At 39.0% G+C, this 144,179-nt stretch overlaps 1 protein-coding gene across 2 annotated transcripts; it reads left to right on the plus strand.

Moving 5' to 3' along the window:
- Positions 1 to 25,098: 25,098 nt before the first annotated feature.
- On the plus strand, positions 25,099 to 112,063 carry LOC149266222 (cell division topological specificity factor homolog, chloroplastic-like). 2 transcript variants are annotated; one of them, XM_089430168.1, is made up of 2 exons: positions 25,099 to 25,442; positions 111,175 to 112,063. In XM_089430168.1, exons 1-2 carry the CDS (start codon positions 25,353 to 25,355, stop codon positions 111,808 to 111,810), a joined length of 726 nt encoding a protein of 241 aa, XP_089286294.1. In that variant the 5' UTR covers positions 25,099 to 25,352; the 3' UTR covers positions 111,811 to 112,063. The 2 variants fall into 2 exon arrangements, with proteins under 2 accessions (XP_089286294.1, XP_089286296.1); XM_089430170.1 differs by having other exon boundaries at positions 25,104 to 25,442; positions 111,196 to 112,063.
- Positions 112,064 to 144,179: the final 32,116 nt, after the last annotated feature.

Genomic DNA, 144,179 nt, shown 5'->3' on the forward strand with positions numbered 1-144,179 from the left:
ATATTCCCCCATGGATGAATGTTAGAAAGGAGCACCTTATGTCGACTCTCATTGTTCCACGAAAACATCGAGTAACAAAAAATGGACGTTTATATTGCACATTTTATTGATGAGATGCTAATGCTATGGAACGGCATAAGAATGTATGAGATATCATGTCATCCATCAAATAGTCCTTCATGTTGTCTGGTGTGCTATGTTAGACTATTAATGATTTCTCAAGACTTGGTGTTTGTTCTGGTAAGATAAAATATTTACGTATTTACACTCATAATTTATTTTCATCCCAACTTTCATACTTACGTTTATACTATTATTTTGATGTTATTAACATTACTTATTGAATTGTAGGGCTTCAAACAAAGGGGATATTTTCATGTCCAAGATGTGCAGAACAATTTCAAGGGTGTTATTCTAAAGATCTACATAAATTTATTTATGCAAACAACAAGGTTTTTCTACCACCAAATCATAAGTTTAGAAATTTCCAGAAGAATCAATTTGATGGAAAAGTTGAAAATAGAGGCCCTCCCATGATTATGGGTCCAGGTGATTAGATTAAGAAGTATGAATATGTTGAATCAAAAGCTTGGGAGGATTTTTTTGATCGAGGTGATTCAATTGAAGAACCAGAACAAGTTGTAGTTAATATTCTAGAAGGAATGAAAAGGAAATCCATATTTTATGAGCTCCCTTACTAGAAGGATTTATTAATAGCTCACCTATTAGATCCTATGCACATCTTCAAAAATGTCCCAGATTCTATATTTTGACATACATTAGGAAAAGAGGACACCTTGTCTTCAAGGAGAGATATTCCTCTTTTGCGTACAAAATTTGATAGAAGAAATTTGTGGCCAAACAAGGAAAATGAAACATATGCAGAAGCTCCATGGATTTTGAAAAAAAAAAAGCTATACCAACAAAAAAAAGTCATATGTTCAATGAGGACACCTATTAGCTATGGGTCATCATTGGAAAAAGATTTTACAGTTGATGGACATGTGACAGGATTTCAAATCATAATTTCATGAAGGTATTATCATCATTTAACTTCTACTAGTAACATTATTTAAGTACAAAATATATTTTGATATTCTGTTGTGTGAGAAAAATTACTAATGACCTTTGAGAAAAAATTTGATAAAATATCATGCCATTGGAAATTAGGGGGAGTTCATGTCTTACCATTGACTTAAGGAATGCCATAAGTCAATTGTCAACATTTTCAAGGTATGTGATATGAAATGTTCATATGTGAGAGACATAGAGATATTATATTGCTTTTTAATTTTTGACTAAAGGTTCATACTAATTTGCTATTCTTATATTAGGTGGGTGACCTCCAAGGAGATCCATGAATGTGAAATGCCAAAATGGAAGAAGGAAATTGTAGAAATTGTATGTGTATTTGAGAAGGAGCTCCGTACAAGTTTCATGGACCTACAAGTCCATTTACTTATACACATAGTCGATGAAATTGAATTGGCAGGTGTCGTATCAACGAAGTGGATGTTTTTGTTTGAGAGGTATATGAAAACTCTAAAAATATATGTTTGATAAAAGGCACATTTAGAGGGTTGCATGACTAAAGGGTATGTATTGAATGAAGCATTTTATTTCTATGTGAATTCCTTGGTAAGGATTTTGAAGATGGCTCATGCTTTTGGGATGAAGAATGAGCTGCTAGAGAAAAAACAGAAATTAATGGTGTGGAAGTAGAAATTAGTAAGTAAATTCATGATCATTGTGGTTGTTTTCCTTGCAATCATTAATTTACTATGTAATTTGTTTGTCAAATATACAACATGACATTTGGAGTTTGAAATAAACATGTTGACATGTAATAGGTGTAGATGAAATTTCTATACTCGACAAGTTCATTTTGTACCACATAGACTTTATGAACAAATGGATTTATTTATATGATAAAAAGAGAGAAGAAGTGTTAGAAGCAAGGAGACAGTTTAAGAGATCGAACCTGAGGAATACTCCACTTCCCACTGATTCGATTGGGGAATGGGGAAAATATTGCGCCTTACAATAGGTTATTAAACAAATTCAAAATCACATAGAAGATGCAGGTATAGATTCAAACATAAAAGAATATGAAATCAACATGTGTAGAGGATGTGAAAGAAAGGTATAGTTGGAATTTTACAAAATGTTATTTCCTTACAATTTTGACACTATTAACTATTTTAATATTCATCATTATATTTGTTTTCACTGAAATAAATGGTCTTTCACAGGCGAGGAAATATCCTGCAATGTGGGCATATGGTCGACATTATCATGTAGAAAGTGTAGATGTAAAGAGACGATCCTTTGATTGTGGCATCATGGTTGATTTCAAGAAATCCAGTTGATCAAGCTCAAAAGATAAGAATATTATTGAAGGGAATCTACAATATGTTGGGAAAATCCAATAAATTATTGAGTTGGATTACCGCTCTTTTAAATGTTGTATTTTTAAGTGTAGATGGTATGAAGCATTTGAGAGGGCATTGAGAAATGATACCCATAGTGGATTGTTTTCTATACATTCCTCAAGGTTCCTACTAGAGGATAAGGAGCCTTGTGTTCTACCAATTCATTGTGAGCAAGTATTTCTTTAACTCAAACAAGAAGCAGTAGTGATCATTAATCTATTAATTCATAGTTTATCTTTTTTTCCGAGCAAGGAAAATCCAAGCAGATCAACCCAAAGGGATCAAATCCCGATGGCCAAACTAGCAGGGCCTAACCCCAAGGGCGTTGAGGAGAATTGACCCCGTGACCTCCCAATCGGCGAGGTACTTAGCAACAAGAACTTGATCAATTGAGCTAACCCTTGGGGCTTTAATTCATAGTTTATTGCAAATATATATGTGTTTATTAAACAATAAATTTGTCATAACACAGGTCTAATATATGGATGTTGTTCGTGCGGAGGTATTTTTCTATGAGGATATTTTCGACCTGAAATGGATATTTGTCATACATTATGATCCAAGATTAAGGCATGTATTTGACGATGCATTAGTGGATAATGAGCGAAACAATGATGACCAACAAAATGAGAGAGAGGAATCAGAGAATATTGAAGAAATTGACATCCATGATGATGTTGAAGATGGTTATGTTTAGGCACAAGAAGTGAACAATCAAGACTTAGATGATGTTATAGAATAAAATAATATGGATGGCATAGAAAATGATAATCCAGATACATCTAGTAACAATATAGATGGTCTAGAGTCAAATTTCAATGATGATGAAGATGATGCAGGTCAAGATGAGGATGATCATAATATTAAATACTTGAAAGAACATATGAACATTGACAATGATACACTAGATGAACCTTAGTTTCCTTCCTTTCGAGATCTTCCTTTGTATATTTTAGTTGATATGTAGATTTGTCCAATTCACTAGTGAGTTGTTGTACTTTATCCACAAGTTGTTTTTTCCTCAATTGTTGCATATTTGCAATAGACATAAATGGTATTTTCTCATGTGTGGACCTCTGTAATTGCTGGTACAAATCAAAAATTGTATCTCCATGTCACATCCCAAATGTTGTGTTATTTTACCACTCATGATTTGGTTGTGTAGCTTTGTAATTATTATTTTTTTCCTTCAAATAGCTTCTTCTTCAATTATTCAAGAAGTGGTGGTGAGGCATACAAATCACCCATCGAAATCATGGTTGAGATATAAAAACAATATTCACTATAACAAAAAAATGAATATAAATATTTGGTTAGTTTTAATTAAACACATTATAAAACATCAATAATCCCACTCTTACTATGCAATTCTTTATTGATATGATATGTGGTCAATAACTCAACCTGAGCATGCCTTAACTAAACTTATTCTATGCCCCGTGGGCGTGATGTTTCTGCTTTTGGTTACGAAGAAGATAGAAAATTCTTTTACCTAAAAAAAAAAATCAATACAAAACTTAAAATAAATTATTTGAATATTTATGTAAACTAATTTATTTCAATATCCACTTTGTTGGCATTGTTGTGTTGGCATTGATGTCAACAAGGTCATGGTCATGATCATGTGTGATGGATGTTGACTTAGTGGTCCTATTGGTTGGCATGATGTATTGACAGTGAGATGGTTGTGTTGGAATTGATGTATTGACATTGATATGGTTGTGTTGGCATTGATGTCAACTCTAGAGGTCACACACTTATGTCAACCTCATGATGATGTAGATTGATGGACCATGGTGTGTGTTGTTATGTGTTGGCATTGATGGAGCTTGATGGTAGCATGATGGTCTTGGAGAAGATGACATGTGTTGGCATGTGCATTTATGGACATGTCATGATGGTTTGTTGATGTTGCTATAGGTAGAGGAGGTTGCTACATGTGATCATACAAATCTACATGTGTTAGAGATGATTGATGGCACACTAGTTAAGTTGTCAACTATGTCTTCATCTAGGTATTCATTATTATGCTTCATGGAGATGACTTGTTGTAGTGTGATGACTTCATGATGATGATGTTGACATTGCAGAGGTGTTACATAGGTTTGCAGGTTTGTTAAGATGACTTGCATCTTGTTCAGAGGTATGATGGAGATTGGAGGACTTGTTGGCACACTTTCCAACATTGTTTGTTGGTCCTTCTAGGTCAACTTGGTAGTGACACTTGGGAGGCTTGTTTGATCCATTTACAGAGGTGTCATAGGCCATGTCATGGGTCTAGAGGCATGTACAAATGTAGGGGAAGGTGATCCAACAGGTGATAGAGGTTTTGAGCTAAAGACATGATGGTTTTCCTCTTCCTTAGCCATAGTTGCATGCACAGAGGCCAATGGGAGTGGTTAGAATGCTCCAGTCGCATGGAGGCCAGACTATGGGAGCGGTTATAACCCCAATTGAGTTCAGACAATGTCAAGGGAGTGACTATGGGATTTCACAAGATTTCTTTTGCATTCCTCACACTGTTCGGAAGCAAATTAGATTGGAAATTCCCAAAGGCTTCCAGAAAAAGTAAAAAAGGTCGAAAATGGTTTGAAAAGGTCCTCTCATGATGTGAATGCATTTAGTGCACTAGTAGTGACCTTAATGGATTGATTTGGTCCAATTTATACACCTTTGATCCTAGCCCCAAGCTCAAATTCGCCCTACAGGTTTTATATACTTGAACTTGGACATGTATGGTTGATTGAATTGAGGATGTTAGAGAGTGTGTTGGAGAAGGTTGCATTGAGTGTTGATGCTTCAGACCTTGTGTAGAGCATATATGCTTTAGTCCATGAGTGTTAATGACTGAATAATGTGCATATCTGAAGCGTGATTCAATATAGATCAGAATTGGAGATGCTTGTGTAGTGATTGAATGGAGAGTTTATGTATGTCATTGGGTAGAGTTTTTTATGGTGATTCTCACAATTGTTTTATGCAGGTGTTGTTGATGCACTTGGCACATAAACATAGTGTTTTTTGTTGCTAGGTGTATTATGCAACATTATTTTTATGTGAGGATCTGATTGTATTCAAATTTGTGTGGCCACGATATTTTCTACTTCGAAGAGCACAGTTCTTATGGTGTTCATATATTGTTTGATGACGAGATCTTGTTGTTGAGAACATGTATGTAGAGTTGATTTATGGTTGAGCATAATGTCTTGGGATCTAGTTTGAAAATACATGAAAGGAGGTCCGCATAGTGGTAGAGGATCAGTGACTTCATGAGAGAGGAGCAAGGATATCGAAGCTTCAACAAAAGAACAAGTTTCTCATCCAATGGTGGTTGGATAGTTGGGCAGAAACTGGGTGAGGCTCATCAGTCATGGTGGTGACCAACAGATCGAAGTCTGTAAGAGTTGATTGATAGTTCAGGAGTAACCAGGAGAGGATCGTTGATCGTGGTGGCCTTCAATGGATAGTAGTCCATAGATTCGTAGAGAACAGAGTCTTCCAGTTGATTAGTAGTATCGAGTCTCCTAGTCGATGGTGGTTGGCATTTTGTATATGAGGTCAAGTCTCTATGTTGATGGGAGTCAACACATTATGTAAAAGTTCAATTGCTTGACATAATAGAAATTGAGAGTAGAGTAGCAGCAACAAGGGTGGTTTTTCTCTCGAAAGGGTTTCCACTATAAATCTTGTGTCTGTTGTGTGGATGTGCTTTTGATATGTTGATTATTGTTTATGTTGCTCACATGGTTTATGATTTAGTTGCTTATATGTTTATATGCATGGATAATCTAATGAGTTGTTGGTGCATGTACGTGTGATTCATTAAGAAGTTAATAAAAGGCAAACCTTTTTAAAGAAGTCACACTACTGATTCACCCCGCTCCCCTCTTAGCAGGTTTCCAAAAATTGGTATCAGAGCAGGGCTCTTGGTGTTGGACATTGGATAAACCAACGCTCCCTGTGTGTTTCACGACATGGACTAACCGCCTCTAATGGATCCTTATCTCTGGTGATGTGATCATTGACTAACACCTGCGGGTTTTGGTCTAACAACAATCGTGATTCCCAACAAGTGGTATCAGAGCGTAGGTCGCAATTTCGATACACACCCGGCTCGTGTTAGGGGGGAGATTGTTGGACATTGGATAAACCAACACTCCCCTATGTTTCGCAACATGGACTAACCGCCTCTCGTGGATACTTATCTCTAGCGATGTGATCGTTGACTAACACCTGCGAGTTTTGGTCTAATGACAATCGTGATTCCCAACACTTGGTTGCAGCTTGATCGCTGGAGAGTAGCTTTGGGGTTTGTTGGCAGAATTTTTATTTTTATTTCCAGAATGGGCAAGAACAAGAGGAAACAATTTCAGAAAAGAAATGGCATTCAAAAGGAGGAAGTTCAACAGTAGAAATCTCATCTTCCTAGTGCAAGTGGTTCAAAAAATAAAGCGCAGAAATCAGAAGATCAAGAACCAAAGGTATTGCAAGAAAATGAATCCAAAGGTATAATTGTTAATGACTTTCTTTTGAGTTACAATTTTGAGGATTTAGATTTTGATCATGTTTCTTTGCCTAGTGAAGATGATGATAATGTTATGAGGCTTAGAGCTGAGGTTTATAGACTAACAACTAAATGCAAGGATCAAGAAACATTATTGCAGATCTAGGATGATAAGGAGGCCAAGCTCAAGGAAGAGATTGTGAGCTTAAAAGTTAAACTGGAAGGATTTGAGAAAGTTGAGGAAGGTATGTGGAAGCAATAACAAGTGAAGGTAGAAGAGGTTGAGAAATTAGAATCTGAGGTGGTTTCCTTGAGAAAACAACGAAATATGGAGAAGAGTATTGTTGCCTTGGATAACTTGCTCAAGATCCAAAGATCACCATTGGATACATCTCGTTTTGGATTTCAAAAGGGCGAGTCTAGTTTGCATGTAGGCAAAAACACCAAAGAAGAATCCAAGAAACCTGTAGCAAACAATACCATAAGAAAAAGTGAGATCCAAGGAAGCAAGCAGATCTAGCAGCTAGTTAGCAATCAAAAGAACCAACAACAAAAAAAGAAAGTTGAACCAATAGTCGATCAAGCAGCAAAATCAGCAGCAGAGAAGAAAATCTCAAGGAGCACCTACATTGAGAAGACATTTTTCTCCTAGAGATAACCGTGACAGTTTTGTGAAGTTTCAAAGGAATCTAATTCCTTTTGTTCCTTTTGTGCATAATATAGAGTGTTACAACTATCACGAGTTTGGTCATGTTACAACAAATTTCTAGAGTGAAACATATAGACCATATCAATAGAGATTCCAGCAATATCAACAGCTAAGGAGAATGGCCAACATGTATACTTGTGATTTTTATGGTTATTGTAACTCATGTCACTTGTTTGGCCATAAGGCAATAGATTACATATCTAATCATTGGGGGAGAGACACATTTTAGTCAAGATTTAGCTCTAGCATGAGCAAAAGGAGAGTGGATCCTCTTGGCCATGTGGAGTGCTATATTTGCCATATATTTGGCCATATGGCAAGAGATTTTTGTTGCCCCGTTATTCAATACAAAACCGTCCAAAGAAGCAAAAAATGAGAGGATATAACACAAAACCAGTGAATCAAGAAAGGAAGAAAATCAAGAAAGAGAAGAAGCAGATCAAAGAGGAGAAGAAGTAGCCCAAAACTGTGTGGAGAAAGGAGCAACAACTCTTCATCTAGTTAAGAGCATTCCCTCCTGCAATCCATGATTATTCATGCATACTTATAAAGGATTTTAGATCACGGGAGGTGCACAACCTCATGGGGAGCATATGGTGAAGTTTTCAGCAACATTGATGAGTTCATTTCAACCTTCATGCACTTTCAAGTCCACAGAATCAACTTGTCTCTTAGAGGTATATTGAGCTGAGGGGGAGTTATGCATGGTATGGAGGCTCATGATTTATTTTGTCTCTTTCACTTCTTTTCACTCATGTTATCATAGCATCTTTACATATGTATTCATGAGTGAAAATGAGCACATTTTTTAGCCATGTATATGGTTTAGGTTTCCACTAATAGCTGGTTGAAAAGATGTGCAACCATGCATATATTGTGGTCATGACTCCATGATGTTTTGAGATGACTTGTGACATGGACCAGCCATGTATGAGTTGTTGTATGATGATTACTACAACCATGTACTTGTTATTTTTTCATCATTTCACATTGGTATTGTGTCCAACCATTAGTATGTTGAGTCATGTTGAAGATAGGCTTGTTTTGGAGGAGTCATATTGAGTCTATTTTGCAGCCACATGTATGGGCTAATGATGACGTAATAGTCATGATGTATCATGCATTTTAGTCATTGGTCCATAGGAGATGATCATATCAGCTACGTATTTCATTGATGTATTCATGTAAATGCTCATGGAGCCATGTACTTATGATGTACTATATTTTGGGTCATATAGCGATGAGTCGTGAGGTCATGTTATGGTCATGTAATAGTCATGTATGAGGTCTTATGACACTGCTACAACCATGTATTTATCTTGTATATATCACTTGATTCATGGTCATGTGGAGTCTTAGTCCATATGGTGCTTCTATTTGTCAAAGGAAGCATTGTTTGTAGCAGAAGTGGTCATTTCAGCCCAACAATTGGTATCTCTATAGTTTGGAGATGACATGTGTTCAGGGGGAGCATTATTCGTTCCTATTTACTTAAGCCACACATTGTTGGCATTATGATCTACTTGGATGTGTTCATGTTATACCTCATACTATGATATGTGGGTTTCTTTGGCCTCATGTGATGAGATGTTATGATGGTTGCTGCTATGTAATCATGGGGAAGATTGTGTGTGGTTACCTCATGTGGATGTTGCTACATTTTATGATGATGCTCATATGATGTTGCTATGAGGAGGAGTGTTGGATGATGTTCATGTGCTTGTTGACGTTATATTTGATGTTGCTTATAGTTGCACATGTTGCATATGTTTATTATGGTTGCTTTTATGTTGGCATGTTGTTGTTTGTTGCTAGAGGTGTTGGTGGTATGTTGCTCTAAATGTTGCTTGGATATATTTTCTACTTGCTGCTTTTGATATGTGGAGTGATAAAGGATGATGATTGGAGGCATGGATGACCTTTGATATTCTTTATATTTCGGTCGTGTAGATATTTATTACTCTAGTTTCTTGTGCTTCAATTCTTGCTGCATATTCATATGGAGTTGACCTTTTGCCATTAATGTCAAAGGGGGAGAGAATTTTGAGATAATTTGGATGGATAGAGATCAACCTCACATGTTGATGAGGTTGACATTAATTCTAAAGGGGGAGTTTGTTGGCATTGTTGTGTTGGCATTGATGTCAACAAGGCCATGACCATGATCATGTGTGATAGATGTTGACTTGGTGGTCCTACTGGTTGGCATGATGAATTGACAGTGAGATGGTTGTGTTGGCATTGATGTCAACTCTAGAGGTCATGCACTTATGTCAACCTCATGATGATGTAGATTGATGGACCATGGTGTGTGTCGGTATGTGTTGGCATTGATGGAGCTTGATGGTAGCATGATGGTCTTAGAGGAGTTGGCATGTGTTGTCATGTGCATTGATGGACATGTCATGATGGTTTTTTAATGCTACTATAGGTAGAGGAGGCTACTACACATGATCATATAGATATACATGTGTTAGAGATGATTGATGGCACACTAGTTGAGTTTTCAAGTAGGTCTTCATCTAGGTCTTCATTCTTATGTTTCATGGAGATGACTTGTTGCAGTGTGATGAATTCATGATGATGATGATGATGTTGCAAAGGTGCTACATAGGTTTGCAGGTCTGTTTAGATGAGTTTCAGCTTGTCCAAAGGTATGATGGAGATTGAAGGACTTGTTGGCACACTTACCAACCTCGTTGGTTGGTCGTTCTAGGTTAACTTGGCAGTGACACTTGGGAGTCTTGTTTGATCCATTTACAGAGGTGTCAGAGGTCATGTCATAGGTCTGGAGGCATGTACAAATGCAGGGGAAGGGGACCCAACAGGTTGCATAGGTTTTGAGCGAAAGACATGATGATTTTCCTCTTCCTTAGTCATAGTCGCATGCATAGATGCCTATGGGAGCGGTTGGAATGCTCCAGTCGCATGGAGGCCATGATCCTATGAGAGCAATTATAACCCCAATCGAGTTCAGACAGTGTCAAGGGAGAGACTATGGGATTTCATGATATTTTCTCTGCATTCCTGGCACTGTTCGGAAGAAAATTAGATGGGAAATTCCCAAAGGCTTCTAAAAAAAAAAACTGAAAAAGGTCAGAATTGGTTTGCAAAGGTCCTCTCATGATGTGAATGAATTTAGTGCACTAGTAGTGACCTTAGTGGATTGATTTGGTCCAATTTGTGCACCTTTGATCCTATCCCCAATCTCAAATTCACCCTACATGTTTTATATACTTGATCTTGGATCTATATATATAGTTGATTAAGTTGAGGATGTTATAGAGTGTGTTGGAGAAGGTTACATTGAGTGTTGATGTTTTAGACCTTGTGTAGAACATAGATGCTTTAGTCCATGAGTGTTAATGACTGAATAATGTTCATATATGAAACATGATTTAATATAGATCAGAATTGAGTTGTTGGTGTAGTGATTGATTGGAGAGTTTATGTATGTCGTTGGGTAGAGTTTTTTATGGTGATTCTCACGCTTGTTTTATGTAGGAGTTGCTGAGGCATTTGGCACATAGCCATAGTGTCTTTTGTTGCTAGGTATATTATGCAACATTATTTTGATGTGAGGATCAGATTGTATTCAAATTTGTGTGTCGACAACATATGCTATTTTGAAGAGCACACTTCTTGTGGTGTTCATATTTTGTTTGAGGATGAGATCTTGTTGTTGAGAGCATGTACACAAAGCTGAATTTTGGTCGAGCATAATGTCATGGGATCTAGTTTGAAAATACATGAAAGGAGGTCCACATAGTGGTAAAGGAGTAGTGACTTCATGAGAGAGGAGCAGGGATAGCAAAGCTTCAACAAAGGAACAAGTTTCTCACCCAATGGTGGTTGGATAATTGGGCAGAAACTGGGCGAGGCTCATTGGTCATGGTAGTGACCAACAGATCAGAGTCTGTAAGAGTCGATTGATAGTTCAAGAGTAATCAAGCAAGGATCATTGATCGTGGTGGCCTTCAACGGATGGTAGTTTGTAGTTCTGTAGAAAACAAAGACTTCCAACTGATCAATAGTATCGAGCCTCCTAGCCGATGGTGGTTGTCATTTTGCATATGAGGTCTAGTCTCCATGTTGATGGGAGTCAACACACTATGTAAAATGTTATCACCAAAAAAATGATCATCTAGCCTAATTTACTAGATGGATCGAAGTACACCATGTAAAGCCAATTTTACCATAGTAAAATTGCTTTCACTGTGAGAAATTACTTAATAAACCACCTTTGTTAAGTAATTTATAATTAAACCCATGAAGAATAATTAATAAATCACTATTTATTTGATTTTCTTCTAGAAATAATTAATTAAACCATTGTTCAATTATTATTCCTTATCATAGTTGACTAAACCCCTTAGGAATAGTTAAATAAATCATTATTTGTTTATTATTCCCTAATCAATTCCTCGAGATGATAAATAAATCATTTATTTATTTATTATTTCTAAATAAAAGTTTAAATATTTTTTCCCTCCTAACCAAATATAATAAAATATTCCAAGTGGTTATTCCAAAAATGGAGTTAATTTCTTTTTATTATTGCTCATTATTCTAGGATAACTCAATATTTTGTTATAAATAGAAGAGTTTTTCATTCATTATTCACTTTTGATTATATTCATTGTTGCACTCACTGCTGTAACTCTGATTATTTTCATTATCCACCACCATTTTTCTTCCATTTGAGTTCTCATTGAGCTCAAACATTTCATTTGTTGGGTTTACACATTATAGAGGAAAGAGACTCTGTCAAAAAGCTGAAGACATTTGAGGATAGCCAAGAACCCATCCCATAAAGGGGGACTAGTAAACATTTATTTGTTCCCTTCACAGGTGTTATAATAAAATATATTCTTTGTATATTTGGTTTCCATTGGATGATTGAAGTTATTACTATTTAACTATGATTGTGACATAGATCAGGACTTTGGCAGGTTTTGTTTCTATCAATTGCTGCAGATCTACAATGTTTAGCAGCCATTTATATTGTTGAGACTGTTTGTCATCCACAGTCTTAAGTGGGTTCTTTTCGTACATCTTTGAGAAGAAAACACTACAACATAAAAGATCATTTGCTTAACTTAATATAAATTCAAAGCAGAGCAACAACAAGAAGGGTGGTTTTTCTCCTATAAGAGTTTCCACCATAAATATTGTGTCTCTTGTGTGGATGCACTTTTGATATGTTGATTATTGTTTATGTTGCTCACATGATTTATTATTTAGCTGCTTATATGTTTCTATGCATGGATAATCTAATGAGTTGCTAGTGCATGTATGTGTGATTCAGTAAGTTTAATAAAAGGCAAAAATTGTTAAAGCAGTCAACTACTTATTCACCCCTCTCCCTGCTCCCCCTCTCAATAGTGCTCAAAGGTTTCCAGCACACTTCTATGTATATAAAGAGAGAAAGTTTATGTGTGTTAGTTTATCACAATAAAATATTTCAATATTCAAAAAGAAAGAGGTTATTAAAAGTAAAAAATTCAATTATTCCCTAATAAAAACAAGGTCTTATAGCTAGCGTTCAAGCCAATTAGTTTAATTATTGAACTTTGAAAGGTATGAACCGACTCTCACATTTTAACAAAACACCGCAAGCTCCTATGTAGTAAGTAAATGTGAAAGGGATGCATCGTATAGAGAAGGAAAAGGGAGTTTATTTTCTAAGAACAATAGTTCTATAACTTTAAGGTATTTAAATCATTGTATTATTTAACTAATTTTGTTGAATTATAGGCATTAAATTATGTAAGTTTTAGTTGAATTGGATTTAATGAATAATAATTGCTCTCGATGAGTACTAAATTGATTTCAAAGAGAATTTATGCATTTATTACAAAATTCAAAATAATAGTTTACTAATTTAATCATATACATGTGAGAGATAATTATATTATAGCGATGATGTTGATCAATATATTATTCAACATATGTAATGCATTTGAGATATTTATTGGTTGTGGTATTTTTAAACCTTTACTATAATTAAATTAATATTTTATAAATATAAATTTATATTAATATTAAAAATATTATTTTATTTTTAATATTAAATTATAATATAAATTAAATATAAATTAAATCAATATTTATAACAAAATTTAATATATATTAATTTAATTATAAATAATAATGAAATAAAACTATGACATATTAATTCTATCTCATATTATATAATGAAATATGAAACCCAAATTCTTAGAGTTATTTCGGAAGGGGATATGTGCATTATTACAAATTTTATATAGAAAAGAGATTCGAGATATGCATCTAGAGAAAACTTTATATAGAAAACTTTGAAAATTTTTATTACTAACTCAAATTAATAGAGTGGGTAGATGATTAAGAGCATCCAGAGAAATACGCGCAGGTTGTACAACACGTTGGGTTGTACCATTGTCCATAGGCGGAGGACGAGTGCTAGAAATCAAATCAATAATGATTGCATAATAAGATAAATATGCTTATAACCAATGAAATCTACGATAAATGTAATAAAATATTTTTAAAAAATAACTTGAATTGTTTTTATAATGTTTATTTTAGAAATAATAGTTTAATTTTTAGTCAATTCTGTGTTATGGTTTTATAGCAGGATAATAATAAATGAGATGTCTTTAGTGAGACTTTTTGGAAGTTTTTCTAGTCTAATTTCTCTAAAATACGACATGAATTTATTGAAATCGCAAGCTTGATGGGTAACCCCTGCACAATCGAAGTGCCCTAGGGGTTTTTCAAGGTGTTGAATCCATATACTATCAAAAAACTAGTTTAAATAGCACAAATCAAGATTTCACCTCAAATTCTTTTGCCAAATTCTGGCACTGGAAAGTCCAAAGAGTCGCACTAAAGACAACCCCAACAATAAAAAGGAGATGTGTACTTTATTCAAAATTTTATTAATATAGAGTATTTAAAATATTTCCTCCATGATTACAAATTTTTGTGATCCACATTGTTTTTAGTGCCTTTTGGATTAATCACATAATCAATTGTTTTCTCAACATTTTGAAGCAACTAATGTGGTTTATCCTCACGAAAAAAGATGAAAAAAACTTGATCTATCCAAAGGTTTAAATAGTCGAGATGCATCGTGTTCCAAATATAAATGTTAGAGAAAAGATTAATAAAACTATACGCTTGGTAGATTTGGAGTTAAGATAGATCTAGGCTGGTTTAATTCCCCCCTTTAATAGGCTATATTCCACGTGAATACCATGGACCAATATCATGGGTTCTCATACTATGGGTCAATACCATGAAGTTATTTTTATTTTAACGTTTTTTTTTTTTATTATTCCATGGGCAAAACCATGAGTTGTCAAAACCTACATCCAATAAACCAAAAATGGTAAATTGACTATTTTACATCTATTTTATTTTAATTATTAATTCTATTTATTTTTTATTTTTTTATATATTATTATATAATAAGAATAACATGGGTTGTCAAAACCTAGAACCAACATCTCCGGATGCAACAAAATATAGAATAAGGAAAAAATATTTGAGTAATTGATAATATATTCTTTTTATTATATAATATAATAAATTGATTATAAAGTAATCAATTAAAACAAAATATCAAAATATAATTATATATTATATATTTATATTTTATTTTTTTGTTAGTCAAAATTCTTCTATTAGATTTCCATAAAAACAAGGAGTACAAAAGGTGTCTCTACAACCCCCATTACCTCATTCTGACCAGACTTGGTTGCATTGGGGCCCAAAGGATGCCACATATAGACCTTTACATGCATTATTTCCGCCAGGCTTAGAGGCCATACATTGCACATACGGGACAAAAATAACAAATATCAAAATATAATTATATAATTATATATTGATATTATTTTTTTTGTCAGTCAAATTTCTTCTATTAGATTTCCATAAAAGCAAGGAGTACAAAAGGTGTCTCTACAACCCCCATTACCTCATTCCGACAATACTTGTTGGCATTGGGGGCCGTAGGATGCCACATATAGACCTTTACATGCATTATTTCCGCCAGGCTTAGAAGCCATACATCGCACAGAGGAGACAAAAAGAACAAAAATACTAATAACAACATAACAAGGAGAAGGATGGGGGGAAGTATAAGGGGAGTAACATAATAGCCAACACATTCATGCATGTGGAAGTTGATGTGTTCCACACGAGCTTCCAGATCACAGAGATGATCATTAGTTCGACGATAGCTCCGTCAAAGGCTGTCAAGCTGTTCCAAGATCTCGTTCCGGTTGAATTGAATGTCATTTATATATGCAACCAGTTCATTGCAGTCCTCATACCTGTGATCACAAATAATATCCATGTTGGCCTGGATGCCTCTTAGTTGCTCTATTATAGAGTCCAAGGAGGCTGGAGCAACTATACGACCTAGAGAACGGTTCGAAGTGTGAGCTACTTCACCTTCACATTCCATACTTGTAGAATTTCTAGAGGAAGAGTTGTGGTTGTGGGTTGAATGACCAACATTGAAGTGATTTCCGCCCCCACGACGTGGCTTCCCTCTCTGATGCGATATTTCCCTCGAACCTAAAGGACTGACAAACGAGGTCTTTGAGCGATCCCCAAATCTCCTGGCTGGATATAAGTAGGAACAACAACGAGTAGAACATTGAAACTTGCCTTTCCTGAAAATGGTAAATACCATGCGGGGAGAAGTTCCATAACAAGCAAAGATAGATTTCCTTGAAACAAAGAAATTGCCTAGAATAAACAAGTCATTAAAGCCCACAGTCACCCAAATGCTAAATTCCTCCACCCAATTGGTCAGAGAGTCTACCCACAAAGCACCGGTCCCGAAACAACAACAACCCGAAAAACACAAGGGGCTTAAAGGGGGACTAAACGCCCACTTGTTCAAGCTACAGATGAGGGTGGCCACTAATGTTATGCCAAAACAAGGGAAAAGATGAAAACCAAGCTTGCACAAATAAAGACTAGAATCAAGAGCAATGACCAGAGCATGATCACTTAACACCCCAAGATGAAAACCCTAGAGCTTGACAGAATCCCCTTCGAAGTTCTCCCAGAGTTTACCCACAAAACTATTGACAAACCAACTGGACAAATATAAATAGTGTAGCAGGGTTACCTTCTCAGCACATAAAGGGCAGTCCACCTTGAAACTACAATCCAAATTGGGGAGAAGGTGCCTAAGTTCCCAACCAGACACTGAGCCAAGAACCAATTCTCCTCTCAGGGTTGTACCCGAGTCCCATATACTAATTTGAAAATCATAATCGATCCATTCTGCTACGAGTCGGCCTACCACTACACTGCGCCCACTGGTCCAACACCCATGCGAGCACTCATGGTCACCATTGTGATCCCTGTTATTCTCTCTCCACCCAAAATTCATCGCCCATAATTCCAACATGCCTATTAACATACATGTCGTAGCCTCTGGATACTCCTCTCGATAGATGTACCGAAATATGGAGTCGTGTGTTAATGATCACATGTGTGTCACGTTAGGGAGGGGGTAACCCTGAGGTCCTCTGGTTAACCATGTGTCCACCCCCATCTGGGGATTGTATATTTATATCATTATTAGAATAATATATAATATCATTTTATGTTATATATATAGATGTCTATGTATATGTATATGTATATGTATATGTATATGTATATATATATATATATATATATGATTAAAGAGCAAGTTAAATAAGATTAATATTAAAATATGAATGTTAGGCTCTAAAATATTTAATAGTATATAGCTAGTTATGGAAATAAATAAAATAGAAAAACTATCCATAATAAAATATAACTAGGAAAGAAAAATGATAAATAAAAATATACGAAAAAGGAACATATATTTGACCAATTTATAGTATCTTCTTTTATTATATAATATAATAAATTGAGAATAAAGTAATTAGTTAAAACAAAATATCAAAATACAATTACACCAAAGAAATTCCCTCTATGGAGTTGGTTGGGCCAATCCCTGCTTTCCATTTTCGTCCTCTTCCATCCCATCAAAATTTGACACGTGGAAAGTCACCGTCGGCCAAGCTGTTGCTCCTGCAAATACCTCACCCCTTGCTCCTGCTAATACCTCACCCCTTTCTTCTTCTGTCATTTCAACAACAACGACTTCACCCCTTTCTACTTCTGTCGTTTCAAAAACTATGACTTCACCCCTTTCTTCTTATGTCTACTAGGCACTTCTTTAACAGGCTCGGCTTCTTTGGCACCTTCCTCCTCAAACTCAGGCTTCTTTGGGAACTTTGATCTAGAAAGTCTCATCAATTTGATCCAACCATAAGCATTCATTCATTAATTGAAAAAACAAAATATTGGGTTGCAGAAATCCGCAACTGAATATCCCCATCCCTACATGCCAATAGACATCTTTATCGACTTCCTCTGCCTCCACATAATGCAGTTGTGCCCAGAGATGTGTCAAATCTCGCAAACAACGTCCTAAGGGTTCCGAAACAATGGAGATTACAAGAAAGAATAAATGTTGGAAAATTGAAGATCAAAGCTGGAAAAGAGAGAAAATTTGATCATGGTAGGCCTTGCGGTTAAAATTACTTAAGGATATGATCCAGGTGGATGTTGGTGGCCACCCACCTATCCCATCTGGACCCCCACAACTGTCCCTTTCAGTTTTTCAGTTTCATTGATCCGGACTTAAACAGGAACGCAATAAATTACAGAGATAATAATAAAGACAGATCAGATGCATGTTCCAACCCTGAGCCAGAACCTGAAAAGGGGAATGGCAAAGGGAAGCAAATCATTGATGTGGATCCCAGTGCCACTGTTGCCAACGATTTTTTGTCAAAAAATCGTCTTTTCCGTCGTAGTCCTCGGAGAGATCTTTCCAACGGGCTATCATGCGCGTCAAACAGAGATAATACGACCAATTCGCGACCTCGGGAAGTTGATGTACCAACTTAACCAAAAACGGGGCCCACAATTTGGCGTTTCATCTTCTAGGGTTAGGTTTTGGAATGTGAAGGGTTTTCCATTGTTTCTCAACAATAAATAGGCCTTCGAGCCTCGTTGTAACACAGTTCAGAACAGTTCAGAGGCATGTAGCCACCACATCTCTTCTCAGAGATAAGCTACCATTACCCTAGCTGGTTTATTTCCATTACTGTTTGTAAGCATATTTCAGTATTTTACATTAATGAAATGAGGTATTATTTCCGCTGCATATCTGTCTTTATGATTATCTCTGTATTTTATTCCGTTCATGTTTAAGTCCGGATCAGGATATGCTCTCACCAACATAAAAACATGCTCATATATTCTAAAAATGCTATAATTTCAGCCAACAATCATGACAAAATATACATGAAGGCCATAATATACAATTGTTAGATCCAAATGGCAAATATATTGTGAAGATAAATGTCGTTTAAAGTAGAAACAAGCTTACTAAATAGGATTGGATAAACTGCTTAGAAGCTTTTAAGAAAATAAAAGAATAACTACATAAAACCTAAAGGGAACAAATGCATTTGGAGATGAACACACATTACAGCGATCACAAAAGCATTAGATACAAAATAATTAATAACAACACTTTGGAAACCAGTGTTAACATATAAAACTGCAAGCTCATAAGGCTTGTTGGATCAAAGCAAAGAACCATTATGGAATGGAATGATGTTTACATGATATGATACATAGATAGAAAACCAAAGATGATAATCCAACGTTTGCAAACAACTGGTGCAGATCTCCCAAACCATGGTAGTATTGTGGGTGCGCAATAAGCAACGAGCTACATTTGAGCCCTCAACTTCACCAACTATAAGCTTGGAGCAATATTTGAACCTCAACTTCACCAACTATAAACATGGATCAACATTTGAACCTCAACTTGGCCAACTAAAAAAAGGATAAAAATAAGCATAACATGAAATAGGCCTTGAATGTAAATCTAACCTCAACACAAAAAAATGCAGGCAAACTCCAATGCAGAAGTCCAAGAGCTTTCCACTGGTTTTAATACTGAAAAATGAGGATAGAAACAAGGACAAGGGATACCTTCATAAAACACTGAATTACAAGCTCCATTATATGCAAAAGGTGGTAACCCATCTACTAGAGATGCAAAAGCTTTGGTAAAGTGACAAAAAAATGAAGAAATTTATTGTGATATCTTCTGGAAATCAAAAGGAGTCCAGAAGTTAGGGAAACACATCAATAAATCCAAAAAAGCACACAAAAGATAAAAAACTTTCATCTGTAATCCCCAAATAAGCCTTTCTTCAGACATGAAAACCTGCATAAAAGCATACACAATAAAACTTATCTAAATTTCCAAATGCAAGAACAAGCATCTGAAATTTAGCAATTGGGGGAATCCCATAATGAAACGCACAAGAGGGTTGTTTAAGTGTAGAGACCTAACATATTCCTACACTGCAAATCAATAGAAATCAAGCTACAACTTCAAACCTAGAAGAAAAGTTGTAGTTGAAACTTCAAATCTCATTGAAACCATAAAGTCAGATTGAAAAAATAATAGTACCTACAAATTTCTCGAACACCACAACAACAATGGCAATGGTAGTGGTGATGCCTTCAACTTTTGGTAAGAATACTTTTATTCTTCGCCTTGATGCTACTTACGACATTCTAATTGATAACAAGGAGAAAGACATCACATTTACAATTACTTGGAGCCTTTCATGACAATTGCAACCATGTGGAGTGCAATGTATTACTTGGAGCCTTTCATGACAACAACCATGTGGAAATGTCGTTTATTCCAATGTTGTGCACCTTTTCTCTATTGTTTAAAGAGATTAATTCAAAATTATCTGTTCTTTGATGATTTTATTAGATTAAATCTCAATACACACATGTAATAAATGTTGAATTAATATTAATTTATATTTTTGATTTATTTGGTAAAATGTTTTGAAACATAAAATAAAATAAAATAAAATTTTATTCCTAAATTTTAAATATTGATATGTAGTTTAAATTTTACCAATTTTATCTTATTCAACACCTTTTTTTTGTGGTAAAAAACAAAGTCAACTTAAAATTCTATACTGGAGGAGAAGATATCGCTATATAATTAGTGTTAATTTATAATTATTTACATTCATTACAGTCAACTTAGATTTAAATTCCCCTGTAGTTATATCCCTTAATGATTTATCTATTAAATATTTTGCCATGAACATTTCTTTAAGCGTATTGTTTGAGAATATATTTAGATTTTTAATAATAATGGTAGTTAATTGTAAACAACAAACCATAAAAGTATAGAGAAAATTCTACTTTTTATTTTTCTTAAATGACCTAAGGTCCCTGTAAGGGTTAATGTATGAATGGAAAGTAACTAAATTTTATTTTTTTATTTTTTTTCTAAATAGCCTAAGATTCATGTAAATATAGGGTTAGTGTATAAATTGAAAGTAAACCTTTTTTTTTAAAGTTTTTTTTAAGGTATTTATCTTGGTGATTAGCAAACACATTTTTATATATAATTGTTAAATATATAGTTACTAGAGGAAAAAGGGTAAAGCAATTTTGAATATATATATATATATATATTAAAATATTAATAATTATTTAAAATATTTTTAAAATTTTAAATAGAATTTAAACTCTGTTTAGTAGTTAAAAGGTTTTTAATATAAGAAAATAGGTTTTGTTTTACTTTTTTTTACCCATTACTATTAAATTTAACATGAATAAAAGTCTACTAATTGGATATAAATATTTATTAAAACAAGTATATCATATCATCTATTGTTTTTTACTCTCTACAAACCACAATAAAAAATTTACTTGTTTGGTAAAAAATATATATATTTTTACTAGAAAATCATATCGTATCACTAATGACTTAATTGATATTGATAAATTGTAAACAATGACCATTACCTATTTAATAACAAAAATATAATAAATTTTACCCAAAAAAAACACAAATATCTCATTCTCACATCCTTAAATTCAACATAGATATGATAAGTTTTACAGATGATCTTTCCTTCGGTATACCCTTGCATTTTTAGGGGGCAATTGCTAGTAATATATTTATATTATTATTAGAATGATATACAATATTCTTACATATAATATTATTATATGTTATATATATATAAGACAAATATGCTAAGACAAAGTATATCTTGATAGAAAGAAGAATTATTAATAAACGAATAAAGTAATGTATTATGGTATGTGTACAAATACATAGAGGAGTATATTAATATATATATGGATTTTTTTTCAAATATCTTTCATAAAATCAATTCCAGGGTAATGAGATCTAAATAATGAATTTGAAAAAAGAGAGAGAAAGAGAAATAACATAGAATTTGAGACAGTCATGAAGACAATGCATGAATCCAACTCTTACTTAATTTTCAACCATTGTCCCTATTGAGATTATTCATCTGCATCTCAATTTCGATGGCCTCTTTCAACTTCCTATGATGGAAGTGATCAATCTTTGTGATGATTTAATAATCCTCAATGCAGACGCAGTGTTTAGTTTTCTCAACATGCTCAACTATAACTAAGGAGTGAGAACGATTGTGTTTAATGTTTGTTGCATGCTCCTGAATTCTTTGATTAATGGAGTGACCAATTTTCCTAATGTAGGGAATCCTATAGGAGCAAGGAATTGAGTAAACCCCTTTAATGTCTCTTGGGTTTATCAAATCCTTAATGAATCTAAGGGATCTTTGAATGGTATTAAGGGGCTTGAACGTGTGAGGGACTTTATTCTTCTTAATAATACGAGTAATCTTATCAGTGGTCCCATCGATAAAGGGAAGTTGGACATTGGTAACTTGTTCATCGGGAGCTTTTTTAATCCTAGGTCCTTTACCGGCTCTTCGAAAAGCTCTGAGACCTTGATGTTCGCTATAGCCACTATTTTCAAAAACTTTCAGGAGATGCGATTTCTCATCTTCCAGGTGATTATTGTCATAAATCTTTAGAGCACGGGTAGCCAGTGTATTAAGAACTCCGAATTTCTGTGCTGAAAAATGATGAGAACTGGCATTAAGATATTGTTTAGCGTGAGTTTTTTTATGAAATACCTGGTGCGACAATGAACCTCTTCCATTCTAGAGAGGAGAACATCAAAGAAAGGAAGACTGCCATCTACCTTCACTTCCATCGTGAATATGATGGACTCAGATTGATAATTAAGATGATGAAGGAACAAGTTTAACTTCTCACGACCATGGGGTCAAATGATGCATGTATCATCAACAAACCTCTTACAAATCTTAGGCAGGAATTGAGTAGAAGCTAAAGATCTGGTCTCAAATTCTTCCATAAACAAGATGGTAATGACATGGGAGAGTGGAGAACCCATTGCCACTCCACAAGTTTGTTCATAGAATTCACCCTGGAAGCTGAAAAGGTAGAGGTTAGGCATAGACCAACTAACTTGGTATTGTTAGGATTAATAATGCAATTGATAACATTTTGGCCTCATTAATAGGGATTTTTGTATAAAGAGAAACAATGTCAAAGATTACTAACAAATCCTGAAGGTCTAACTTTATATCTTTTAACTCGTTGACAAAGGATGCAAAGTCCTTAATGAAGGATTATATGCGACCAATAAGAGGTTTGAGTTTTTGAGCTAAAAATTTAGCTAGAAGATAAGTGGGCCCACCTATTGTGTTGACAATAGGTCTTGGGGGGCCCCATCCTTATGAAACTTAGGAAGCCCATAGATTATAGGGCTGAGAGGGCTACTCTTAATAAGATTTTTACTAAAGGGGTTAAGGACATTACTAGGTTTTATAGCATAAGCGACCTCTTTCAAGACCTTTTTAATGGGATTCTTACTGAGCTTTTTGTAACTGCCACTATTATAAAAGTGATCCATCATTTTGCTCACATAGTCGACTTTATCTAAAATTACAACAACTCCACCTTTATTAGCCTTTAGAATGACAATGTCTGGGTTATCATTTAAGGCTTTAAGGGCAAGAAACTCATCTTTATTTATGTTACTCTTAGGAGGCTCGCTTTCCTAAGAACAATAACACAATCTTGTCTAATAACCTCCCTAATGTTGTGAGGAAGGTCTCTGATCCGATATTCAATGTTACAAATAATGTCTTTTATGGGGATTTTTCTTGGAGCAAGGGCAAAATTTAACCCTTTTTCCAAGATGCGAAAAACATGAGGATTAAAATTTAAACTAGATAAATTAACAACTTTTATTATTATTAGAGGGATTGGAAGATAAATTAAATTGAGATTAAGGTTAGGGGTTTATAATAAATAAAATATTCCAATATTAAGATTAAGTAATATTGATGTGTATTTAAAAATATATTAATAATAAAAAAGACATTTTAAGGTGGACAATATGGTTCATAAATAAAATATTTCAATGCTCATGTTAGATTAGATATTTCAATATTATATATATGTTTAAAATATTTTAAGTAGTTTTTTAATTCTACATTTTGATTTTTTTTGATTAATTTTGTTTGAAATCAATAAAGATTTGTTGAAATTTCAAAATTAAATTGTATAGTCTACATAATCCAAATGCCCAAAATATTTTGGAGATATATGTATAGTTTTGCAAGTAAAGATAAGTTTCCACATCAATACATTTAATTTAATCCTTAGAGACTTGTCAAATTCACAACTAAAATGAATTTGAATTTATATTAATTTTAAGCTTTATATTTTAAAAAAATTGATAAATCCAAATTTAAAATAAATTTATACCCATTATAATTTCAATTCCCAAATTAAGATAAAAGACAGATAAACATTTGTATTAGAATTATTTTGATCTTCTCATTTACTTGTTTAAAATCCATGCTCATAAATATAGAAAGAAATAAATTATTTTAACGAGGCTAAAGATAGCCTATGGGATAGATTGCTTCTTCATCTGCTTATGTATTTGAGCCTTTTTCTATGAAGCTTCACAATAAATGGTCCCAACTTCTCCACAAACCCCAAGCTAAATAGATTATCCCAAGAGCTAGCTGCCATCATATGTGCATAACTTTGCTAAATAGATTATCCCAAGAGCTAACTGCCATCATATGTGCATAACTTTCCCTGTTGCCTTTGAAGGCCTCACATTCTAAAATAAAAGGCTTTTTTGTTTCCGGAAGAAGAAAAAATGAATACTCTTTTCTCCCACACTTCTTTTGGCCTTTTCCAGCACCCTGTTTCAGGGAGTTGATGAGAATTAATCCTTATCTAAGCAATACAAATTTTAGCTCTCCAAAAAATATTAACCTCTATGTAAACTTTTGGTTAATAACTATAAATAAAATTAAACATTTCAATATAGTACTTCAACTCCATATTCCTATTAGCTTGTTTAAAGACCATGCTCATAGATACATAAATAGGTATTCCCATTGGCTTGTTTAAAAACCATGCTAATAAATATATATAAACATATAGAGAGAGCGACAGAGTGACACAAGTAGTGTCGACTACTAACCCACGATTTAGCCCCCTTAGCACTCTCATCAGGATAAGATGAATTCAAGCTCGGATTCTCATTACTCGCAGCCCTCATTCCTCAATCAATTTAACAAGCAAGCAACGGCATGGCCCGCTTAATAGTTACAATATACAGTAGCAGTGACGTGTACAGGGTTTAAATCCCATAACATAACGTATCGCTTGGTGATATATTTCAGTGGGATTACACTCTCCAATTTCAGTGAACATGATGGCCTTTCCACCCACAACGACATCCAGCAGGCTGGATATTCATCCTTCTGCATTGCTTCCCCGAAATCCTGCTTTATTCTCTAAGGTGAGTATTCTTCTCCCTCTCTTGTTTTTGTTGTAATTATATGCTTGCTGATCCTGTTTTTTTAGGGTTTAGGGTTCGTAATTAAGCTGCTAATAGTTACTTCATCCTCTGAGTATGTTGATAGCTAGACACCCATTTTCACTGAAATCTAATGTAGTTTAAGATAACTGCGATGGTAATCCACCCTGACTAAATACATCCATAACCTAATTTGGTAATCAAAACCCTGCCAAAATTCATAGGCATTCATGTAATTGTTTCGTGTTGGGCAAACTACCACGCGCTGAGTCTTTGCTAAAATGTGCGATTGTTCGAAATTGGTAACTGTGTTTTATTGATAAGAATATGGATGGTTTAAAATGGCAAAGGCTGGCCTGAAACAGAGATTGATGACAATACTTGTGGTTGAATACTTGGGAATGTTTCTTAAGTGAGGAATGCCAACAATCTAGTTGAGCAATGCTTGCATAGAGCTCTTAGATATCCTGCAGACAATCACTTGAAAGTTTCTAAAATCAGAAATAGCTAGTCCGCACGAGCCACCCGCAACATACATGATCAAAGGACCATAAAATCTAATTGCAAGTTCCGATAGGGTCGTTGTTCTTTGGTGAAAATGACGGCATTTTGAGCCCACCCGCTGAGGTTCAATTCCTCAGAGGCATTAGTAAGTGGTCGGGGCCAGGTGCAAGGCCTGGGTAATTGTGATAGAAGAGAACCCATGTTGCGGCAGCGTAGCAAAACGACAATGTATATCTTCTGTCCTGTGGTTTGCCTCTTGAGGGTTGTCTCGTCTGTGCAATGTGGCACCTTGTGGTGCCTTGAGCCAATTGTAATGCTTCTCTTTGAGCTTAAAGGGAAGCACTTTCAACAATTTAATCCCAGGAAAATCGATTATAAATTCTATTACGGACTGATAGAGCTATGCTGTCCTAGTGAACATTTTAAGGGGAAGAAAAATGGGAAAAATGGTAGGGCTAGTAAAATCTATCGATGCCAAAGGTAAAGATGTGAACACGTCAAAACAACGCCTTGGAAGACTATTCTCTTGTTGCTATAGCTTAGCCAAACGAAACGGCTTACGTTCATTTGTTTGCTCCTTGAGGGCTGGCTTGTCTGCACAAGCGGGCAACTTGTGTTGCCTGGCCTCTTTGGGGCTGTTGTAATGCTTCTCGCTGAGCTTAAAAGGAAGCAATTTAAATAAAATTTAATTATAAACAACTTAATTATATATTTTAAGTTTTATTACAGGCTGATAGATCATAGACCTACATGGCCCGAGTGAATATTTTAAGTGGAAGAAAAATGGGAAAAATAGGAGTAACAGGGCTAGTGAAATCTAATCATGCTAAAGGTGAAGATATTAAGAGCTCAAAACAATGCCTTAAAATGACCAGACTGCATGGTTGCTTCCAAGATTTTGAGCCAGTTGAATCGTGAAATTTTCTGCTTGGAATCTACACCAACACTGTGTCCAGACACCATCTACTAAAAGAACAAAATGTCCCCTTCCCAGCACAAGGGACACGGCACAGAAGAAACTGGAATATATCTCTTTAATCCCCAGATAAACAGTGTTATTAGAATGCCGCTATGGTAAGTGGAAAACATCTCTCTCTCTCTCTCTCTACTTTTGGTCTCTCTCCTTTGTGTCTTATCTTACCAATTCCAGCTTTGAAGTTCAAATCATTATTTGAATTTGGTTATTTTAATCTTCTAATAAGATTATCCTTGGATGTGAACTTTTTCTCATTATAAAAGATACGGTAATGTTCCCGTCAATATTTTCCACACCAGCTAAGGATCTAGAAGTTAAGCCTTTTCATGCGGATATCCTTAAACTTGAATATTGGCTGCAGTAATGGTTATGGGTTTAATAAATTGTTCCAATGGAAAGCGATATTAGATACCAAAAATCAAAGAGTAGAATGTTTAAAGGTGTGACATTCCATTTGAAAGCCCCTTGCTTGATCTTCGCTTACTGCTGCAATGATCATGTAAGATAGTGACTTCTATTATGATAAGTTTTGTTTATTAAAGGGTGAATGCATCTTTATTTAAGAGGGAATCCTCATGCATTCCACGTTTCTATTTGGTTTCCTAAATGAATCAGAATATCCAAATTGTAGAAATACAACATTTTGTCATAATTTGTTCAACTGTTGTAAGTTGCTTGATTATTACGCCAAAGTCTCTTCCAACATTGATGTTTTTATATTAATGTATTTAGAAGTTGTAGTTTTGATAGGAGCTTTCGTGGTTTTAGCTACCTAGAGTTTAGGTTAATCTTCTAAATGCAAAATTTGCATGCCATGGTCTGAAAATTAACATGGTCGACTGAAGTATTCCATGACCTCGCTTATGGAGAGATTAGTTCATTGTGAGAGGGAGCTCTTAGAGAGTGTGATGCCCAATAGTCTTCAGTGAATGAACATTTGAACTTGTGAGAGGTTGTAGGTTGTGATGAATTTAGAGCTCTAGTGATTGGAGTCTTAAAATCTTATTTTTCTTCATGTTGATTTGTTTGGTTTAGGTGTGTACTAGAAGATGCAGCAATGACTAGTCTGTTAAATCATCCTAAAACCAGCTATCTAAGTAAACGGATCAGATCTAGTTACTTGCTTGAATTATTAACTCTTACATGTGTTAAATCTCCTAATACCGGCCCTGATTTATTTTCTTGCAACAATTCTTTATTCCCAGCAATTTATTTGTTTTACCAAATAAATTCTGAATTGTTGAAAAATAATTATTGGTATTTTTAACTCTAGAAAATTTAAATATGCAGTGGAAATGAAACAGAGAGATCAATCACACGTTACAACAGATATACACCCACAACAACTCTTCTTCATTAATTAATCTGGAAAATCAGTGTTTCGACCCACAAAGAATTTACAAAGAAAAATATAGTGACTGGAACCTACAACTCGGCCCCATTGGAATAATTTGGCCCAAGGAAATTCAGCCAATTGGAAACTAGCCACTGAAGAAATTTGGCCTGGAGAAAATTGGCTCATCTCTCACCAATAAATCGGCCCCTGTGCCTTGCCCTCACTCAGCCTTTGCAAACTCACAATTTGACTCTTGCAAATCGGTCTCCCCAGCAACTACGCCTCCTCCTCACTTCAATAATTCGGCCTCTCCAATCTCCAGCAAATTGGCCTCCTAGAAACACTCTCGAAATTATCCCTTTATTCTCTTTCCTTCTCCTCAGTCGAACTGAGCGTCTTGCTCCAGAGAATTTGCTCTCTCCTTCTTGAGAAAAATCACTTTCCCAAAAGTGCTGTAGCTGCCTCTCTTCTTTGTCGGTGTCTTCACCTCTCCCTTAGGCTTTCATTTATAATCTTCATTAAGCCCAAATCTCTAACTGTAGTCTCCTGTTAAAATTGGCAACTAGGGCCAAATTCCATGTGGGCAATCTTATTAATGGCAGCTGATATTTTTCCTGGATCCCTCTCACCGAGAGGTCTAGGATTGATCTAAAGATCATCCGATTCCGATAAGTATTCATGGAGATATGAATTTATTTGTGTTATGGGACAATCTGTCAAGGTCAGCCAGCAACCAAATAAACCCCATATGTGCTCAACGTTTTAGTATAAATAGAGGTGCCAAGTCATTTGGACACACTCACTTGGGATTTCTTCCTCTCCACTTGTCTATGGGTTTTGGTGGGAGGAGAGATCCAAAGGGACAACGCTGCCCTAATGGAGAAAGACTCTTTGCTATCAAAGGAGATGCCCTAGAAGGCTCTACGCTGTCATGGAGGACAACCCTTATCTGAGCCACAAGGAAGCCCTAATGTTGCCCTATGGTGAAGCCCTACGCTGGCCTTAATGATGCCCTAATGCTGCCATAAAGAGCCCTAGACGTGGAGAAGGAAAAGGTCTTTTAAGAAGCACCTACTCTGCCCTATTACAGTGAATGAAGATAGCCCTATGGATGCTGTCCTAGAGGAGAATTATCTCATCAAAGAGAAGCACCTACGCTGCCCTAAAAGGAGGCTCCTAGCTGCAGAGGAAGAAGGGTTCTATTCACAGCTAGCCGCTGTCCTAAAGGGAGATCCTAGCCGCAGTAAGGATGTGCCTTAGCCGCAGAGATCAGGCCACTATCCTAGAGAAGAACCCTTGCCCTAAACGTTGTCTAAGGGAGCTGCAATGCACAGCCTAAAAGGGTCCCTTAATCCGCTGTCAAGTCAAGCTCTAAAGGAGCCCTAAACGCAGGTCTGTACATCACCTTATATCCGCTGTCAAGGAATCCTAAAGCTGTATGTAGGAGGCTCTACTGAGACCTAGAAAGGAGCCCTAATCCACATCTATTAATGATACTAATCTGCTGTTATATATAGTTCAGATGAAGCCCTAAAATGTTGTTAATGGAGGCCCTTATGTTCAGCCTGAAGTAGTCCTAAAGAAGCACTCATTAAGAGATATGTTCACAGCAAAGGTGGCTGAAATTATCACAACATTAATACATGTGTGCTGTAGGTGACAGCATGGAAATCTATGTGTGCTGTAGGTGTTACAGTGGGACAACAGTATAGCTGTACATGATGCAATACATGGACAACAAGTACATGAAACAGTACATGGAGCAGCTAGGTACAACATGTCTAGATGGGACAGCTAGTACATGGAGCAGTAAAGTACAACATTTCTAGGTGAGACAGCTAGTACATGGAGCAACAAGGTACAACATGTCTAGATGGGACAGCTAGTACATGGTGCAGCAAAGTGCCGCAATGGTACTTGGGACAACAGTATGGAAAACATGGAATGGCAATGTCACTAACACTGGGACAGCAGTGCAGCATAAGGTACAACAGTGTGAAGTGTACAACATTGTCATGGGGTCCAGCATTGTGATGATGGGTGCAGCATGATGCAGCACGGTGAGGTGCAGCATGATGACGAGATGCAACACGATGATAGTTGAAGGTGTCACCTTGGAGAATCAGTTGAAGTAGCTTGTCTTCAATTGATCTCATCTATCATCTTCTTAGAGATGATCTATGCTTTTATCTAGATAAGTCATAGTGTTGACTTTTGTTGTAAATGTACTATCTCTCTCTCTCTGCTGAACTATTGAAGAACATATAAGAAGAATTGATTAAGGGTTTCGCCACATTGGGGTTTGTCCCTAGCTAGCGCCACATCTTGTGTCCTCATGTCTTGGCTTGTCTTCTGCGATTTATGTTTATGTTCTATCTGCAGTTTACTTTAATGCTGATGTGATTGCTAATCTGGAAAAGATATTGAACTAACTGTGAAAATTGAAATAAATTGCTCTAAGCATAGAACATACCTAAAATTAACATGGTATCAGAGGTGATGTGAAGACAAAGCCCAAGCAAGAGTGAAAGAGCAATCATCGAAGACAGTTGGGAAAGAACAAAAGGATCAGTGGATTCCTCATCCCTTTTTAAATTCACCGAAGGTGAAGTCGAAGCAGAGAATATTATTAGAATGGTGCAGCGGAAGTTTATGATGGCCTACCTAAAGATCACTTCAATGGGAAGTTTGGATCTAAGGGTGGAAAGAAAGGCAGATGCCTTAGTTGTAATAAGTTTGGCCATTATGCGAAGGAGTATCCGAGGTAGGGACACATCACTTGATGATGATAACAATTATTCCATGGACATCTTCAATGATCAGAGGAATGACGGGTAACGCAGGTTATCAATGAAACGATCGACTCTTTAGAGAAAGCAAGGAACCCCAGGTATGAAAAATCAAATGTTGTTTCTGAAAAGATAATAAATAAGAGTTATCTTGTATTGGCCCTCTCCTTCAAATTCTTTGGGAATCTGGCTTATTGATTGTAGTGCTTCAAGGCACCTCATCAGATAGAAGGGTGCTCTCTCCAATTTGGTAGAGATGGAAACAACTGTGGGTTTATACTTGGAGTTGATGCCACCTATCCCAGAAAGGGTGTAGGGAATGTTTCCCCTCAATTGAATAAGGGTAACTCGATTCATTTACAAGAATCTCTTTTATGTACTTGATCGTAAGAAGAACCTGGTGTCCATTTCGGCAATGGAAGTCAAAGGTTTCAGGGTGGCATTCATCGATGGAAAGGTACGTGTTTGAAAATAGAATTTTCAAAGATGCTTTTACTCATGGGTTCAGGGTTGGCAATTTGTATCAAGTTGCAGGAAGTCCATTGGGGACCATGTCAGTTGACATATAGCACTGGAGTTCTGTGAGTTAGATGATGATAGGGATGCCTGAATTCAAAAGGAACATAAAGGTACATGTCTGAGATGTATCGAAGGAAAATATTACAAGGGGACCATTCCCCTCATGTAGCAGGTCCACAGGTTTGGAACAACTCGAGGGGTTTGAGATTCATGATCGGAAATCTCATGTGTGCAGATAAAATAAAGCTCTCTATGGCTTGAAGCAAAACACCTCGTGTTTGATATGAGAGGATTGATAGCTGTCAGATGAAGCTGAGATTCACTAAGAGTGAAGCCGATCTAAACCATTGTTTGAAGGTTGTGAATGATAGACCTCTCATACCGACACCTTCTTAGGACAACCTATTTCTGACAGGTGCAGACCCTCTCACTTGCAGAAGTAAGAGGGAGTTGGATTCCGAATGTGGAATGGTAAACTGCAAGCCCATGACTACCTCGAGGATCTTAACTTTTAGAAGTTATATGGTGGTGATGCCAGACCAGATTTGGGAAATGCCTCTGAGTTTCATAAACTCATTTGCATTAATGTTCTTGGTGAACTTCTGTCCGCATATATGTTTTGCAGTTAGCATGGTGAGCTCATATTTGGTTGAGCCTCACTAGATTGGTGCCAAGAATCTTCTGAGATATCTTCGGGGCACAATCTCTCATGGATTGAGATACACTGCTAGAAATATGAAGCTGCATGATTATTCGAATGCTGACTGGGCAGGCAGTATGGAGGATCACTAGAGCACTTCTCAGTGCTAGTTCTCCTTGGGTTCTGCTTCAATATCATGGATGAGCAGGAAGCAGAAGTCGGTTGCTATAAGCACTGCTGAGACCGAATACATAGCTACGAGTATGATCTCGTATGAAGTTTCCTGGTTGTGGAAGCTCTTCAGTGAGCTGTTTGTACACATGATGAATACCACCGTGATCCTTTATGACAACCAAGGGGGATTCGATTGTTGAGGAATCCCGTATTCGATGATTGCTCGAGCAGATAGACATTAGATACTACCTTATCTAGGATATGGTACGTCGATGAGCGAGGAGGCTCCATCACATTGAGACTGATGCATAGGTCACAGGCTTTTTTGTCAAAGCCCCAAGGAAAGGTCAAATCTGTGACTTTCCTGAACGGCTTGGAGTCGTTGAGACACCCTCTTATAAGGGTCTTGCATGTTGCATGCATTGAGCTCTGGGAGCTCTGGGGGGCTTGGGGTACTTACTAGAGCAACACACGACCATAGGGCGACTCACCCTCCCCTAATGGTGCGCTGTGTACAGGGTGAATGGCTCAGCCTTCCCTTGTGATACCCCGAGGCGACTTAGGGACAGGATGATTAGTTCTCCTGTCGAGGCATCCTACCCATGTAGTTGGGACTCATGGGAAGTACCTCTCATCTGATCAATGAGCAGGGAAATGGGGTTAGGGACCATAGTAGTACTATCGATGGACGCATCGTTGTATCTACCATACTCCCTATGCTAGGATGACCTCCATTGATCTGGGATCAATATGAGTGGTTTGAGACACTCTCTTGTGATATTGATCTGGGATTAATAAAACTGACTTCGGGTCAGTAGAGAATGGTATAAGACATTCTCGATCAATTCTTCTTCTTCATGGTTTAGCAGAGCAGAGCTCAGCAAAGCAGAGTTCAGCAAAGCAGAACAGAGCAGAGTTTAGCAGAGCAGAACAGAGCAGAGTTCAGTAGAGCAGAGCAGTGTAAGGCATTGATGGCAGAGATAGTACAATCAAACATATGGATCAACGGATGGAGTTCTCCCTAGTTGAGACGGAGTGTTAAAATCGGCAATTAGGGCCAAACTCCATGTGGGTCATCTTATTAATGGCAGCTGATATTTTTCTTGGATCCCTCTCATCGAGAGGTGTAGGATTGATCTAAAGATCATCCGATTCCGATAAGTATTCATGGAGATATGAATTTATTTGTGTTATGGGACAATTTGTCAAGGTCGGCAAACAACCAAATAAACCCCACATGTGCTCAACGTTTTAGTATAAATAGAGGTGCCTTGAAAGTCATTTGGACACACTCACTTGGGATCTCTTCCTCTCCACTTGTCTATGGGTTTTGGTGGGAGGAGAGATCCTAAGGGACAACGCTGCCCTAATGGAGAAAGACTCTTCGCTATCAAAGGAGATGCCCTAGAAGGCTCTACGCTGTCATGGAGGACAACCCTTATCTCAGCCACAAGGAAGCCCTAACGCTGCCCTATGGAGAAGCCCTACGCTGGCCATAATGATGCCCTAACGCTGCCATAAAGAGCCCTAGACGTGGAGAAGGAAAAGGTCTTTTAAGAAGCACCTACGTTGCCCTATTACAGTCAATGAAGCCAACCCTATGGATGCTGTCCTAGAGGAGAATTATCTCATCAAAGAGAAGCACCTACGCTGCCCTAAAAGGAGGCTCCTAGCCGCAGAGGAAGAAGGGTTCTATTCACAGCTAGCCGCTGTCCTAAAGGGAGATCCTAGCCGCAGTAAGGATGTGCCTTAGCCGCAGAGATCAGGCCGCTATCCTAGAGAAGAACCCTTGCCCTAAACGCTGTCTAAGGGAGTTGCAATGCACAGCCTAAAAGGGTCCCTTAATCCACTGTCAAGTCAAGCTCTAAAGGAGCCCTAAACGCAGGTTTGTACATCACCTTATATCCGCTGTCAAGGAATCCTAAAGTTGTATGTAGGAGGCTCTACTATGACCTAGAAAGGAGCCCTAATATGCATCTATTAATTATACTAATCTGCTGTTATATATAGTTCAGATGAAGCCCTAAAATGCTGTTAATTGAGGCCCTTATGTTCAGCTTGAAGTAGTCCTAAAGAAGCACTCATTAAGAGATATTTTCACAACAAAGGTGGCTGAAATTATCACAACATTAATACATGCGTTCTGTAGGTGACAACATGGAAATCTATGTGTGCTGTAGGTGTTACAGTGGGACAACAGTATAGCTGTACATGATGCAATACATGGACATCAAATACATGAAACAGTACATGGAGCAGCAAGGTACAACATGTCTAGATGGAACAGCTAGTACATGGAGCAGCAAGGTACAACATGTCTAGATGGGACAACTAGTACATGGAGTAGCAAGGTACAACATGTCTAGATGGGACAGCTAGTACATGGTGCAAAAAAGTGCCGCAATGGTACTTGGGACAACAGTATGGCAAACATGGAATGGCAATGTCACTAACACTGGGACAACAGTGCAGCATAAGGTATAACAGTATGAAGTGTACAGCATGGTCATGGGGTCCAACATTGTGATGATGGGTGCAACATGATGCAGCACGGTGAGGTGCAGCATGATGACGAGATGCAACACGATGATAGGCGAAGGAGTCACCTTGGAGAATAAGTTGAAGCAGCGTGTCTTCAATTGATCTCATGTATCATCTTCTTAGAGATGATCTATGCTCTTAGATTAGTCATAGTGTTGACTTCTGCTGTAAATGTACTATCTCTCTCTCTGCCGAACTATTGAAGAACATATAAGAAGAATTGATCAAGGGTTTCCCGACATTGGGGTTTGTCCCTGGCTAGCGCCACATCTTGTGTCCTCTTGTCTTGGCTTGTCTTTTGCGATTTATGTTTATGTTTTATCTGCAGTTTACTTTAATGCTAATGTGATTGCTAATCTGGAAAAGATATTGAGCTAACTATGAAAATTGAAATAAATTGCTCTAAGCATAGAACATAACTAAAATTAACATCTCCCTTCTAGAAGATCTAGGAAATCAATGGTTGAGATGATTTATGATACACTAAAATAATTTCATTATGTATGCTTAGAAATTGACTTAATAGTCCATAATAATTAATTGGCTTTAATTATTGTACTTTTCCTAAGTTAGACTTAGGAAATAAGACATAAATCACTTACTACACCAAGCAAGCGCATAAGAGGCAATAAATCATCTTCTGCATTCTAAGACACCAAGTCTATGCAAAAGACGTTTCGAAGCTACCACTAGCTTCAACACTCCCTCCTAGCAAGGAAGGGATTCTCCACTATCCCCAGCTTATCTCAGTACTTCACAAACTTCCCTTTCTCTATAGGCTCAGTGAAAATATCTGCCACCTGCTCCTTTGTGGAAATGTATTGCAGTTGCACGACACCTTTTTGATCTCTATCTCCAATGAAGTGATATTTGATCTCAATGTGCTTGGACTGATCATGAAACATAGGATTCTCATAGATCTTAATGTAACTCTAATTGTCATAGTGAATAACTGTTGGTCCCATCTCCAGATCAAATAGTCTTGCAAGCGTTTTGCCAAGCCACACTGCTTCACAACTCACCATACTCGTTGCCATGTACTCTACCTCTATTGAACTAAGCGCCACTGGCTGCTGCTTCCTGCTATACCACGAGATCATGGTTGATCCCAAGCTGAAACAACATTAAGATGTGGATTTTTTGTCCACAACACTTCTTTCCTAGTCAGAATCTGTGTACTCTTGTAGCTTCACTCCACCAACTCCCACATATCTGAGTCCAAAGTCCACTGTACCTTGCATATACCTCAACACATGCTTCGCTACCACCCAATTAATTTGTCTCGGCTCCACCACGAACTGGCTGAGTGTGTTCATAGCAAAATAGATATCTGGCCTGGTGTTGATCAGATATATCAAGGACCCTATCAGTTGACTATACTGTTTGGGATCCACCAACTCACCTTCAAAAGTACTCAGCTCCTTCTAGTTAGTGTTTATTGGTGTACACATAGGCCTGCAAGCTACCATCCTAAACCTCCTCAAGATCATGACTACATACTTTTGTTGCCAAAGAAAAATCACTCCTAGCTACTGCCACACCTCCAATCACAAAAAGTAGTGTATCAAGCCGATGTCCTTCATCTTGAACTCCGAAGGAAGTGTTGAAAAGTGTAACTAGGTTTGGTCTTCATAATGACATGTGTAATTGTGATTTTATGTAATTGATGTAAACGAGAAAAATAAAATTATTTTTGTAATACTTGTCTCATGGGTTTCATGAGCAAGGAATTTTATTTTTAGTAATGGCTCTTATTGAGAGCCCTTAGGATTGGTCATAAAGTCAAAGAGAGTTAATGTCATGTATGAAGGACCTTTCTTGGGCATGTTACATTTGTATTATGAGTCAATGAAAGTGTCAAATACCCCTTCAGGACTAAGCTCAAGCATCTACTTCAAGTCGGCCATAAAAGAAATAATGAATTTGCTCCAATAGTCATGTCGGCTCACCCATTGCTAAATTCGGCTTATTATAAAGGCTCCAATTACTCGAAATAGGGCAACTCGGCCTTATTTCAGTCACAAGCAATTCAGTCAAGGTCTGAAGTAAGAAGTGCAAAAATCACCAAGAAAGAAGTCTCATAGGCAGCGAGAATAAGGAAGGAAGAGCGAAGTTCTTTGGATTTGTTTTAGGGCTGTCTTACTGTCATACATGTGAAGGAGAGAGGGATCATCTGCTGTAGGAAAGGCCAAAATTATTGCAGACCTTTAAGGCAACCAAATTCAGGAAGAAGTCAAGCCAAACGATAGTCGAGTTGAAGGAAGAAAGTCTCCTTCTAGAGCGAGGAAGATAAAGGGTCAAAGTTGGTCAAACTCATGTGCTAGGGTTTCTGAAATAGAGACAAAGAGTGCAGTGCTGAACCAAGGACCGAAAATTTGAAGTATAGCCGAAGTACAAAGAAGACAAGTAGTTGGATCAAGTGTTGACTTGGGCACGAAAGAGAAGTAGTGAAAGGGAACTTGTGTCTTGGTCTTGGAGTGGCAAATAGGTCAAGGGTCTTGGTCTTTGTATTCATCAATTGGAATCTCTATAAGAAGAAGAATTTGTTCAGGTTTTCCTCTCAATTGGGAGAGGTTTTGGCCTTGGCAGATAGCCTATATGCTGTGTCTCTTTGTCTCTTTATGGTTTATGCATTGGTAGTTGTTTGATGAAGAATAACTCTATACTAGCATAAGTAAAAGAAGATATTAATCTAAGAAGTAAAAAGCATTCACAAGCAGTTATCAGTAGAGGAGAAATCACTTAATCTCGATGCCCTAGATTTTTCAACATGGTATCAGAGCTAAGGTGACAAAGTCAAGGAAGGGCATCTTAGCAACGGACACTTAAGGATCAAATCTCGAGGACGGCTTCAAAGTGAAGATCATCTTAAAATCAAGATCCACAAAGGAAGCATCAAAACCTTAGATGGAAGAAGTAATCTACACCAAAAGAAGTTTTGGGATCATCATTAAGAAAAAAAAGGGACAAGACCCTACATCTACTCAAGTTGAAGAGATCTATAAATCAAGGTAAGCTTGAAGTTTATTCATCCAAGAGAATCACTTCAAGATCTAGATCATATCATCATCTTGAAGAAAGTATAAACCCTAGATCAATAAAAAAAGCATCCCTGGGATCTGCTCTCCATCATTTTGAAGTTGAAGTGTCTTGAAGACTATTCATCCAAAAGAAACTAGATCGAAAGGCGTTGTCATCAAGATTCTAAGGTAGTCTCTCTCTCAAGCAAGATCCCTACCATTGAAGACATCATCAAGAAGTCATCATTGATCTTCATCAACAAGACCCCACCATCAAAGGATCCTAAGGGATCTCCCTCTCTGTGGGATCAAGGATCATTATTGAAGAAAACTATCTTCATGAAGAAGTTTTCTATTCTCTATATCATCATCAACATCAAGGAAGCAACAAGGAGAAGGAGCATCCTATCAAGTAAGTATATTTATGTCCACATCTGAATCTGTCAAAATGTCTTTTTGCAAGGAAAGCAACAAATTGGTTGGGGCTTCAAACTATCTTGCATGGAAGAAAATGACAGATCTAAATCTCATTGAAAATGAGGTTATGGAACATGTCAAAGGTTCAATAACTAAGCCAGGAAAGGAAGATGCTCAAGCTCTTGCAAAATATATGAAAGGTGAAGTTAGGGTTCAAATGATTCTCATAGAATCCATCAAGGATCCCCTCATCCCATACTTCGTAAAACTCGAAACTTCAAAGTAAATCAATGACAAATTGGTAGAGTTGTATTATGTAAGCATTGCTGGAGAAGTCATCTCATTAAGGCAAGAACTCTACAAGCTAAAGATGTCAAGGGAAGATGGAATAGCCTCATATTTTATGAGGATATCTGAAATCAGGGATCAACTACAAGATCTGGGAGAAGTCATGTCTGATAGAGAAATGACTACAGTTGTACTAAATGCACTACCGGAGGAGTGGGGTAACTTTATGTCAAGCATTTATGGGAAGAAAGAAGCTACTCCATTCTAGGATATATGGTCACTGTGCAAGATTGAAGAATCTAGACTAAAGGCCAAATTTGATGTGGGAGAAGGTGAGCAAAATCAAGCTTATGCTACAATGACAAGAAGAAAGGGAAAATTTGGAAAGTCTGGTTCTTGGAAAAAGAAAAGGGACATGGCTAAGATTCAATGCTTTGGGTGTCAAGAATATGGGCACTACAAAAGAGATTGTCCTAAAAGATCAAGAAGGACAATAACAAAAGAGGAAGAGAAGAAGCCCATATCACCAAAGAAGTGGAGGAAGCTGAAAAGAAGAAGTACAAGAAAGAGGAAGTAAGAGATCTCTACTATGACTGAGATAGTCTTCCTCACTTAAGTTCTTCTCAAGTTCCTAAGACTTCTGTTGTAAGATATGGCTATCATGATTCACTAAGAAAAATGATGAGATGCATCATGGCATCATAGAAGCATTGAAAGCAAGAGCTTTGGACATCATCATAGAGAAGCATGAAGGATGGTTGGAATTGAAATCTATGGCTGTCAACTATGAAGGATATAGCTCTTGAGAACCTCATTGGAAACATAAGTGACATTTATTGAAAGAAAAGGGTCATCTAGTACAAGTCTCATCATACATCTGTCAAAAGGAAACATCTGCTGGATGGGGATACTCGAGATCCTCAAGATTCTTTGATGAATCCTTCATTGAAAGGTTCACCGATCAAGAGAGGAAGCAAGTGTTTAATCAAGAATTCCAAACTTGTGGAATTCATGGGATGATGGTATGATGACATGAAAGGTGAAGCAGATCAAGGGATTGAAGCTCTTTCAACCAAGGAAGCTGCTGTAGGAAGTTTGGATGACCCAAAGGAAAAAATGAGGTATGTATGCTTATATTCTAAGTCACCGGATTCGTCCTAAACCCCCTGCGAATCCCGAATCCGGCGAATCCGACACGATTCGGTCCGGATTCGTGTCCAAATCACAGGACACGTTGTGTCCGAGGGCGTGTCGCAATTTTAGGACATGTGTCCGGTTTCCAGGACTCGCTAAGCTCAGCACGGGAATGAAAAGGGCGTGTTTGATCATTAAAATTGTCATTTGGCAAGTGATTTGTGCTGTTGGAGCAAGGAGTAAAGCATTTTGGCAGCTTCATGATCAAGTCTAGGCCCTAGTATTGATATGCTATTCATGGTAATGTTAGATTCTTAAAGTAAAAGTGACATTCTCCTTAATCTTCATTTTCATCCTTTTACTTAAATTTTTAACATTACCATGAAATGACTCAGGATGTTTGAGAGTGGTTCCGGCCTCATTGGATTTCATATGGAGAAAGTAGAATTTTAGATTTCATTCAAAATCCAGCAGACTTATCAGTTTTTCAGGATTTTAGGATTGGGGGATTGCAATGTTTCCATTGAATTTTGTCATGTATTAGGGTATGGAACTCGTATTTAATCAAGAGCACCAAACCAAGAGCTTCTGAATATGTCGCTCCCGCTCCCGTTTTCGCTCCCACTCCCGCTCCCAAGTAACACTGTTCCTGATGATATGGGTCTGGACACCACTGTTGAGTTGGCATTGGCCAACATGGATCTCAATGATCCAGTGCTAGAGCCTGTTAGATTTGATGACTTAGAGGGGTCAACCTCCATACTAGCAGATGTAGAGGTGACTATGGATACAGCGGAGTAGGAGGATGTAGAGGAGAGCAGTGGGGACCATGATGATGGGGGCAGTGATGCTGATTCTGATGCTGATTGATGCTTTGAGGCTTGTATACCTGTAGTTGTTTTATATTTTCTATTTCTATTTGCCATTGGCATTGCACCAACACTATGTATGTAACACATTTTGATTTGATGACTTAATGAGAAAACTACAGTTGTCAGTGTGTTTATCTTACTATCTTGTAGTTGTAAGTTGTCTTTCAGTTATGAATTATGAATCATGATTTAAATTTTTAATAGATTTATCATTTATGTGACCAGTACCACTGACATTTATTTGAATTTTGTATGTACTATGCATGCTAATAGCTATAGATGAAGATCTATGTTTGAAATCAATAAATTTGTATCATTAATTAAAATTTGTGTAAGAAATATGATAATATCTAATTTTTAATATATATGTATATTTTTAAAATATATATATATATATATATTTTTTTTTTAATAAAATAATATATAACGTGTCCTGTTCCGGGGGGTCAGCATGTCCGAATCCGACACCACGAATCTCGAATCCTACGTGTCTCGAATCCCCGTGTCAGGTGACTTAGCTTATATTCAATATTGAAGAGTCATGTCATATGATTGCAGGTAACATGAATCAATGCTCTATCTTGTGAGCATGATCAAAAGGAAAAGGATCTCCTCCCCTGAAAGAATGCAAGAAGGAATGAGTCACACATTGTCTAGATAAAATCAACATAATATGTCCTCATATGTAATATGAGGTGGTTGACAACAACTGGAGGAATTCTGATTGGAAATTCCTGGGAATGAAATGTGTGAAGAAAGGAAGGAAGAGATCGTGGGATATGCAACCATGGAAAAAGGCAATCAACATCCAAAGACCAAGAAGATTTGACTAGGATATCTCCATGAAAGATATGAAGACTCTGATGGAGTCTGAAAAAGAAAGAGACCCTTGACAATATATATATCTTTGGGAGATGTGTCGATATGTATGCAGGATGCTGATGCAAACTAGAAGATGTCATGATGAAAGACCATCACAAAGGTAATTTTGATTTAAATGTTCATTTCTTATTTTTGAACAAATATCTGGATGGGCTTATGCAGGGCTGCCGAGGGAGAGCTATGGATATCTTCCACCACTCATGCCCATGTAGTAGGATGAAAGATCCTTAAGAAAACATGGCATGAAGGCAGGCTAGATATGGACGGAAGGATCACTTTTCGATGATGACATGACTGACTCATAAATGAAAGTGATGGATGGTCTGTGCCCTATGAAGAAGTCCCAAACATGAAGAGTCCTGAACAAACAAAAAGAAGTTCATGACATTGTAAGGAGGAGTTCTTCAAGTAGCTGGTTGTCCCATCATCTCCACCTGAGGAGCTGCTGTAGGTCCCTAATTAAGAGGGAGCCTGGAAACAAGTTTCTTACTTGGAAGAAACTTGGAAGCAAAATTCCTAAGCCAAGAGGGAGCTTAGGTACATTCCTTCTGTAGGAATGAGTACATTCCTTTATTGGAATAGATATGTCCTCCCTAATTAAGAGGGAGAGATAGACACATCATTCTTGTCTTCACTTGGGAAGAAAGAATGGAGGATTGGGTAAACATCTAGCATTCGATGCTCTTTAAGGATGTGTTAGGGCATCCAAGGTAAGAGTAGTCATAGATGACCGATATTCTTTAGGGACTGGGAATCCAAGATAAGAATAGTCCTGGTGGAACACACCTTGAGAACTCAGGTGGGGTATGTTCTGAGAGAGACAATGATGAGGGTGTCTATACATCATTGGTCTCGCCAGCATTGAGCTCAAATCTTGTGGAGAGATAGAGTTGTTAGTCAAGGCCTTGCTATGTGACAATGCTAGTTGATATGATGCTAAACATATGGGTTACCAATCCGACTCTTCTTATGAGAATTCTTTAGATTGAGAATGACCAAGTACCATTATGAATACCTCCCTAGTTAAGAGGGATTGTTGAAAAGTGTAACTAGGTTCAGTCTTCATAATGACGTGTAATTGTGATTCTCAGTAATTGATGTAAAGAAGAAAAATAAAATTATTTTTGTAATACTTGTCTCATGGGTTTCATGAGCAAGGTATTTTATTTTTAGTAATGGCTCCCATTGAGAGTCCTTAGGATTGGTCATAAAGTCAAAGAGAGTCAATGTCATGTATGAAGGACCCTTCTTGGGCATGTTACATTTGTATATGAGTCAATGAAAGTGTCAAATAGCCCTCAAAGACCAAGCTCAAGCATCTACTTCAAGTCGACCTTAAAAAAAATAATGAATTTTCTCCAATAGTCATGTCGGCTCACCCATTGCTAAAGTCGGCTTATAATGGAGGTTCCAACCACTATAAATAGGGTAGCCCGACCTCATTTCAGTGTCAAGCAATTTGGTCAAGGTCTGAAGTAAGCAGAAGTGCGAAAATCACCAAGAAAGAAGTCTCATAGCTAGCGAGAAGAAGGAAGGAAGAGCGAAGTTCTTTGGATCTACTTTAGGGCTGTCTTACTTTCACACGTGCGAAGGAGAGAGGGATCATTTGTTGCAGGAAAGGCCGAAATTATTACAGACCTCTAACGGAACCAAATTCAGGAATAAGTCAAGCCAAAAGGTAGCCGAGTTGAAGGAAGAAAGTCTGCTTCTATAGCGAGGAAGATAAAGGGTCAAAGTTGGTCAAACTCATGTGCTAGGGTTTCTAAAATAGAGACAAGGAGTGCAGTGCTGAACCAAGGACCAAAAATTTGAAGTATAGCCAAAGTACAAAGAAGAGAAGCGGTTGGATCAAGTGTTGACTTGGGCACGAAAGAGAAGCAGTGAAAAGGAACTTGTGTCTTGGTCTTGGAGTGGCAAATAGGTCAAGGGTCTTGGTCTTGGTATTCGTCAATTGGAATCTCTATAAGAAGAAGAATTTGTTCGGGTTTTCCTCTCAATTGGGATAGTTTTTGGCCCTAACGGATAGTCTATATTCTGTGTCTCTGTCTCTTTATGGTTTATGCATTGGTAGTTGTTTGATAAAGAAGAACTCTATACTAACATAAGTAAAAGAAGATATCAATCTAAGAAGTAAAAAACATTCACAAGCAATTATCAATAGAGGAGAAATCACTTAATCTTGATGCCCTAGATTTTTCAATAGGAAGGTTCAATAGGAAGGTCCTCCTTGCACATCCCTATGAGCTTCTCTGATCTTGTCAAGAAGAGATCATCAACATAAAGGACCAAGATGAGTGGTTCACCCTCAATGAGTACATAATACAGGTTGGAGTCTGCCTCACTCTCGGTGAAGTCCAAACCAAGAACATATCCATAAAGGGCCTTCTTCAACCTACACACATGAGAATCTCTCCCATGTACCTCAAAGCCTTGTGTTTGCTCAATATACACCTCCTCCTCAATCACCTAATTGGAGAATGCAGACTTCACATCCATCTGATGTATCCTCTAGCCCAGTGTTGCACTCAAAACCTCGAAATGCAATCTGTATGGATTCGTGGGTGATCCGCTGCTCGAAACATGGATCGGGTTGGAAAAGATGCTTCCTGCACTGTGGGAACCGTTCGGCCCGATCCGCGTTTCAGAATTGTTGGGACGTGTTTCGGGCGACGGATCACTTGACCGAAACATGACGTTTCGGGGTCAGATCCGTACGGATCGCGACCGGTTCCTTGGCAGCCGGCTGGTTCCACCGTGCGGCCCCACAAATATGCTTTTATTTTTATTTTTATTTTTATCTAGTGGTTGGGGGTCGGTCCAAGTTGGGTTAGGGTAGGGGATGAAGAGATTAAAAGGCTCTTTCACCTCTCATTTGCTCACTTGTATTTTTGAGAGCTTGCAGAAGAGAGGAGAAAGAGAGGAGAGACTTGAGGAGAGCTTGGAGGAGTGAAGAAGGAGGAGTTAGGAGAAAGAGGAGGAGCTTGGAGGAGTAAAGAAGGGCTTCCATCTACAAGAGCCAAAGAGGTAAGTGCAAACCCTAAACTCCCTCATTTTTTTGTCATTGTTTTTTGTATTTTTCTCCTCCCTCTCCTACTCTTTCCATTCTTTCTTCTTGCTCATTTAATTGCAGGTTGCCCACCACCTATTCATATTCCAAGATGGTGTTCTTTTGGCTACTATGTATCATTCCACTTTTGGTTTTAATGTTGGCAAGGGGTAGTAGGAATAGAAGGGAAGAAGAACAAGAGGATAGTGGTCCCCATATGAGTTACCCAATGTATGATGAGGAGGAAGGGTTTGAAGAGGAAGGGGATGCACCTGAAGGGAACATTGAAACACTAGAGGGGAAAGCTGCATTGACACCCTTGTGGAACTATGTGACCAAACTTGTGTTGAAATTTGGTACCGGAGGACAGGTGGTTCCCTAAGGCTTTGATCTTTGGCCTAGGGAAAAGTGTCCAAAAGAATTTAATTTTTCTCCTAAAGTAACTTTATAATTTTTATAAAGTTAAATCTAATTTGAAAGTGACTTTAAGTGATAAAGTTACTAAGTCTAATTTTAAAGTGACTTTATAAAGTCAATGAAAAATTAGAAAGAAAAAGTGACTTTGGAAATAAATGACTAAGTGGGTCTTTATTAAAGTGGGGTGAATTAAAAAATAGAAAGTGAGATTTAAATGAGCATTTAATCTCAGCCATTGATCTAAATCTATTTCAGCCATTGGATTTAGGGATCACCCAAAAGTCATTTAGGGTTGGGTTAAGGGAGGAAAAGGAGAAAAAGATCATTCATTCTTTCATGAGCAGATTGGGAGAAGGAGAGCAAGAGAGCAAGGGAGATTTCTGGACAAGGAGGAGAAAGAGGCAGCAGTTTGGCACACACACCAAGGCAGCATTTCAGCAAATTTGAACAGCATAAAGAACAAGCAGAAAAAGGCAGATTTAGTGAGCAAAACAGTGAAAAAATTGATTTTCAGCACGAATATCGAGGAGGCGATTTTCTGCACGAATTTCGAGGTCTGTCCGTACAAGTCCGTACGGCCGTCCGTACAGTCCGTACATCCGTACGGTCCGTACAGTGTGTACAGCCATTTTCAGACTGTCTGTTAGCTGAAAAAACAGATAAGTTTGCTTGCTGGAAAATTTCTGTTTTTGCTGAAAAATATTTTCTCTGTAAAAGGCATTTTCCAGAAATAAAGAAGAGCTCTCAAACTGGTTTTCCCCAAGAGTTGTAGGGGGTTTTTCCAGGGTCAAGTTGACCAAAAATCACTGAGTTTAAATGTGTTTTTATGGCTGTTTTAATTGCTGATTTTTTATTTCTGCAATTTCCAGCACTCTGAAAAATTTCCAGAATTTGTGTTTTCAGCAATATTTATTTTTTCAGTCTGTTAAATGTATGGCTATGGGAATGGGCATTTAACTATATGGGAGAAATAAGGTGAAACTGAAAACCGGGGTGGGAAACAGAAAATTTGACATGGTATCGGAGCTTGAGCGCTGAAGGGCAGTTTGGGACAGCAAAAGAAAAAAAATACAGCTGCTGATTTTTTCACTCAGAAAATTCCAGCAAGCTGATTTTTCATAAACAGCAGTTTTATCTTTACCACAGCAGTGCTATTTTTCAGTTTTAGGACAGCAAGATGTCATTGGGATTGAGGGTGGAGGATAGGTTGGATGGGCATACAAATTACAGCGTTTGGAAGGAGAGAATGCAGAGTATCTTTGAGGAGGCAGAAGTCTGGGATATCATGGTGCATACAGCACAGCACCCTGTTGTTGTGCCTACTGATGCTACTCAGTTGGCAGCTTATAATAGAAAGAACAACAAGGGTAAGAGGCTGATTCTAGACGGAATCAAAGACCATTGCATTCCTCATGTGAGAGGAAAGAGCAATGCCCATGAGATGTGGACAGCATTGTCCAATCTCTACCAGAGTACCAATGAGAACCGGAAGATGGTCCTGAAGGAGAAGCTGAAGAACATTAAGATGGGGAATGATAGTGCAGCTGGATATCTCACAAAGATTACCAATGTGAGAGATGAGTTGGCAGCGATTGGAGAGGCCATTCCATCCACTGAGTTGGTGCGTATTGCAGTGAATGGCCTCCCCCGTTCATGGTTGAACTTTGCTGATGGGGTTTGTGCACGTGAGACCCTTCCCACATGGGAGAGGTTTTGGGATGATTGCATTCAGACAGAGATCAGGAAAGGACAGCTTGGGGCAGCCAAGCCAGTTGAGCAGGATGAGGACGTAGCACTGATGGCAGGAGGCAAGAAAGGCAAAGGGAAGAAGCAGGCTTCCACAAGCGGTGGTGGAGGCAAAGGCAAAGGTAAAGGTAAACAGGGTAACTCACAAAAGGACTATTCCAAAGTGAAGTGTTGGAATTGTCAGAAGATGGGACACTATGCAGTTGTGTGTCCGGAGAAGAAGAAGAAGAAGGGGAAGACCCAGGATGTGGCAGCGTCAGCTGAGATTGAGGACTTTGCAGGTCGTTTTGACCGGGAGTTTGCGTTCACTACATGTGAGTCCTCTAGTGCAGGATCACCTGCCACACAGGTTCAGAGGGAGCATGCTTTTCCCTCGATTAGCGGAGCATCTACAGGTATCTGGTATGTGGACAGTGGGGCTTCACGTCACATGACAGGAGTCCGGGAGTACTTCTCAGAGCTTTCAGAGAGTGGCACTGATATTGAGGTAGTACTCGGTGATGACAGAGTTGTTAGAGCAGTCGGGGTGGGGACAGTGACATTTCAGAGGGAGTCCAAACCTCCCTTGAAGGTGTCAGAGGTTCTTTATGTGCCAGGGATGAGGAAGAACCTCATATCCGTCTCAGCGTTGGAGGACAGAGGATATGAGGTACTGTTCAGGGAAGGACAGGTGTTGATGTATCCCAGGGGCTCTCCAGCTGATTCAGCTAGAGTGATAGGTGTACGCCATGCAAAGGTGTACAAGTTTGCATTCCAGCCCCCTTTGGCATTGAGCTGTAGTACCGACAGCAGAGCTAGCAGTTCTGAGCTATGTGAGATTTGGCACCGCAGGATGGGGCACATGTCTCATGGAGCCTTGAGGACATTGCGGGAGATCACTACAGGTGTGCCAGATTTCAGTACTGATCACCATGATACTTGCAGAGGTTGTGCGATGGGCAAGTTTGCCAAATCCCCTTTTCCCAGCAGTGACAGCAGAGCGACGGGGATACTTGATTTGATTCATTCCGATGTGAGCGGTCGGATGTCTCATGTTTCCTTGAGTGGATATGAGTACTATGTCTTATTCATTGATGATCACTCCAGGAGGACCTGGATTTATTTCTTGAAGACCAAGAGTGAGGTCTTCAAGCGGTTTCAGGAGTTCAGAGCTCTTGTGGAGACTCAGACAGGTCGAAAGATCAAGTCCCTGAGGTCGGACAATGGAGGAGAGTACACCCTTGGAGAGTTTGTTGACTATTGTGCAGAGGCAGGCATTAGGAGGGAGTTCACTGTTCCTTACAACCCCCAGCAGAACGGGGTTGCGGAGAGGAAGAACAGATCCATCATAGGGGCTGCCAAAGCCATGTTATATGATCAGGGGTTGCCATTGTTCTTGTGGGCAGAGGCCTGCAACACAGCTGTTTACTTGCAGAACAGGAGTCCGCATCGTGCCTTGGGGCACATGACTTCGGAGGAGGCTTTCTTTGGAAGAAGCCTGATCTTGGTCATCTTCATATCCTTGGATGCATTACATACTCCTATATACCCAAGGAGGAGAGGACCAAACTAGAGCCCACCGCAGAGAAGGGTATCTTTGTGGGCTACAGTGAGACCTCAAAGGCCTTTCGGATTTACATTCCTGCACAGAGGAAAGTTGTTGTCAGACGGGATGTGAAGTTCGAGGAGGACAGGGCCTTTAGGAGGTCACGGGAGTTAGAGTATCTGGATCAGCCAGACCCTCAGCAGCAGTTGAGTCAGTCGCAGGGATCCAGTGGGCAGGGATCAGGAGGATCCGGAGGTACATCTATGAGGATGTCAGGTCCATCAGTGAGCAGTGGCTCGCCGAGCCAGAGGGGTGGTGCTCCGGGCAGCATACAGAGCAGTTCACAGAGCAGTTCACTAGGGAGTCCACTGATGGACAGTTCACACGGTACCTCAGCTTCTACAGGTTCAGGTGCAGGCAGGAGGACAGCAGACAGACAGTCAGGAGTTCAGGCTACTGATGGGGATGAGGAGGAGGAGTTTCATTCTCCTATGGGAGAAGCATGCTCAGGGAAGAGGAAGCCCAAGTGGCTTCAGGACACCTTGAGAGATGCCACATCTGTTGCTGAGCCGAAGAGGCCGGTCAGAGAGAGTAGACCACCTGAGAGATTTTGTAGCTATATGGCGATGGTTACCAGCATCCTTGACTCTGAGCCTTCTAGCTATGAGGAGGCAGCTAGCCAGCAGGTCTGGAGAGAGGCCATGCAGGAGGAGTATTCTTCTATCATGAAGAATGATGTTTGGGAGGTGGTGCCGAGGCCTGAGGGCAAATCCGTGGTTACTTCCAGATGGCTTTACAAGGTAAAGCATGCTGCAGATGGCAGCATTGAGAAATTCAAAGCAAGGTTTGTGGCTAGAGGGTTCTCACAGGTAGAGGGAGTTGATTATGAGGAGACCTTCGCTCCCGTGGCTCGATATACTTCGATCCGCTCCATTATATCGATAGCAGCAGAGATGGGTTGGAAGATCCACCAGATGGATGTGAAGACCGCATTTCTCAATGGCTTCATACAGGAGGAGGTGTACATTGAGCAGCCACAGGGCTTTGAGGTGCATGGGAAGGAGTCCCATGTGTGCAGATTGAAGAAGGCCCTTTATGGCCTGAAGCAAGCTCCCAGAGCTTGGTACTCCAGGATAGATGCATACTTGCAGGGGATGGGTTTCACAAAGAGTGAGGTAGATCCAAACCTTTACTTTATTGTGATTGGTGAGGAGCCTCTCATTCTGGTGTTGTATGTGGATGACTTGATCATTACAGGTGCAGAGAGACTCATAGAGCACTGCAAGAGAGATCTTGCAGCGGAGTTTGAGATGAAGGACATCGGCTTGATGCATTACTTTTTGGGTTTGGAGGTGTGGCAGGAGGAGGGGCATTTCTTCCTGGGGCAGGGGAAGTATATTGTGGACATCCTTAGCAGATTCCACATGGAGGATTGTAGACCCATGTCGACACCGATGATCACCAACTGGAAGAAGCTTCATGCTTAAGATTCCGAGTTGGTGGATCCCACATTGTACAGGCAGCTGATTGGTTCCTTGATGTATTTGGTCAACACCAGACCAGATATCTGTTTTGCAGTCAACACGATGAGTCAGTTTATGTGTGAGCCTAGGAAGGTTCACTGGGTGGCTGCAAAACACATTTTGCGGTACTTGCAGGGGACAGTGGATTATGGTCTGGACTACAGGCAGGGAGATGGAGTGAGATTGGCAGGATACACTGATTCTGATTGGGCAGGTTGTGCTTCTGATAGGAAGAGCACTTCAGGGTGTTGTTTTGGGTTGGGTTCAGCAGTAGTGTCATGGTTCAGCCGGAAGCAGCAGTCAGTAGCACTGAGTTCAGCGGAAGCAGAGTATATGGCAGCCAGTCTAGCTAGTTGTGAGGCCATCTGGCTTCGCAAGATGTTGTTTGGCTTATTTGGTCAGCCGTTGAGACCTTCAGTGATTTACTGTGATAATCAGAGTTGCATTAAACTCACGGAGAATCCAGTATTTCATGACAGGTCAAAGCATATCGGGATCAGATATCATTTCATCAGAGACCATGTTCAGAAGGGAGCTGTAAAGCTTGAGTATATTTCCACTGATGAGCAGGTTGCAGATATTCTTACCAAAGCCTTACCACGGGGCAAGCATGTCTACTTCAGAGACAAGATGGGTGTGGTGAGGAACACCTTCCTCGGTAAGAGGGAGTGTTGAAATTTGGTACCGGAGGACAGGTGGTTCCCTAAGGCTTTGATCTTTGGCCTAGGGAAAAGTGTCCAAAAGAATTTAATTTTTCTCCTAAAGTAACTTTATAATTTTTATAAAGTTAAATCTAATTTGAAAGTGACTTTAAGTGATAAAGTTACTAAGTCTAATTTTAAAGTGACTTTATAAAGTCAATGAAAAATTAGAAAGGAAAAGTGACTTTGGAAATAAATGACTAAGTGGGTCTTTATTAAAGTGGGGTGAATTAAAAAATAGAAAGTGAGATTTAAATGAGCATTTAATCTCAGCCATTGATCTAAATCTATTTCAGCCATTGGATTTAGGGATCACCCAAAAGTCATTTAGGGTTGGGTTAAGGGAGGAAAAGGAGAAAAAGATCATTCATTCTTTCATGAGCAGATTGGGAGAAGGAGAGCAAGAGAGCAAGGGAGATTTCTGGACAAGGAGGAGAAAGAGGCAGCAGTTTGGCACACACACCAAGGCAGCATTTCAGCAAATCTGAACAGCATAAAGAACAAGCAGAAAAAGGCAGATTTAGTGAGCAAAACAGTGAAAAAATTGATTTTCAGCACGAATATCGAGGAGGCGATTTTCTGCACGAATTTCGAGGTCTGTCCGTACAAGTTCGTACGGTCGTCCGTACAGTCCGCACAGTCCGCACGGTCCGTACATCCGTACAGTCCGTACGGTCCGTACAGTCCGTACAGCCATTTTCAGACTGTCTGTTAGCTGAAAAAACAGATAAGTTTGCTTGCTGGAAAATTTCTGTTTTTGCTGATTTTTTGCTGAAAAATATTTTCTCTGTAAAAAGCATTTTCCAGAAATAAAGAAGAGCTCTCAAACTGGTTTTCCCCAAGAGTTGTAGGGGGTTTTTCCAGGGTCAAGTTGACCAAAAATCACTGAGTTTAAATGTGTTTTTATGGCTGTTTTAATTGCTGATTTTTTATTTCTGCAATTTCCAGCACTCTGAAAAATTTCCAGAATTTGTGTTTTCAGCAATATTTATTTTTTCAGTCTGTTAAATGTATGGCTATGGGAATGGGCATTTAACTATATGGGAGAAATAAGGTGAAACTGAAAACCGGGGTGGGAAACAGAAAATTTGACAACTTGAAGAGGGAAAAGGTGGTGGAAGTGACAAATTTTTGTGCCCTCATGGTTGTCATGGAGGAAAACCATTTAGTGGTTCATATACCCGTGTGAGGAGGCATCCTTGTGGGGTGATGGGCAATGATGATAAAAAGGGTGCCGTGGGGATACAAATTTGCCCAAACATTTCAGCTGAACAAAGAAGAAAATACATCCAAATAGAGGAGGTTGCACAATAAAAAACCAAGAAACAAAAAACTCAGTTTGAATCAAGTGCAACCTCTAGATTTGGTAGTTCATCTCCTCATGGTACTTCTACAAGCTCTGGAGGTAAAAGAACAATAGGGGATTTCCTGAATGTTGCTGGGAGAGATGATGTGTATGGAAAGATAGTCCGATTTCTTTGTGCTTGCGGTGTACCATTCAATGTGCTTCACTGTCCCTATTGGCATGAAATGGTAAAGGCCATCAATGAAGCCCCAAAAGGATACAAGGCCCGCAACTAAGAGAAAGCTAGAAGAATGTTATTAGAAAGAGAAAAAGCAAAGGTTCAAAGAGCTTTGACACGTTTTACAAATGAGTGGGTGGATTGTGGGGTATCCATTGTATCAAATGGGTGGACAAATATTAGAAACCAACATTTGATAAATGTTCTCGGTGTTTCTGCTAGTGGTGCAATATTTATTACATGTCATGACTCCTCCTCCATCAGTGCAAGTTCCCAAAACATTACAAATCTCCTATTGCAATCAATCAGAGATGTTGGTCAGAATAATGTTGGTCCGAATAATGTGGTTCAAGTGCTGCAGCAAATTGTAAGGCAGCAAAAAAAGTTATTGAGCGTACTCATCCACACATCTTTTGGTTTGGGTGCTTGGTGCACACATTGAACCTTTTGATGCATGATATTGTGAAGCATAAAGAATGTGGGTGGATTAATGAGCTTTACAGGAAAGGGAAGCAACTCATTAAATTTATCACAGGGCATACAAGGGTAAACTACTTCTATGGCACTTACTCCAAGTTGCAGTTGCTTAAACTTGCAAAAACAAGATTTGCAAGTTATTACCTCACCTTTAGGCGGCTAGTGAAGGTGAGACAAGATTTAACTAATATGGTGACCTCTAAATCATGGGAGGAAATTAACACTGATAGAGATGGTGCTAATGTAGCCAAGGACACTATTCTTGACATGTTTCTTTTGGTCACAGGTTAAATATGTTTTGCAAATCACCAAACCAATTTATTACATGATCAAGTTTGTAGATTCAGATCGACCAATAATTGGGGAGGTGTATGAGCAAATGGATAGCATGTTGGGGCAGATTAAAGACATTGTTGGGCCTAGAGATATCACCTTGTACAATTATATTCGTGCAGAGGTGGAAAACCAATGGGAAATGCTAAATGTTCCATTGCATGCATTAGCATATGTTTTGACACCTAAATATTATCATCCATCATGGCTTTCAACACCAACACCTAGGGGGGAGCAAGAGAAAACCACACTAGATCCAGAAGTTCTAGAAAAATATATGATTGCATTGGATAATTTAGCCCCTGATGAGGAGGAGGTTGCCATGGTACGGAAATAGTTGAGCAACTATACGCTTAGCACTGGCCCATTTGGGAGCATGCAAGCAATTAGAGATCGAGAGAGTTTTCCTTCTCTTGAGTGGTGGAACATGCATGGAGGTGCTACTCCACTTCTACAGACTTTGGCATTGCGGGTGCTATCACAGGTGGTAAACACTTCTTTTGCAGAGAGGTGTTGGAGCTCTTATTCTTTCATCCATAGTGTTAAAAGGAACAGGTTGAGTTTAGACTAGGCAGAGAGCTTGGTTTATGCTCATTACAACTTGCGATTGTTGTCCCATTACTGTGATGATGCAAAGACTAATAAAGACCTTAAGGTTTGGGACAGGAATCTAAAGGAGCCCAATTTGGAGGATGGAGTGTTGCGATTAGAGCAATTAGAGGATGCTCTTATCCAGGTATGTTCATTGTGGTATGAATTTCAAAATTCAGTCAATAAGTGGTATGTCCATTGAATACAAATGTCTCAATTTTGCTTATAAATCATTTCTCTAATTCCTGTTTTTATCTTTTTTGTTAACTAGTGGTTTTTTTGGTATGAATTTTTTGAGCAATTCCAGGATGATGATGATCGAGTTGAGATGCCACCCCCATCTAGTCCCTTGGTTCCTAGGTTCCATGGTTCAACACCAACAGCAGGGGCTTTGTCTTCATCAGTTTCAGTGCCACAACTTCCACAAGCACCATCTTCTTCATTGCCACCACGTGGAGGCCCACTGCCACGTACTCATTGTGGTGGAAGGAGAGATTAGTAGACATATTCACAATTTACTACTTTTGTCATAGATTAATCATTAGACTTGTAGGCTTGTCGTGAATTTGAACCTTTTTGTCTTGGTGGTGGCCAAGTGGCCTATTTTGTAAACATTATTATTTGAATTTTGGACATGACTAATGTTGACAGTTACTCACTTGCTAGATAATATGCTTTATGTTTTATGTTTTATAATATGCTTAAATGTTTTATGTTTTATAATATGCTTAAAAATTTGATGTATATTTGTAATTGCTAGAATATAGATCGTTGATGCTTGAATAGTTAATCATTGATGTACAATGGAATTGTGGATGCCATATCTATCTTGATTTGTGTAAAAATATGCATGTTTTCATGTCTTCTACAACTAATTTGGTATTTGGGATGTTTGTTTTGAATATAAATGCAAAAATAATATATATATATATATATATAGTAGACACTTCCGAGACGCTTCGCTTCCTAGATTTTTAGAAAATGACGCTTCTGTGTCCCCGCTTCCAAAAAATGTCCCCGCTTCGTGCAACGTTGGTTTGGATTCCCTAGACAATGGACATACCCCCCCTTGTTGAGGATTTTGTTGATATAGATTGTCGATTGTATCTTGGAAACCCTCGCCATTGGATTCTCCTCTTCATGTTGATTCCGTTGATATATAGAGCATCCCGTGGGCCTTCACGGTCTAAGAGATATGCTTGATTGAAGTTGAAGCCCCTGTCAGTGGTCCAAAACCCCACGATGCTGATGTGGCGACAATTGGATGATGTGGCATCTTAGTATTGGTTGGATGGCATGGAAATTCCAAAGTGGATAATGTGGCAATGTATAATTGGTTTACACCTTGGGCGGAAGGGATCCTCATTGAAGGGCTTAATAAAATAAATTAAAGGGATATTAAGTGACTTAATTTTTGATAAGGATAAATTTAAATTTATTATGATCCAATTTTTTTTGGAAGCAACATTTGGGTTTATAATAAATTTAAAATTCAAAGGTCTAGAATAATCCTTTTCTAAAAGTTTCTCTAGTCGGCCCCTTTTTATCTCTTCAACCATATGCTTCAGTGATTGCATCTTTCCACACTTGAGCCTTCACAACTTCTTCAAAAGTGCATGGTTCAACTTGCATAATGTTGTTCATGGCTACAACATATCCTTGGAATTGGCATGGTTTCTTTCTTTCTTTAAAGGTTCCTCTGGGAGCAACGTGTTTATCAACATCTTGAAGGCTATCACGAAGCCATAAAGGTCTCCTTTTGGCAGGAGTATCACATGGAGGAGGATCCAAAGGATCCATGGGCTCCATGGGTTCATCAACAGGATCAATTTCAGGCTTAGGATTTTCTTGTATCTCAAAAACATCATCTTGACTATGTTAGGGTCCAACCCTAACCCCTTTATATATGTAATAAATCCAATAGGGTCGAGTCATAGTCATAGTTAAAGAGTCAATAAACCTGTATTAATATTGTAAGTGGTTGACCCACATTTAAGAAAGGGACCATAGCTAATTGCAAACGGGCCATTGTATTAGATATATATGGTATTGAGAGAACCATGGTAATGAACCATGGTATTGTATGTATGAATCCTATATAGAGGGTAGAGACTCCCCATTGAGAAATATTGAGTCTTATTTTGTAATCGAGCTTTGCTCTGCTGGAGGTTGCCCCCTCGAAGAGGCAAGTGAACATTGTTTCATCTTTGAATAATAAAATACTTGCTGTTTTTCTCATTTTATTCTATGTTCTGGGTTGTATTTCTTCGCATATTTGGTATTCTGGAATTTCTCGCAGGTCAAGAGCATAACAAGTGGTATCAGAGCACTTTCTAGGGCCGGTGGTACCTCCATTTTTGACAGATTTTTTTTTTTAGGCTAGAGACGTGTTTCGGTGTCTTTAAACCACGGGATCTGTCGTTGAGCGCATAAACCTGCGGATTTGGGGAGGTATGTACGCAGGAAATACAAGCGGTGGTCACACTTGTTGGACTCCCTTGTAACCCCTGTGGGTACCCCTTCGAGTAGTAGCACATTAGATAGAACCGCGCACAGAGTGCCTTCCACGTACCCTCTGGGTATATCGGAAGCCCCCTAGGCTCACCTGAAACCTCGCCTTAGATAAGCCGTTGGCCATCTTGCTGCTACAGTACACTGAGAACAACACTTGGAGAGATTACTTGCGCGCACGATAGGGTAGTCAGGTAGTATGGCTAAGGGTACGGTTGATCCTCCTTAGTTAGTGCCCTGAAAGATTGGGCCGAGTACTATTGTTGGACCCTTATGTATATTGCGATCTGTAGCACCTAACACTCCTTTGAGACCATAGTTCCCTCGACTCTTTGAAGATCGCCCATTATCTTTTTTCCAGATCAGAGCCACTAGTTGGGGTTCTACCACGCAGTACGATTCAGATCTAGCAGTTGGGGTTCTATCGCCGTCGCAACAATTAGATCCACGAGTTGAGGTTCTATCGCTAAAGTACCATTCAGATCTAGCAGTTGGGGTTCTGTCGCCGCCGCAGTCCAACTCACATTCAGCCAGTGGGGTTTCGCAGGTAGATTTGACCATCTGCGCAGTGAGGCTTGTGGCTCCTATAGTCTGGGCCTGATTTTCGCAAGACATTGGGCAGGATCAAGTTTTTTGGAATTTGGCCACTGCATTATATTGATTAGTGGGGAGTAAAACTCCGTTCAGAGTAACAAAAAAAAAAAAAAAAAAAAAAAAACTTCCCGGGATGCTTACAAGAGACTTAGCCCATAAGATTCAAGACGATGAGCTGATCGCAGTGGTACCATTCACTTGTCAGCTTCAATTTTTCGGGCGGTCCCAAATTTTTTCAAAGTGACCAAGATTTGTGTATGGTAGAAACCAGAGCTCAAGTCATGGCCAACGAGAAGATCGAGTGCCTTGAAAAAAAGTTGGATTCTTTCCAGGACGATATGTAGACAATTAAACAATTCATTGCACAATTCAATATGAGCACGTCGGGGTTGCATCCAGAGGCACATGGTATTAATGAACACCTTGAAGGAGAATCTAGCCATCATATTCACTTCCATGGAAATCACCAACATTCCCACCCTTGGCCACCCAAGCTGGACATGTACAAATTTGATGGCTCTAATTCGGCAGTATGGGTAGAACAAATGGAACAATATTTCATTTTGAATGATATTCGCGATGATGCAACTAAACTCGTGTGGGAGCCCTTTACTTGGACCAAGAGAGATGGCAATGGTGGCAGTGGCATCGGAAATGCTATCCCGGGAACATAACTTGGCAGGTGTTCTCAAAATCTCTTTGTGACCGCTTTGACAGAGAATCTAATTTTTTGGGTCATCTTACTAAGCTCCGACAGACATGCACAGTAAAAGACTACATTGCAGCCTTTGAGACATTGGCCATCCGCACAGAAGGTCTAGGAGATGAATTCTACTTGGAATGTTTTATAAGTGGTCTCAAAGAAGCCATCCAAGAACATGTCTGGATGCACCACCCACCTACATGCCCACCTACATGGATAGACGCTTGCAACAAAGGCTATCAAAGAACGTGCTTTAGCTGCCCAGTCTCCTCGTCCCAATTTCATAGCCAAGGGATGCCCCACCCAGGCTCAGGGCCCTATCCAAACACTTAAGGTTCAAAAGGTGTCTCCAACAGAAATGGCTGAAAGAAGAAAACAAGGATTGTGCTACCACTGTGATGACAAATACTCCTCGGGGCATAAATGCAAGGAACCAAAATTCTTTCAAATTGATGTTAGTGATCATAGCTCATCTGAGGAAGCCCCACCCCTTTGGGGACCAGAAGACGAAGTTGAGGAAACCCAGCAGGACAATGAACTCACAAGTACGCTATAGGAACCAGTTATCTCGCTACATGCTTTGGGCGGGTATTTATGTGCCCCAAACTCTCAAAATCAGAGGCTTTATTAAACATCGCCCTGTAGTAGTATTGATTGATAGTGGCAACACTCATAACTTTATCCATCAGCGAGTCGCTGAAGCTATTCATTGTTTTGTAAGGGCAGTCTGTAATTTCCAGGTCCTAATTGTTGATGGGGGGATAATGAAATGTGAAGGCTGCTGCGAAAATATTAAACTTCAGATGGGAGACTACCACCTAAAGACCCACATGTTTGCGATTAAAATGGGTGGTTGTGACATTGTCTTGGGTGCTGAATGGCTTTGCACACTATGCCCAATCACAATTGATTTCTAGTAGTTATATATGAGTTTTAAGCATAATGACCACATGCATACCCTCCGTGGACTCCACGCAAGTGCTCCTTCTATCATCGACTCGCATCGAATGGAAAAGTTGTTGAAAAAGGGCCATCATGGAGTTATCGCTCAATTTAATGCCATCCAGGCCATAGAACCCACTACTCTTCATATTCATCCTGAGATGCAACAGGTCTTAAACCGCCACCAGCTGGTATTTGACAAACCTAAAGAGCTTCCACCCTCTAGAGGGGAACATGATCATAACATCACTTTGGTCCCAGGGGCCCAACCACCTAATGTGCGCCCATATCGATATCCTTTCGCCCAAAAGAATGAAATTGAAAAAATCATCAAGGAACTCCTTGAAGCAGGTGTTATTCGTCCTAGCATCAACCCTTATTCATCACCAGTGGTCATGGTGCTCAAGAAAGATGGGGAATGGTGCATGTGTTCAGACTTTCGGCCCCCAACAAGCTCACTGTCAAAGACAAATTCCCTATCTCGGTTGTTGATGATCTGCTTGATGAACTACATGGTGCTCAATTCTTTACCAAGCTAGATCTTCGCTTTGGCTATCACCAAATCCGCATGAAGGAAGTAGACATTCCCAAGACTGCTTTCTGCACTCATGAAGGCCATTATGAATTCTTGGTCATGCCATTTGGTCTCTGTAATGCTCCATCCACTTTTCAAAGCCTCATGAATCACCTGCTGAAACCATATCTCCGAAAATTTGTCCTTGTGTTCTTTGATGACATTCTCATCTACAACCTAACCTGGGAAAAACATCTCCATCATGTAGACCTGATCTTGCAACTGCTCCAGAATCACAAATTATTTGTCAAATTGTCCAAGTGCTCTTTTGGCGTGGAAGAAGTTGAGTATTTGGGACACATTGTGGGTTGTGAAGGTGTCAGGGTTGATCCCAAAAAGATACAGGCAATGCAAGATTGGCCCCAACCAAAAACCTTGAAGAGTCTGAGGGGATTCTTGGGTCTCACTGGCTACTATCGCAAATTTGTCTGCAATTATGGTCGCATTGCTAGACCCCTCACTAACCTTCTCAAGAAAAATTCATTCCTCTGGACTGATGCAGCACAACAGGTGTTTGTGGCTCTCAAACAGGCCATGTGTTCCACTCCAGTATTGGCACTACCCGACTTCACCAAATCTTTTGTGATTGAATGTGATGCTTTAGGTACTGGTATTGGTGCTGTATTAATGCAGGAAGGTCGACCCTTGGCTTTCACCAGCCAACAACTGAGTGGGAAACATTTGGGACAATCTACCTATGAGAAAGAGATGATGGCCATCTTACATGCAATAGATACCTGGCGACCATACTTATTGGGACGACATTTCCAAATTCGCACAGACCATCAAAGCCTCAAATATTTTTTGGAGCAACGTCTATCATCGCCACAACAAAACAAATGGCTGGCCAAAATGTTGGGATATGATTATGAGATAATTTACAAGAAAGGGCGTGACAATGTAGTAGCAGACGCTTTATCGCACCAATTTGAGGATGAAAGCACCCTGTTATTAATCTCTCTTCCCATACCAGATTGGATTGAAGAAGCCTATAAGGAATGGTTTTCACACCCCTCTCTCTCCCAACTCATTAATAACTTGAGAGCAGATCCTAATTCCTCAGTTGGCTACTCTTGGAAGGATGAGATTCTTCGCTACAAGGATCGAGTAGTGATATCGTCGACATCCACCCTCAAAACTCGCATTTTGGCAGAGTTGCACTCATCTCCCACTGCCAGGCATGCAGGCTTTTAGAAGACTTATGCTCGCACTCGTCGTTCTTTCTTTTGGACGGGCATGAAGAATGACATTCTTACCTTTGTAGCTGAATGTGATGTGTGTCAACGCCACAAAGGAGAAACAGTCAAGTCACCAGGAACCTTACAACCATTGCCAATCCCTGCCTCCGTCTGGACGAATGTTTCTATGGATTTCATTACTGGTCTACCAAAGTCGGGCAACAAATCAGTCATCATGGTGGTTGTGGACAAACTTTCTAAATATGCTCATTTTTGCGCTCTACCCCACCCATTTACCCCCACTTTGGTGGCTCAAGCTTTCATGGACCAGATCTTCAAACTGCATGGCATGCCAACTTCCATCGTGTTTGATTGTGACCTGACTTTCGCTAGCAAATCTTGGCAAGAACTTTTCAAGCTACAAGGCACCCAACTCTAAACAAGTATTGCCTATCATCCCCAAATTGATGGTCAAACTGAAGCAGTCAACAAATGTTTGGAGACATACCTAAGGTGCTTCACTTCAGAAAAGAAGCATCAATGGGTACAATGGCTACCTTTAGTTGAATGGTGGTATAATACTAAGTATCATGAAGCCACCAAGATGACTCCATATGAAGCAGTGTATGGCCAACTCCCACCTTCACCTATTTCTTATATCCCTGGATGCTCTAAGGTGCAAGTAGTTGATCAACTCCTACAAAACCGTGCCACCATGATAGCTTGTCTCAAAGATAATCTCCATCAAGCTCAGAATCGAATGAAGCAACAGGAAGACCAACATCGTTTAGAGTGCACATTTCAAGAAGGGGATTAGGTATTCCTGCGACTGTAACCATATAAGCAAACATCGGTCAAAGAAAAAGGCTGCCAGAAATTAGCTCCCAAATTCTACGGACCTTATCAAATAATTCAGCGCATTGGAGTAGTAGCCTACAAGATGGACTTGCCACCAACTTCAAAAATAAATCTAGTCTTCCATGTATCATGCCTCAAGAAAGTGGTGGGGAACAATTGCAGAATTCAAACCAGTGTACTCGAATTAGATGAGGAAGGTTCACTCTGGCTCCAACTTGAACAGGTCCTCGATATTCATGAAAGACATCTGCGTGGCCGCACGATCAAGGAAGTCCTCATCAAGTAGAAAGACACCTCTCTAGAAGATGCGACCTGGGAACCCGCCACTATTCTTCAGCAGTTTCCACAGCTTTAGCCTTGAGGACAAGTCTAATTTTGATGGGGGAGGGCATGTTAGGGTCCAACCTTAACCTCTTTGTTTATGTAATAAACCAAATAGGGTTGAGTCATAGTCATAGTTAGTTAAAGAGTCAATAAAGCCCGTATTAATAATTGTAAGTGGTTGACCCGCATTTAAGAAAGGGACCATAGCTAGGTGCAAACGGGCCATTGTATTAGATATATGGTATTGAGAAAACCATGGTAATGACCCATGGTATTGTATGTATGAATCTTATATAGAGGCTAGAGACTCCCCATTGAGAAATATAGAGTCTTATTTTGTAATCGAGCTCTGCTCTGCTGGAGGTTGCCCCCTCGAAGAGGCAAGTGAACATTGCTTTCATCTTTGAATAATAAAATACTTGCTGTTTTTCTCATTTTATTCTGTGTTCTAGGTTGTATTTCTTCGCATATTTGGTATTCTGGAATTTCTCGCCAAGTTAAGAGCATAACAGAGTATCAACATTAGCAGGAGGAAGAGGAGCGTCTTTTGCCTTTCCAAGCGTTGCATCTTCATCACATGTTACATCCCTGCTAAACTCTATATTTCTTTGTCCAAGTACATATATTCTGTAAGCTTTAGAATTTTCACAATAACCAACAAATGTACCTTTCTTACCAAAGCTTTCCAGATTGTTCCTCTTTTCTTTTGGCACGTGGAAGTAGATAGGGCAACCAAAGATCCTCAAGTGCCCAACTTCGGGTTTTTCACCAGAGAAGACTTCTTCTAGTGTTTGTTGTTTAGGGCACAATGAGGAGATCTATTTTGAACATAGACAACTGTGTTAGCAACTTCTCCCCATAGAAACTTTGGTAGTCTCTGATAATAGCTTTGACTGCTTCCATGATAGTTCTATTCTTTCTCTCAGCCACACCATTTTTTTCTGGGTTATACGGTATTATGGTTCTTTCTTGATTCCAGCTTCCTTACAAAAGTCTCGAGTTCTTGTCCACTTCATGTCCACTCAAGTCATGGGATGGCTCGACATCTTCTTCAATCTCGATACAAAGGACTTGGTTCTCACATTCATCAAATGTACTTGTTGATCCTAGAACAAGAGCAAGAGCAATAATAGCAAAGTAAATAAACATAATGAAAGTATACCTAATGATGAGGCATGTCATTCGTTCTTTTCTAGATGTGAGAATGGCTCCTTAATTATCCTTCAACAACTTCCTCTTGGAGTTTACTCTTCTTGAACTATTATGCACGCTGATGATCTTTAGAATCTACTTTTCTTGATTGCATCCTCATCAAGAAGTTAGGAAAGAATCATTCAAATACTCATGCGGGAAGAATAACCAATGATCTACAAAGATAAATCTAAACAAGAACAGTGACAAAGAAACAACATAAGACTTGAAAATACTTATTTTTAATGGGGATTGAAGGAAATTGCTAGCTCCCTCTTGATCCGGCCTGTATAAGTTACCGCTGTCCATTAGTCATATGTCATTGACAAAAGAAATGCATCTTCTTGAACACGACTTGGCAAACTCCATTATGATCCACTCTAATCTCAAGCATTTCAGAAACCATCTTTCTCACATGAGGTAATGCTCTATAGTGAAGATAAGTGAACTTTTGATGTCACAATTTATATTGATGATTACTTATCATGAATCAATGCATGCATAGGTCTTCCATCGATTTTATAAAGATCTTCAAATCTTGATCCCAAAGTGAAGGCATGTAATAATAATTATACATATGAACTTCATTGCCTATAATGATATTAGTTATTATCCATCTTTAATCGCTGCAAAAGAGGTTAGTTTAAAAAATTATCATTCCATCTTTTGCAAGTCATGATTCTTACATACAACCACTGTTTATGTGTTTTGGCAATATCAAAATTACCAAAACCTGTAAGATTATGACCTTTCTCATATAATGTGAAAGAGTAAAAATCCCCCTATCTTCAGCATTCTATTTCTGGTAGTTATTCTTTCACAACCTTCTATGCATTATATTTTTTTTCAAGACAACACTTTCTTGCACATGCATAAACATAAGTAAAACTACTCTTTACTTTTGCATGCATAAACAAGTACCAAAACCACAACTATTAAACACACACAACACCTTAATTACTATCTGCAAAATTACTATCATATCTTGGGTTCCTTGAAATCTTGGAAGAATGGTAGCAGTGAAATTTTGGCAGTAAGGAGCAACAAATAAGATTTCAGCAGCAAGGAAGGAGTGACAACTCTTATTTTCTTGGGCTTGTCTTCACCAAAGCTTTGATACTATTTTGAAATTATGATGTTCTATGTTGTAACAATCACTTATTTCAAAATTATTTTATGCTGCAATATTATATAAACAATTGTAGATAGAACATAAATCAAATGCACAATAGAAGACAACCAAGAACAAAATGAGGCAGAGAATTTAGGTCTAATGACCAAGGAAAAACCCACAGGGGGAAAACCCAACCAAATTCCTCTTTTATTAGAAATCAATCGTTCAATAAAGATACAAAGTACAATGAGAGATCAAGAGAATAAGTTTGCCCAAATTTGAACAAGTTGTAGCATGAAGATCATTGGTAGCAGCAACAGATGCACACACTAAATCAACCTTTCCTTCAATTGAATCAACACTGAAACACTGAATCAACCTTGGCTCACCAAGTTCTATTCTTACTTTCCATGTTAGGATATTCCGACACATAGGATATAGTTAAGTTCAACTTGGTCTAGTGTAGAGTTAGGTAAAGTGTGTTTCTTTACCGTTGTACATTTTGTAACTTACAATCCGACGGTCACGATATGTAGTGATCCGACGGTTCACTCTCTCCTCGGTATTACCGACACTTGATCCGTGGCTTGACACCCGATTGGTCCATGAGTTCTATTTAAAGCGCATGGAGGGTCATTGTTCGGGTAATCCGTGCATGAGAGAAGCTTATGTAAATTTTCATTCTTTGATTAATAAATTGCCTGTAGTAGCCACGTTCGCGCAGGCCGTGGACTGTTTCCCTCTTTGAGGGTTTTAACCACGTCAAAAATACTGGTGTATTGATCTGTGATCTGGTTGTGAGCGGTGTCCTTTTGGTGTTCTTTCTGAGGAACTTACCCTGTAAATTCCTACATGGTATCAGAGCTTTTTTGAGGGCCGCGTCCGTTGGTGATCCAAATCTGAAGCCGGTAGAACTGCATCCGAATGCCGTTTCCTAGATCTGCTGTTTCTGACTGCTTTCGGGCCGAGAGGACTGCTCTGTTGTGTTCGGAGCATCTGTTCCAGTGAGGAACCCCTTTCGTTTCATGCGAAAAGGTTTCCGGTAGCCCTAGCTGCGTCATTTTTAAGATCTGGAGGTATACAGTCTTTATTTGCAGTGTACTGTTATTTTCTCTCTGCTTATTTCAGTTTCGGTTTATTTAGCTTTTTTTTTAACCGGATCTATACCTTTCATTTCTGCGTATGCTCTTTGCCCTGCGACTCTGTGCGATCTGGGCAAATCAGAAACAGAAATGAAGGATTTTTATCATGCGTATGCTCTTTTCCCTACACCTTAGTGTGATCTCGGAAAATCAGAAACATTGAGAAAAATATTTAGTTTTTCGGCTAAAGCTAACTTTGAGCCGCAAGGTTCATTTTTTTAAAATATCTAGTTTTTTGGCTAAAGCTAACTTCGAGCCATAAGGTTCGTTTTCTTTGCATGTCCGTGTTGGGTTTTGTGTTTTGTAGGGAAAAAGAGCTTTCTCAAGGCAAGCACGCAAACCAAGGCCCCCCCCCCCCCCCCTCTTTCTTTCTCTCTCTCTCTCTCAAATTTTTTGTATAGATCAATTGGTTCAAAGCTATTTTAAGAAAGTAGAGGTCTTGGGTTCAAGTCTCCATTTTGTGGGGGCGGATTTTTTCATTCCCGCACATTCGCGCACTTTGCCGGCAACTTCAACAATTCTTTTTTTCAAAAAGCCATAACTTCTTCATCCGGAAGCCTTTTTCAGAGCCGTTTTTTTTAAAACAGCCTAATTTTTCGAGATCTATCCATTGGAACACTTACTTTCAGCATCTTTAGCTTCAGTTTTTAAAAAAAAATGGAAAGTCCATGCCAAGTCATTCTTGACAGCACTAACTACTTCCAATGGATATCCTACATGGAAGATTTACTTAGAAGTAAAGGTCTCTACAGAATAGCCACAGACCAAGAGAAGAAACCAAAAGATGAAGACAAGGCTGCAAAATGGGAAAATAGACAAGATCAAGCACGTGGTTTGATAGGGATGTCTATTTTTCCTGATCTTAGATTCCATATTGCAGAACTTGAGACTCCTCATGAAGCATTGGAACAAATCACTAAAGTTTTTGGGATTAAAAATGAAATTAGAGCCCATCAACTTGAAAATGAGTTGCTTACATTGGATCCTAATAATTTTTCTTGCATTGAAGATTTCTTGTCCAAATTCAAGACCCTTAGATATCTCTTGGAAGGTGTTAAGGTTAAGAAAGAAGATAGTAACCTTATTTATTCCATCCTTACTAAGTTGGGACCAGCCTACTCTGTATTTGTTTCCACCTTCCATTCTACAAGGGAAACTTTCATTTGTCAAGGAAAAGACTACAAGGCCCCTTCCTTTGACTCTTTTTGTGATTCTTTAATAAGAGAACAAGAAAAACTCTTACACCTTGGTCTTCTTAATCTTGGAAACTCTTCCAAGAAAGCGTTAGCCGCCCAGCAGCAACCAAATTCAAAGAATCCTAAGAAGTCATATCCTAAAAAGAATGGTCCTAAACCAAACAAGGGTCCTAAGCAAACTCACCCTCAAAATGAAAGATCATTTCAGCAAAATGATAAGACCAATAAAAACAAATGGAAGAAGACTGATAGACATTGTAACTTTTGTAATCGAGATGGCCACTTAGAATCTAAATGCTTTAAGAAGATGGAAGCCTTGGAAGCCGCAATGAAGAAACATAACATCCATGTGGAGCATTCTTCAACTTCAACTTCATCTTCAGGAATGGCACTTTCTGCATGTCGTTGTCAATCATCTCAGTCTGGTTATGCATTAAATGTATCTTCTTCTTCTCATTCTCATGAGTGGCTCATTGATTCTGGAGCCTCTTATCACATGGCCAAAAACAAAGCCATGTTTTCTTCTTTAAATGATTGTAACACCAAAAATATATATGTTGGTGATGATAGATCTCTTAATGTTGTAGGGACTGGAACTGTTCATCTAGACAATGGTCAGTTTAATGATGTATTATGTGTTCCAACCTTATCCTGCAACCTTCTATCTGTCTATCAGATAACTCATTCAGGTGAAGGTAAAATTGTTGAATTTTCACCTCATGATGTTGTAATCAAGGATCTAAGAGATCCTAAACAGATTCTAGCTACTGGTATTGCTGATGATTCTACAAGGTTGTATAAGTTTCACAACTTTGGGTCATCAAATCTTCCCTCAGTATTTGTTGCTCATAATGATGAAGTGAGCAAACTTTGGCATGAGCGATTTGGTCACTTAAACTATCGCTCCCTTCAGCATCTATGTAAAGAAAATATGGTGACAGGTCTTCCTATGGTATCTTGCAGAGATGGTGTTTGTTCCGGATGTGTACTCGGAAAACATCATCGGGACAGTTTTGAAAAACGTGCCTCTTGGCACGCCTCAGCCCCTTTACAGCTTGTGCACAGTGATTTATGTGGTCCACTTCCTGTTGCTTCATTCTCTGGCTGCAAGTATTTCTTAACTTTCATTGATGATTTCTCCAGACGCACTTGGGTATACTTCTTAAAACTCAAGAGCGAAGTATTTAACACATTTTTGGCCTTCAAAGCCTTTGTTGAAAAACAATCTGGACATCAAATTCTTAAGCTAAGAACTGATAATGGTGGAGAATATGTTAAAAATACATTCATCAACTTTTGCACCGAAAATGGAATTCAAATGCAACATACTGTTTCATACACTCCACAACAAAATGGTGTAGATGAAAGGAAAAATCGCACCTTAAAGGAAATGGCTAATTGTATGCTGCAATCTAAAGGACTCAGTCTTAGTTTTTGGGCCAAAGCAATTAATTGTGCAAATTATATAATCAATCGCACTCCTACTAAGGTTCTAAAGAATATCACTCCAGAAGAAGCTTGGAGTTCCATTAAACCAGATGTAAGTCACTTTCGTGTTTTTGGAAGTGAAGCATGGGCCCATATTCCAGATGAAAAGCATAAAGCTTTAGAACCTAAGAGTGAGAAATGTACTTTTGTTGGATATTCTGAAGATGTAAAAGGTTATAGACTTATTCCATTTAAGTCCAAAAATGTTATCATTAGAAGAGATGTAAAATTTGATGAAAATAAATCGGCCTGCGAGCCTAGTCCGGCGGATGTGCCACCTCTTCCTATCTCTTCTACTTTTGAAAACATTTCTTCTTCAGATGATGAAAGTGAGGATGACAATCCTCCCCCACCTTCTCAGGATCCTCAACTTCCAAGATGGGTCCGTGCTACTCGGGATGCAGCAGGTGATCTTGCCGGTGATCCTACAGATCAGCGACGTACACGTTCTCAGTTTGAAAGAGCCTCTTCTTTACTGGCTCAAGCTCCAGTAAATCATGATCCTGACACTTTTGCAGAAGCTTCAGGCCATCCACATTGGGAAGCAGCTATGAATGAAGAATATCATTCATTGTTGACAAATGATACATGGGATCTTGTTCCTCTACCAAAGGGACGCAAACTTGTTAGATGTAAATGGGTTTACAGAACCAAGTATGGACCAGATGGGAAAGTTGATAAACATAAAGCTCGTCTTGTTGCTAAGGGCTTTTCACAGGTTGAAGGCATTGACTACACTGAAACCTTCTCCCCTGTTGCCAAAATGAACTCTATCCGCCTTGTTCTTTCCCTTGCTGCCTCTTTAAAATGGGAAGTCCATCAGATGGATGTTAAATCTGCCTTCTTGCATGGGGACTTGCATGAAGAAATCTATATGGAACAACCCATTGGCTTCATCCAAACAGACTCCAGCCTTGTATGTCGACTTAAGAAATCTCTTTATGGTCTCAAGCAAGCTCCTCGGGCTTGGTATGCCAAAATGGATAGCTTTCTTTTAGAATCTGGCTTTTCTAGGTGTTATTCTGACAATACTGTCTACACCAAGAAAGTGGGCAACTCTCTTATCATCCTTGTTCTTTATGTTGATGATCTTATTCTTACTGGTAGTGATCCCAACCTTATAAACCATGTGAAGTCCAGCCTTAAAAAGAAATTTGAAATGACAGACTTAGGACACTTACACTATTTTCTCGGTCTTCAAGTCTTGCAATCCAAGGAGGGTATTTCCCTTTCCCAGTCCAAGTATGCTTGTGATATTCTTCGTCATTTTCACATGGAAGACTGTAAGCCAGCCCCTTCTCCCTTTCAGTCTGGAGTCAAACTTTCAGTCTCTTGTACTTCTCCTGAAGTTGATGCTACCTTATACCGTCAACTTGTAGGAAAACTCTTGTATTTAACCCATACTCGTCCTGACCTTTCCTTTGCTGTTGGCCTTGTTGCTCGTTTTATGCAAAACCCCCGTGAAAGTCATTGGAAAGCAGCCAAAAGAATACTTTGTTATGTTCGAGGTACAGTACAGTTTGGGATTCATTACAGTGCCAAAGCAGCTCCTCTATTAGTTGGTTTCACTGATTCTGATTGGGCTGGTGACCCTGATGATCGGAAGTCTACTGCCGGTTATGTCTTCACTCTTGGTTCAGGACCTATTACATGGGCTTGTAAGAAACAGGCTGCCATTTCTCTTTCGTCAGCAGAAGCAGAGTATCGTGGTGCCGTGGAAGTTAGTAAGGAAGCCTTGTGGCTTCGTCAGATCCTATCAGAGTTTGGCTTTGAGCAACAGCATCCAACCACACTTTGGTGTGATAATCAAAGTGCCATTCAGCTATGCAAAGATCCAGTCCAGCATCAGCGCAGCAAACACATTGAACTACACATGCACTTCATCAGAAAGCTCATTCATGACCATGTTCTTGAAGTGCAATATTGTTCAACAGATGATCAGGTTGCAGACATCTTCACAAAGGCTCTCACAGAGGTGAAGTTCACTAAACTTCGATATATGCTTGGAGTTCAGGAAGTTGTCACTAAGGGGGGATAGGCTCTAGTGCCTCCTTCCTTCTCCTATTGTGTCATATTTGTAAATCCTTCAATCCTATCCCAAGTTGTTTTTAAGGGGGGATGTTAGGATATTCCGACACATAGGATATAGTTAAGTTCAACTTGGTCTAGTGTAGAGTTAGGTATAGAGTTAGGTAAAGTGTGTTTCTTTACCGTTGTACATTTTGTAACTTACAATCCGACGGTCACGATATGTAGTGATCCGACGGTTCACTCTCTCCTCGGTATTACCGACACTTGATCCGTGGCTTGACACCCGATTGGTCCATGAGTTCTATTTAAAGCGCATGGAGGGTCATTGTTCGGGTAATCCGTGCATGAGAGAAGCTTATGTAAATTTTCATTCTTTGATTAATAAATTGCCTGTAGTAGCCACGTTGGCGCAGGCCGTGGACTGTTTCCCTCTTTGAGGGTTTTAACCACGTCAAAAATACTGGTGTATTGATCTGTGATCTGGTTGTGAGCGGTGTCCTTTTGGTGTTCTTTCTGAGGAACTTACCCTGTAAATTCCTACACTCCAAGTCTCTCTCTCACAATCTTTTTCAATTCTCTCCAAACCTCTCTCAAGTTTTAATTCTTCTTTCACAATGCACAAGTAGTGAGGGGAGAAAGAATGAGGCACATATATATAGGAGGAGCAATGAATCAATGCCATAAAGGGGGAGTAACTCGCATGCCAAGAGGGAGAGTAACATATGCCCTTTTAGGAAATGTAACTCATGCCATTAAGAAGGTATACATGCCTTTGTAACTTATGCCAATAAGAAGGAGAGTGTAACATAAGCATTAAAGAGTGCGTAAGAGGAATCTTTCATGACATGATTTAATGATAGCGTAAGAGAGTGTAACAGGAATCTTTTGTGAGGAGCTTTTATTGAGTGTAAGAGAGTGTAAGAGCATTAATGAGAGTGTACGATGAATATGCCATGACCCAATAACGAGAGTGTAAGAGAACATTATTGAGAGCCATGATTGACTTGAATTTCTTTTTAATAATAATATAATAGTATCATAAAAATAAGAATAATAATAATATTAATGATAATATTGATGATTGTTAAAATTGGCAACTAGGGTCAAATTCCACCTTAGGACAACTCATATGATGGAGATGATTATTGCATTGGATTCCTCCTTTTTAGAGGTCCAATTTTGATATAAATATCATCTCATTCTGACAATCAAAAATGGAATTTTGAATTTATTCTCTCTCTTGCACAAATTGTCAAGGTCGGCCTCAATCAAATGTAGACTCAAAAGCCCAATAAATGTGTCTCCTCACCCTCAACAATGTGTATAAATAGGAGTGATCTCTCTCCTCATTTGGACATCACTCCTCTCTTGATTGGTTCATACAACTTGGAGGCGACCTTCTCTACTTCGCATGTGTGAAAGGAGGAAGATTTTTTGGATTGTTTTGCTGGCCGAAAATTTCAGGGTTACAGGGAAATGTTGACCAACGTTGACCCTCGTTGTTTGACCAAGTTTTGATTGCGTTTTGGAGTCAAAAATTCAATTTTTGAGGCCGCATTTATTGGCACAAATATCGAGGAGTTTGGGATAGTTTGACCGGGGTTGACTTCAGATTTGACCACAGAAATTATAGTTGTGTTTCCGCTCTCCTTTGACTGGGTTGACCGAACTATTTTGGCTTGACCTTGACTCTCTTGGAATGCTGAATTGATTTGTTGTTGACCAAACTGCTTGGAGGACATTTTAGTGCTGCTTTGACCAGTGTTGACTTTCTGGTTACCCTGTAGTTGACTGCTGATTTTGACAGGACAATTTTGGGCAAGTTAATTTGATATTGTACTCTCTCTGCTGAACTATGGAGAAAAATAAGAAGATTTGATCAAAGGGTTTCCCCACATTGGGGTTTTTCCCTGGCATCCACCACATCTTGTGTCCTCTTGTCTTGGCTTGTCTTCTGCACATGTTTTCATGTTCTATTTGCATTTACTATCAATATGTTTAAGTTAATGTGATTGCTACTGAATATAATTGGAAATTGCCATTGGGTTGATAAAGAACATTGAAGTAAATTGTGCTAAAGCATAGAACATATCATTGTTATCTAAAATTAACAATGATTAAGTCGAAATTGAACTATTAGGATTGATTGATGATTAGAAGACATTTTCCATCAACAATACTTGATTACCAATTGATGTAAGGTGATTTACTATTTTTGGAAAGTCATACTTGAGACTTTCTATTTTTAGAAATTCATCCTTGAGCTACCAAATTTTCAACACCATTATGTTGAAGAATGTAACTAGGTTTGGTCTTCATAAATGTATTTGAGTCATTATGTAATGTACTTGTCAAAAGAATAAAGATTTAATTATTATTATTGTTTCAACGACTTATTAAAGCATGGTTTTCATGCTTGGGTCATCATTATATTAGTCAAAGTCCCCATTGTGGACTCCTAAAATTGATATCAATGTTGCATTAATCGTTATCGGGATTAAATCGGCACGGGGAAAAAATCGTAAAAATCAGGAAAAAATCGGTAATAATTTGGAAAAAAATGGTAACATACAAAATTTTTCATTTTTTTTAATATCTAAAGCATCTACAACATAAAATAAATACATTGACACATAAATATGATAAAAGAACTAATATATAAGATGTTTAATATCATTTCTAGAGCTACATCACACATAACAATGAATCATGTCCTGACTCATAACTCCCAACTCAGCCTCAAAATATCAACAAAAAATATAATAATGTATCTCATGAGTCATATTGTCATATACAGTGAAATGAACCAAATAACTAAAGTCTAATACTATTGATTTCCTCTGCCCCTCTTGCGAGAAAATGCAATAGCTTCCCTCTCCCTCTAGATGTAGATGCCGATGGAGTTGGCAGTGGACTTTGCTGTGCTCTAGAAGCTGAAGAACTAGGAGCTATAGGAGGTAGACCACGTCCTCTACTGGTGGCAGGGCTAGTCCGGGTAGGTGGTGTCACCTCCTCCTCCTGTTGCTTCGCCTCTTCCTCCTCCTCCTCCCCCTCCACTACCTCTTGCACTAACCAATCATCAACAGACTCCATGAGAGGCCTTTCAGCCTCAACCCTCCATGCAGCAGTGGTGTCAATCCCATCTAATGAGATGTCCTCCATATCAGGTGTCCTTTCAAGTTGCCTCACCCACAATCGAAGATTGTTGTAGACATAGACCATGTCATTAAGTCGCTGGGACTCTAGCCTGTACAAAGATCATGAAATAATAATTATAAAAAAAAATATTGTTTAATGAATTCAAAAAATTATCTGGAAATTTGAAATTTTTTAAGTGTTAACCTGTTGTGCTTCTTGTTGTGTATTTTTTCAAAGACACTCCAGTTGCGCTCACATCCTGAGGAGCTACATGTTTGGCTGAGGATTCGAATGGCAAGTTTTTGCAGAGCAGTGGTGTCAATCCCATCTAATGAGATGTCTTCCATATCAGGTGTCCTTTCAAGTTGCCTCACCCACAATCGAAGATTGTTGTAGACATAGACCATGTCATTAAGTCGCTGGGACTCCAGCCTGTACAAAGATCATGAAATAATAATTATAAAAAAAAATATTGTTTAATGAATTCAAAAAATTATCTGGAAATTTGAAATTTTTTAAGTGTTAACCTGTTGTGCTTCTTGTTGTGTATTTTTTCAAAGACACTCCAGTTGCGCTCACATCCTGAGGAGCTACATGTTTGGCTGAGGATTCGAATGGCAAGTTTTTGCAGAAGGGGTACCTTGGCACCATACATTCTCCACCATGCATCTACAACAAAATTACAAATAAAATTTTAAATAAACATAAGAAAAAAAATGAAATTTGAAAGTTGAATCAAAGTATGAAGTTATGAACTTGAAGAGACAATGAAATTTGAAACAAACTGAAAAATACCTGGCATTTTAATCGTCTTATCAGTTAAGCCATGTCAAAGCCAAATGTGCCACCTGCAATCCTGTATGTCTCAATTTCTTTGGAGATTTCTGTACGTTTTGCTGATGATCGCACCATCCTCTGAACACAGGTTAAGAATCCATCCATGATCTCAATGTCAAATACGAACCCACATGCGTAAGAAAATGCGGGGTCCAGGTAGATCCCTGCAAGCATGAATGGGACGATGGAGTGTGTTGTTCCATTGTTCATCAATCACATCCCATAGGAGTTGTCTCTAAAACCCCTCATCTCCCTTATCATCATAGTAGGCCCAAATGGATTCTTTCGCCCTGTCCATGGCCTCATACAAATAGCCCATTGCGGGCTTCTCACCATTAACTAATTGAAGAACCTTTTCCAAAGGTTCAGTAATGGTGCACACCTCCTGCATTCCTGCCCAGAAGTCTTCCTGGTATGAAACTAGTCTGCATATGGCTTCTCCCTCTGGTTTGCGGCTCATTGTCAAAGCACGCCACTCCTCTGAAAGAAACATTCTCTTCACATCCCACATAGAATTCCCCTCTGGTTTGCGGCTCATTGTCAAAGCACGCCACTCCTCTGAAAGAAACATTCTCTTCACATCCCACATAGAATTCAAGAGGGATTGAAGAGATATGAAACTGGTGGCAAACCGTGTAATGGCGGGGCGCACCAACTCTTTGTTGTTGGTGAATTTTCTCATCAAGCTAAGCACAGATGTATGATTATATATAAATTTTGTAATGCTTTTTGATGACTCAACAATATCTTTGACAAAGGAAATTTTCCTTATGTCCTCCAACATCAAATCAATACAATGTGCAGCACAAGGTGTCCAAAATAAAGTAGGATGCCTCTCCATAAGTATCCTGCCAGCCGCAACATAATTTGCAGCATTGTTCGTTATGACTTGGACAACATGTTCTGCACCCACCTCCAAAATAAACACATCCAACAAATCACATAAAGTTTTTGCATCTTTGATATGTGCAGATGCATCAACAGATTTCATAAACATAGTCCCCTTGGGACAACTAACTAAGAAGTTTATAAAGGTTCTCCTCTTTTGGTCAGTCCAACCATCTAACATCACAGTGCACCCTGTTTGTGCCCATGATTCCTTAAACTCTTCCAATCTAATGGTGCAGTCAACATTTTCATTTTGAAGAATCCGACTTCTAAAGTCATGATAAGAAGGGATTTTGTACCCTGAGCCAACAGTTGCAATAACATCAACAACAGGCTAGAAAAATGGATTATTCCTTACAATGTTGAAAGAAATATCACTCCAAAGGAGAAATTTGGCCAACAACTTGTCAGCTTATTCTTTCTCAGTTTTTTTAAGCATTGAAGTGATAGATGGCTGTGAACTAGGCATGGTTCTAGGAACAAAAAATGATGAGGCAGCTACCGGGTTGGTTGATGCTGAAGTAGAACCAGTGCCACTTCCTTGTTCACCTGACTTTGTTAGTTGCTTCTTCATTTCTGCTTTGGCCTCTCTATTGTGCTCTAAATTTTCCAATGATCTCATGGATTTTCGGATGATTTCAGGATTTGTATTTGTGCAAGGCCCTACATCAAATCCAGGGATTTGTGCAAGGTGATACTTCAATCTGTACACCCCCCTGACATATGCTGCCCACACAACTTGCAAGACAAGTTCATTCTATCAATCCCTCCATCAGGGTCACCAAATTCCCACAGAGGGTCCAATTTCCTTGGCATGTTTGACTTTGAACTTGAAGTTGAATGGTGATTCGGTGAATTTATGGCAAAATAAGGATTACAATTTACAAGTTACAAACTTACAATTTACATTGTGCAAAATCTGAAAAAAAATTACATACATGAGTAACATAAGTTATAACAAAACACATGGAATTTTTGACAATTTAAAAAATTTTAACAAACAAAATGAAAAATCAAATGACAAAAACCCCATCAAGGTTCAAATCAATTCAAAAATATTTGATAACCCATTGAATTCTTTTGATAAACAATGGGTTATCCAGATTCTAAACCTAACCAAAAACATACAAAAAAAACTAAAACAAAGTTACAAAACACAAATTGTTGGTGGCCATACCAGTTTGATGGAGAAAATTCATCTCTTCCTTAGCTCTCACTCTGTTTTTCTTCTCCAATCAGCGGATTCAACTCCCAAACGACCAAGAGGTCACTCCAAGAGTCCAAAACCACGTCGCTGCCGGCATGCCGCTGTCTACTGTGCAAATGAATTAAAAAAAATCATGATTTTTTGTTATATAACGTGTTGTTGGTAAGGGCCGCGATTTTTTGAGGTCGAATCACGATTTTTATGAAAAAATCGCCGAAAAAAATACATGTATTTATCGCGCGATAATATTGCAGATTTCAAAAACTCGCGATTTTACGATATAATCGCGATTAGTGCAACACTGATTGATATTGAGTCAATATAGTCATTGTACAATTAAAGAGACCCTTCTTGGGCTTTGGAATCATGTAAAAAGGTTTTTTATTGAGTAAAATATGGTTTATGTAACCTCCACACCATGCCAGCCTCATGGAGATCAAGTTGGCCTAAAGGACACTTATTCAACCTCACCTGGAGGCTATAAAAGGAAGGAGATCAAATTCATTTGGAGCATCTCATCTCAAGCTAGTTCAATATCTCTCTAGAAGCTAGAAAAAGTGTGAAGTGGATCAAGGAAGCCAAAAGGAGTGCGAGTTGGGTCAAGGTCAAAGAGAAGGAAGAAATTGAAGTTTTGGTGCTACTCTCTCTCTTTCGTGCCCTAGTTTGGGAGATTGAAGTCTTCCAAGTGTTGTTGTTGCTAGTTGCTGCTTGACGCTGTAAGTCGCTGCATAGTCGAAGTTGCTGGGGTGGAAGAGCTGCTGCAAAGAGGTCGAAGATTTGGAAGGGTTGACTTGGTGTGGAGGGAAGGTTTGGTATATGTCTAGGTTGAAGAGTCTCAAAGAAAACTATTGAAGGAAGAGAATTTTTTACTGGGTTTTCCCCTCGAGGGGGGTTTTTCCCTGGCATAGTGCCTACATCTTGTGTCTTGTGTTTTTGTGATCTTCATACACACATAATATGGTAATTGCTTGATGAAAGATAAGATAATAAAGAAGTAAAAGAAGCCAACATAACTCACAAGTAATTATCAAGAAAGAGGAATCAAACCCTAATCTACTTGCATTGATTTCTCAACATGGTATCAGAGCTAAGGTCAGGAAAGGTTGAAGATCACTTTGTTGGCTCAAAAGGAATGGACATGGATTCTCCCTCTTTGATAAACTATATGAGAATGGGTATCAACACTGTTGGAAGCTGGATCAAGAAGGTCATCCACTACTTATTCAACAAGGTCAAAAGTCAAGGGTTCTTGGCTTCTCTTACAGGTTCTCTTAGTGATGACAATGCTTGGATCATTGATAGTGGAACATCAAGGCACATGACAGGAGAAAGTAAACAACCTCACACTCTATTAAAGTAATCATCTTCTCATACAATGGAATTGCGAGATAACAAAAGCTATGAAGAAGCCTGGGATCAACATCATTAAAAGCTGGAGAATGGAGCTAAGGTGAAGGAGGAGGAAAAAGGTAGTGTAAGGATCTATTGAAATTAATCTAAGGAAGCTCAAAACTTGATTAAAGAATCACATAAGAAAAGAAGCTTACTATCTTCAAGGACAATGTCTAACACAATAAATGAAGAGAACACATTAGAAGAATCATTCAATGCTTGAAAGAAGAGGATAGATCTCATCCTCGAAAAGAATAAAGTCTTGGATCTAGTAAAGGGAAAAGTGAAGATGTCTACAAAGAAATCAAGAAGCCTAAAGGGCCAAGAAAGAAGGGACATGGATCAAGCAAACTTTACCAAAGAAGTTTCACCAAAGAAGAACATGATGAAGGACTCAAAGTCAAAGACCTATTTGCTAGGCACTCTTAGGGACTCTATCCCTTGCATTTGTCAAGCTTGTAAGGAGCCCTCACCAACTTCCAAAGATAAGTATCTCACTCATTGTATTGTCTTTTATATTTGGTTTCCCTTAGTTATCTAAGTTTGTTTATATCTATGTTGCAGGAAACGTGGGGCAGAAGGGCGTTTCCGTATGGAAACGGGTACGAAACGCTGAAACGCGTTTGGTACGGCCCTGAAACGCGTTTCAGGCTGTACTGCCACGTTTCACGAAACTGAAACGTGGCCAGTACGGCCTGAAACGCGTTTCAGGGCCGTATGACCCACGTTTCAACATTTACTTGTGTTTTATTTTATTTTATTTGTTTTCTAATCTATTCTTATGTTAGCCTAGTGACTTCTAGTTGCTTCCAGATGCCTGTCTAAAGTTATAAAAGTGAACTTTTGCCCTAGTGTTGATATGCAGTTCATGGTAATGTTAAATTCTTAAAGTAAAAGTGATATTCTCCTTTATTTTTCATTTTCATCCTTTTACTTAAATTTTTAACATTACCATGAAATGACTCAGGATGTTTGAGAGTGGTTTCGCCCTCATTGGATTTCATATGGAGAAAGTAGAATTTTAGATCTCACTCAAAATCCAGCAGACTTATCTGTTTTTCGGGATTTCAGGATTGGGGGGATTGCAATGTTTCCATTGGATTTTATCATGTACTAGGGTATGGAACTTGTATTTAATCAAGAGAACCAAGCCCTCTATGTAGGGGAGACTCCCAATAATCAAGAGAATGTAGGGTACTAGGGTATGAAACTTGTATTTAATAAAGAGCATTAAGGTTGTTCGACTATGTAGGAGGAGACTCCCAATCAAGCACGTGACAAGAATTAGAAATTTCTCGTCGCTGATTTTGGATACTTCTATTTTCATTATGTGATTATTCATGAGTAAATGTGATGCAAATTTAGATACTTATAGTTTATGCATTGACAATTGATAGTTTTATCATAATGTAATAAATTAGAATGGATCATATATGCTTTATGATTGCACATATTTCTTAAATGTCCTAATATATATATATATATATATATATATATATATATATATATATATATATTCGCGTTTCCCCGTTTCCAAAATTTGGGGAGGTTGCGTTTATCGCTTCCTGTTTTGGAAACTCGTACCCGTTTCCCCGTTTCGTGCAACCTTGGTTTATATTAAATACTAATAACATTTCTTGTCACATTTTTATTTAGAAAAGGCTTGCTGAATACTCAAGGAACATGGAAGAAGGCTTCACAAAACAAAGCATTGGAATTACAAGGTTTGTTAAGAAACAAGAGGTATGTTTTGAATTACAAGTTTTTGATATTTATTCTTGATAAACTATTACTAACATCTTTTTGTCTAGCTTTCTTGAATCTTAAAGATTCTTGATTGGGTGATTCATCATTAGATAAATCTACCCTCCTTATATCTTTGATTATTCTTGTGGAACCCTAGAAAGGTTCATTGTGAAAACCCTAACTTAAGGGTATGTCGATGATTATGTGTGAAACCCTAATATGCTTAGGGTTATTGTTGAAAGAAAATGTTTGATGTTTTGAAGAAGTCTAAAATAATTGGCTGATGCTTTGATGATGTCTTGTTTGGGGTTTTGGTATGATTATGGAAACCCTAACTTGTTAGGGTTGAATGATAATGCCTAAAATCTCGAACCTTTAAAGTATTGGTAATTTAGGGTTTTCTGTGTTCTTATATTGGAACCCTAGTTCATTAGGGTTTGGTGGAATGTGTAAGCAAGACCCTTATAATGACTTAGAAATGATTTCCTTGGGATGCATGTGTTTATTTGATCAAACCCTAGTCTAATCAAGTTTGTTATATGTCTAACTCTTATTGATATTTGTGAAGTTGGGTTTGACTAACACATGATATGAAATGCCTATGCATGATGATGAAGTCCTAGATGTATGAGTTGACTTGTTTGTCAGTGGTCATGAATCCTAGGGTTTGGAACTAAGCCCTAGTTGAAGTTTGTTTCTCTAGGATGATAGTATTTGTGCATTCTAGGGTTTTGGAGTTAAACCTTAGTAGAAGTAAAATCTCTGGTATATGATGACAATGTGATAATTTGAGATTTGTGTAAGATTGTTGCAATCTGAGTCTTAGTTATGATTGATGTTTAATTGTTTGAGAAAATCTAGGGTTTGCAACAAACCCTAGTGGAATCTAGTCATGTTATTGATTGCGCTGTGATTGGTTTTGATTGTCAAATCTCATATATGAAATCTAAGGTTTGTATGAAACCTTAGTGGGAAGTCTAACATGTGAATTTTGAAAGTTGTTAGATACTTTGTAGATCTATATTTGTTTGAATTGTTTCTAGGGTTTGCTATATGTTGTAGTAGGGTATGTCATACCTTTGGAAGAAACATTGAAACCCTAGATGTAATGAAAGTTGTTATGATGAAGTAGTCTAGGGTTTATGATAAAGTCCCTAGCAAGATGTTGAAGAGTATGTGTCTCTTGTTTCTAAGTTTGGGCATCTGATATATATAAAGTTGAATGCTTCTGTGATTTTGATATGGTTAACTTCATGCTTCTATAGATTTGGTTGTACTTGCTATCTAAGCTGTGTAGGTACGTGATCTTTAAGATAGTGAAGATGTCTAGAAAGAAAAGTAGATGTGATAAGCATGATGTGAATGGTGATGGTAATGATAACTTTGATGAGATGGATGGAAGCCACGAAAGATTCTTCGTTGTCATAAAGAAGAAGTAGAACTCCCTAAGTTAAGAGGGAACCTGGATGAAATCTCCCTTGTGGAAATTCGGAAACCCGAATCCTATTGTAACAACTAGAAATAATTCTTCTAATTGTTAAATTATTTTTTAACAACTTATTTACTCTGCGCTACAACAAATACTGAATCAATCACACTGCAACCTACACAAATAAACTACAGAAGAAATAAACGTTGGAAGAAACATTGGCACACAAACATAAAATGACACAATTATTTTTGAATCAATGTCCCCAGAAAAACCTAACTCGGGAAAACCAGTGCAGCAACTGAGGATTTTATTATCATGCAGTAGTGAAATAATTTGAGTATAACTGGATGCCAAAACTAGCAATCCTACAGAGAAAAACTGGCAAGAAAAATCTAATGAGGAATTTCCTCACTCCACAGGCAAATCCGGGCTTTGACCTCAGCTCAAATTGAGCCATCCAAACCGGCTTTGCGCAGTCACTGCGTCACCATAGTGCAATCACTTCTACACTCAGCTCGTAACAACTTCTCCTCGAGCCGTCTGATCAACTGTTGTCTAGGAAAATGACTCTCTTGGCCTTTGGAACCTCTGCCCAGCTTCTGGCACTGAAACTCTGCTTCTCCCCAGCAAAATCCAGATTTCCTCTAGAGGCTACTGCGTTACTCTGCGTCAGCCTCACTGTGGCTCCTTTGCCTCTCTGCACATGCACTCACCAGAACTGGAATTCTTCCTCTGGCTTCACTATCTCTGCCCCTCTCTCATTGCTTTGATCTCACTGGATCTCTCTCCAGCAACTGACTGCTGCTACTCTAGAAATCGATCTGCTCATGAAATCGAACTACACAAGTGATTTCTTCAAGCCCCATTGATTTCTTCGTATAATCCTACTATGTTGAGACTTCAACGACCAAGATTAGATCTTAATTGATGGCTAGGATTAACTTGAAGTCGATCCGTGTGAGTTTCTAGAACATTGACACCTTAACTTAATTCTAATTAATTAATCATATTCCCTAAGTTTAGACTTAGGAAATATTAAAAAACTAACTAATAATCTAATAAAGTCATTTCTAGGCAGAATTTCCAGAAATGGTGTCTGGGTTTTGGAGATCTCATGCATTCTAGCCTCTCCACAAAATTTCAAGGCTAGAACACACTCGATGCTACAAAAACTAAAACTCCTTCTTAGCAAGGAATGTGTTCTAGTGTTGCTGCTGTCTCCGCATTATCTCCTGTCATGCTGCTGATGTCTCGCTGTTGTTGCCCACCAACTATTGCGCAACTATGATATATGTTGCATCTATGTTGCTGCTGCCCACCAACCACTGCTCCACTCTGATATACTTTGCATTTGTGCTGCTGCTGCCCACCAACCTACTGCGTGACTCTGATAGACGCTGCATCTATGTTGCTGTTGACCCTGTTGAACTGTTGCCAACACTGCAGCTGCACCGCAACTCCCTCTTTGTCTGTTTCTGTTGCAATTGAAAAGCATCCTAAACACTGAATCAACTGTGATTAGTATGATGCATATGTTTCCCGAGTCTCTGACTGCTACTAGTATCTGCGCTGTCACCGAGGCATTTGCACTGCTGCTGACTCTGCATTGTGCCACTTGCATTGTTGCTAACTTTGCACTGCGCTCCCCAGGATCTGATTGCAACTAGACTCTACATCTGTTACTCTGGCCTCTGACTGCATCTACTGCCACTGATCCATCCTGCTACTGAATATTGTGGGTCCTCGTAGCAAGGTATTGATTCAAGAGGTGGACCTCCTCAAGAATCCTACCCATCTGTAGCACTTCGGGACTACAACACCAAATCACCCCATTTCACTCCTGGGGTATGTCAGCAAACATGGCGAAGTCTTCCTCCAGCCTGGAGGACAACCTATCGATCTTTGCTAATGCGCCTGCTGACCCTGATTCTCCTTGTCCTTCTTCCTGAGAGGACATTGGGTACTGTAGTGGCCAAACTCGCCACACCTGAAACACTTGACCTTGACAGGTCCTTTTGCTGCTCCCCCTGTCCCTGACTAGGACCCTTCGATGCGAGGGCCACATTCTCCTCCTCCTTCACCTGCTTTGATCCGCTGTTGTTGCCATTGATGGAGTTCTTCACTAGGTCTCGTCTCAACTCCTCTTGTTGCAAATCGACCCACATCTTGTCGCACCTTGGCAAGGTTTCTCTACTGAAAATACTTTGGACGAATACCTGCCACTCCTCGTAGACACTGTTTAGTGCCAATCACACTAGCTTTGTCAGTTGCAGCGCTGCCCCAACAACTGACAACTGGTCTTGCATCACCTGAATCCTGGTGAGGAAGGGGTCTATGTGTTCCCCTTTCTACATCTTGGTGCATCTAAGCTTCTCCTCTAAGTACATCTTTCGCTGCTCGGATGTGCCCTGGTACAACGTGGAAAGTGTTTCCCACATCTCTTTGGTAGTTCCCTTGGCCTCTATGTGTGATACAACATGATCCTGGGCACCATCTAGGATCAATCTCTTTGCCCGCACCATCTCCTTTATCTACTCCTTTAGTTGATCTGCATTCGTGGGGATAGTTACCACTGCATCTATGAATGGTTTCAGGCCATATTCATCCAGACGGAAGGACATCCTTGCCTTCCAGATGACATAGTTGGAAGCACTATCCAACCTATCCTGATATCGGAGCCCAGCAGTGGCCATCTCAAATAATGTTGAAAATCTCCTCTTCCCTTCTGCTTAACTGTTGCTAGGCTATTCGCACCCCCTTCTGGAGTGAGAAACTCTGCTCACAACGACTGCTGATCTGCAAGGGAAATCAAACTTCTTGAGACTAGAAGTTTTTCCTGAGGAAATTTCTCCCTCGGTGTGTTTTCTTCTTCCACCGGACACTAGTTCTGCTCTAGCAAACTACTGCAAAACTACTGTCTAGCTAGAGATCTACTCTGCGAAAATATTGGGGTTGCTCCCTCTGCCTCTGGAATCCCTCGATCTAGAGAGATCGAATTTTTCTGTCCCTCTCAGAAAAATCGATTCTCCCTAAGAAATTCGGCCTCTTGGCCAAGGTGACTGCACTGCCTGTGGGGTTTCAACCTGTTGCCCACACTGAACAACGAAACTCCCTCTTCCTTCGCTACTGAGATCTTCGGCTAATCATTTGTGCTCTTATACAATGTGAAAATTTGGAAACCCGAATCCTATTGCATCAACTGGAAATAATTCTTCTAATTGTTAAATTAATTTTTAACAATTTATTTACTGTGTGCTACAACAAACACTGAATCAATCACACTGCAACCTACACAAATAAACTGCAGAAGAAATAAACACTGGAAGAAATACTAGCACACACACATAAAATGACAGTTATTTTTGGACCAATGTCCCTGGAAAAGCCCAACTCGGGAAAACCGGTGCAACAACTAAGGGTTTTATTACTATGTAGTAGTGAAATAATCTGAGTACAACTGGATGCTGAAACTGACAATCATACGGAGAAAAACTGGGAAGAAAAATCTAGTGAGGAATTTCCTCAGCTAAAATTGAGTCGTCCAAATTGGCTTTGTGTTGGACATTGGATAAACCAATGCTCCCCGTGTGTTTCACAACATGGACTAACTGCCTCTCGTGGATCCTTATCTCTGGCATACGATTGTTGACTAACACCTGTGGGTTGTGGTCTAATGATAATCGTTATTCCAAACAAGTGGTATTAGAGTGTAGGTCACGAGTTCGATACACACCGACTCGCGTTGGGGGGGGAGATTATTAGACATTGGATAAACCAACGCTCCCCGTGTGTTTCGCAACATGGACTAACCGCCTCTTGTGGATCATTATCTCTAGCGATGCGATTGTTGACTAACACCTGTGGGTTGTGGTCTAACGACAATCGTGATTCCCAACACTTTGCGCAATCACTGCGTCACTGTAGCGTAGTCACTTATGCTCTCATCTCGGAACAACTTCTCCTCAAGCCATCTTATCAACTGCTTTTTGGGAAAATGACTCTCTTGGCCTTTGGAACCTTTGCCTAGTTTCTGGCACTGAAACTCTGCTTCTCCCCAACAAAATTGAAATTGCCTATAGAGGCTATCGTGCTGCGCTGTGTCAGCGTCACTGTGGCTCCTTTGCCTCTTTGCAAATGCACTCACTAGAACTAGAATTCTTCTTCTGGCTTCACTGCCTTTGCTCTTCTCTTACTGCTTCGATCTCACTAGCTCTCTCTCCAGCAACTGACTGCTGCTATTTTGGAAATCGATCTGCTCATGAATCGAACTGCACAAGTGATTTCTCCAAGCCCCATCTACTTCTTCTTGTAATCCTCTGTTGAGACTTCAACGAACAAGATTAGGTCTTAATCGATGGCTAGGATTAACTTGAAGTCGATCCTTGTGAGTTTCTAGAACATTCACACCATAACTTAATTAATTAGTCATATTCCCTAAGTTTAGACTTAAGAAATATTTAAAACTGACTAATAATCTAATTAAGTCATTTCTATGTGGAATTTCCAAAAATGATTTCTGGGTTTTGGAGATCTCATGCATTCTATTATCTCCACAAAATTTCAAGGTTAGAACTCATCCGATGCTACAAAAACTAACATCCCTAGGTTAAGAGGGAGCTTGAATGAAAGAAATCTCCCTAGATTGAGAAGGAGCACAGATGAAAGGAATCTCCCTAGGATAAGAGGATGGTTGAGAATATTCCTTGTACAAGAATGATTAAGATCCTCCCTGATTAAGAGGGAGTGACAAATATGGTTCTCAACTTCATGTGTTATGCACTAGACTAGGACTAACAACCGTAAGCTTTAGTGAAGGCCTTGAGTGAGAGAAGGAAATTGGAGAATGTATTTTTGAAGGGCTGTTGAGTTAAGAAAAGCCGGATCGATTTTTGAAATATGTTACTACATGAAAAGTAGGAAATGAAGTTGCATGATTGAGGAATCTTCTGTCAAGATTCATTGGGAAAGCTCTAAGTCCTACTATGAAAAGTTGAAAAGCAACATCTAGTTGTCTGGAAGACCTCAAAGGTTTGTATATGTTTATGTACACTTGAAAATTTGTTACTGATTGGGTTGTGCTTGTACAGGTAAATCTCTCGTAGTTTTAGTAGCATGCTGGTTACCGATCAGTTTGATCGGGAGAGATTTGTTGTCCTTGATCTCTTGGATCAAGGAGTGGTGAGGCTTTGTGAGTGAAGCATTGCCTGTGAGGACATTTGGCCGACACTTTGTGTTGATGTCTAGGTCCCAAAGTAGGGAGGGTGGCGTTGGTGGTAGAGCTCTGACATCGGATACGCAACTAGGTCCCTGAGTTGGTGGTTAGCAAGTATGCCTGATGGTACCTAGAGAGATTGAAAGCTTGAGTCCACCTTAGCCCCACTTAGATAGATTGCCTTGGTTAGGAATCTAATCGTGGCATTCTAGTGACTAAACTGTTGAGAGACCAATGGATAGATTGCCTTGGTCAGGAATCTAGTCCATGGCATTGTGGTGCCTAAACTCTTCATTGTTCATATAGTTTGAGATCTTCCATTATATTTGTATATTATGAATACCTCCCTAGTTAAGAGGGAGTGTTGAAGAATGTAACTAGGTTCGGTCTTCATAAATGTATTTGAGTCATTATGTAATGTACTTGTCAAAAGAATAAAGAATTTATTTATTTATTATTGTATCAATGACTTATTAAAGCACGGGTTTCATGTTTGTGCCATCATTATATTAGTCAAAGTGGACTCCTAGGATTAATATTGAGTCAATAGAGTCATTGCACAATTAAAGAGACCCTTCTTGGGCTTTGGAATCATGTAAAAAGATTTATTATCGAGTAAAATATGATTTATGTAACCTACACACCAAGTCGACCTAAAGGACACCTATTCGACCTCACCTGGAGCCTATAAAAGGAAGGAGATCGAATTCATTTGGAGCATCTCATCTCTAGCTAGTTCGATATCTGTCCAGAAGCCAGAAAAAGTGCGAAGTGGATCAAGGAAGCCAAAAGGAGTGCGAGTTGGGTCAAGGTCAAAGAGAAGGAAGAAATCGAAGTTTTGGTGCTACTCTCTCTCTCTTTCTTGCCCTAGTTTGGGAGTTTGAAGTCTTCCAGTTGTTGCTCCTGCCAGTTGGTGCTAGATGCTGTAAGTTGCTGCATAGTCAAAGTTGCTGGGGTGGAAGTGCTGCTGCAAAGATGTTGATGATCTGGAAAGGCTGACTTGGTGTGGAGGGAAGGTTTGGTCTATGTCTAGGTTGAAGAGTCTTAAAGAAAACTATTGAAGGAAGAAAATTTTTCACTAGGTTTTCACCTCGAAGGGGGTTTTGCCCTAGCATAGTGCCCACATCTTGTGTCTTGTGTTTTTGTGATCTTCGTACACGCATAATATGGTAATTGCTTGATGAAAGATAAGATAATAAAGAAGTAAAAGAAGCCAAATAACTCAAGTAATTATCAAAAAAGAGGAATCAAACCCTAATCTACTTGCATTGATTTCTCAACACATTAAGCCTGAAAACCTGTTGTTTGGAGGGTAAACCTAGAGCTGTAATGGTAGGGCTAGTGACATTCGTTATGGCAAGTATTCTATGTCAAGATTTGATGACCTTCTGTTGATGTCAGATGACTGCAGTAGTAATCTTCTTGTGACAACAGTGACTCTGTGCCCTTGTTTCTTGACAGTATCTACATGACTATATTGTGTGAAGTGATTTGAAGGTATCACTGTGTCTTTGTCCTTGAGCTTATGACTGTAATGATGCTGTACATTGGATATGGCAGTCAACCCTTAAAATAATAACAATGGAGTGACTATAGGGACAACAATATGACAATGAACTTATTTGTATTTCCTGTAGCAGAGATGTTGGCATCATAACAAAAGACTCAATTGTACACACTGACATTATATCTAGGATTTGTTTGCATACACAAAATTGCTAGGGTTCATTGATGTTGATTGAATATTGAGACAATGTTTCTACTAAGATCTGACAGTGAGACATTGAACTTTGTCTATGACATTGTACGTGTTGACAAAAGCTTTTGACAGTACGGAGATGTCCCTGTAACAAGACAACCCTTTTCTGATAGTGATATATATACTCTTGGGTGGCAAGGCTCTTACGGAAGGTATGGTAATTGGACTGCATAATTGGCGGCAGTGAACGTACATGATGACATACCTAACGAAAGTATGCTATATGGAAGTTAAATGCTGACATTCTACAGGATATTATTGACAACAAAAACTCAATGATAGTAGTGATGTTTGATCTGAATCCTTGTGACAGTAATTGATAGCCTAAATGCTTGAGGTCTGGGCAATTGTTACAGTAACTTGAATATATGTGGAAGAATCCCTTGATGAGTTGTACTATCATTGATTTAATGTGACACTGATTTGAGCAGCATGACAGTGACTCCTATGAAAGTGAGACAGTCATATGATAAGTGACCTGGTGAACAATGACATGATAGTAACAATGATGTGAATCGCCGAGTGTCCCTTTATGACTATTGCAGTGAGATGATGTCTGGACAAATGGAGCAGTGATGATGATCAATGAACAATTGAGCTGTAGGCAGACTGAAGCAGATGTGACAGTGGTAGCAGCAAAAGCAGTGGTTGCAGACAATGAATGCAACAAAGGTAGCAGTGGAAGCAGTGGTGGTAGCAGTGAACAACAGTAGCACTGAATGAATTGCTTGTTTGTAAAGGAGGCTGAAGACTCTTGCAGACCTTGTCTACAAACATCTTCACGCATTGGGGAGTCTTGTACTTCTAACTTGGCTGGGAAATTGTTGTATGTAAGCCATACATAATGCAAAGGTTGTTGGATGACATATTCTGTGTATTGTTCAAATGATGTGATGTTTATGGTTCTGTCTTGATTATTACTCTGAATGTTTAAAGATTAAGTATCCAATTGTAAAAAGTAAAGGAACACTGATTTGTCCCCCTCTTAGTGTTTCCAACAATTGGTATCAGGGCAGGTCCTTCTTTGAAGCTTAACTGCTTGAAGGCATACTTGTAGCATTCAGAGTTGAGTGGTGGAGATTGCAGTTGAAGATAAGATGGTTGTTGATTTGAAAGAAGATGTGAATTCCGTCAAAGACAAGCTTTGAGCAATGACATGGTACAGGGATATGACCACAAGTATGTATAATAGTCTTTATAGGGAACATGAAGACCTAAAGGCCGAGAAGACAAAGTATTACAATAATTGGAGGTATGCCATAGTTGATATCATCTGGCTTGAAGTTCAAATTAAAAATCTATAATCATCAGAAAAGGATCATGAACTTGATGAAGCAGAGAAGGAAGTGGATCATCTCAAAAACATGCTGGAAGAAGCAAATAAGAGAGAAAGCACCCTGACAAACAAGTTCAAAGAAAAGTAGAAGCCAAATAAATGGAACAAGCAAGATAAAGAACTTGGCAAACAAATCACTCCCTTGAAGAGGGAACTTGAAGAAGCCAAAAGGACTGAGGATGTCTTAAGAAGTCAAATGAAGCAAAAGGAAGAAGACTGCATGAACCGTGAGCAGGAAATGGTCACCTTGAGAACTGAAGTGGACAAGTTGAATTAGAAATTGAGAAGTTCTTGTTGATTTTTGGTAGCATCGGATGTGCTTTGGCCATGAAAATTGGTGGAGAGGCTAAGGCACATGAGATCTCCAAGCACTAGAAATGGTATGGGGAAATGCCATCCAGTTGGAGAGATATTAAAATAATTAATATTTTTAATGGGGTTCCTAAGTCTAAACTTAGGAAAATTAAAATATTAATGGGTATAAATATAAAACTGGGTGAGAATGTTCTAAATGACATGGATCAAGCCAAATCTAATCTTAGCCGTTGATTAGAGACTTAATTTCGGCCGTTGAAGACTCAACAGGAAAAGTATAAGAGGAGGGTTGAAGGTTAGTTGGAGATACACCAAATTGGTCAGTCAGTTTGATTTTCTGGAGCGGAGTTTGCTGAGAGAATCGAACCAATGATATGTTTCAGCGAGGGGCAGTTCGACATGAGGCCGAGACTACATAGCAAAGAGGCAGAGATAGTGTCAGAGAGATAGCGCAGAGCCTGGAGAGGCTGACGCAGAGGCAACTGGGAGCTACGCAGAGGCTAGCAGAGCTGACGCAGGGCCAAGAGGCAGCGCTGGAAAATTTTCATGGGGCAGACTAGGCATTGGTGTGCTGGGAAGGGTGACGCAGAGCAGCAGAGAAGCTTGGAGCAGTGTTCGCTGTCCAGCTAAGGAGCTGCAATTGTTGTTGTGGGATTGTTCATTCGGTGATTGATTAGCCGGAATATCTGTCTCCAAGGAGAGGTACTACTGCTGAGGGCATTCTTTGTTGGGTGAGCCATTTCTGGCACCTTAGATGTATTCAGAAACTGCATAATAATAAAACCCTCATATTTGCTGCACCGGTTTTCCCGCATTGGGTTTTTCTGGGGACGATTGTCCAAAAATAATGGTGTCCCTTGTGTGTTTGTCTCAGTTATTTCAGTTGCTGATCTGTATATGAGTTAAGGCTGCATTTGTGTTTATTTCAGTATTTATATTTATAAATAACTTGTTAATGGAATGAACAAGTAGGAGAAATTAGACCAGATAACGCAGTAGGGATTTCTAACGTGTCAGACTTAAATTTCAATAGTTCCCAGGTCTTGGATGACATTCTCAATTTCCATAGTTCACCACTTATCAAGATAGGTCTTGGATATGTTGGATAGTCCTCATGCTCTAATGATGAAGAACAACCACATGCCAAAGAAGAAAAGAAGCCTCATAAAGTAGAGAAGCCACATGTCATAAAGGAGAAGCCTCATGAATAGAAGCCACATGTTAAGGAAGAAAAGAAGCCTCATGATAAAGAGAAGACTCATGAAAGAAAGCCTCATGCCAAAAATGGAGAGAAGTCCAAAGTCAAAGTCCTTCACAAATCAACCAACACCAAAAGCTGGAAGACCAATACCTCAAGAAATCAAGATGTTGCATTTAGAACACCAAATCATCAATGAACATTCAAAAGTAAAGAGCAACAAAGCCTTGGATATTCTTAAGGGCGAGGTACCTTTAGTAGGTATTCATGCATATTGTTGGGCAGTGGATCCCCCCATAGCGAGTTTTTGGGGCTTGACGTCCGAATTTTGGTCAAGTGTAATGTAAAGACCCCGCGAAATACGGGCGCGGAGCGCGAGAGTCTAGGGTTGTCCGCCTTGAAATAATGTAATTTAATGTATGGTATGTCGGCCTACCCATGGTCCGCAGACCATGGGATTGTATAGATAGAGCAAGGCTCTAAGTGTAAAGGCAGTTTGAGTTTTGGAGAAGTAACATGTTCTTTTGGATGATGAATTAGCGCTGAGTCTGTAAGTCCGAGTCTTGGGTTGTAGTAGTAGGAAGAGGCTCTGCAGCTGAGTGTGCAGAGGCTTGGTAGAGTCCGCAGCTGTGTGCGCGGACCCCTACGGCTGAGTGCGCAGAGGCCTGGTAGAGTTCGCAGCTGTGTGTGCGGACCCCTGCAGCTGAGTGCGCAGGGCGGAGTTGGGATTGTACTTGAACAGAGGATTAATAAAAGATAAGTTGATTCTGAAATACTGTGTGTTTATGCTCTTGTTATATTCATGCATCTCTTTACAGTTTTATGATTGTGTGCACTTGTTATGAATGTTGAATGGTTAATGAGAATATTGGTCACACAAAATTAAGTTAAGATCTATAATAATATCACAGTAAAGATAAAGGATCTAGATAGCACCTCTTCGTGCTCTTTACAAGGCTGTGCGGAAGCAGTTGCACAAGTTGCGAAGGACAGACAGCTGCGTGGAGCAGCGCAAGTGCGCGGGTTCGGTTCACGAACTTCCTAGACTTCATCAAGACATCCCTAGGGTGCGGAAACCTGGTTTTAGCACCGTCCCATACTACCTCGGGTGAGACCTCACTCCACGCACCGCGGGCTGTTGTCGAAAGGGCCGGTAGTTTCGGGATTTGTTTGGCTAAATCACTTCTGAACCTGGGTCAGGCCCCAACAAGCCAACACATATTCCATGGTTATTATTACACATGTTTTGACTATGGACATAGAGCTCAAGATTGTAGGGGATACAGCAGAAGTATCGATAGACGTTTCTATCAAAGCCCTAGAAGCAAATTTTAAAGGTTTTTATCAAAGCCCTAGAAGCAATTTTTCTGGAAGACAAGAGAGAGTTTGGTGGGCTGGTTGCAGGTGTTAATGATATCCGTTCAAAACTAGAAACGATTTCTTCAAGTTCGGGTGGAACTTCTTCTCGGGTTTTCTTTGGAGTACCAGTGATCAACCTCCAAATGTAGCTATTCTGCTAAAATCGCAAAACTGTTTAATTTACTCGATATATGGCAAAACTTTAATTTTTCCATGGAACCAAAAAGGAATTAAAACTCCAGTTCATAACCTTATCGCATCTGCGACTCCACAAACCTTTAGCGCATCAAATCTTCGCTGTCGATCTCATTCCTCAATCCGACAATTGTCGCGTCACCCGCTCACCAACTAGCTTGGCCGATCCCCATCATCGATCGATCCTGCTTGATCCAATGGCTATCACGTAATCTCACGTGGATTCTAGCACGACCGATATTAGGTCGAGGGCGCGCGAGAAAAGTAGTTTTCTAGTGCTACGTGTCACCCGCTAAGGGTGATTGCGTGAAATTGTAGAATACCACTTACCACCTTTTGACCGCACAAGATATTGCTTACACCTATGAAGATCGCTCTACTATTTTGATTAACGTCTGCGGTTGTTGGCACGTGATAACAATTAGATCTGTTGGATCTGTCCGATTGGACGATTCAAATCTTTTCCTGGGTTTCTTGTGAATTTATCAGGTTTCCTCACCAGACTTAGCACCTCCGCCAAGTTTAGTCTGTCTCTAAATTATTTAAATACACAGTGAGTGAAGATTTAGATGCGACAACACAAGATTATACAAAACTCAACAAAACTCAGAAATATTTCGAAGGAAATAAAACCTCCGGGATTTGACCATTCATGCACAGTATTCACAGAGATACAGAGAAATTCCAAATTTTACATTCCAATCCTTCTCAGCCAAAATCCAGCCAAAATCTGTCAAAAATCCCATTCTACTAATTCAAAACTTACATAAATACCTGCTCATACAACAATCAGATCCTAAATCAATGGATCGAATCTACCTAATCCTAGATAACATCTAATCTGCATAATATCCCCCTCAAGAATCTCAACTAAGCTTAATTACTTGAATTAATTACAAGATAATTCAAATCCCTGAGTTCAGACTCCTGAGGACAAAATTCTTCATGGGCTCTTGTCATGAGCTCTTTTACAGAACTGCCCAACTTCTGTAGCATGGCATTTGTCATCCAAGTAGCATCAACAATTGGTTGATCCTTCCACTTGATCAAATACTGAAAATACTCTTGTCCTCTTGTCTTTTTGAACAATCTCTTATCTAAAATCTTTTCTGGCTGCAATGCCTTTGTTGTAGGTAACTTTTTTACCCAATCAACCTCTGATACCCCTACTGACACTAAGCTCTTCTTTATCTTCTGCTGTATCATCTGCATTTCTGTTTTCATACCTGTACAAATCAAAAACATTGAAAATTGGAGATATTCCAATGTCAGGGGGTAATTCAATTTCATATGCATTTGCAGAAAATTTCCTCAAGACTCTACATGGTCTAATTTTCTTAAATTTAAACTTGTTATACTCCCTTTCTGGAAATCTTTCATTCCTTAGGTGTGCTAAAACCAAATCTCCAACCTCAAAATTAACTTCTCTCTTCTTCAAGTCTGCTCTGCTCGTGTACTTTATGTTGCTATTCTATAACTGTTGTTTTACCTGTTTATGTATTGCTTGGATCTCTGAAGCAAAATCTTCTCCTTTAGCACTTCTCATTTCAGCTTTTCCCAAGTCTTTTAATTCAGACACTCCTCTTGGGTGCATTCCATAAACTATATGGAATGGACTCTGCCCTGTACTCCTGTTAGGAGAATAGTTATAAGCATATTCAGCCTGTGCCAAAATATGATCCCACTGTTTTGGATGTGCACCTGCAAGACTTCTCAGAATATTACCCAAGCTTCTATTTACCACTTCAGTCTGTCCATCAGTCTAAGGATGATAAGCTGAACTGAAACTCAGTTTAGTACCAAGTTTCTTCCACAAGGTCCTCCAGAAATGACCAACAAATCTGGTGTCTCTGTTTGAAACAATGCTCTTAGGTAACCCATGCAACCTTACAATCTCCTTAAAAAACAGATTAACAATGTGAGTAGCATCATTGGTTTTATAACATGGAATAAAATGTGCCATTTTAGAAAATCTGTCAACCACAACATAAATTGAATCATTTCCTCTTTGAGTTTTTGGTAAACCCAAAACAAAATCCATACTTACCATATCCCAAGGTCTATCTGGAATAGGTAATGGAACATACAAACCTGTGTTTTGGCTCCTTCCCTTTGCATACTGATAGACTTTACAATTTTTTACATACTTCTCCACTTCAGATCTCATCTTCGGCCAGAAATAAAACCGATTCAACTGTTCATAAGTCTTGTCTGCACCAAAATGTCCTCCAAGTCCACCACTATGTTTCTCCTTGATTAAATTTTCCCTCATAGAGCAATTTGGTATGCACAACTGATTTCTTTTAAACAACAATCCTTCTTGCAAGAAAAAATCTAGCCACTTACTTCTGTCTAACAAAACATGATTTTTACAAGCTTCAAATGCCTCTTTAAAATCTAAATCTTTCTCATATAATTCTTTAAGAAAATCAAAACCGAACACTTGAATTTGACTTTCCTAAACTAGGATACTTTTTCTGCTTAAGGCATCTACTACTTTGTTTGATTGGCCATTTATATGTTTTAATACAAAATTAAAACTTTGAAGATATTCTACCCATTTTGCATGTTTCTGACTAAGCTTTGGCAATGTATGATTGTCTGAATAAAGTATAGACTCCTTAGACATCAAGTAATGTCTCCACTTTTTCAATAACTGTACAACTGCATAAAATTCCTTATCATAAGAAGAATATTTCTTCTTCGATTCATTCAGTTTTCACTGAAATAAGCTACAGGTCTGTCCTCCTGATTTAAAACAACGCCAATAGCTTCTCCACTAGCATCACATTTCACTTGAAAAGGTTTATTAAAATTAGGCAAAATTAAAATAGGTTTTTCAGTGATCTTCTTTTCAACATCTGGAAGTTTTTTTATTATGCGTCAACAGTCCATTTAAATGGCTGTTTATCCTTTTTTATAGTGTCAATAATAAAACATTGATCTTACTAAAATTCCTTATGAATTTTCTATAAAAACTAGCAAGACCATGAAAACTTCCTACCTCAAAAACACTTTTCGGTGAAGGCCACTCTATGATTGCCTTTATCTTCTTTGGATCCATCTTTAATCCATCAGCAGAATCAACAAAGCCCAAATATATGAACTTTTCCTTCATGAATGAACATTTCTTTAAATTTAGTAGTAACTTTTCTTGTTGTAGCTTCTGTAAGACATAATTCAGATGTCTCATATGTTCCTCTTTAGATTTGCTGTAAACTAATATATCATCCATATATACTATTACAATTTTACCAATAAATTCTTTCCACACTTCATTCATAAGTCTCATAAATGTACTAGGAGCATTTGATAACCCAAAAGGCATTACCATCCATTCATACAGTCTTTCATTTGTTTTAAAAGTAGTTTTCCATTCATCTCCTTCTCTAATCCTTATTTGATGGTACCCACTTTTTAAATCCAACGTTTTAAAATATCTTGCTCCACTTAAGCAATCCATCAAATCTTCAATTCTAGGTAAAGGAAATTTGTACCTGATTTTTATTTTGTTGATTGCTCTTGAATTAGTGCACATTCTCCAGCTTCCATCTTTCTTTGGACTCAACACTGTTGGCACTGCACAAGGATTCAAACTCTCTCTAACCAGTCCTTTATCTAACAATTCCTGAACCTGTTTTCTGATTTCTTCATTTTTTGTGGGAGTCATCCTGTAAGATGCTTTATTTGGCAGATTTGCCCCTGGAATCAAATCTATATGATCACTTATTTTTCTAATGGGTGGTAACTCATTAGGCAAATCATCTACAATGATATCACAATAATTTCCAGCATCTCTTGAATTTCAATTGGCAAATAAGAAATTTTAGTGGAAGTAATTATTACCTTGGGTTTGCAAATCAATGCAAAATTTACCTCATTCTCTTCAATTTGCTGCAAGTATTCTTTTCCACTCAGCAATAGAGTCTTTGGATCAGATTTTCTTGATGCATCCTCTTCTTCCATAGGCAGCAATGTATGATTAACACCATCTTTACCAAATTTGTATGTGTTCCTTTTCCCATCATGCATAGCTCCTCTATCATATTGCCAAGGTCTTCCCAACAATATGTGACACACATCCATAGGCATCACATCAGACATAATTTTGTCTTTGTATCTGCCCAACTGCAACTCCACTTCACACTGTTCATTCACTAACAACTGATGTCCTTTTTGAAGCCATGACACCTTTTAAGGTGTTGGATGTTTCTTTGTCTTTAATTCCAACTTTTCCACCACTTCTATAGAGACCAAATTATCGGCGCTGCCACTATCAATTACCATTTGACAGCATTTTCCTTGAATCTTGCACATAGTCTTGAACAAAGTCTTTCTCTGTGCTGGTTCAACAACTTCCTTAGCTAGATTTTACAAAACTTTGTTTAACTACCAAAGGTTCCCCTTTCTCTGGTTACTGGTACATTTTCTTCTTCTGGCACCTTTGCTACTTCCTCTTTAGTCTGAGCAACAATTACATTTCTCTGATTTGTCCCTACGTTTTCTGGGCACTCATAGGCTCTGTGTCCTAGCTTGTTACATCTGTAACATCATATTTCTCTTCCTCCGCCTCTGCCTCCTCTTCCTCTGAAAAACTCCTTCTGCCACTTGCATCACCTTTTCTGGGTGTATGCTGATTCGAGCTGCTGCTAGCTCCATCTCTAGGTGCTGTAGATCTTCCTCTACCACCTTGACTTCCTCTTCTTTGGAAAGTACCTCTACTTCTGGTAGATTGCTTCCTCATGAGTTTTTCTTCAGCCTTCAATACCATCTAAGAAGCCTCTTCGACTGTTTTAGGAGACAACACACTTATTTCATCTTGGATCTCCATTCTGAGACCATTTATATATCTTGCAACTTTCTTGGCTGTATCTTAAATTTGTCCAGCTCTTATGCTCACTTTGTAAAATTCTTTTGTGTATTCTTTCACTGTCAGAGATCTCTGTCTAAGATTCTGCATCTGTCTAAATAATGACTGTTGATAATCACTTGGCAAAAACTTACCTCTCAACTTTGCCACCATATTGCTCCACTTTTTAATTCGTTGCTTACCAAGTCTCCTTCTTTCTGCCTGCACTCCATCCCACCAAAGTGCTATATGTCCTTTCAATTTTGTGACAACAAATTTCACTCTTTCCTTCTTCCATTTCTTCATAATCAAAGAATTTATCCATGTCATTAATCCAGTCTATCAACTCCTCAGGGTTTAAACCTTTTGTATAAACTGAACCCTCAAGTCTGGGTTTAGATGTGGATCCCAACAATGATTTAAAGAATCTCATTTCAGGAGTAACTTCTGCAGCTTCAACTTCAGGCTCATTGACATCTCCAACTCTTGCATCTCCTTGATTTCCCATTTCCACTGCTTCTAATCTAGCTTGCATCTGTTGCATAGCTTCCAACACTTCAGCATTTGCAACTGGTCTTCCTCTTCTTCGACCACCACCACGTCTTCCTCCAACTCTGAAAGCCATGTTGGATTTTTTTTTTGATCTTTGAGATCCTGTTCAGTGTCAGTAGGCTGCTCTGATGCCACTAATGGTTGGCTGGTTGCAGGTGTTAATGATAATCGTTCAAAACTAGAAACGATTTCTTCAAGTTCGGGTGGAACTTCTTCTCGGGTTTTCTTTGGAGTATCAGTCATCAACCTCCAAATTTAGCTGTTCTGCTAAAATAGCAGAACTGTTTAATTTACCCGATGTATGGCAAAATTTTAATTTTTCCATGGAACCAAAAAGGAATTAAAGCTCCAGTTCATAACCTTGTCGCGTCCGCCACTCCACAAACCTTTAGCGCATCAAATCTCCGCCGTCGATCTCATTCCTCAATCCGATGGTTGTCGCGTCACCCGCTCGCCAACTAGCTTGGCCGATCCCCACCGTCGATCGATCCCGCTTGATCCAATGGCTATCGCGTAATCTCGCGTGGATTCTAACACGACCAATATCAGGACGAGGGCGTGCGGGAAAAGTAGTTTTCTCGTCCTATGTGTCACCCGCTAAGGTTAATCACGTGAAATTGTAGAATACCACTTACCACCTTTTGACCGCGCGAGACACTGCTTACACCTATGAAGACCACTCTACTATTCTGATTAACGTCTGCGCTTGTTGGCACACCATAACCATTAGATTTGTTGGATCTGTTCGATCGGACAATTCAGATCTTTTCGTGGGTTTCTCGCGAATTTATTAGGTTTCCTCTCCAGACTTAGCACCTCTGCCAAGTTTAGTCTGTCTCTAAATTAATTAAATACATAGTGATTGAAGATTTAGATGTGACAACACAAGATTATACACAACTCAACAAAACTCAGAAATATTTCAAAGGAAATAAAAGCTCCGGGATTTGACCATTCATGCACAATATTTAGAGATACAGAGAAATTCCAAATTTTACATTCCAATCCTTCTCAGCCAAAATCCAGCGAAAATCTGTCAAAAATTTGTCAAAAATCCCATTCTAGTAATTCAAAACTTACATAAATACCTGCTCATACAATAATCAGATCCTAAATCAATGGATCAAATCTGCCTAATCCTAGATAACATCTAACCTGCATGATATTCTCCTCAAGAATCTCAACTAAGGTTAATTACTTGAATTAATTACAAGATAATTCAAATCTCTGATTTCTAGCTCAAATCCTATCTAGAAAGCTTTGTAAAGTGACAGCTAAAGGATCCCACTCCTTTGCTTGTAAACTTTCTTTTTGTACTTTTGGAATAAAATTCAAAGTCTTTTGTCTTCAAGCCTCATGCTCTTGCATCAGAGTCCCATACACCTATGACAATGAAAGTTACAACACCTTTGCTCCATTTTTGAGGGCAAATGTAGAGTGCTATTTATTTTGCAAGAGATTGCAGAAGTGCCTTGACGTGGACCTCATAGAACTAGAAGGAAGGACCTTTATTAGGAAGGAAGACAAGACCACCAGTGCATGATAGAGAAAAAATGTTTCACAATGAATTCTCACACAATTGGTAGATGCACTGAGATAGGGGGAGTTTGTAGGAGAACACATCGTATAGGGGGAGCACATGTAATGGAAGCAATGATGCGATAGGAAAACATATTGTCAAGGGGAGCTTGTAGAGATGATGCAACAAGTGAGCATGTTGTGAGGACGTGTCAACAACCCTTTGCCATTGATGTCAAAGGGGGAGAGAATCTTGGAAGACTCAAGGGAGAGAATCATTGGAGAATCAAGGGAGAGAGAGAGAGATGCATGATGCAACATGCCTTATCATGCTAGGTGTGTTGACATCAATGACAAAGGGGGAGATTGTTGAGTATGTTGTCATTGATGTCAAAGCAAGTGCGCGGGTGCAGGTACATGATGTAGAATGAGTGCAGATATCGTCATTGATGTCAAGGTTTGGAGGCCATCGATGTGATGATGTCTAGCTTGATGATGCAGTGATAAAGCCCTAGCCCTAGGGTTTGGATTCGTTAGACAATGGACATACTCTACACTTGTTGAGGATTTTGTTGATGCAAATCACCAATTGTGTCTTGGAAACCCTCGACATCAGATTCTCCTTGTCATGCTAATTTCGTTGATATATGGAGCATCTCGTGGACCGTAGGTTTTAATCCCGTACAGAAATTACCTGCATACGAATTCTAAAACACAAAAAATAAACAATGCAAGAGCATAACACATAAAACACATATACACAGAGATTTTCCCCTGGATCCCAAAACGAGGACTACCAAATTGATTTTTCATTATATTACCTTCAATGTTACAATACATATTTATACATGCCAAAGCATCCAATACCATGGACCGAAAACCATCGCGTCCAAAACCATGGACCGAAAACCATCGCGTGCAAAACCATGTGCAAAAAGTTAAAACCATGCACAAAACCATAGGTAGGTCTGCCCAACCTACTGTAGGGTCCAAATTTTTTTTCTCGGGCCGCTGCCCCAGACCCCGTAGGCCCCCCCTCAAACCCCCCAGACAGGGGGGGCGGCACCCCTTCTGCTGTGCAATTGGTGCAACGAAGGGAGGGCTCTGCCCCCTCTCTAACCCCCCGGTTGACTCTGTGGGCTAGTCATGGAAAGAATATAACACAACCCAACATTCATGGTTTGAGAGATATGCTTGATTGAAGTTGAAGGCCCTATCAGTGGTTCCAAACCCCATGATGCTGATGTGGCATCTTAGTACTGGTTGGATGACATGACAATTCCTAAGTGGATAATGTGGCTGTGTATAATTGATTTACACCTAGGGTGAAAGGGATCCTCATTCAAGGACTTGATAAAATAAATTAAAGGGATATTAAGTGACTTAATTTTTGATAAGGATAAATTTAAATTTATTATGATCCAATTTTTTTTGGAAGCAATATTTGGGTTCATAATAAATTTAAAATTCAAAAGTCTAGAATAATCCTTTTCTAAAGTTTCTCTAGTCGGCCTCTTTTTGTCTCTATAGAAGGAGCACACTCGGCTAATCAAATGTGGTGAAGTAACTCACTTTTTATATCTGCAGCCAGGAAGGTTATTAAAGTTCCCTTTTTTTTATTCTTATTGCTTGTGTGAGGCTCAAGCTCGTAGATTTATGGAAGGCTTCACAGAGTTCTCAGAGTTATCTATAAGATCAAATATTTGAAGGACTCTGCCATAAGGGCTCTGGGGCAAATTCATTAGCGGTAGATCAAATCCATTAGTGGTTGATCTGAAGAAGAATTCTGTGTGGATGGAAGTGCAAATCTTCTAATGCCTCTGCGGCCTGGCAGAGTTTTGGAAATCCTCTTGAAGAAGCTGATGTTTTGGCCTGGGATGTTTTCCTTGTTATTTGACAAGGGTTTTGTTTATTGCTTGCATTTCTTGGCATAGGGTTTCGCTGGAGTGACTTTATTTTGTAGGTGACTTCTGGTTTGGCTCAGCTTAGCAGCTCGGATATGTTCTGTGCACATATCAAATCCTTGAGAGGCAAAACCACCGTGTTAGGAGCAGCAAAGGGTTATACATCACTCCGGCTTATTGAGGAAGAAAAGAACCATTACTTTCTCAGCAAAGAAATTCCAGGATTGTTTGATCTAAAACTTCGGTCTGTTCAGAACATTATAGTGCAGATGTTTAAGGGTTCTCGGCCTTTATCCAAGGCCTATTCCTTGTGGATCTATGGCTAGCACTATGGAAAGGCATACAAAGTCTACTTTATGACTTGATCTCCTAAGTCTGGAACCTCCTTATTGTGCAGCCATTCAGAAATCCTTGAATTATCATCATCGATTGTGAATAAGGGCATCATATCCTGAAGGAACAGGGATGCATGAGTGATCTTCTTGATGGTGACACTGCATCAATGATCAGATGTGTGACTGTAATGAAGTTCGGCCTAGACAACCCTTGGAGTCCACCATGCTAACTTTAAAATAAAAGAAGTGCCTGAAGTCTCTTGTGAACATAAACCGATTGTAACGATGCATTTGAACCATTAAGCCTGAAGACCTGTTATTTGGAGGGTAAACCTGGAGCTGTAATGGTAGGGTTAGTGACATTTGTTATGGCAGTATTCTGTGTCAAGATTTGATGTTCTGTTGATGACTACAGTAGTAATCTTCTTGTGACAACAGTGACTCTGTGCCCTTGTCTCTTGACAGTATCTACATGACTGTATTGTGTGAAGTGATATGAAGATATCACTGTGTCTTTGTCCTTGAGCTTATGACTATAATGATGCTATACATTGGATATGGCAGTGAACCCTTAAAATAATAACAATGCGGTGACTATAGGGACAACAATATAATAATTACCTTATTTGTATTTCCTGTAGCAGAGATGTTGGCTTCATAACAGAAGACTCAATGTTGTACACACTGACATTATATCCAGGATCTGTTTGCATACACAAAATTGCTAGGGTTCATTGACGTTGATTGAATATTGAGACAGTGTTTCTACTAAGAGCTGATAGTGAGACACTGAACTTTTCTCTATGACATTGTTGACAGAACCCTTTGACAGTATGGAGATGTCCCTATAACAAGACAACCCTTTTCTGACAGTGATATATATACTCTTGGGTGGCAAGACTCATATGGAAGGTATGTCATTTGGATTGTGTAGTAGGTGGCAATGAACTTACAGGATGACATACCTAATGAAAGAATGCTGTATGGAAGTGAAATGATGACATTCTACAGGACATTATTGACAACAACAACTCAATGATAGTAGTGATGTTTGATCTCTGAATCCTTGTGATAGTAACTGATAACCTAAATTCTTGAGGTCTGGGCAATTGGTACAGTAACTTGAATGTATGTGGCAGAAATTCTTGATGAGTTGTAGTATCATTGGTTTTATGTGACTCTGATTTGAGCAGCATGACAGTGACTCCTATGAAAGTGAGACAGTGATATGATAAGTGACCTGGTGAACAGTGACATGATAGTAAAAATGATGTGAATGGCTGAGTGTCCCTGTATGACTATTGCAGTGAGATGATATCTGGACAAATGGAGCAGTGATGATGATCAGTGAACAATTGAGTTGTAGGCAGATTGAAGCAGCTGTGACACTGTTAGCAGCAGAAGCAGTGGTTGCAGACAGTGAGCGTAACAGAGGCAACTGTGGAAGCAGTGGACAAGAAGTAGCAGTGAGTGAATTGGTTGTTTGTAAAGGAGGCTGAAGACTCTTGCAGACCTTGTCTGCAAACATCTCAAGGCATTGGGGAGTCCTGTACTTCCTTCCAGCTCAGCTGGTAAATTGTTGTATGTAAACCATGCATAATGCAAAGCTTGTTGGAAGACATATTTTGTATATTGTTCAAATGATGTGATATTTACGATTTTGTCTTGATTAATGCTCTGAATGTTTAAAGATTAACTATCCAATTGCGAAAAGTAAAGGAAATACTGATTCACTCCCTTTTAGTATTTCCAACACCTACATCACCCCTCCAAGGCATGTAAGAATGATGCAGCATTGTCTAGCGCAAGCCTTGTCAGCAAGGAAGAAATGTTCTAGCCCTCCCAAGTCATCTCAGTGACATCCATCCTCATCCTGGCTCCGGGACAAGGCATTGTCCATCAGACAGGGTCAAGGCCAACTTGGCGGCATCTTGGGTCCATTTGGCGTTTCAGCATTTGGAGGTACATCAAGAGGTGTAGAATCGTGTAGAAGTTGATCAAGGCCCAACGCTCATCTTTGGAGGGGAAACATCGGGGCCACGAGGTCATATTTGCTCTTTGAATGGGGCAAAGCATCCTTTGGAATGTGTTGGAACGGAGTAAAGCCATCCCTCAATGGATCTCTGCTGCATGTGTGATACCTCTTGAAAAACCTCTCACTATCAAGTGAGATCAACATCAATGGGGACATAAAACTACTAAAGCATTATAATGGAGCATATCTAATTTCAGAGGGACGTAAATACTTCACACAAGACTTACCCTCAAATACCTAACTAGCTCGAGATCTGTAAACAAGTTACCTCACTTATCTCATGAATGATTAGGTCAAAAACCTTATTATCCTCCGAGGGGAGTGACATGTCCTAGGTAGATGCATCAATCCATAGGTGTATGTGATAAGGTGTTCATGGAGTGGGAAAGACTTCAAAGAAGATGCTACAGCCATGAGACTAGCTAATGGAGGTCCAACACCCTGAGTATAATGATGTAAGGAGGGAGCAATCATGGAGCATAAGTTACCCTTTCCTCAGCTGACATTTTCCACTCCTCTGATGCACCTTCTACTTTAATGAGAATAACTTAGGAGACCAAGCTTGCTTTGTGCTTTTCCAATACCCCTTAAAGATGTAGTTGTTTCTCACTCATCGGGGTTGGTACATTCAAGAGTTCCGTTGATGATAGTGGCCTTCTAAGATGATTCTTCTTGATCATGATCATTCCTTTATACATTGATGAGGTCATTCAATGGCTACCTCCTTCCTACATGAATATATTTATCTGAGCTATCTCTGCATAATGCTCCTATATTCTTAAAGATGCCATTTTCATAAATCATGCATTCTATCCTACATCTACATGTTCCTATGATACCCAAAACTTTAAAGAAGACTTATGTGAAGAAGTTGATCTTAGTCATAGTAGAGATCCAGAGGGTCCTCTTTCTTCTGCTTCTTCTCTTCTTCTTTCACTTCTTGGGTAATGTGGGCTTCTTCTCGTTTCCTTTTATTGTTGTCCTTCTTGAACTTAGGACAATCCCTCTTATAGTGTTCATACTCTTGGCAGCCGAAGCATTGGACTTTGGACATATCTCTTTTACCCTTTCTCTGTGGACCAAACTTGCCAAATTTTCTTTTTCTCTTGGCCATAGCAGCAAATGCCTGCTCCTTTGATCCCACAAAATCTTTGGCTTTGAGTCTAGTCTCCTCAATTTTGCATAGAGACCAAAGTTCATTCAACGGGGTAGCTTCCTTCTTGGCATATATACTTGATGTGAAGTTGCCCCATTCCTCAGGTAATGCATTGAGCACCATAGTTGTCATCTCTCTGTCTGACATAACTTCTCCTAGTTCTTGCAGCTAGTTTTTCATCTCAGAGACCTTCATGCAGTAGGGAGCTATTCCTTCTTCCTTGGATATCTTCATTTTATATAACTCATTACGCGACGATATCACTTCTCGAGCTGTGCTAACTGAGAATAACTCCACCAACTTATCATAGAGTCTTTAGATGTTTCAAGTTTGGAAACATAAGGAATGAGAGGGTCCTTGATGGATTCTTCATAATCCTTTGAGCCCTTGTTTCATCCTTATTAAACTTTGCTAGGGCTTGAGTTTGTTCCATAGTAGGAACAATGACACTCCCTTTGATGTAGTCCAAAAGTTCATTTTCTTTGAGAAGTAGACCAATCCTCTTTTTCCATGCAAGGAAATTAGTAGTCCCAACCAATTTGTTTCTTTCCTTACAAAAATACATTTTGATATTTTGAGGGGAGGACATAAAAATACTTACTTGAAAGTGTTAGTGATGAGGAGATCTTGCTGCTTCCTTGATGAATGAAGTCTCAGCTTCTTGGATCTTGGAGTTCTTCAAGATGCCTTGTGATAGATTTGCTTGCTGATGAGAACTTCTCAATGTGTAGATCTGGAGATCTTCAATGATGGGCCTGGATCTGAGAACCTTCCTTTGAAGATGATGAGTCTTTGATGTAAACTCTTCTTAGATGAACCTTCTTGTAGATGCCTTTAGATGGAAGGCTTTCTTCTTTCTTTGTTCCCAGGATGGTAGTCCTTCTTGATGGATCTAGGAGAGAAGATAGTAATTCTTCTTGTCTTTGATGGATCTGGAACTCTTGCTTGTAGATCTGATGCTTCAACCTTTGTGTGCCCTTGCTTCTTGATCTTAATGCTTCAATCTTCTATGTGCTCTTGAGATGCCCTTCCTTGATGTGTCACCTTAGCTCTGATACCATGTTGAAGAATCTAGGGCATATGGGTTATAGTGAGATTCTTTTGACAATGATAACTATTTGTGAAGCACTTTTACTTTTCTTATTAGCACAATCTTCTCTTATTGTTATTAGTGTGTGTTTTCTTACTTCATCAAACAGTTACCAAAATAAAAGAGACAAGAACACAAGATGTTGGCTCTTAGCCAGGGCAAAACCTCTCTCACCTAGAGAGGAAAACCCTTCTGCAAATTTCTCTTATTGAAGCTTCAATTGACAAATGCCAAACCCTAGACCCTTGACAAGTAGATCCTCCAAGCACAAGACACAATCTCTCTTTCTTTGTCCTTCAATTGATGCCTTCTTCTAGGTTGCACCTTGATCTCTTCCTTCACACTTCTTCTGGCAACTGGCAACTCTTTTTCTGGCAACTGCAGAAACCCTAGGTCTCCTTAGAGACCTCTTCTTTGGTGTCCTTCTTTCCTTCTCTACCTCACTTGGCAATTTTCCTTCTCCTTGATACTTAGGCTAGAGAATGAGGCCTTTCTTGAGGTATGTCCTTGAGGTTATAGGCTGATCCTCTTAACCCTTAATGCTGCTCTGATTTCTTCGCACATGTGGCTGATCTAGGGCCTGAAATAAACCCTTTCACTTGCTCCTTTCCTTCACTAGGTGTGGGATCTCCTTCGCTTGAGATGGAGGCCTATTTGGAGCCTCTTTTCCACCCAATCGAAACTTCTTGTAGAGCTGCAATTCTTGACTTGTTGCAGCAGCAGAATGTCCTCTCTTACCTTCGCACATGTGACAGAAAAGAGCCCTAAAACAGTCCCAAAAACTCGGATTTCTTTCTTCTCTTTTTCGCTGCCCTAGAAGCACTTTAATGCTCCTTTTCATACCTCTTTTTCGTCCTCTCTTCTTCGCTGATTTCAGAGATGAGTAGTGATCCTTTTGTGAGGTCGAACTGCCCTATATATAGGAGTTTGTCCCTCCTTTTAGGCCGACTTGATCAACTGGTGAGGCCGACTTGACATTTGTGCATAAAAACTCATTTCTTGAGCCGACTTGAAGAGGAGACTTGTCTTTGCTTTGGAGGATCACTCTAAACATATTTATTTGACTCTAATACATATGTTTACATAGTGTAACATGCCCACATGGGTCTTCAATAATTACATTGACTCTTTGACTTTCCTAGAAGCACTTAAACATGTGCTTGACCTATCTAATGGATAAGAAATCCATTTTTGATAATGACAAATAATAATTCTTTTCTTTTACAAGTACAAATATCAAAATTACATTTATGAAGACCAAACCTAGTTGCACTTTCTTCAACATTCTATAGGTTCTTCATACATAACATTGACTCTTTTTGACTTTAATGACAAATCTTGAAGGCTCTCAATGGGACCCATCTAAAAATAAAATCTCTTGCTCATGAAACCCATGAAGCAGGCACTACAATAATAATTTTATTTTTCTTCTTTTCATCATTTACAAAAATCACAATTATATGCTATTATGAAGACCGAACCAAGTTACACTTTTCAACACATCTTCCTCTTCCAATAGGTGATTCTTGAGCAATCTTTGGACACCTCTGGGGATCCATGGAGTGTTGTCTACTGCTGTAGAGGCCCATGGCTATCAACACACACCTTACATGTGCCAATGTAGCTCCTTGGAGGGTTAGGACCTCGTATAGGAAGACCAAACCCAAGATGGAGACCACCTGTAATCTTGCATAAGATCCAATGTGTCCCCTAGCCTTCCATTACGACAAGTCATCAAGGAAATCGAGTAAAAGAGCTTACAAACCATTACAACAGGTGGGGACTTCATAATGGCATGCCCTTCCATAATGGGCTTTGACATGTGCTAATGTCTCCAAGCTCCAAATGGGGTTAACCAGTAGCCCATTAGGTGGTTTCTATTTCTAAAGGGGATAATATGTCCAAGGTACATCCTTTAAAAGGTGGTGGCATATGGTAAAGAGATGAATGGAGTAGGGAATGAAAAGGGGAACTCTTGGGCCACACGCTTGGGTACAAGGGTAGCTAGAAAAAGGGAAGTCCACATTTGGGTATATAATGTATAGGAGGGAGCAATCGTGGTACATGAGGTGCTCGACCTTGATTTTTCCATCCTTCTTTATGTGCCTTTTGCCTTTTATGATTTTTCTTCAATTAACTACTCGGGGCTCAAGGGGTGAGAGCATGATGTGTGAGATATAACAGTGGATGCTATTGAAGAATGTAACTAGGTTCGGTCTTCATAATTGTACTTGAAGTCCAAATGTAATATATTTGCCAAAAGAAAAGAAAAAATAATTTTTATTATTATTGAATTGACTTGTTAAAGCATGGGTTTCATGCTTGGGTCAATTGTTATAGGTCAAGTCTCCATTGTAGGCTTTAGGATTATTTACTTGAGTCAAAAAGTCAATGTTTGTTTGGTCAAAGACTCCTCCATCAAGTCTCCTTCAAGTCGGCCTCAAAAGAATCATCATCAAGTCGACTTCCCTCAATGAACTCAAGTCAGCCTAACCTTAAATGGAGACACAAATTGCTCAAGCAATCATGTCGGCTTATTTCTCATGGAGACAACTATATATACAAGCATAAGCACTTCACTCAACACAAAGATAACAAGTTCGGATTTCAGAGAGAAATTTTCAGTACGAACACAGTGAGACAGTTCAGATCTTTCCAAAGAATGTGTTCTTAGAATTTCGGTGAAGGCACAGTCTCAACATTTCGTGAAGGCACAGTCTCAACATTTCGTGAACGCACAATATCAACATTTCAGTGAAAGATCAGTATAATGAAGATATAACTTTACTATATATTTTGAAGAGATGGGTTCGTTGCTACCACAATGACAGGGTCTCGGCACAATGACAAGGTCTCGGTGTAATGACAAAGATCTTGGTGCTATCTCAGTGAAATAGGTTCGGTGCTACCACAGAAACAAGGTCTCAGTGCTATTATAGTGATAAGGCTTTAGAGCTGCGTAGAGACCAGAATTCGGTACCATCTCAGTGACAAGGACTTGTGGCTCACACAATGACATGGATAACAATCTGAAGAATATTACACAAGGATGACTTGATGGAGGGAGTCTCTAATCTCGGTTGTAAGGGTCTTGGTCGTCTCATCTTGAATCTACCGAAGAAAGAATTTTGACTGGGTTTTCCCCTATAAGTGGGGTTTGGCCCTGGCAGTGTACCTACATCTTGTGTTCTCTTCTATTTGTTGCTTGACATTAGTCTTGATGATAAGAAAAGATAATTCGAAAGAACAAGTAATTATAATGAAAAACATCACAAGATAATATCATAATAAGAGAAATCGTTTAACTGCCACTCTTTGGATTTCTCAATAGATATCCCCTCTTAAGGTAGGGTGTTTCATTGCCCACCAGGGGTTGGGACAATCATGGGTTCCTATATGATGGAGGCTCATAGAGCCTACAGGAACTAGGGTGATGGCCATGATGATGGGGTAGAGCTCATGTATTGGCTATTGCCCACGTGCTAAATGTGTTTTTCCCAACCATCTTTTGCTTTTTGTGGTAATTTCTTGTTGAATGTGGCCAATTATGCTTTTACCTTTCTGTTTTAGCCACATCAACCTCTGGGGAATCATTCCAGGCCTAACCCAAGGTGTGGGTAAGGTGAGGGGGAAGGCTAATCCTATGTGGACCCAGGTGGGAGAAATGGTGAATGGGGTTACAATAGGTGGAAAGGGGGCAATATATGTAGTTAAGGGAGTAGGACCATGCAACCAAAATCAGGGTTTCCCATGAAATGTCATCCCTAAAGCCAAACGGTCAGTAAAAGAGATCCCATGGGACTAGAATCCAAGGTTAATATCCAAAGGGGGTCTAAGGGACAAGAGGGCTGACCTAGCCCATTCTTTCCACTGAATCCCCCCATTAATCCATGCCCATAAGTGTCCATGATAAGAAAACTACAATACTCAATTACCAAATGACAAGGCATACCTTTAGGTTCGGGAGGCCCACCTTCAAACATACAATCATGATAGATGGGTGAAGAACCACATGGCTAGCTCAGGTGGCAGAGAAGTGGCACAACGAGCTAGTTGGTGGTTGCCGGCTGAGGACCATCTCCTAGAAATTTTTTCTCCTAGTGATATCACCCACAAAATGGTGGTTTACAAGCCCAAGATCACAAGTCAAAAGGAATGTAACAACCATGTGAGGTCTTGTAGGCATCCTAGACTTTGTGTCATGTTGAGTCAGTCTATTTTTGGTCAGACCATGACTGGTCCCTTTGAGTTCATCTCAGGATCTTTTCCTCTTGAATATGATTGGAGATGAGCTTATATGAGGACTCATGGTTTTATGGGTGCCTTGCTTATATAGGGGTGATCACTAGTGTAGGGGTCAGTCTAGTCCATGTTGGGTGCATCTATGTTCCTCCACATGGTTACGAGTCTATTGAGTCTGTAAGTGGTCTTGGCTGTGGTGTTGTATCTGTCAGATATGGGACATTTTCACACTTCCCGAGGTAGTTCACTCTTCCCAATGCAAAGTGGTCACGAAAATAAAAAAAACCTATAGGGTGTCATATTGCAGAGCTAAGTGAGAGGATGAGATGCCACATGGATTGTTTCCATTTGGATGAGGCATTCTCATGTTCTGGTTGGTCAAAGGCAGTCAACAAGGGTGTGCAACTTTCTAGGGGCAGATCAGGTATAGCGTTGCATCATTTTGGACATGCACATTATGTCCAAAATTATCTACTCATCGGCAGGAGCAAAATACACGTCTCAGAATATTTTATTTCTTAAAGGTGTTGGAGTTCATCTACTTGGGTGTGATGATGTGGGAGGACAGGTTTCCATGTGGCATAGTAGGGGCAGATTTTGTCAGAATTTGACAGTAATATGTCAAAATTGGTCTACAGAACAAGAGGAACACAACCTGTGTCTCAGTGTCTCCAAGTTCCCAAGGGCATTAGCGTGGGTGGTTTATTAAGGGGTTTACTTGCTGATTTCTGCATTTAAAATACAGATCTGCTAAAAACAAGGCAGCAAGTAAATTCACAAAGGAACCCCCCTAACTGAGTGTTTAATCATTGAAACACTCACATATTCGGTAGAGTCAGTTAGGATATTTTTAGTACACCAAGATTGACTTTTTATATGCCATATTTAACACAATTTTGAGTGTCTTCGCTTGTTGTTAGTACTTGCATATTTACAGACCTATCAAAGAGGACAGCAGACAAAAGTGTTCAACGACTCATCTAACCAAGTATCAAATCATAGAATAAATTAATTTTATCAGTAGTATATTTTTAATACGCTAATTTGGACTATTTATTTGCTAAATTTCATCATGTTTTAGTGTACTTGTGGGCTGAATTAGTTAAATTCATATTGCAGAGTTTTGATATTATGTCGACAGGACAGCACATATAAAGCTGCTCCCTTCAGCCATTAGACTCTATTATAAGGCACTGGTCTTGTAGTGGTTGGTTGAAGTTAGTTCACTGGAAGCCTCACATGGTCTTGCGGTAGGAGTTGGGGATTAAAGAGTGGGGAGTTAGGCTGAGATGACAGTGGACCTCTGTTCTGTGTGTGCCAACTATAGGGAGTTGTACAAATCTTCAACAACCTGCTAATTGGAGTGGTAACACTGCCTATAACACTCACAATTCATAAATTTTCACCAAGAGAAGCAAGGTGCACCTCTATAGCCTAGGGTGGGAGAGGCGTCTTGTGTGTGTGTCGAGGGGGGGGGAGCAGGGGATGGAATAAACTAAAATGGAAAAAGAATTATAGAAAAATTCTAGTGCAGATCCATCTTAACATCAGATCTTTTAAGCACCAAGAGGTTTGCATGTGGGGTTTTTTGATCCCTTTTGGTGCTTAGAGCTGGGGTTAGGATAAGACCTATGCTAGTCATATGATTGAATTTCCTAGAGCTTGTTTCTTCTTGTTGATCTCCATACTTATTTTGTTGATAGTAGTTTCAATTTTGCCATTTTTTCGCCTCTATTACCTTTCCCTATTAGATGCATGTATTCTACACTTGCAACTGTTACTTTTGCGGTTATGATATAAATATGCCCTTGTTCAGATTTAACTAGGTTGTTTTGGATATGACTTTGATTGACACCTAACAGCCATTGTTGCTGTTGTTCACAGGGTGAAATCAGTCCAGTTTTACACTTGAAGAAGTTAGCTAGAAAAAGAATAATGTTAGCTTTGGAAATCAACATATACTGGTCATTTCTCTAGATGGTCTCACTGGTTTTTTGGATTCTTTTAAGTTGAAAGGTGCTCATAAGTTGGATTGCATGTACACGTGAGATTCTTTGTTCTACAGGATTTTGAAAAATAAGTGATATTGTGAATGGAGCCCGTTGGATGGTAGTTTCAAAATTCAGACTTTGTTTAGTAACTCTTATTTTTCCCTTTGTCAACTATCTTTTTTTCATAGCAAGTTTTCTCCTTATGGAGGTTTCATCACTTTCTCAACAGGTGGATAGATGCAAATATAGCGCTTCATTTGTTCGCGACTGTCACTCCATGCTTCCACTGCAAACACCCATGCAATGGCATTTGTCATCAGGAAGATATCACCTAGGAAAGTCTTATCAATGTTATGGAGTTGGGGATGATGGTCTCTCCAGCGTTTCTATAACACAGGACATTGATGACTTTATCCGTAAAGCTGTAAATATGAGTTTTTTTGAACGAATAAATTGGGCATGGAACATATTGTTTCCCAGAAAACTCAAGAGAACTTCAAATGCGGAGATAGCAAAGCAGAGACTGAAAATGATCCTCTTTTCTGACAGATGTGCTGTAACTGATGATGCAAAACGAAAAATCGTCAACAATATTGTGGGTGCACTCTCAGATTTTGTGGAGATTGACTCAGAGGATAAAGTACAGTTAAATGTTTCAACCGACCCAGATCTTGGAACTGTCTATTCTGTAACAGTGCCAGTTCGACGTGTAAAGCCAGAGTATCAGGAGTACAGTGAAAGCTTTGGAGATATAAGGAATTTAGAGTACAAGGATGTCAGTGGGCAAGTGAGTGCATTTGATATCAAATTGGACTACCTCAGTCCAAATGATGGAAAGGCTTAAGGGCTCATTCATGTAAAGCGAGTTTTATGCAGGTTGTGATGCTGTCCAATAGTAATCTGTAATCTCTAAGATTCTATATGCATTTTTCTGCAATTCACTTTGGAAAGCATTGAGGAGGAACCTAGACATACACTGTAAGAATCTCTGTTTGTGTTTTGCAACATGCTCCTGTTATCCTTTGTTTTCCACATTTTCTTGTAATTCAGTAAATGGCCGTGTTTTGTTTCAAACGGAAACTACTAAAATTCTTGTATTCCTTGAAAGTATTTGTGAAATGTTTTCCCCTTACAATTTTGGTTTTATCATTTATTTTGGAAAACATTCTCATAATTTAGGTTGCATTATGATGAATTTCTATAATACTATATATTCCGTCAGGAATTTTACAAGATGATTTTCTATAATACTATTTGTTCTGTCAGGAATTTTACAAGCGCATTTAAGTTGAAGCAAAACACTAACTCTGTCATATCCCTAGGCACTATGCCATTGGACTGTTGTTGAAACATTTTGACATTCTATTTTTCTGGATTTTCAACTATTTAGTAAGAAATTTGACTATGGAATAGCTATAAAGCTATGTTGCATGGGACCCACTCCCCCCAAAAAAACCCAGGTACCCTGCGTCCCTGTGTTCTGGGGACTTTTGGACCCTCAAGAAATGTCCCCAAACTATGGGGGGACTTCATCGGGGACTTGTTGGCCATCCCCAAGATGTCCTGGACAGATTTCAGGGATGTTCCGAACAGATTTCAGGAATGCTTTTGGCAGATTTCAAGGATTTTCTGGGCAGAGTTCAGGGATGTTTGGGCAGTTTTCAAGAATAATCCAAGCACATAACTTCAGTTCTGACAGTCATGGACATTGATGATTGAACAATATGATCATTTTTTCCATCCATTATTTTTGTAATGCATTGAATCTAAATTTTTTGTACAAGTTGCAGCTCAAAACATGGGTTTTGTATGATGGGTTTCAATTTGGATTTTTGGTGATTTAGATATTGTATTTTCAATGGTAAAATTACAAGAAGCAAACTCCATGTCAAGAAAACAGAAAATGCAACATTTTAAAAGGCTAATTCTTGTGGTTATTGCTCTTGTTCTTTCTCATTTTTTGGATCATCTTTACATATTTTACATGGGTTTCGAAGAGGCATTCAAGTTCAGTGCTTCCACGAATTGGGTGTTAAATGTTTAAAATAAGTTCCTATTCAATCCCCTTAATCTGAAATATGAATTTAATATCTTAAAAAAACCAAAGTGTTTTATAGTGGTTTTCAACACAGCTGTAAATGTTTGCAGAATCTATTGAGAAGGGAATGTCTTCTATGTTTAACATAGTGATCATTATTAAGAAATATGAGGAAAGAAAATGCTATAAAAACAGTGTCCTGTGATAGATTTTTCATGGACTTTATTACAAATTGAAAGTGTTACAATTGAGTTTCCTAAAGCTAAAGCTCTTGTCTAGTGGCCAATAATGGAATGTCACTCAACCCTTTTTTAAAATAGTTCAAGATTTTAATTGGCGAGGGTAAGGTTTGTGCATAATACTATAAACTATAGTTTGTTGTGCTTACAAGCTTGAAACAGCTACAAATGTTAATATTGTATTGAATTTTTCGTCCCCAACCGCCCTCCCTTGGAAAATTTAGGGGTGCAATCTAATCATTCTGGGGACGCATTCCCCTGTCCCTACCATACCCTCGTCCCCAAAATAGCTATAAAGGTTTAAAATCCACGTGCGAGCTCATGTTTTACTGACATTGCAAGAGAATTTGTTTTGCTTAAAATTGTCCTTTTAGACTCTTCATACCAGAATTTGGAACTATTTCAACTAAAATATAAATTGAATGATGTGGTGGCTCTTTGACAATACACTCATGATAAGTATTCTTTGGCCATTAACTATTCTAAAGGAAAAAACACTGATATGAGAAGAACATGCACTTAAGACAGGGTATATATATATATTTATTGTAGAAGGAAAAATTGTATATATTGATGGAGAGAGTATATACATAAACTCTCATAACAAAATTTGGTGTTCAAACACATCACTATCCACATGAGACCAGCAGCATTATCCCTATATATAGATTAAAATTAAATCCTCCATTTAGCAAAGAATGAAAACATTCATAATTCATAATATCATACATACACAAAACAATGCTAAACCAGTTGGGTAGGAAATACAATGACATAAAATAAAGAATAGTTAAAACGGTAAACTGCAGTGGACCGATAAAGGAGTGTAATGAATATCTGACTAGATGACAAATTAAAATATTAACAAGTAATACTAGCGCTTCTGGAACAATTCTTTAGGAACTGTGTTATTACTTTATTAGTGACTATTAGTGACTGTTGGTGGTAATATTATTATTATTATTAATATATTTATCGTGTTTTGATTAGTTTCATTAACACCAAACTCTTTAGAAGCATTATTGAAATGACAAAGTTGTATACATTCTAAATTTTAATTTTTTTAAAACAGTAAAATTTCATAATAATTAATGATTTTTATTCAATTTTCATTTGGGGTATATGTTGTAGCTTACTATATATTCTTCTCGAGCCATAAGAATGAGCCATGTGTATCACACAATGAAATAGGCTGATCTTGCAAAACAGTGATTGTTGATAGTTAAAATGATCATTATTGGTTAATTATTTTATTCTTTGTTATTATCAAGTGTCTATGGCAAGGAAACATATATTTGATTCAATTGGGTAAGGATGAATATTTCCATTGGATATTTTAGTTATAAAAAACAAATCATAATGTATTTGCTTTCACGGCAATTTTTAATCAAAATGTAGTGTTATTCTTTTGTTTTTATGTTGTTATATAAAACATTGATAAATGGATGGATGCTAATCATGGCCTAAATTGCATTCATGAGTTTTAGCAGGATGGATATTTAACACATCCAAAAGAAAACTCATTGACATATAGTTACAGGCAGATTTACACAATGATCTAGCAAAAAAGGGACATAATCAGCCAGAGTTCAAATATACAGGCAAAACAATTACAATGAAAGACAGTTCAATGGAGTTGTTTCAAAAGCTAGGAATAAATGCTGCATAATGCAACGAGAGGATAACACGAGTAAAAATTATGTTGCCTAAGGAGTGACAACTAAGCTTGCAAAAACCCTGAAGCACGGTAGCATGAATCACTTGTACCCCTCCAAACACCATTAAAAATATGTTATACTGGAAAAAAATTCAGTAAATCCAAACATGCATGGACTATGCCATACCTTGCTCTTGTGGGAAATTTTATATCAGGGAGATTGGTAGATCCATGACAGTGAGCCCTGAGGAACATTGCGCTTATATTGCATACAACAAGTCCCAAAGTGTTGTTACAATTTAACATTTTTGTAACATTGGCTATCAAACTTGTGTGTGGGATGCAAAACTAATTGCTAAGGAAGATGACTTCTAAGGTTGAAAATAATAATAACTTAAATAGTGAAGATGGTTATACATTAAGTGAAAGGTGGACACTGGTTATGCAACTCTTCCAAACAACTCCACTTACTCAGAATTTGCCTTTTTGTTTAAACACCGATAGCTTGGTTGGACAAATAGTATAGTCAGTTTGTCTTTACCAAACACTTACCAAAATATGCATATTTAATGAATGGAGAAGTTCACGCTTTCCTTAGGGATGGACATTTAATCCTCGTCCACCTAATGATGATATTTTCTGCTAGAATCGAAACATTTTACTAGAATTGAAACATCACTAGCAATGAAAACAAATCACACAAATCACGATTTATAAACAAATGAAATCATTATTTTGTTTTTGAACTCTAAATTTCTAGCTTGTGCAAAGGGAAATTAACTATGTTTTTTTAGATGTGTACATTTTTTTCCCATGTTACAAATCTTCCCTTTGTTTCGTTGATTCATTTTGATTCTTTTTCAGAAAGCCTTCCAATGTGTCAATATTTCAATGGTCCATTAGTGCAATGTTATATTAATTTTTTCTCCCTTATAATTTAGTTATAAACATACCTAGCATCAACCACTAGCCCCAATTTCACTAATTCACTTCCAACTTTGTGTGAACTATCTTTGCACTCATTTTTTTTTGGTCTAATTTCTTCGTGTTATAGATTTTGTAGAATATTTTTCTTTATGTTCCATTTTAGTTATGATCTTCTTAAATCTCCCATGTTTGCAACAAGTTGTAAAACTTGAGCATTTAGTTGCCCAATGTATTGGGATTTTATGCACTACTATCTTAGTTCCATTTCAATTTAGGTTTCTAATAAATAATATTTTATCTTGTAACAAGTTGTATGAAAGAAATCATGTTTCCTCTGTTGTCCCTTCTCTGAAGCTTACAATCAACATCTAATTCATGATTTTGCACTGTTCACAAATAGAAAATATTGTTAATCCCTTGCATAATTATGATTTAGAGGCTTTGTACTTTCCTATCAATCAAACACTAGGATCCATTGTTATGCACAAGAAATTGTTAAATATATGTTTTGAAATACACCTTGGATAAAGGATCATGATGAAGAACATTGATCTAAATAATAAGGAAATCTTCTCAATAAGATGACATTCTTATTAATCCAAGAGGAAAGGATTCTGATCAACATCATGAAGATTGCGACACTTATCAATGGCACTTAAAATTTGAGATTGAAGCCATGTAAGATTATAATTTATGATGACAATTCTATGTTTGAAAACCAAAAAGAGACGGTGTTTCATTTGATGATGGTTTTCTTGGGTATGTTTTCAACGAGATTCCTTATCGTTCACAACTTTGTATTTGTTGTGGTGAAATTATGTCATTTTGATATTTTTTATTCTGTTATGACCTACGAAAGGTGTGAACTAAAGAACAAATATCAAAGATAATTTAATGATATGTTGATGCACCTAACCATGAAACTAAGAGCACGAAAATTGATAAGAAAGCAAATTCAATTTTTAAAGGGATGGAGTCAAGCTTTTTATTAAAGAATACTTTTTAGAATGGTGGTTTAGGTCATGCATGCTCTCTTAGGTTAAACTAATCTATGCATCCTATTCATTAGAGTTGGAAGTGTTGTGTTCAAAATGATGCTTCAAAGTAATGAGCGTTAACTCCCTAATATGCACTACATTTTTATGCATGAATTAGATTGTTATTCCCATGTCAATCATATAATACAAGTTTTAAATTATGTTTCCATTTGTGATGAAGACATGGGTGGTTACAATGAAACCACTATCAACACCTTTTACACAATGCAACTTGAGAAACTAAATGTCAAATTAAACTTGTCATCCTAAGTCCTATAGAGGAGTTTGTACTAGTAGTGGCAATAATTGAGTTATCCATTTCATAATGAGTCCTTATAGGAGAGGCTTGGACACAAACTCAAAAAATTACACAATTAAAACAATCAATTTTGCATGCCCATTTGATCCACAATAATAGTATTTATACAAATAATGAGGAATTGCTTGAAACATGAGAGAATGTTTCGTATCCTCCATTCATAGGAAACATCAAACCTAATTCCGTGAGTACCTCTACTATCCCTAAAAGCACTCAACTCCTCTAAATATATGCTTGTTTAATACATTTGTTACATTACATGATATAGGAAAGAAACCAACTTATTCTACTTGAATCATTTTAGAGATCTCTAAACCTTATTACATTTAGGGAAATAAAAATGCAAATGATGCCCCTGGGTCAAACTCCCAAGGAACACAAATTTTCCATGGACTCTTGTCCATAAAGTCGTCTTCACTTGAAAGTTTGAAATAGATTCAAATGCATTTGTAAAATATAATTCTCTCTTCAAATATTTTCTTGTGGATCCTAAGGCTTATTCGTTGAATGTAGACTTATATCGCTTCTCAATTATATTTTATCTTTTTCATCTGGAAACTCAATTTCTTCTTGAAATTGATCAAAAGACAATAAACTCTTATGTGTAACTAAAGTCTTATCATGATTTATTTCTTCAATTTCTATCTTCAATCTACTCCTATCTTCTTTGATTACACCTACACATGAAGCAAACATGTTAAAGAAAACAATTTGTTCATTAGGATTTTGAAGCCCATCTTCCGCCATCAAAATGACTGCCACGCAGATAATTGCCAAGACAACTTGAAAGAATTTTGTCTTCTTATTCTTCTTCCTTTCCTTCCTTTCTTCCACAGATGCACATTCTACTATCTCATTTTTCATTTTTCACCCCATGAAATTGTACTTGCATAATTTTCTTATGATCCTCCTTTCTCAAATCTACATATACTTTCTCTTTCACAATTTTCTCATAACAGTGTATATTTGTATCATTTTCAACATAAATTTGAGGTTTCTTACACAAAAACCCCCTTGTTGTCTCTTAATACAACCTCTTGCTCTTGACTCTCCTATCGTTCACATGATCTATCCCTGTTCTCATTAACACTACAATTCATTAGTCATCATATACTTATGCAAATATGAAGACAAATCAATTATCTCAATGTCTGCAACAATTGTCTTTAACTTTCCAAGCAAAGTATATTTTATTTCATCTTCTTTTCCCGCTTCAAAAACTCTTTCTTACTCATCATCAACACTTGTCTATTATTGATCTTTGTTACACCTTCATTTTTCAATGGTAGAAATGCATGTTTTTCACCATCCTTTTTAAAGGTATATGTATTTTTCCTTCCATTATGAATTTCCTTATCAAATTTCCTGGTCTACCGAATAAAACATGACAAGCATCCATAGGTATTATATCACAAAGTACTTCATCATGATAGTTTCCTATCTTAAACTTTACCATGCATTGTTCATTCACTAAGATTTGATGTCCTTTATGTAACCATGACACTTTATAAGGTGTAGGATGTGCTACCCACCAAAAGTGGGTGACCCCATAGGAAAATTTGTTCTCCCATCTTCTCTCCCAGCCAACAACCAGTAGCCCTTGATAACCACTAGTAGCCAATAACAATGTGCCATTTAGACCTCCATTGCCTGTATTAGTCATATGTTTCCTCGATCATTTGGCAAGAGCACAAGTTGGAAGGTGGGCTTTTGATCAAAATGTACTTTATTCACTTTGCAATCAGGTGGTTATGCTTGTTTGTATTTTGGGCATTTGACATGGATTCTAGAGTAACCTGGAAGGGAGAGTGGTTTTGACTGTGACCTTGTTCCCTCGCATTAAATGGGGGCGGGGTGGGTTAATATTTCATCCTAGCCCAGTGGGACCTTCCCAAATGTCCCAATGGGTATAGGAGGGGCACTACTTGGGAAACCTCGATTGAGATAGTGTGGTCCCATCTCTCCCTATTCCATACTTACCACATTCCATCTTACACCATAAGCCTCGTATTCCACCTCCCTTCTTCGGGTTCAACTGACCATTGGTTCTCTGGGATTTGGAACCACACATCCTCATACCTAGGTAGGCCCCAGAACTTGGCCCAAGGAGTTTGATGTAGATAAAAGAACAAGAAAAATCATATGATGGCCATAAAAAAAAAAACAAAAGAAGATCAAAATGAAAAATATGGCTTGAACATACACATTAGCACGTGGGCAAAAGCTTAGCATGAGCTCTACCTCACTCTTTATGGCCATCACCAAATTCTTGAGCACATGTTGCTATTCATATTATGAGAAGGAACCCTTGCCTGTCCTAATTCATGGTGGGCAATGAGATGCCTCACCATAAAAGGGGTAATAACTGTTATACATCATACAAAGCATGCTATAACCCTTTGATCTACAAGCAGTAATACAAATAAAAATCAAGAAAAAATAAAAGACACACAAGAGGGGTGGAAAAACAAAGGTCGAGTTGGTAACTCATGCATCCAGAATTTCTCCCTCCCCACATTTGTACACTCAAGATGATGATCCCATCATAGCTGGTCCCTTTGACCATGCCACTTGGCCATGAAGTCTTCTCCACTCCATTCCATCTTTATTCACGTGACATTTATCAATTAAAGGTGGACCACAGACATGTCACTTACCCTTGGGGGTTGGAAACACCTAATAGGGTGGTATATTAGCCACTCCTACCTAGGGAGTTAACACCATTGCGAGTTCAAAGCGTTAATTTTGGAAGGGAAACCTTATTTAAAGTGTCAAATTGCCCATTTCTCTCAAGCTTGGTTCACTTAGATGTAAAAATGATTAAACATACATAGTGATATAGTTGCTAGCATTGGGTATTACGTGTAATTGTCAAGTTGTTCGACACCCATGGTTTGGGCAACTTAACTGGGTCCCATCTTTTAGAGGAACGTATTGGCACCCATAGGTGGAGCACTGAGAGCCATGAGACTCCAAGCAACAAAATTGCATCACCCATAGCCATGGGCACCTCCAACACCCACAATGTTCCAACACTTTGCCGGACATTGATGATTTTTATGGGAGGGATAGCACCACCTTGAGAGCATCAATGTTGGATCAAAGACAAACATTTTGATCACCTGGAGACCCATGAGACTACTTTCGTGCCCCCAAATGAAAATTGGGGTCCACAGAGGAGCATTGGAAGAGGCCTAAGGGCTAGCCCTTAGGAGGCGATTTTAGAGGGCTTTTAATCACATCTTGGCACCAAGAAGCCTCAACGATATCCCTAGAAGGAATCATGCATGCATAATTCCATCTTTCTCTCACTTATGACTCAAACATGCGGGCTAGAGTTATGTTTTCTCATTGGCTACTAGGTCGACTTGCGATTGACACATTATTTTATGATTTTTAAGGGAATTAGGCTAAAATTGGGAAACAAACTCCATATAAAAGCATAGGAGGCATTATTTCATGTAAAGGATCATGACAACTTGGGGATTTTGGCCTCTCTTTAGAGAATTTTAGCCCTCTGGATTGACAACTGATCAAGGGCCCAACGGAGGATGGTCTCACACCTTGAGACATGGGAGGGCTAGCACCACCTTGAGAGCATCAATGTTGGATCAAAGACAAACATTTTGATCACCTGGAGACCCATGAGACTACTTTCGTGCCCCAAAATGAAAATTGGGGTCCACAGAGGAGCATTGGAAGAGGCCTAAGGGCCAACCCTTAGGAGGCAATTTTAGAGGGCTTCTAATCACATCTTCGCACCAAGAAGCCTCAATGATATCCCTAGAAGGAATCATGCATGCATAATACCATCTTTCTCTCACTTATGACTCAAACATGCGGGCTAGAGTTATGTTTTCTCATTGGCTACTAGGTTGACTTGCGATTGACACATTATTTTATGATTTTTAAGGGAATTAGGCTAAAATTGGGAATCAAACTCCATATAAAAGCATAGGAGGTATTATTTCATGTAAAGGATCATGAAAACTTGGGGATTTTGGCCTCTCTTTAGAGAATTTTAGCCCTCTTTTCTTGTGGTAGAGATGCGACCTATGAGTGCACTGTGATATTTGGAGCAAATCATTCATCTTTGGAGATATTTTCTTGGATATATGGAATGGATATCATGCATGTTATCTTGTAAGCAAGTTATTTTGTTGAGTAAATCTTTTTCTTTATGTATAATGTATGGAATGTATTGAATCTAGGGTTTCTCTTGTGCCCTAATTTATTGAAGATTTATTGAGGGAATCTAGACGTCATTATTGCATGCATTATTCATGGTTAATATCATTAGAGAAATTTTGAGGTATAAAATGGGTCTCCTAAGAAATATTATAAAACAATAGTGGAAATAATAAAATAAGATTAGATTACATCATCAAATTTTAGAGGGAAAAAAGAAAAAACTAAAATTTTAACTCGTATTTTCAACTTATCTCCCTACATTTTTACTCAAATTTCGAGCGGGAGCACTTGTTGGATGCATAATTTAATTCCTCATAATCCAAGGAGTACCCATGTTGCATACTTTTGATGGACCCTAATACCCGAAAAATAAGAAAGACATGAAAAAATGTGATTGACTCTGCAATCACGTTTTTCATGTATTTCTCTTTGTTCGTGTAGCAGTTCCATCAAAAGTATTCAAGTTGGGTAATCCTTGGATGAGGAATTAAATTATTCATCCAAGGAGTGTTCTCACTCGAAATTTGAGTAAAACCATAGGGAGATAAGTTGAAAATACGAGTTAATTTTTATTTTATTTTATTTTCTAATCTTCTTACTTTTTTACTCCAAAAATGATGAATTATCCCCCATGGTTGACATCATCATCTTGAATCCTTGGTTCTTATAAAGTTTATTTTGGTTGTACATTTTTTTTTAGGCCCATTTTAGACCCTAAAATTCTCTAATGGCGAATCATAATCCTAGTGGTGAAATTTAACTATTTCTCCCATGTAAATTCTTGGTCCATCTCACTAGGTAAGTGCTAGGGTTTTTGATGCTAAGGCATCATTTATCCTTCCTCCTTAGCAAATTTTTGGTCATTTACTCAACTCATAAAATCCATCCACACAAGGTTAGGGCACTGGCCCTCCTTTGTTGGTGATCACTTTAACTTTAATCTATAAATTTCTCTCTCTTGTCCTTGCCCTATTTTGACACCTTTAGGGCTAAGAGAACAAGCTAGGGCTTGGTGCGAATTCCTAGGGAAGAGGAATTTTCATAGTTGGAGAGTCTAAATTCCAAGAGGAGAGTGGTTTCCACAAAATCCCTTCTTTTGGTAGGCATTCACTGCAATTTCTTTTCCCTACTTACTAGCCCAATCTAACCCTAGTTTGGATTTAGCTTCAACTTGGGGGATTTTAGAGGGTTTCATGTGCATTGTCCTTCATGAAAATCTTTGTTGGAAACCATTCTTCCTTGCCTTGACCTTTGGAAATCACCCCAACACTCAATTCACTAAACAAACCCTAGGTCTTGTCCCCTATCAAATAAGTCTCTATCAATAAATCGAATCACCCCCTACTGGAGCCTTGAGCCTAACTTGTGTCTTTCTTGTAGAGGGTATCATTGAGTCACCTTATACCTTAACCATAGAATACCTATTAGGTGGCCTTCACATATATTGAGACTCCTCCCATTGATATGTGAAAGAAACCTATACCAGAACTCCTCCCATTGATGAAAATCCATAAAGAGCAAGGGTTTTGGCTATGTTGACAGTGGGCCACTACCCCATTGTTGTCTCTTCATCTAGTGTTAGCCTTGTAGGGTATCCCTCTCCAAGGCTTGTTAGATTTTGCGGCAACATGATGATTTTTTTTTCAAACCCAATTTCTCAACCATTTCAAGAGATACTAGATTATATGTACTTCTATGGTCAATAATCATTTTGTAGCACTTATATTTTGAATTATGATGGTCTTAAATGAATCTTTTCTCTATATTTTATCTTTGATCTCCCTACTTGGCTAGAGAAGTATCATTTTTTTTTAGCAGTGATGACCTTGCACTTTCTTCATCTTTTGCTTGGACAATCTAATTAGTATGATATTCATGTAGAAAAATTGGATATTCATAAGATCTATGACCATATTCATTGCATCTAAAACACTTACCCCCAAAATATTCACCTTTTGACAGTAATGCTTTTCTTTTGTGTAAAGGACTTTCTCTGTAGATTTTAATTGGAGGACTTCCTTCTCTTCCTTCATAAAATTGAATTGAATTGTTTTCGTCATTTTCTTCTTGGCGAAGGGAATGGATGGAAGCAGGTGGAAAGGTATGACACCACCAATTAGCACGACCTTCAAGGGAAAGGAAGAAAAGTATGCAAACAAGCTCTTCACTATCGATTTCATGAGATTCACAGAAATGAATAAAATCATAAACGTACTTGGTTACAGACGTTTTGTCCTCACCATGAAAATTTAACAAGGAAAAGTGATCGAGAAGCTCATCGGGAAGTGAAATTTGATCAGGGGAAAAATTGGAGAAACGCCTCGGGAGAACGATTGATGGATGCACCATTTTAGATAAGAGATTTAAACCAGATGAAACGAGCTCAGCTTGTCATCTGGCCGTCCTTCTAGCGCCATTTTTTTACAGTGCCAGAAACGCCAACAAAGGGGATCTCCCTGGTATGAAGTCCCAACTATACTTCACACCATTTGGTGTAGGAGTCCCATCTAGTACAATGGTCCAGTTGCCATTATCTTAGAGATTTTCCGTAGCTCTTATTGTTCAACACATGAGAGCGTTGTGCTTGTAACTTCAGAAAAGCGAGGCGAGTGTGCCTGGTGAGTGCATAATGTAGCTCTATGTCTGGGTTATCTTACTATCAAAAGGGGGAGGTAAAGTGAGCCTATTGATAAGAGGGAATAGTCCCAACCCAGGAAGAAACACACGCGAACAACAAGAAGGGTCTGTCCAGCATCCAACAGAGTAGTCCACAGCGAATGCGGCAGTCGTGAAAACCAAATTTCAAGGGAAAACACATCCATCATCCAGTGGAATAGTCCACATGGTGGTGATGGTCGTTAACACCAAGGAATACACAAATATAGTTTGTCTAATGTTCGACAGAGTATTCCACACAGGCGAGACATCAGTGATAAACAATACAACACATCTTCAACAATATGAGTATTAAAATAACCAAAGTAGTTCAACAATCTTAGTACAGGTTAAGGAAACATGCATTACAAATGTTTAAAGAATAGTCTTACAAACGGATACAAAACATGTGTGAAAATGTGCTGGCCTAAGACAAGCTTCTGAATTAAAAAAGAAATATCCAAGACACATCTATACACCATACATCACTAGTTCCAGTGGTAGGACATTGAAGCCACTCCTCTCTCCTCAAAGAACATACTACAAACTCTCAAGGCTATGTGGGAGGAGCCAAGGTGAAAAGTCCTTTGCATGTATAATGAAGGGGTATATATAGCCAAGGGTGAACTTACCCTTGCGACTCTTCGACTTCCCTCATGACTGTTTGACTTACATCCATGGGTCTCTTGGACTTCAACATTACATTACATTGATTACAACCAGTATGGCCCATAGTAGTGTTGTGGTCGAGATGACTCATGACACAACTCGACATGGTTATACTAACATGTATTGTTTGACTGTGGTGTCTGTGTCGAGCTATTGTGCTGCTAAGTGATGATATGCTCTCAGTGTAATATGTCTTCACATCCACATGGAAAAGTGTGTAGGTTCTTCGATGGTCTTGGTCTTTGCTTGATGGTGCATGTGAATGTGTTGTTTTCGCTCGCTTGCTCGATGTGCTTCATGTGTTTGTTTGACCATGAGAGAGTCTTCTAGCATGCGCCTCTTTCCATCTCATTCGTTGCCACGCCATGTTTCATCAATGTACCTATTCCTGCCATCACTCATGACAAGACAACATCAAATCCAAAAAATATCCTAGTCTATCATGATGCATTGTTTTCCATTTTAGTGCAAGTCACTGAGAGAGGGATAAGGCACTGAGACTGCGCGAGCACAACACAGGCTGGGATGTGAGGCTATGGAGCACTGTCGAGAAAAACTACACAGATGTCACTGGGAAATATTTTTGCAATCCAAGGGAGTAGTGAAAGCTGCGAGGCAAAACCCATCTGGGAGGAAGAACTACGCAATTTTCAGGAAGAAGGCCAGAGAGGGTGTTGGGGAGATGTTGGGAAAATCAGCGTAATTTTCCAAGGGAGAACTAGGTAGGTCATCCAGCTGGGATCTACACATTTTCTCCAAGGAAGACAGTGCAGGCAGCGGGAGGCACTGGCATAAAAATCTGCGTAGTTTTCCAGAGGAGCACAAGGTCGGGTTGCGAGATCTGTTGGTGAAAACTACACAATCTTGAGAGACAGTCTGGGACTGGATAGTTCTTCACAGTTTCTAAGTTGGTTGCAGAGTGGGGAAGAAGGGTTGGGTAGGACAACTCTTTGCAATTCTTGAGCTAGTTGCAAAGTGAGGAAGAAGGGCTGGTAGGATAGGAAAGCTCTGCGCAATTCTTGGGCTAGTTGCAAAGCGAGCAAGAAGGGCAACACAGGACAACTCTGCGCAATTCCTGGCCTGGTTGCAGAGTGGGGAAGAAGGGATGGTAGGACAACTCTACTCAATTTTGGATATCATCGCAGCCCTGGGTCACAACTCAAGTCAATTCTTTTGGTTGACCTACGGGAGGCTTGATGGGAGGTCTTACAGGAAGCGCAGACTGGATAGGTTTCTAGGTCAAATTATGCGCATTTCTGGGAGTCAGTTAGTTGGCTCATTTCCATAATTGTGCAGAGTAGTCTACCTAGAGGACAACCTCAAGCTTTGCACAATTCTAGGTAGCAATGTAAGGTCACTGAGATCGGGTTCTGTTGACGGAGGGTTGTCTGATCGACAGATTTTCAGGAAAATTGACTAAGTGTGAAAGAAAGTGTACTTGTGCATACATGACAATGTGATCACACACTTAGCATGACTCAATGACAAGACACCTCAAACCAACAAGACAACATGTGCTCAGTGAGACTGACTTGAGGGTTGAGAGACACAAGTGCGATAATTGAAATATGTCTTTGAATGATCGTGACGACAATTGCACAACAATGTTTATAACTTTGTGTGTGAGTACAACCAATGTCAAAAAAGCGAAAACAACTCATACACACAAATACAAACCTTCAAATTTTCCAGAACAAACTCGCAAGCATGACATAGAAATCAACATGCCAAAGAAGACAGTTGGACAAACAAGTGAAAAGGAAGCAAGACACGTAGAGGAAACACATGAAATTATGTTTTGCTTGCAAAAATGCATGTTATTGAAGACAAAATGATATGATAATGACAAGCAGTCCTTCAAGCTTCACTAAGAGATGTACTTCAAAATATATTCTTTACTTACCATAATTACCCTCGATATGATCATGCATCCGAGGATTTTTTCATAAGGTCTCGATCATAACCTGGTTTCTTGTTCCTTCTCCTCAACTCCTTGAGAGTGATGCAACATGTCACCTTTTTTTGTAGTCACTGGGAGATAGATCAGCATAGTTTCAGTGAACAGTGACTGCTGCCGAGATGATCTGCGCATTTTTCAAGAGAAAGGTTGTGATGCTTTCTTTGCACAATTTTTGAGTGCAGTGCAGCCTGAGCAGTTGAGGGAAAATACTGCGCATTTTTTGATGATAGGACATTGTTGCAGGATGGGGTCCTGGGAGAACACCTCTGCATAGTTTCTTAATGCAAGGAAACTAGACTACTCTACACATTTCTAGAAATAAGTGTTGTCTTGATGGGTTTGCACATTTCGAGGGTGCAGTACTGACTACTCATCGCATTTCTGGAGAGAAGTGCTAGATGCCTAACTTCTCTCTGCATTTCTTGCGAGCAATGTTGGCTTCCTGACTGCTCTTTACATTTATGGAGAGAAGTGTTGGCTAGGTAGCAGAGGAACAACATTGCATAGTTTTTGAAGACAGTGGGTTCCGGCTGGGGAAGGACATTAGAGGAAACCATTGCGCAATTTTGGATGCCAAGGGAGGTTAGGGTCTCTGTGCACTGTGCAGTTCTAGTAGGAAAAGGAAAAATCTTAAGAGTTGCAGAAGAAAAGTGCACAGCTCTGGGAAGCTGGATGAGGCTACGTTGCTCAGGAAATTGGCTAAGTGTGAGATCAGTGAAATAGATGTAAACAATGATAGGACTCAACTATGATCAAACACGAACACTTAGTGATACAACGTAGACCATACAAAATGTATAAAACATACTCTGCTTGATGCACAAACCTTCATGACAAGAGTGTGTGAAGTGAGTGTGAAACATGTCTATATAATGAAAACAACTCATATGCACAAGATTTCCCTTGAAGCAAAACAACATTCCCTTTGCGTTACAAAGAACAATCCATATGCCCAAAGATGGCACATATTGCATAAAGATGAGAACATGAACAACTATTAAGATCAAGGAGGAGGATTGATTTCATAACCTTACCAACAAGTGACCAAGGAACGATCTAGCATAGGATCCAAGGCAGGCTCTGAAATTTGCATGCGAGCCAAAATTTGGACGATGGTTGTAGCTGCTACAACAATATCTCATTCCAATTGATTTAGATCTAGGGATTTCAATTGTTGATGGCTCAAATGGGGGGTTGCCTCATCACTTTTATACAAACTTCATCCTTATAATATTAGGTGTGGATTCACTGATCATTAGATCCAATAAATATATTAATTCATTGAGAAAGTGTTGTAGCGGCTGCAACACCCTCCAAAATTTTGGCTTGCACTCAAATTTTGGAGTCTTCCTTGGTTTTTCCTTTGATGGTTGCAAACACTCGAGCTCATTACTTGAGCTCTCTCAGAGTCTTTTTCACCCTTTTTCTTGCTTAATGAACTATCGTCTTTTGGCATGTTGATTTCTTTGGCATGCTTGTGATCTTGTTCTAGTCATTTCAAAGGTTTGTCTTTGTGTGTTTGAGTTGTCTTAGCTATGTGAACACCAGTTGCACTCTCACACATAATTGTAAGCATTGTCACGCAAGTGTCGTCAAGGTCGTCCAAAGGTCTATCCCAAGTGTCTCACTTGTCACTTTCAACACTAGACAGTCCCACAAAGGGTCATGATTTTCTATGTTGTCCCGGTGGTTAGTGTCATCATGTTGTCAAAGTATGCTAAGTGTGTGATCCAAATGTTGAGTCCTCATGAGTCACTTGCTTCTCACACTAATCCATTTTCCTGAAAATATCTCGACAGACCAATTCCACTTCATCGAACCCTGACTAAGCTGCACTGTACAGTCTCAGCCCTTAGTAGTGTTGCTCTATCTCCTGGAACTACGTAGTGCTTGAGGTTGTCCTCCAAGTCAATTGCCCTGCGCAATCCCAGAAGTGAGAAACATGTCTCCCTTCCCAGAACTACATAGAAATTGCCTCACTTCCTATCTGAACTACGCACTTCGCAAGATCAATCATCAAGCCTTCCTACTACTTGTTGGAACCCTACATTGCGCAGAGACCTGAGCCTCCACTGCTCCCAAAAATTGTACATAAATTTCCTCCCAGTGCCCTCCCTCAATCAAGACTCACTTCTCTCCAAAAAATACGCAGACTTGTCCTTTGGTCCCTCTGTTGTCCTACCTTGTCTTCCTCTTGGAAACTGCGTAGAGGTGTCCCTCGGGGCCCCACCTTACAACTGTTGTTGGTGTCCTTGACTTCAAAATTCCGCCTCCCAATGGTCTTTTTGTAGTTTTCCCGGAAAGTGAAGACTATGCCCCGGAGTTCCTTGTCCAAACTTGAGTTGTGCTCTGCGCAGTCTCAATGACCAATCCCTCATCCCTGTCACCTGGAACTGTGCACTTCGTAGTTGATGGGCCCTCTACTAGCCTGTCATTTGTCTTGGCCTGAAACATAGAAAACAATGCATCATGCTAGACTAAAAGGTTTTGAATTTGATGTCATCTCATCAAGAGTGAATTCTAGGAATAGGTACACTGATAGACCATGGCGAGAGAATGAACAGGATGAAGAAGGACCGCACATGCTAGAAGACTTACTTGCAGTTGCACAAACAAACATATCACACCAAGTAGCAAGCGAAAGGAACACATGCATGGAACCATCTTACAAGAGCAATACCATCAAAGACCTTGCAACACCAAGCCATGCAAAGGAGAAGTCAAAGTACACCCAAGAATATATCCATCACTTAGCAGTGCAACAACTTGACATGGACACAACAACCAGCCAATACATGTCAGTAGTGTCGTGTCAAGTTGTGTCATGAGTTGTCAAGGACACATCACCACCATGGGCCATATCTATTGTAACTAAATTTAATGTAAAGTGGAAGTCCAATAGACGCACACAAGAAGTTGAAGAGTCATCTTAGTTGAAAAGTCATAGGAAGTTCAACGGTCATGAGGGTAGTCCAAGATTCATAAGGGTCAAGAATCACCCTTGGCTATATATACCCCTCCCATTGTATGAGGACAGACTTTTCACCTTGGCTCCTCCCACATAGCCTTGAGAGTTGACAGTCAATTCTTTGAGGAGCGAGGAGTGGCTCCAACGTCCCACTACTGGGACTAGTAATGTATGGTGTACAGATGTGTCTTGGGACTTTTTATTAATACAGAAGCCTGTTAAGGCCAATGAATTTTCATGGATGTTTTGTAGATGTTTGTAAGACTATTATTTTGACATTTGTAATGCATGTTTGTTTCACCTGTGCTTAGATAGTTGAACTATTTCGGTTGTTTTAGTACTTACATTGTTGGGAATGTGTTGTACTGGCTATCACCGCTATCTCATCCCTGTGGACTACTATGCGGGATACTAGACAGTCTTTGTGTACTTGTTATCACCATTGTCACATCCTTGTGGACTACTCCGTGGGATACTCAACAGACCATCTTTGTGTTATGCTTCCAACGACTGTCACATCTGTGTGGACTACTTTGCTAGGTGGTGTACATGTTGTCCCCTTCACTTCAGTTTTATGATTGCCGCATCCGTTGTGGACTATTCGTCCAGATGCTGGATAGAACTTTCTGGTTCGTGTGTGTCTCTTCTTAGGTGGTACTATTACCTCTAACTTAGAGACTCACTTTACTCTCTCCCTTTGTAGTAAGAGAACCGAGACACGAGTTACATTACACACTCACTAGGCATACTCACCTCAATTTTTGAAGACACCCTCATGTGTTGAATAACAAGAGCTAAGCAAAATATCTAAGTGAATGGAAACTGGGCCATCATATCGGATGGGACTCCTACACAAAATGATGTGAGGTCTAATTGGGACTTCATACTAGGGAGATCCCCTGAATGTTAGAAGGTCCATCACCATCAACATTTATGGCACTAGAAGCAGGGCCGCCAACATTTTATGGTCAATTGTCCCACTGACCCAATTCATCCATCATATGGTCAAGGCAGTGACACTCACTCCCTCTCCCCTACGTGCAACTCTGAAGTTGGTCATTTCTCACCTCCCAAACCTGAGCCTAAAATTTCATATCAGCATATTCGCTTTGTCTGTCCCATCACCTGCCAATTCGCTAAAGTTGTTGGACTGATTCCAGGAGTGTATGCTCTTCCATATTCGCATAGGAAGAAAAAGACTACTGCCACAAGAGTGGTAGTCGCATTTATGGAAGAAGAAATCTTTGCCACTCTTGAAGAGCTAGCAGAAGATGTGGAAAAGGAAGAGGAACCTCCAATATTTTTAAAGGAATAAGAAGACAAACTCTTACTCTTGGGCTCAATTTTTGGTGCACGAGGTGACCGGGAAGGCAACGGAGGATGTGGAAGCAGAGACAAACCAATGGATTTAAAGGAAAAACATTAAAACTCAGAAGAAGAGGAGGAGGAAGATAAAGAAGACAACATGGCTGACCATAATCTGGAATGGATGACTCAGGGCCCATTGGAAATTCCCGGTGTCTTTCACAAGATGCTAATACATGCTGAGAAGCTTTTAACGAAATATGACCCTGACAGAACATTGAAGGTAGAAGATCACTTAGACACGTTTTCCTTACATCTACAGACACTTGAGGTACGCTATGAAGACTCCGCATGTAGATTGTTTCCATGTACCTTGGATGGCAGAGCAACTGTATGGTATCACAGCCTTCCACCAAATACCATCTAGAACTGGGAGGTGTTCAAGAGAATGTTTCTTGAGAAGTTTGTTGAAGACAAGGCCCCCACCATGTTGCTGAAGGAGTTAGGTAGTCTAAAGACGGAGCAGAAAGAGAAAGTTAAAGACTTCAATCAGAGGTTTAACCGAATTTTGAACAATTTCTCAACAGAAACCAAACCTCATGACTCCATCACCATCAACTACTACGCGTATGCACTGCCGACCAACATTGTGTAGCTTGTCAAGCGAGCTACGAAACCAACACTGACCTAAAATTTTGAAGAGGCTATATCCGTGGAAAAATACCTGTGTGCTATTGGAGTCATTGTAGATGAAAAATCCACCAAGGACTCTGTGCAAGAGGTCTCAGGCCTCTGTGAGTGAGGCTAAGGAAAAGGAAGAAAATTATGTTGAGAGCTTTAATCATCTCCTTAAGTCCCTGACTACAGAAGTTGCTGAACTTAAACAATGAACAAACGAAACAACTGTGAGCAGCATGCCTCCTAGTTACCCGCCGAAGAAGAATGTGGCTTCAGGCAGTAACCAACCTGCCAAAATCTGTGCAGAGCTCCAACCTGGTGTTGAACCTTGAAATGATCATGACATAATCATACTTCTCATTCCATAATGAACACCATTCCGAAAGAACGTGCTCAGATTGGAACCATATGATGAGTAGAATGGCCACACGATTGTCCGAAGGTGTCGTGGTCAATGAATAGGTTGAGCCCAATGTTGAATATGAAGAAGATGATGCATTTGATGGAGCCCCAAGCACTGGGCATACAGTAAACATGTATTAGTGTTCGCACACAACCCAAAAGACCACCACTGAGAAGGAGCCTCTGAGTGACGGTCTGACCTCAAAGCAAAACAATCGGTATAGCTTGAGAAGTCGAGGGGTCCCCACAATGATTGAGATACCAAGAGACAAAATAATAAAACACATGCTAAGGACAGTAGATTCGTTTGTTAACTCAACACAGAAAAATCAGAGAAAGTCCGGGAAGACAACTACAGTAGCCCATTGGACACCATGAACACAAGTATACCCCCTGACACCTCGGTGAGTCTCCCCACTTTGGATTACAACATCATGGAAGATATGAAGAAGACTCATGCAAACATATATCTATATAATTTAACCAAAATCACGATTCAACAGGACCTTCTTGTGCGTGCACTTGGGCAAACCTCTACAGGTGATGCTACCTCTTCCAACAAGGGAACAAGTAAGTCTCTTGACACACTCACATCCATGCTCAACACGCTCCATATGGAGGAGGTGAACTCACTCTACCCACCTTTCCTATTATCATTTGAAATATTCAATTTCAATGTCCACAATTGTTTGGTTGATTCTAGCACATCAGTCAATGTCATGCCACTCTCCATCGCGAAGAAGATCAATGCCCAATGGAGCAAGACAACTGCGCAGATCATCCAACTTGATAGAACATGTGTGCTAGAAATTGGTGAACTCCAGGATGTGATCGTTTGGTTATCGTCTAACGGATGAGTTCATCAATGCATCAACATTGTAATTGTGGAAATCTCAAAATCATATGGTGTATTTCTCAACAGAGCCTGGTCAAGTAAGTTGCAAGGATACTTTTCCACTGATTGGTCACACTTATGGCTTCCGTACCAGGGCAAAAACAACCGGATCCAGGTGTTTTCAGAGAGATACATGAACCACAATATGACCCCCTTGAATGGAGAAAATGAACCGTTGGCTTTCGCAGAACTTATGTTCGAAAATTACTTTCTGGAGACCCCACTAGACACATAGTTGGGTCTCCTTCCATGCCTAGCTGGTGAAAAAGAAACTTGTACAGTAGTAGTAGTAGTGATAGTAGTACTAGTGCGACAAGCGATCCTTGTAGAGATGATATGTGGACCATGTACTTTAACGGTTCCAAGATGCAGGAGGGATCTAGAGCCGGTTGTGTCTAACATATTGTTGGCTTGAGGGGGCTTGGACCCAAGTTTAGAGTTAGCTGCACTAACCAACAAAACCCTACACTACCGTCCATTTCGGCAACAACCTGCATAGCTCAGGCTGCAGTCTCACATGAGGTAGTATTGGGGGATGCTAGAATCACGTTTCTGCATCCAGAAGGCTATGTGATGTGGTTTAAGGTGCTTTCTAAAGTTTCAATTCTAATCTAACCTTCGTGGACCCATATTCATGAAACTCAGATGATTTTCAGTTAAAGAGAGTTATAAGCTTCATGTAACCATCTAATCATGAATAAAATAACATCTAACAGTTGATCTGGAACTTCACGGAGTAATTAAGATAAAGTACATATAAATATCATTCAGTTGTGCATAAGTATAGAAATTTCATAAATACATAAAAATAGACCCGGAATTGCTTCAAATATCTTCTATTACTTCATATATTCCTTATACAACTTTCCAAACCCTATGCACATAGCTGCAGGGGCCCACGCACTCAGCTATGGACTTACCAAGGTCTCCGCGCACTCAGCTACAGGAGCCTTCCCCTTCACCCAAAACAAAAAAATATCTATAATTACAAACTCAAAAACATATCATCTTATCCATTCCTTGATTCATTGATTAATCTCCTTAGACTTGCTAAGACATCCCTTTATATATCCTTTATCCTTACAATACCATGGTCCGCAAAGCATGGGCAGATCTCAAAACAATACCAAAATATAAGGGGTTTTGACCTTCATAAAGCCCCTTAACTCCTATTTGGCTTGTGATACTCATGCTCTTCTCATTAAAATGCCGAGACTTATAATATTTTAACAAAATTGACTCGGGGGACCTCGTCCCAACATAAACCCGGTGCAGAGGAAACATTTAATCTCTAGCTTCTTGGAGTTCGAGTGCACAAACAACACTATCAAGTATGAAACACTCATCTTGGGCTTACAGAAAGCCATCAAACTCAATGTTGTTGTGCTAAAATTGGTAGGTGACTTAGAGATCATGATGCATCAAGTACATAACACCATACATTGTTTCACCCCATCTTAAAAGTTATCAACAAGAGGTATGGTGACTCATTTCCAATTCAAAGTTTTCAATATTATTTTTGTACCAAGAATTCACAATGCAACTACAAATTCCTTGGAAAACACAGCTGCTAGGATGACACCGTTAAGGGATAGATTTTCTATTGAAATTTTGTATAAACCATCTGTCCCAGATAACATCACTAATTTATGCATTTTTTATGATGATCAATAGATACTTCATTTTATTGCTAATGTTGATGTCTTCGAGGACGCAACAATAGAAGAGAACCAACATGAGTAGTCTCTATAGGACACACCCGATGTAAGTAAAGGAAACCTCATCCCCAAGGGTGTGGTATCACTCGAGAAGTTGTATGACTTGCAGAACTGCTTTCAGGGACCTGTGAATGCCAAAACCCATAGCTCTACATTGTTTCACGAACAAATTAATATAGGGATATACAAGGATCTGAAGTTTATGAATCTTGGTACATGTTGCACAACTTGAGAGAGGAAAGATTTCATCCGCCTCTTCAAGCAGTACCTAGATGTATTCACGTGGACATATGATGACCTTAAGACATATGACATGCAAATAATCCATCATGTCATACCAATCAAAGAAGGGGCCAAGCCTTTTCAGCAGAAGCTAAGGAAAGTTCATCCTTTGCTTGAGCCCCTCATACTAAAAGAATTGACTAAGTTTCTAGATGCTCGAATCATTTACAAAGTTCAGTATTCCATGTGGGTCTCCAATATAGTCCCTGTTAGAAACAAGTTCAGGGAGATCTTCCTGTGTGTAGATTTAAGTAACCTCAACCGCACCTCAGACAAAGAAAACTACCCAATGTCGTCCATGGAGCATATACAACAGATAGTAGCTGGAGCAGAGATGTTTTCTTTTCTTGACGAATTTTCAGGATACAATCAGGTTCTGGTAGCAGAGCCTGACAGAATTAAAACTACCTTTTGTACCAATGAGGGTATGTTCGCTTTTCGAAGGATGCCCTTTAGGCTGGTGAATGCAGGTGAAACTTTTTAGCGCTGAATGGACATCGACTTCCATGGGCTCATCAGATAGAGCGTGGTGTTCTACCTCGATGACGTGACAGTCTTCTTAAGACAACAGTCACACCACTTGCGCCATCTTAAGAAAATCTTTGAAGGATGTATAAAATATGGGATATCCTTGAATCGCAAGAAGAGAATATTCGTAGTGTCCGAGTGAAACCTAATTGGACACATCATTTCCAAGATATGGATCAAGGTAGATCTAGACAGAGTTCGAACTGTCATGCAGATTCCTCACCCCGTGAACAAGAAATCCATGTAGTCTTTGCTAGGGAAGATCAACTTCCTCAGAAATTTCATCTTTGATTATACGCATATTGTCAAGCCCATCCAAGAGATGATCAAGAAGGACGTATTCTATAGTTAGGGAAAGAAGGAAAATGACATGTTCACCCTTATCAAGCAAGCTATAGCAGAAGCACCTGCATTGTACATCCCAAACTTCAAGAAATATTTCTTGCTCTATACTTTTGCTTTTGTCACTTCAATTACTTCTATGCTCACTCAGAAGGACGGGTTGAACAATGATTGACCCATCTCCTTCATGAGTGCAAGCATGAAAGGACCTGACTCAACTACCCCACCATTGAAAAACAAGCATACGCAGTGTATAAGGTGGTGAATTTTTTCAGACCCTACCTCTTGAAGAACCATTGCATTGTCTTTGTGCCACACCCAGCAGTTAGAGCACTACTTGTTCAACAAGAGCTAGGTGAAAGGAGGGCGAATTGGATGACAAGATTGCAAGAGTATGATGTTGAATCAAGCAAGTTTACACCATTAAGGGTCATGGTCTATGCAAACTAGCAGTGGAAGTAGTACACATGCAGAAGGAAGAAGAAGAGCTCATAGGCTGGGATCAAGAAAAAGAAATGTACAATGTCGAGTGAGCCTCATCCACTTCACATGAATACTCTTTGTAAGAATAAGTGCACTAGTACCTTGATCATAACACTATGCCCTCTCATTTTTCTATGTAGCAGAACAGGGCACTCATACTCAAAGCTCTATTTTACCAGCTGGTACATGGGGTGCTTTATAGAAAGCATCACAATGGTGTCTTGCTCAGGTCCCTAGAGGCACATGATTTAGAAAGGGTGTTACATGATCTCTGTGATAGACCAGCCGGGGGACACTTTGCAGGTAACACAATAGCGTACAAGGTCATGCGGGCTGGTTTCTATTGGCCTACATTATTCAAGGATGCACATGCCTATGCCAACAAGTGTTTGGTTTGTTAGAGATGCACAAGCAGAAACCGAAGGTCAGTAGCCCTATTGCAACCCATTGCAGTGGAAGAACCATTCCAACAGTGGGGCTTGGACATCATCGGGGAGATTTTCCTGCATTCATAAAATCAGCACCGCTATATTATGACTACTACAGATTACTTCACACAGTGGACATAAGAAGTTTTGTTGAAACAAGTGAACGACCAGGAAGTCATCAACTTCCTATAGCAGAACGTCATTTCCAGGTTTGGCATTCCTGTATCACTTGTTTTTTACAATGCAATGTACTTTTATTCGCTGAAGCTTTATGACTTTGCATAGCAAAATGGAATTGTGTTGAAACATTCTGCTAATTACTACCCGCGGGGAAATGGTCTTGTTGAGTCTACAAACAAGAACCTCATATGCATTATAAAAAATACCACTTATTCTGCATAGTGAAAGTGGCCCTCCACTCTCGTGAATTATCTATGGGTTGAACGAGTCACACCTAAGACTTCTATGAATACCTCTCCCTACTTCCTGGTTTACAGAAAAGAAACCACCCTCCCGCCGAAAATCTACTTTCCTACTCTCCAGTTGTCCCAAGAATCTAAAATCAAGTCGTTTTTATTAATACGATGTAGGATGGACACACTGCACAAGCTACATGAAGAAAGGATGAAAGAAAAATAAAAATTTACACTCCACTAGAACTGTATCAAGAGATGGTTCGACAGAAAGTCTGCAGGGAGTACTAACTTCAGTGTGGGTGACTTAGCCTTGAAGTGGGACAAACCCCATGAGGACAAAGGAAAACACACGAAGTTTCAGTCCCTATGGATTGGTCCATTTACCATCCACAAGAATCTTGGCCAACACATGCACCATCTTCAATCACTTAACAGGAGGATTGACACTCTCCCTGCCAAAGGCCAGGACTTAAAATGTTATTATCAATGATTTGGGACCGTGCCCTGCACTATGTAAATAGTAGGAACAGAGTAGGGTAAAATCTAAACAAGAAAACCTGAATCATAGGTCTTCACATGCTTCTCTAAAGGAATAACCTCTCGTGATCTCAATAAGTTTGGATCCCTCTTCCGCCCAAAAAATAAATAAGTGCCTATGCACAGTTCTCTTTAAAAAATAACAAATACGAAAGAAGAGAAAGGCTTCTTGTGCAAAGAGGTGAAGCAGGAAACTCCACCAAGGTATTGTCCAGGCTTGCTGGTAGTGGAGCAATGCTTTTGTTACTGTTGCACTCCTCCCGGGTACTATCCAGGCCTGTTGGCAGTAGAGAAACACCAGAGATGAAAACTTATACTCTAAAAATCTTAATCTCACGAGCTAAACTACCCTTCCCAATTTAAAACACTGTGATCTAGTTGAATCTTATGTTGTGTTCAACTGAGTTGGTACAAGGTGAACCATGTCTTTCCATGGGGTAAATGGGGAAGTCAAAATGATCTGCACGGTGAATCGACACTCCCAAAGGACCAAGGCCCTTCACTGCAAACAAACCAAAATAGAGAAGCTGGTATTTAACCAGTGTGTCGGTAAGTGTTGTAGCAACTGCAACACCCTCCAAAATTTTGGCTTGCACTTAAATTTAAGAGCCTTCCTTGGTTTTCATTTGATTGTTGAAAAACACTCGAGCTCATTCCTTAAGCTCTGTCAGAGTCATTTTCACCCCTTTCTTGCTTAACCAACTGTTGTCTTTTGGCATGTTGATTTCTTTGTCATGCTTGTGATCTTGTTTAGGTCATTTCGAAGGTTTGTCTTTGTGTGTTTGGGTTGTCTTAGCTATGTGAACACTCATCGCACTCTCACACAAATTTGTAAGAATTGTCATGCAGGTGTCATCACAATCATCCAATATTCTATCCCAAGTGTCGCACTTGTCGCTTTCATCTCTAGACAGTCCCACAGAGGGTCATGCTTTGTTATGTTGTCACGGTGATTAGTGTCGTCATGTTGTCAAAGTATGATAAGTGTGTGATCACAATGTCGAGTCCTCACAAGTCACTTGCTTCTCACACTTGGACATTTTCCTGAAAATATCTCAACAGACAAACTCCACTTAACCGGACCCCGACTAAGCTGCATTGTGAAGTCTCATCTCTCAGTGGTGCTTCTCTCTCTCCTGGAAATGCACAATGCTTGAGGCTATCCTCCAGGTCGGTTGCACTGTGAAATCCCAAAATTGAGCAGCCTATCTCCCTTCCAAGAACTGCGAAGAAACTACCTCACTGCCTATCTAAACTATGCACTTCGCAAGATTAGTCATCAAGTCTCCCTCCTGCTTGCTAGAACCCCACATTACATAGAGACCTAAGCCTATAGTTCTCCCTGAAATTTCATAGAAATGTCCTCCCAGTGACCTCCCTTAGTTGGGACTCACTTCTCTCCAAAAATTGTGCAGACCTATCCTCTAGTCCCTCTATTTTCTTGCCTTGTCTTCCTCCTGGAAGCTGCGCAGAGGTGCCCCTCAGGGTCCCACCTTATAGCTACCACTAGTGTCCTTGACTACGTAATTCTGCCTCCGAGTGGCCTTTGTTCAGTTTTCCTGGACAATGAAGGTTGTGCCCTGGAGTTCCAAGACTGAGCTACACTTTGTGCAATCTCAGTGACCAGTCCTCCCTCCCTGCCACATGGAACTATGTACTGCATAGTTTTTGGGCCCTCTCCTAGCCTGTCATCTGTCCCGGTCCCAAAACATAGAAAAAATGCATCATGCTAGACTAGGAGGTTTTGAATTTAATGGTGTCCTGACATGAGTCAATTGCAAGAACATGGGAACTGATAGATAATGACGAGATGAAAAATAGGATGGAGAAGGACCACACATGCTAGAAGACTTACTTGCAGTTGGATGGACGAATAAAACACACCCAGAAACAAGCGAAAGGAACACATGCATGGAACCATCTTACAAGACCAAGACCATCGAAGACCCCGCAACACTAAGCCATGCGGAGGAGAAGTCAAAGTACACTCAAGAGTACATCCATCACTTAGTAGCGCAACAACATGACATGGACACCACATCCAACCAACACATTTCAACAGTGACATGTCAAGTTACGTCATGAGTTTTCATTGCCACATCACCACCATAGGCCATATCTATTGTAAGTGAATGTAATGTTAACTAGAATTCCAATAGACGCACATAAGAAGTTGAAGAGTCATGTCGGTTGAAAAGTCATAGGAAGTTCAATGGTCATGAGGGTAGTCCAAGAGTCACAAGGGTCAAGCATCACCCTTGGCTATATATACCCCTCCCATTGTATGATGAAGGACTTTTCACCTTGGCTCCTCCCACATAGACTTGAGAGTCGACAGTCAGTTCTTTGAGGAGCGAGGAGTGGCTCCAACGTCCCACTACTAGGACTAGTGTTGTATGGTGTACATATGTGTCCTGGGAATTTTGCTTAATACATAAGTTTGTTAAGGCTGACATCTTTTCATGCATGTTTTGTAGATGTTTGTAAGACTATTCTTTCAGCATTTGTAATACATGTTTGTTTCACTTGTACTAATATAGTTGAACTATTTCATATATTTTAGTACTTACATTATTGGGAATGTGTTTTATTGGTTATCACCGCTGCCTCGTCCCTGTGGACTACTCTGCGGGATACTAGACAAACCACCTTTGTGTACTGGTTATCACCGTTGTCACATCATTGTGGACTACTCTACAAGATACTAGATAGACCATATTTGTGTTCAGCTTCCAACGAAAGTCACATCCATGTGGACTACTCTGTTGGGTGGTGTATGTGTTGTCCCCTTCACTTTGGTTTTAACGACTGCCGCATCCACTGTGGACTATTTCGTTGGATGTTGGATAGACCTTTCTGGTTCGCATGTGTCTCTTCCTAGGTGGTACTATTACCTCTCGCTTAGAGGCTTACTTTACTCTCTCCCTTTGTACTAAGAGAACTGAGACACAAGTTACATTATGCACTCACTAGGTATACTCACCTCGCTTTTTGAAGACACCAACATAACACGCTCATGTGTTGAAAAATAAGAGCTAAGGAAAATGCCGAAGTAATGGAAACTGTGCCATCATACCGAATGAGACTCCTACACTAAATGGTGTGAGTTATAATTGGTACTTCATATTGAGGAGATCCCGTAAATGTTGGCAGGTCCAACACCATCAACAGAAAGTAAACTCTTTCTTTATGACTTCATTAAGAGAATTTAATATTTATAATATTCTTATGTGTAGAGGTGGGTCATACTTTACCAAAATCTAAAATTCATTATGGGTTATTTTTATTTCTTCTCCATCATAAGTATTCATATATAGTGGATTGAACATGGATGCCTCAAGCAAGCGAGGTTTTTTACTTAAAATTGAAAATGGATCCAAAATTTTTATTGGCTTCTCCTCTGTTAATTCATGCATTTAGAGCTCTATTGAGAACTAGAATGGAAATGGTAGAAGTATGATAGATGAGTCAAGAAATTTTGCTTCAATGCCTCTCACTTAATATGGAGTTGCCTACTGATGGATACTCTGGTTATGGGAACCTTTATTTTATCTAGGTATACCTTGTTTTTGGTAGTTTGACATTGTTCTTTTATAGTTTTGATTATGGTGTAATTTCTCTCCAAAGCCATGATTTTTTATCATAATGTGTTAAAGATTATGTTATTTGTAGACCATTCTTTAGGTTTATAGAATTTTCAACTTTAGAGGCTTGTGACATTATAGAAAACTCTTCATAGTAAAACCTTTTTAATATCACTTTGAAGCATTTTCTTCTCTAATTAATAAATAATTCTAATATTATCTTTGGAATGTGTTTTTGTGTGGAACGTAATCAAGCAAGTTATCCAGGTGGCTCCAGAGACACACAAAGGACAAAGAGGGCTTATGAAAGCTCAAAAATCAAAGTATGTGTATTATGCTCAAACTAAGTTCATGTTAAAGATCTCGTCGTCGTGATCACAGTGGTGAAAATGGTTCGTCAATCCGAGTCTGGATGAGGAAGATAGGGGCAATCAAAGTTTTGGTTGACTTTTGCTAACTGGGCAGGTTAATGGAGACACAATTTAGAATTTTCTGGTAGACGGAATCCGGCCAACTCCAGCCAGATTCCAGGTGAAATTGTCACCTTAATAAAATGTCTCCTTTGGCCAATTTTCAGAATTTTTGAAATGGCCTTATTATATATATATATATATATATATATATATATATATATATATAGGAGGTGGTGGGCCACCACCCCCACCACCCCACACCTCATATAACAATACGTATTAGTTTGAGGGCTGGTGGGAGTTGAACCCACGGCCAGCGGGAGGGCCAGCCCCACCCACATGGTGGCTCCATGTGACATAAAACTTAACACAAAACCTTAATACATGTAACCACCACCAAATGTGTGTCGTTCCAAAACATGTGCCCTCGTACCAACATTACGGGAGTTATGGGGCGGGCCACCCAATGCGGACCTGACCCCCCATTCAAATTCATTTCAATTTAAAAAATAGTAATGTAATAAAAATAGGGAGGGGCGGATTTGATCCCTCGACCCCTCCTCAACCATTTTCCTATTTTACCAACATGCCAAACTAATTCATTAGAATATCCGCCCGAAAGTTTTTAGAAGAACCTAGTTTTCTCAGTGCATGAGGGCAGATGGAGGAACCCAGAGTGGGAACAGAAAATGAGGTGGAGTCATTTTTTTATTAATTTTTAATGCAGGTGGAACCATGACTGAGCAAAATTTCCAGGAGGGTGAAATTTTTGCAGTGTCCAAATTGGACAAACTTTCTATCGATCTTACACCTCTCAGTGACATGAACCCGATGGCGCAATCAATTTCCTGATCTAAGCAGCTGATTTGCAGAGGACCTGGAGGAGGGAATCTTTGATGATTCTAGGGGGAATCTAAAAGATTCCTTGAGCCCCAGATTTCCACTTTCTCATAATTTAGAAATTTGATAGTCAATTTTACACTATTTGACGCCACAAATCTAATGGTGCACTCAGATTTTCCATTTTCTAATTCTATTTTTTGGCCACTTTTCTAAGTGGAGTGTAGGTGTCAACATTTGTGTGTGAGCAACCGTTTTCATGCAATTAGATGCCGTGAGATCGATGGTCCGAACAACTTTAGCAGTTTGACATCCTTTTCTTCAGATGGCCCCTGGATGTGAGGTATATGCAGTGTGTTCATGTACTTCTTTTGCTATGCATTGTGCTACATAGATCCCTATTTGATGCTTGATGTGGGATCTTGTTTCTTACTCGATTTCATGATTCTTGCTTGATGTGATGCGGAATCATCTGTGTGATGTACTTGTTGTCATGATTCATCATGTTGTGTTTTGAGATTCCTTTGTTGTATGTTGATGGGATACTCATGTTGTTCTCATGTATGTTTGCATTGAGATCCCTTTTATGCCATGTTGGCAGGATGCTCATTATCATCATGCATGAGTTTGTATCATACTGATAGAACTCCTTTTGACTGAGAGTTCTTGTAGCGGAACATCTCTTGAAGCCACTCCTGCATGAGGGCATTTTCCTTGTATGATACCGACATCACCTCCTATGTACATCATCACTATTGACAACACTTAATGCAGCAGCCTACACCATTTTGACACCGGGGCCCGGAGACGTAGTCCCTCCTAAACGAACTCCATTATCAACGGCTTATGTTTTCATTTGTTGATGATTGGCATGTTCCTCTTCTTTACAGAATGCAGATGTATTCATTAATTTTATTTTTAAAAGTGCAATTTAACACATCACGAAAGTAAAAGGTCTTGGAAGGGTCCTTTGTCACACCTGGACCTGGATCAACAAGGGTAGCTCTAATGAGTAGGATGATATAGAATGGATTTATGCATTAGATAATGTGTTGTGTGAGCTGCTATTGTAGAGCTCAATTTGGTAAAAGAGAACCTTCTTACTCTTTGTGATAAATTTGGAATATTTACCTCTCAAGAGATGAGAAAAGAATAAAATAGGTTGGGTAGAAAGGTTTTACTAATTACTAATATGGTTCCTCGAGTACAATAACCTAGACTAACAAGTTGGAGTGAAAACCTAGGGTTATGTTAGAAGTGAAACCATAGAGATAGAATAGAAATAGTTGGTAAGGGAAGCATCAATTCTCATACATAATAGAGGTATATTGTCTAGTGCTTAGGGAACAATATTAAGGAGGTATCACTAATGCATAAAGAATAATGTATTTCTTTCCATTGAGGAAGGATTTTGCTAACGCTGTTTGTTTGAAAAAGGAGTAGTTTCTAGTGCTTAGTAATCAAGCCATGGTTTGGCCTATTGAGAGGAAAAACAATTTTGCAATAGCATGGATCAAATAATCATATCTTCAACTATAGTTTTGGCATGAATAAAATTTCAAACGAAATGGTATATAACAATAGGTGAGAAAACCAAAATAATGGATACCATTTCAATGGTGAAGATATGTGTGGAACTAGAACATTGGGGTGGCCTCTGAAATTGGATAAATTTAGAAGTGGTTGAGAAGGAGTTCAAACA

Source organism: Pinus tabuliformis, chromosome 6, assembly GCF_031772625.1.
Source record: "Pinus tabuliformis cultivar Carrire ecotype Pingquan chromosome 6, CPIR1, whole genome shotgun sequence".
Classification (NCBI taxonomy): Eukaryota; Viridiplantae; Streptophyta; class Pinopsida; order Pinales; family Pinaceae; genus Pinus; species Pinus tabuliformis.

Bases quoted from the DNA above. Each gene is read 5' to 3' on its own strand.
- LOC149266222 (XM_089430168.1), top strand. From the start codon at position 25,353: ATGATGGCCTTTCCACCCACAACGACATCCAGCAGGCTGGATATTCAT. The intron at 25,443-111,174 runs GTGAGTATTCTT...CTCCTTATGGAG, and splicing joins ATCCTGCTTTATTCTCTAAG to GTTTCATCACTTTCTCAACA.